Source organism: Phocoena sinus, chromosome 3 (genome assembly GCF_008692025.1).
Source record: "Phocoena sinus isolate mPhoSin1 chromosome 3, mPhoSin1.pri, whole genome shotgun sequence".
NCBI classification, from domain to species: Eukaryota; Metazoa; Chordata; class Mammalia; order Artiodactyla; family Phocoenidae; genus Phocoena; species Phocoena sinus.
The window spans coordinates 145,432,304-145,571,188 of NC_045765.1; the positions used below are offsets into that span (position 1 = coordinate 145,432,304).

The 138,885-nt window shown below is 44.7% G+C and overlaps 1 pseudogene; it reads left to right on the forward strand.

Annotated features, from left to right (window-relative positions):
* Positions 1–2,696: 2,696 nt before the first annotated feature.
* Positions 2,697–83,615, forward strand: LOC116751118 (annotated as a pseudogene).
* The last annotated feature ends 55,270 nt before the right edge of the window (positions 83,616–138,885 follow it).

The window sequence follows — 138,885 nt, forward strand, 5'->3', positions numbered from 1 at the left end:
TGTTCAAAAATTACTAAGAATTTCAAAATGGCAACTGAAGAGTATTAAACCAAGTGTGGTGTCCCTAATAAGGGCACATCACACACTTGTGAGGCTGGCCCACCGCTCCTGCCCATTTTGATTGGTACGTATGAGTGCCTACAATTTATCAGTCATGGTGCTTATCTTTATCATATACATCATCTATTATTCCCATTGCGACCATATGAGTCTAGGAGATTTCTTAACTGACTCAGGATCATACACAAAAGACTGTATACAGTGTCAGTTTTTTCCCACCGGAAAGAATGTATATCAGTTCTGAATGATGTGTTTCACATAGGCTGTCTTGTACAATTTCTCCTCATCTTGTTATGTAGATAATAATCATTAACACAAACTGAGAACTTGAAGGTGTCAGGCAATGTTCTAGTTGTCTTACATGCCTTCACACGTTTGATACCTAGTGGTGCATTCATGCTGCTTTGGTTAGGACTTGGCAGAAAGCCCAACTCAGAGGATTAGCTGAAGAGATTTTAATGAAGGGACTGCTTTCAGAGGTGTGGATAGGATGAAGGGGATCTTCAAGAAATATGGATATGTCTGGAACTAGCAAACACAGGAAACTGATAGCATTTGAGGCTGGAAGGAGCAGAGGGAGGGAGGACAGAGTCACCAGACAAAGTTACATCTTCAGTCATGGCAGACGGGCCACTTGTCAGATACAGCGGTCAAGGAAGACAGTCATTGCCAAATCCTGGTAAGGAGGGAGGGTGTGGAGGCTAAATGCTTCAACCCCCTTTCCTGTTGCCCTCAAATCTCCTGCCCAAGGCCTCCCTGTGGCCCGACTCAAGAGAGCCCAGGGGGCTGAAGTCCATAGAGCTTAGGGTCCTAGAACATGGATCAGGATAGAGAATGGCAAGGGCAACCGGAGAAAAACAGAATAATTATTATCTCCCTTTTACAAATGAAATGGAGACACAGAGAGCCTAAGTAACTTGCTCCAAATCACTCAGGTAACAACTAGCAGAGCCAGGATTCAGACTCATGAAGTCTCAAGGCACCACTATGTTCTAACACATATTCTCAAATGTACCCATAAACTCTCTGCTACTAAACTTGTTGGTTTGGAATATTGTAATCAGGGAAATCCAGCCTGAACAAATAAAACTGAATTTTAATTATTAAAAATGTGTGCAGTTGGATTACCTTCAAGATGAAGAGTAATTAGGACGAGGATTGCAAAGCATTTCCTGGGAGACGATTTGGGGGGAACTTGGTTTAAGAAAGGAGAGGGGTGGCTTGCAGTAAGCTGTGTTAATTTCAAAGGAAATGAGTAATTCTGAAACGGCGTCAAGAGCACTTGAAAAGTTCGATTTCTTAATAGGGTACATATTCTTCCCAATTTATATTCCTTGTACCTTGTTTAGATCATGCATTAATTCAAGGGCTATGTAATGAGAGACTCCTACGTGTCTGCTGTTGTTCTAGGTGCTGGCACACAGCTACAGACACAACAAATAAAATCTCTACTCTGGAGATACTTAATCTCTAGTGGCAGGAGACAGATGATAAACAAATAATGAATAAATATCTGATAGTGCTATGAAGAAGAACAAAACAGAATAAGAAGATAGAGGGTGACAGGGGAAGGAGAAAGATGTTATTTAATATAGAATTATCAAGAAAGTCACTCTGACAAGGAGACATTTGAGCAGAGAACTGAAGGAAACATCTGTTTCATTGATGGTGCAAAAGTGAACTTTAGGGCTTCCCTGGTGGCGCAGTGGTTGAGAGTCCGCCTGCCGATGCAGGGGACACGGGTTCGTGCCCCGGTCCGGGAAGATCCCACATGCCGTGGAGCGGCTGGGCCTGTGAGCCGTGGCCGCTGAGCCTGCGCGTCCGGAGCCTGTGCTCCACAACGGGAGAGGCCACAGCAGTGAGAGGCCCACGTACCGCCAAAAAATAAAAAGTGAACTTTAGCCCAGTTACATAGAAGAGGATTTTAGATCTGGAAGGGACCACAGAGATGCTAGCCTTATATTCATGAAGAAACTGAGGCCTGGGGGATTAAGCGTTTATCCAGAACCATACTGTGAATGATTATCAGTGAAGCTTGGGCCAAAAAATCACATATTGCGACTCTCATTCTGTCATTCAACAAATATTACTGGGCCCTCATTATGTGCCAGGCACCCAGTCTCATGCTTTTTGCACAGGAATCCTACTGTTTACTGATTCAGAATCAATTTCAAATTACTGAGTTTTTACTGTGATTTAAGTTTCAGCTACCTTGAGGTGTGGGTTCCCTTTGTGTAGTGTGTCCAGATGCCCTGGAAGATAAAAGAAGTCCTAGCAGTTGTGGCTGGTGGAATGAGACTTATAAACTATACCCTAACCCTTCTTTCAATTGAATTATTATTTTTGTGTGTGTAACTTGAGAATTAGACTCTGGTGGTTCAAGTGGGCCAGTTAAAAATCATACTCTCTCCCTCATCTAGGATCTATATTGACCAAAAAATGGATCACAGCAGAGTTATTGTCCTAGTGTGGGAGGCTGGGCAAAAGGAGAAGAATTCAGGCAGGAAGAGAGCCAGGGCATTCAAGCTCAAATCAAGGGAGATGCAGTGTCGGAATGTGACACAAGATGTTCCCAGGGTGTTACACCAAATGCAGGGTACAAATGTAGGAATAGAGTCGGTGACCAGAGTGAGGGCATGGAGACCTGGACAAACCCAGAGGAGGTAGCTGAAGAAGAGAAGAAAGACGTGAGTTTAGCCGGGCCAGGTATCATGGAACAGGGCGAAAGCGAGAGGCTAGTGCCAGAGATGATTCTTAAAGATGTGTGTCTCTAAAAGCTGCATTGAAAGGCCCAGGTTCCACCTCTTGCAGAGTTGACAATGATTTTTAATATAAACTCATTTTAAATAGCATTTTTATTTTAACCTTACAAACCCTTCACACATACACAGCATCTTATTTAATCAGTAAAGTAATGGATGAAGTTATTTTGCCCATATTTTATGGATGAGAGAGTTGAGGTCCAGAGAGGTTGAGAACAGAGCCCAATACCTGATGATGAGCTGACGCCAGAGCAGGAAAGAGAACTCAGGTCTTCCAGCCTCCATCTCTCATACAGCTTTAACCCAGACTACAGGGCCTTGTGATGGGAAGATGGAAAGGAACTGTCAGTGGCAAGACTAGGAAATTTACACCGAAACTGTGGGATGTGTCCCACAGTGGAAATTCATACATCTTAAGAAATAGTAATTTGCTTATGTAATCTCCCCCTTCTTTTTTTGGGAGACCAGTCACCTCATTTGCAAAGGAAGACAACCTCATGGCTTTGGTCCTTATCTTGAAGCATTCAACCTAGTTGAATTTGAAAACTGCCAAGGGTTGTCTTACTTTGGGTTTCATCACGTGAAGTCTCACATTAGTTTTGATCATCTGAATGTAGACCCTACAGGAGATTATTTACCAACTCTCCTTTGGGTTGGAAGTTCCAGAGAATTAATGGCCCTGGGGACAGACCTCACCCAATGAAGCTGGAGGATAAGCAGCCCAGCATCCTTTCACCTCGAGTAGGACGCTTCTGCAGCACACTCTGTATGGTCTTCCAGAGCTCCCCATCGTTACTGTGTCCACAATGCCAACAACATTAAAATGCTCCTCAACACACCTTGTATTCGCTCTTCTCCGTTGCATCTATCACTAAATGATGCTTCCTGGTTTCAGCTCCACTCAAATCTTTGTCTCAGGATCTGTTTTTTTGGAAACTCAACCATGACAGCTGGATGAATTGGAAGTGGCCCGAGAAAACAGACCTACAAGTGTGATTTGGAACCTGATCGTTCACTGGCCAGAAGGTAACACGTATCCTTTCCTGGTGGTAAGTTAGGTGGTGAAAACCCCTTGTGTGCTGGAGCATTATACTTACTAAGACTCACCGTGGGGGATTGGGATGCAGTACCGATGGAAAGGGACGCCCTGGCTTATGCTATAGCTCCGGCACTTGAGAGACGTGGGGGCAATGGTAACTACAAAGAGTGGGGGTTGGTCTCTGCTGTTTGCAGTAGTCACTCTGAAAAAAGAAGTGAACAGGCTCATGTCAGTGAAGAAGAAGAAGGTAAGGAGTCCTCTGGGCTGGTGTATAAAGAGACTCACATCTTCTGCAGCTGGAGGGCAGACTGCTGAAAACCAGGCCTGTAATTTGATTATAAGAATGACAGGGATGGAGGCACCAGCATGGGATCCCCTTATCAAGGCTGACCTAGCTACTGCCGCATCTACCGCCTGACCCATTAACAGCGGAGACTGATGCTGAGCTCTCAGTTTTGCACCATCCCTCAAGGAGTCAACTTACCACTGGTCGAAAGTTGATTATATTAGACCCATCCCACTTGGAAGGAGACACAGACTCGTGCTTAGTGGGGGTGGATTTAACTTCCCTGTCTACCTTTATCTAAGGATTCACAGAATGTCTGGTTTACCAACATGGGAATCCACGTAACATCACCTCAGACCAAAGGAACAACTTTACAGTGAAGTCGAGACAACAGTCACGCAACCACAGGATCTACTGATGCTAGCACACACCCCATCGTCTGGAGGCTGCTGGCCAGGTAGAGTTTTGGAATGGACTCATGAAGACTTAGCTACGATGCCAGCTGGGGATGATGCTCCATGGGCTTGGGACACTGGTCTTCAAGGTACGGTATATGCATCAAGTCATTATCCTGGGAGGTGGAATTCACAGATCCAGGAATTAAAAGTAGGAAGTGGTCCTCTCACCATCATTCCTAGTGACCTACTTGGAGAGGTTGTACTTCCTGTTTCTGCAACTTTGGTTTCTCCTAGACTAAAGACCCCGGTTCCTGAAGTAAACGGAGGTGAGAGGAACTTCTGTACAAATTTAGTCAGGGCTTCACTAAATTTAAAGCTGTGTCTGTCACCTGGTCATTTAAAACTCCTGGGTCAACAGTCCAGTAAGCCAAAAAAAAAAAAAAAAAAAAAAACAAGAAAGAAAAGAAAAAGAGTTTTTATACTGGCAGGAAAAATTGACCTTGATTATCATAAGGAAACAGGCTTCTTTCTACACAGTGGGAACAGGAAGAAGTGTGTCTGGAACTCAAAGGACAGCTTGGGTCCCCTCTTAATGCATCTAGACTGTGGATGGGCAATTGCAGCAACTACACCCTTGACAAGGACATGGAGACCTGGGGTTCAGACCCCTCAGGGATGCGGGTGTAGCTTATCCCACTGGGCACACAACCTAGACCAGCAGAAGGACTGGCCGAGGGTCAGGGGAATTCAGAGTGAGGGGTAGAAGAGCAAGATGATGAAGGGCAGGATTAGATCCTTTGGACTAACTGCAGCAGAAGGGGCTGTGGCTTATCTCACCCATGGGACTGTTATAAATTGTTTTTTTCCCCTTGGAAATTGTGACCAGCCACCTTCAAAGCTCAGTGACAAGACAGATGCATGGATAGATTTGTGTGATGACGGGGGGGACTGTAGCAGAGGCTGTTGGTCCTCCACCCCCATCCTTTGGTTCTCACTTGTCCCATGCAGACAAGCAGGTCCCCACTCCTGTCAGAGGGCTTCTGTGGCCACAGGAGCAAAATTGGCTTGTAAGGGGGAAGGCCAGAAATCCCAGGGAATTCACATACTAGTGGGTAGCTCTCAGCCAATGAAAGATGGGAGGTGGTAGATAAATACTCAGCTTCTTTGCCCCTTGGGTGGGATGCCTCTGAATCACATTCTCTACAGTTTTCCAGAGAAACACCCTTGGACTAGAACCCCAGACACCCCTAGGTACCCTGCCCCTTAATGCACACCATGTTGTCTGTCTTCCCTTTCCTGAACCACCTCTCCACTCCCTTACTGGTGCTTCCTGGCATTACCTCTCAAATAAGCCATTTGTATCCAAATCCTTATCTCAGATCCAGCTTCTGGGTGAACCCAAATTCCTAGAGTGGCTGGTCCAGAGTATGAGTTCATGTAGTTTGGCCCCAGAGTCCATGACTTTAACCACTACATGTGAAATAAAGAATTATTCCTTAAATATAATGGACGCTAAAGAGGAGAAAAAGGATCCAAATATCCTTTTTTTTTTTTTCATTTGGCTGCACCGCACAGCATGTGGGATCTTAGCTCCCTGGCCCCGGGATCGACCCTTGTCCTGACAGTGAAAGTGCCGAGTCCTAAACCCTGGACCGCTAGAGGATTCCCCAGGCTTTCCCCCCACCAAATATCCTTAAAGTCAGTCTCAGAATCAAATGATTCCAACTTTACAAGCCTTCTGGTCAAGTGTTCATTTTTTTATAGAATGGTACTTCACTCGGTATCAATGTCTGTAAGAAGGTTGGTGAACACTCACCTGGATGTCTCTTTTCTTGTCCATTAAGATGTGAATCTATTCATCTAATATTTTCTTTACTTTTTCACATTTGAGAAAAATGTGATTGCATGATACTCAAAGAGGAGCCCCCTACCCCTCAAATAAAAAATGGCAAGCATGGAAAGCAAAATTGTGTTTCTTTTTTAGTTGTATTTACCAACTGAGTTCAATGTTATCCCACACAGAGAGCAAAAGTCTTGGCTTCCTCTATATCCAAAGTTTCATTAGGATCTTTGTGAATTATCCTCATTTTCAGAGGGAGGAAAAGGGAGTATAAAGAAACAGGAAAGGATCCCATGCCCTATCCCTTTGCAGTGGGCCTGGGGAGGCTGTGGCATTCTTCCTCTCCACTTCTTTCCAAAGCCTTCGGTCCAGTTTGGAGTCAGACTGACATAAGCAAGACCACTCTGAATAGGCAATGGCCTGGGAAGGGGTTTGCACATTTCTTATAGAAGGAGGCAATGCCCAGTAAGTTGCCACATCTACAGTGTGAGCCTGGTGGCCTGAGTACTGAGAACTGATCTGGGGAGGTAGCCTAAAGAGGCCAAGAAAGTACAAAGCTGCAGTAGTGGGGTTTGCACTGGTCACGTCTTGGTTATTAGCTCCATAAGCTATGTTGGGAGGAGAATGTAGAGCCCAACTCTGGGACCAGGCTGTCTGGGTGCCTGGTTTGAGTCCCAGCCCCACCAATTACTTGATATTACTCAGCTTCCCTGGGATTCAGTGCCATCATCTATAAAAGAAGGGCAGAGACTGGCAGGTGGGTAGACAGAGATGATCCAGCTCAATAATAGTATCTATCTCATAGGGTGGTTGTGAGGATTAACTAAATTGCTATATAGAAATTCTTAGAGCAATGTAGGCACATAGTAAGCGCTATTTCAGAGTCTGTTACTTTATTCTCTCATATTTCTCTGTGCCTTTCAGCCTCCAGGTCGCTGCAGGATTGATCGAGCCATTCCTTATGTGTCTAGCACCAGCCCGGTGCCTAGAAAATCTCTCTGCCAAGGCCAAATGTCTGCTTCTTGTCTCTGGGGTATTGCTCTCGGATGACAACGTCGACTGCTACAACTGGGCCCTGCATTATCTCTGAGGCAAGGAGCTTATGAGCTGGGCACAGGGAATGAGCCTCTGGTATGCTGGTCCCATCTGGAAAGACTTGCATTCTCACCTTATAAAGTAAATCTCCTTCAGGGAGTTAGACGCAAGTCAACTATGTCTGGGCTGAGCAGACGGCAAACTACACTTGCTTCTTCTCTCCCTATCAGTTAGGGATCAAAGGGCAAGGGTCTCCTACAGTGAGTCCCATTCAGTTCCAGAACTGAATCTTGCCACCTACTCCCTCCAGAGTTCAATAACAGAAATTGCTAGCATGTCCTGGGCATCTAATTATGGGCCAAACAGTATGTAGGAAGCCTTAGGACTGGGTTGGCCAAAAAGTTCGTTCGGGTTTTTTTTCCGGTAATATTTCATGACATTAATACTCTAAGCAACTCTGCCAAGTGTTAGTGTCCCCTTTTTACAGGTGAGGAAATGGAGACTCAGAGGTTTCAGCCACCTGTTGAGGAGGTGGCAGCTTCGAGATTAGTCTGACTCCAAAGGCCTCTCCACCCCACGATGATGTCAATGGATCCATCACGCATTCGCTTCTAAACTTTTTCTACAGTCAATACAGGTAAGCAGAGGAAATAGATTTCTATCCTTGAAAACCTTATCATACTGATGGAAGACAAGATTCACACAAATGGAGCAGTTTGGAAATGATCTGTTAAGTGTGGTGGATCAGGTGCTAAACTGACCACCACAAACTCTACATGTTGAGGGAGCTTCGAGAAAGGGAAGAATACGAGAACGAAGTCCTCGAGAAGCAGGGCTTGGATGGGGAGGTGTGCTCTGCAGAGAGAGGGGAGGAACGTCCACGGAGGGTGAAATCCGTGGAGAAGGAGAAGGAAGACAGAAAGAAGCCCAGCCAGCGGAGGAGGACACCGATGCCTCTAGAGGGAGGACCAGATGGGGAGGACAGCTGAGAGCTCTGAAGTGAACTTTAGACTCAGCGTGAAAGCAAAAGGTAGTTGTGGAGGGACAGCGGCACATGAAAGAAGAGTGTTAGGAAGCTTCAACCTTTAGGAGGAAAGAAGGGGAAGAGAGGCTATTAAAACACGCTCGTGGGCTTACCTGGTGGCGCAGTGGTTAGGGGTCCGCCTGCCGATGCAGGGGACACGGGTTCGTGCCCCGGTCCGGGAAGATCCCAGGTGCCACGGAGCGGCTGGGCCCGTGAGCCATGGCCACTGAGCCTGCGCGTCCGGAGCCTGCCCTCCGCAACGGGGGAGGCCACAACAGTGAGAGGCCCGCGTACCGCAAAAAAAAAAAAAAAAGTATGTCTGAGGGGGCTTCCATGGTGGCGCAGTGGTTGAGGGTCTGCCTGCCGATGCAGGGGACACAGGTTCGTGCCCCCGGTCCGGGAGGATCCCACACGCCGCGGAGCGGCTGGGCCCGTGAGCCATGGCCGCTGAGCCTGCGCGTCCGGAGCCTGTGCTCCGCAACGGGAGAGGCCGCGACAGTGAGAGGCCCGCGTACCGCAAAAAATTTAAAAAAAAAAATAAATAAATAAATAAAATAAAAAACACGCTCGTGCGAAGTCCCAAGGACAGAGATAAGAGAAAGTTGGAGGCCCCTTCAAAAGTGCTGGCCAAAAAGACTTGTTGAGAAAATAGAGCAGAGGAGACAAGGATGACTTCATTTGTTTTCATCGTGCTCAAAAAAGGGGGGACGAGGGAACAGAGAGGGAGGAGAGTCATCCATATGTCCAGTTGAATGGAGGCTTCCCCCAAAGGAAATAAAAACTGCCCCTCTGACCAGAGAAGCAAATTTTACTTTTTTTTTTTTTGTAGGGCAGAAGGGATACCTAGTTTTACAAAAAGCTCCTCTATCCCCCCATCTGGTCGTTTCAAGAAGGCATTGAATAAATCTCTCTCAACGCAGAGGTCCCCTCTGTATATCCCAACCTGTGTGTGACTTCAGGGTTGGGGAACTCAGGGTCTGGGAAAGGGTTCATCAAGGAGGTTCCCTCCCCCTCCTCCCTATGGGGGAGGTGTGTCAAAGTGTTCTTGCTGGTCCAAAGGAGAAATCTAAAACAAGGCCAATTTGTTGTCTTGTTAAATCTCAAGGAATTCAAACTACATCCTTATTTTTTTTTTTTTTTTTTGCGATACGCGGGCCTCTCACTGTTGTGGCCTCTCCTGTTGCGGAGCACAGGCTCCGGACGTGCAGGCTCAGTGGCCATGGCTCACGGGCCCAGCCGCTCCGCGACATGTGGGATCTTCCCGGACCAGGGCACGAACCCGTGTCCCCTGCATTGGCAAGTGGACTCTCAACCACTGCGCCACCAGGGAAGCTCAGAACTACATCCTTATTAATCAACCAATCCAACACTATTTACTCATTGAGCGAAAGTCCTGACCCTGGAAAGGTTTTAAGCACATCGCTTCCCTTGGCCTAAGTTCATTAAAATATTGACTTTCATTTTTGTTCAGATGTTTAAGGAATGGTTTCCAGTAAACTATTGCCACCAGTAAATTGTGGTTTCCATCATCTTTCCATGAATATCTTGTCTTTCCTTGACATCTAGCCCTTTTTGTTAATTTAGGTGCCTCCCTGCAAAACTAATCAATTAATGAATGAAAGATAAACTAATCAGCTCTGCTTCTCTGATCAGAGGAGCAGTTTTTATTTCCTTCTGGGGAAGCCACAATTCAAGTTGTTAAATGCATTTGATTTATAGATGACTCTTCTCCCTACCTGTTCCCCTCATCCCCATTTACTGAGCACCAGATGAGAGCTGGATTTATTTGTTCTTACAAGCCTTTTAAATATTCCTCACTATTTCATATAAATTAAGGGAAACTGTTATTCTTCCTTGAAAACAAACAACATACTTCAGTCTCAGGAATACCTCATGTTATGTGACGTTTCTTCCAAAGGATGTGTGTGTGGTGTGTGCGTGTATGTATCGGAGGTGTGGGTCAGGGACAGGCGTGGGGCAGAGGAAGAGGAGGGAGGATGTAGAGTTTTGGTGGTGCCCGGCGTGTGGCGTCAGTCCTTGGAGAGACTTGTTAAATGATGACTTCCATCTAACCTCCATCAAACTTTCGAAGAGACTTTGCAAGACCAGACATAAAAAGGCATTTCCTGATTAGCTGTCAGGAATACTATGTGTCTACAGACATGAATCACATCCCCTGTTTGTACATTCCATTTCACAACAGGAACACAAGACGTACCCACCCAGTCCTTACCAGCTTCGGGGAGAAGGGGGAGCTAACCAGCCTCCCTCCCGTGGGTGTGGGCACCAAGATAAGAGAAGATTAGGTCTCTGGTTGGTTTGATGGTGTAGACAGCCCAGTCAAGAAACCCAGCTCCATGGTGACAGGCGAAATAAAAGAGAGGGCTCTGGATTTTCCCCACATACTAGGACTTTTGAATGCCACCTGAATCACTTAACTCAAGGGACATGCCCAGCACTCTATAACCTTTCTGTCAGAATTAGTTAACCTGTACTCCCCTTCTCTCCTTTTCCAACCAGATGCCGCCATTTGCCTTTCTAACTTTGCATAATAGGAGGTGGAGCAGCTTCCTGTTCCAGCAGGACTGGAAACTTATCTCAGTTTCATTCTCACTGTATGGTTCCTCTGTTTGTGTAGCCTTGCACTGTTTTCCATCCGGATTTCTGATCCTTTGCTTCCTAGTGACAAGCAGGTATTCTGTACACCTTTACCCATGACTTCCTGTTTGGGATTCCTGTCCTACCATGGGTTGGAAGGAAGCCAGGGGCCAGACTTTCTAAGTCATATTACAGAGGGTGAACTTTACCCCAAAGACCACCAGAAACTCCGAGAAGACAAATAATGGTTAATATGTATTCAGCAGTTACTATATACACTATGTGTAGTTTTCACACTTTGATATTCTCACAATATCCTTCAGAGATGGGTATTCTTTATTACCTTTGTTTTACAGATGAGGAAACTAAGGCTTAGAGAATGTATCAATCAGGAGCAGAAACTCAACAGGAAACAGAAAGCCTCTGAGTATTTAAAACAAAAGATATTCAATCTAGGGAACTGGTTCTGCAGGTGATGGAAGAGGTGAGAACCCAGATAGCAATGATGAAGCAACTGAGAGGTTAGCAACAGGAAGCAAAAGAAAAAGGGTTGAGTTATGGAAGCTCAGAGGCCAGCACAGGGTAGAAGCTGGAACCACAGGGGCGCCACTGAAAGCAAAGGAGGACACACATGGGCAAGTTCCTGCCTTCCATCATCCAGTATTTACCACTGTCCTTATTGGCTGATCTCACTTGGAAGCCTGAGTGCCTGGGGAGTGTAGTTCCCTATGATACAGAGAAAAGCAGGGAAAGGACTTTGCATTTGTGTGGGTCCCAAAGAGAATCAGATATGCACATGAAAAGTAGGATAATTTGAGGAGGGTCTATTTACTAAGGGTTTAATTACAAAAGTATGTGGGAACAATAGGGGAATCACAAGGGATAGTGCTGTGGATCCTAGTGCTAGCAGAAACAGAACTGCTCCCATCCCTGGGGCCAAGGGGACGTGGGAAAGGAGAGGCTACTGGAAACTGGAAGAGGAGCAAGTACTGTAGAGCAGGCGACCTGGAGAAGTACAGCAATGTTTTGTGGAGGGCCACGGCCACAGCCCCACAAGGAAGAGACCTTTCTCTTCTCTTCCCTTCTTCTCATCGGTTGGTTCTCCCATTGGCCAAACCCAAAAGGAAGCCTGAGGGCACAGGAGCCCTATCAAGGTAGCAACATTTACAATTTCCGTTTTAGAGACAAGACACCAAGCTTTGGACAGTTTAGGTGGCTTTCTCAAGGTCACAAACACAATTTATAGAGCTGGAAATTGAATCTAGATACATGTGACTCCAAACCCATGTTTGTTAAACGCTATACTGGACTTTTTGCCTGGAGAATAATTTCTTGCTTTAATCTTCAAATCTGGTATTTTAACTCTTTGTCCACCTACCTCATTATAGAGTCCAATTTGCACAGAATCTCAGAACCTTCTACATCGTGTGACTATTTCCTGTTATTTGGATTCTGGTCCCCAACATTACCTTGGTTCTCTCTGTCTTAGTAACTGAACATCTGTTTGCCACTCAAGACCATTTGTATTACTAACATTTCCTGTGGAAAAGGAACAGTTCGCACAGTTCATTTCACAATCAAGAGTGTGGCACACACAAGTTATAAGGTTCCCAAGTAGCCAACCAAATGTCACAATATAAAAGTCTTGTCCTGCCAGATGCCAGGTGTCTGCTGGCTAAAACCAACAGGTAGAACGATTAACCTCAAGAAAGACTTTCAAAGATAAAAATATATATATTTCAAGGTATTTGCTTTTGCATTATTTTTAGTCGTGAACTATTAGAAGCAGGACAAATGTCCAACAAAGCGGAATTGCTAGTATGAGTGTCACTCATCAAATACTGAGTGGGGAGAGCTTTAAGCTTCCCATTTCTGCATTCTGATAAAGGTTGAGGGCGTATTTCTGGACAAAGTCCTTAGGGAATGTATTTTCAGTAGGAGGGAAGAAAGTGTTAAAAACTCTTGTCCATACTTTTGGCCTTAGGTAAGTGGGGATTAGGCAAGCTGGGAGCTGTTCCCTCTTGTGGGGATTTCCTGCCCTGGGAAAGATTGGCCAGACCAGAGGACAGCCTAGAGGATGGAGTAAGTGGTTTGGGGAACTCTGCCAAGGGTCTGAGGGACAAAACCTTTTCTTTGGGATATACATAATTTTTTAGAAACATTTTCCAGCTTTATTGAGAAGTAATTGACGTGCATCACTGTATAAGTTTAAGGCATACAGCATGATGGTTTGACTCTCATATATTGTGAAATGATTTCAGTAAGTTCCGCTAACATCTGTCTTTTTATGAATGTTAATTCATGTTCTTTTATTTCCACTCAAAGAACTCCCTTTAGCATTTCTTGTAAGGCAGGTCTGGTGGTAATAAACTCTCTCAGCTTTTGTTTGTTTGGGAAAGTCTTTATCGTACCTCCTTCATTTCTGAAGGACACCTTTTATCTTCTTTCAATGTTTTGAATATGTCATCCCATTCCCTCTTGGCCTGAAAAGTTTCTGTTGAGAAATCTGCCTGTAGTCTTATGTGGGTTCCTTTGTATGTAACCTCCCTCTTTTCTCTCTTTTCTTGGCCGTGCCACTCGGCTTGTGGGATCTTAGTTTCCCTGACCAGGGATTGAACCTGCGCCCTCGGCAGTGAAAGTACGGAGTCCTAACCATTGGACTGCCAAGGAATTCCCCCTCTTTCTTTTCTCTTGATGCTCTTAAAATTCTTTCTTTGTCTTTGACTTTTGACAATTTAATTACAATGTGTCTCAGCGTAGCCCTATTCAGATTCAACCTATTTGGGGTCCTTTGGTCCTCATGGATCTGGATGTCCATTTCTCTCCCCAGGTCTGAGAAGTTTTCAGCCATTATTACTTTAAATATACTTTCTGTTCTTTTCTCCTTCTTTTCTCCAGGAATTCCTGTAATGCAAATATTGTTTCTTTTCATTGTGTCCCATAAGTCCCATAGGATTTCTTCACTCATTTTCTTTTTGCTCCTTTGGCCAGGTAATATCCTATCCTCCAGGTCACTGATTCTTTCTTCTGCATGGTCAAGTCTACTTTTGAAACTCTATTGAATTTTTCAGCTCAGTTATTGTATTTTTCAACTCTAGGATTTCTGTTTGTTGTTTTACGGTTACTGTTTCCTTGCTGCACTTCTCGTTTTGTCCATGCATTGTTTTACTAATTTTGTTTAGTTGCTGTCAATATTCTCTAGTAATTCACTAAACTTTCTTAAGAGGATTATTCTGAATTCTTTGTCTGACAGTTCATAGGTCTCCATTTCTTTACGGTCAGTTATTGGAGCTTTGTTAGTTTCCTTTGGTGGTGCCATATTTACCTGATTTTTCACGATCCTTGATCCCTTACATTGGATATCTGTGCCTTTGAGTAGTTGGGCTCCTCTTCCTGACTTTACAGCTTTACGTTGGAAGACACAGTTCTTCACCAGTCAGCTCAGCCTGGGTTTCTGAGTGTACTGACTGATAAAGTCCTCGGGCAGGTTGGTCCTGATGCAATGGTCTATTTTGGGGCAAGGCAGCTGTTTGAGCTCTGAGGGATGGGGATAAGGGTGTGTGTCACTGGCTGAGAACAGTTGGATAGGACTGCTGGTGGGTGAGTCCTAAGTGAGGCGAAGCGAAGCTCTGCAGTTACTTGGATTCTTTGGTTGGGCTTACTAAACGGTCAGGACTGGGTACTATATTTGCAGTAGCCGGGGCTATGAATTAGCTTCCCTGCTCTGGCGGGGCAGCAGGATGAGACTCAGGGCCTGGACGGCTCAATTGTTTGGGAACCCGAATCGGGCCAGAGTGTGCACTGAATTCCCTGGTAAGCTGAGCCTACCAGTTTTGCTTTGCAAATGGGGGGAGTCATGGGCCGGGCTCTCTGTTCAAGTGTCACTGTACATAGGGCTGTTGAATGGGCTGTGCAGCTTCCTGTGTACTCTGGATAGGTTCCCTGGTCAGAGAGACTGAGGGCTGTGTTCAGCAATAAGTGGGGGGTATGAATTAGATTCCGTACCTGGGTGTAGCGGGAGAAGCAGCTTTAAAATTGGTCAAGGTCCTTGTTGTCTCAACTCAGGCCAACTCCACCCCACGTTCCCTGGCTGAGCAGGGTCACTGGCTTTGCTCTGCAAACTATTGGCTCCGGGCTGCCCACCTCTCAGCTTGAGCATTGCTGGACAGCACAACTTGCTTGAGCTGTCTCCAGCTCTTCTCGTCAGGTGGGGTCAGAAGACACTCTCCTCAGTGGGTGGGGCTGTGAATCCACCCCTTGCCTGAGAGTGGGCAAACCCAGCTCTAGAGCCAGCAGAACCTCTCATTTGAGGACCCGAATCAGGCAGATCTCCACTCCCGCTGAGTTCCCTGGTCAGAGGGCTCCCTTGACTTGGTTCCGCAGATGAGTGAAGCTTCTAGTTGCGTTTACTACTTGGGGACCACAGGTGTGAACTCGGTCAGCCAACGACCTGTGCTAGCTGTTGTAAGCCCTTCCCTTCTCCATCAGTCAGATTCCCAGGGGTTGAGCCCCGCAGATTCTCCTGAAATCCCCATGGGGCGAGATCAGAGTAGGTGTTTCAGCAAAGCCATCCACAATGCTGTGGATGGCTGGTTGACCCCTTGGGTCCTCTTTTCCCACGGGAGGAACTGGAGGTTGCATTGGCCTGGGAGAGGGGCAAGGCAGTCAGTGTGTAGCTGTTTCTCTTACTTTCTAATGCAATCTCTGTTGGTCTCTCTGGTGCAGGGAAGTGTCTCAGCCTCACTCCCATGTTCTAGGATTCTCTCAGTGGTGTCTTGTTCTTGAATAGTTGTTAGTTGTACCTGTGAGGGGGAGTAAGGTCAGGACAACTCATGTTGCCATCTTGATGATGTCACTCTGGGATATCTTCAGACTGGTAAGACCTAGGGGGTTGAGGAAAAGGGTATGGCTGAGCAGAAAGTGGCCAAGGACCCTTGGTTCTCTTTTAGAATAGTCTCAGAGTAGAGAGATCAAGAGTCCTTATAACTCACATATGTCCCACTCAGCTCACCCCAGATAGGAGTCTGAGGCCAACGCCAGAGTAGTAAGTATTCCTTTGCTCAGAGTGATTTATCCCAAAACTTTCCTAGAGCAGCAGTTCTTAAGTTATGATCCACAGACTCTCAGGGGGTCTCTGGGGCCCCCTCAGAAAGTTTCCAAGCTCAACCATCTTCGTAATGATACTATGAGGTTATTTGCATTTTTTACTGAATGGTGCAAAAGCAATTGTGGATTAAACTCTTTGGCACCACAATATCAATGAAAGCATTGACTTTATGCCCTAATGCAGTGTGGTATTGAAACTGTATTTTTTACCACCATACAGTCATAGTTTTTTAAAAAAGAATCAAGTTCACATAAGAACTTTTTAAAATATGCTGTGTGATGAAATGGCAAGTATAAAGCATTTCTGATGCAAAGCTAAGGACACCGGTGGTCATAAGGAAAAGCGCTTGTGCAAACTGAATGGGTTACACGCTGAACTAATTGCATTTTCCATGGAGCACAGAAACTATGAGCACGACAAACTATGGCTATTGAGATTAGAGTGTTTGGCAGACATTTTTCCAAAAATGAATGCAGTGAGTCTCAGTTCAAGGAAAACAACTGATAGCATGTGTTGCTAATGATAAAATTCAAGTTTTTAAGCAAAAAAAAAAAAAAAAAAAAATACTCGTTTTTGGGGAAAACTTGTGTTCTCGCTATGAGCTTGAGAGCTTCCCAATACTTAAAGACTTTTCTGATGAACTCGGTGGTGATATGAGCAAATATGATTTTTAAAATACTTTATAATAAATTATGTCAACATTAGGAAACCCTGTATGACTCAGTGAACCAATATCTTCCAAATGACCAATGTATGGTGTTTCAAAATAATGCATAAGAGCGATCCCAAGTACAAGATAGACAAATATATTTTTTATGTGACAGATATAAAAAGTTTATTGCTATCATTTCAAATTCCACATTACAGCTGATCTTTATAAACTCCGCTTGTTAAGATTTGGATAGGAACAAAGAACATCCACAATTATTTTAAAAGACTTAAAATACTCCTCCCTTTTCCAATCACACATCTGGATGAGGCTGGACTTTCTTCATATACTTCAACCAAAAGCGTATACTACAAAGACTGAATGCAGAAGCAGTTATGAGGAATCCAGATGTCCTTTATTAAGACAGACTTTAAAGAAATTTGCAAAAATGCAAAACAATGCCAGTTTTGTCACTAACTTTTCCTTTGTTTTGAAAAGTATAGTTACTTTTTCATAAAAATATGTTTTTTTTTACATCTTTATTGGAGTATAATTGCTTTACAATGGTGTGTTAGTTTCTGAAAATATGTTATTTATGATGACATGTAATGTCATTTTTTTTTAATGAATAGATAAATGTTTTTAAATTTCACAGTTTTAATTTCTACTCTAGCACATATTGATACCTATAACCTACACAAACAAAAGCTCTTTGAGGTCCTCGATAATTGTTAAGAGTGTGATGAGGTCACAAAACCAAAGGTTTATTTTTTTTGTTTTTTTTTTTTAAACCAAAGGTTTGAGTAAATCAACTATACTGCAATTTAAAAGAAAGAGAGAGAGAGAACAAAAACCCCCAGAAAACAAAGCTTTGAGAACTGCTGTGTTAGGGCATTTGGCTGAGCACAGAATGGGGTGGCAGTGGCAGCAGTGTATGGCTGGCTGGTGTTTTAGGGGTTCTCTTCCATCTTCTCTCACACCTTACCCTTTAAAAAATATAATACCAACATTAGAAACTAGACTTGTGAAGATTTTAAAAACATCTTTTAGAAAGAAAAAAAAAATTTAGACACAGAGTGCAAACCTGTGTGTGGGACATGACTATAATGGTGTGAGGATGACGTACCAGCAAAGACAGGAAGGGGACCTTGGAAAACGAGAACTGTAACGATGGGATGGTGGGACGATGCTTGATGGATTTTCTTTGGTGTTTTTATAATAATATTTTAACAATTAAAAACATTCACATACGCAACAACAACGACATTTTACCAGGAGATTCAAAAGCAAGAATTCCCTAAGTTTTCCCCCAGTTGGTTGTAAAACCAAACTGTCTGTTAAGTTGATGGGGCCAGGAAAGTCCCCACGCTGTTTTGCAATACAGAAAATTTCAGCTCTTGGATTATGTCGAATACGATGGCTATGAGGCTGTGTTTCTCCCTCACAGTTCTTGAAGGTGGGATGAGGATTGCACAGTAGACTCTTGAGGCTGAGAGTTGAGCTAAAGCTCTGAATATCGCTATTGGGCAGGAAGCAGTTAGCACCTGGCTTTGTTTACAGTGCCCTGATCAAGCTCTTCCACTGTGGCCAGGGAGAGATCTGGACCACTTCCACCAAAGGCGGTGAGCAAAGTTACAGGAAGCTGGCTGTGCGTGAAATCTCCAGGTGTTACAGGTTTCTGTATACACAGAGGAAAGAACAGGATGGGCAGGTAACACCACAGGCTACCACTCCAGCAAAGAGCTGGCTGCCCTCTGGCAGTAATACCCGTTGGGGGTGTGGCACTGAGATAGCAAACAGCTTGCCCCAAGCTGATAGGGACGCCTGAGCCACGGGAGTGTCAGTTTCAGCGTCCTCTGGGTCTGTCTGCCTTAGGAGAAGAGGTTGCCTATGACGTTTGCGTACAGAAATGACAAGCTTTTTCCTTGCGTTCAACCATTTCATTCATTCATTCAACAAACTGAGTGCTTACTAAGAGTTATCTGTTCTACGGTCTAGGAATATAGGACTGAGCAAAACAGGCAAAAATCTCACCCTCAGGGAATTTACGTTCTAGAGGAGAGACAGAGAATCACTAAAATAATTAATCACTGGGTGGTGATAAGAGCCATGGAGAAAGATAAAGCAGGGGAGGGAAAGGGTGAGTTGTGAGAGTAGGTGTAAGGGTCTTAGGGAAGCCTTACCCAGAAGGTGAAATGTGTGCAAAGACCTATTCCAGGTTATTGTGGAAACTAAAGAAAAAAACAAACAAGAAAACACTTATAACTTTGAGAAAAACTACAACAGAAAGCACCCATTCTCCCATATTAATATTAATATTTTGTTGGTATCCTTTTACACTACTTTCAATGCATGTGTGAACATATACCATTTTTTCAAAGGTAGATGCGTTCCTGCCTGTACAGGCATGGAGTGCTTATTTTCTCACTTTGCAGTACATCCCGAGCAGCTTTCCACGTTTGTTCTTAGATCTGTACCATCTCTTCAGCTGGTCACAGAAGATGGGGAAGGGTATAGCATAACGGGGAGCCAGGGGTCTCGCCCCAGACCTGTCACTTATGTAAGCTCTCTGTATCTCAGTTTCTTCATCACTAAGATAAGGATATAGGATTTAACTCATAAGGTTGTTTCCTCACAGGAAGGAATTAAATGACTCACATGAAATGATACATGTAAAGCCGACTGTTTTGGTAACTCAGACAAGAGATGGTGGCTTGAACTAGAAGGATGGCAATGAAGGTGATTAGAAGTGATCTGATTCAAGATACATTTTGAAAATAGAACCCTCCTACACTGTAAGTGGGAATGTAAATTGGTACAACCATTATGGAGAACCAGTATGGAGGTTCCTTAAAAAACTAAATATAGAACTACCATATATGATCCAGCAATCCCACTCCTGGGCATATATTCGGAGAAAACCGTAATTTGAAAAAATACATGCACCCCAATATTCATTGCAGCGCAATTTGCAATAGCCAAGACATAGAAGCAACCTAAGTGTCCATGGACAGAGGAGTGGATAAAGAAGATGTGGTACATATATACAATGGAATATTACTCAGCCATAAAAAGGAATGAAATAATTCCATTTGCGGCAACATGGATGGACCTAGAGATTGTCATAGTAAGTGAAGTAAGTCAGACAAAGACAAATATCATGTGATATCACTTATATGTGGAATCTAAAAAAATGGTACAAATGAACTTATTTATAAAACAGAAATAGAGTCACAGAGGTAGAAAACAAACTTATGGTTACCAGGGGGAAAGGGCGGGGAGGGATAACTTGGGAGATCAGGATTGACATATACACACTATTATATATAAAATAGATAACTAATAAGGACCTACTCTATAGCACAGGGAACTCTACTCAATACTCTGTAATGATCTATATGGGAAAAGAATCTAAAAAAGAGTAGATATTTGTATATGTATAAGTGATTCACTTTGCTGTACACCTGAAACTAACACAACATTGTAAATAAACAACACTCCAATAAAAATTTTTAAATATTGAAAAAAAGAAAAAAATAGAGCTGATGGTGTTTAACTACAAGGCTCTGAGGAAAAGAGGAAAGAATCAAGGGTGAGTCCTGGCTTGGGGGATAGTGGGAGCATCATTTGCAAGGCGAGGGCCAGGAGAACACATTTGAGGGTGGGTGGGTGGATGGACGGCTCTCACTGGGCCACATTAACTCTATTCTCTTTGCCGTTCATCCCTATTACCGTCACCTTAGTTTAGGCCTTGTCCTCTGAAGACCAGGCAGGCTATGGCAATACCGTGTCCTCCGTAGACCCCCTGATTCCAGCCCCTCCCTTTCAGGGCAACTGGCCTTCTCGTTAACCCTTAAAGATGGGGACAGCATCGGGCACTGTGGGTTGCATGTTTGGGGACCTTGGCGAGGCAGGGTGGGGGTTAGAAGGGCTCTTAGGGGACAAGAGGGACCCAGAGGGAAACTCCATATACCTCATGGGGGCTCAGGGCAGGCCCTGCAGCACCTGCTTTAGGCCCAATTCCACTGAGGGTGCTACTCCCATTTCCAAGGGACAATATCGTCAAGGCTTTTTACTGCTGGTGAAGAATTTGAGACCGTTTTCTCTGGTGTGTAAACTGTCCAGTCAGAGATGGCCGAAGAGCAGCCTTTGGGATAATTGGCCACGTGGCCTCTATTCCTACCCACCTGGTTCTGTCCTCGGTCAAGTTCGGCGGCTAAACAGAGGCTGACCCAGCCACACAGAGCTCATTTTAGGCCATGCCACTGTGTTTATAAAGAGCTCAAGCTACTCTCTTTAACTGGTCTTGGTCACCTGCCCCTGCCTATTGGTAAGTTGATATAGTTTATCCTCCAGGGCCTAACCAAAGGTCTCCTCCTCATGGGCCTCTCCAGGGCCTGAAATTACTTTGTTCATCCTTTCTTTGGGTCTAGCTAGGTATTAAGATTATGTGTGCCAGTGTTAAAGGTGATTCACATCTTGGCTCAAATCGATTTATCTTGGTAGCCAAGGAAGCCAGGAACAAGGTCCTGGGGCCATCCCCGCCGCCCGCCCCCCCCTCCTGCTTCTCCTTCTCTTCTCTGAATGTGTTTGTTTACAGGTACATCCTGGCGGGAGTGGGGCTGGGGGCCCTGCAGAGGTGTGGATGGCTGCCGGGGCCTTCTGGAATTCAGGCCCAGGGTGGGGAGCTGCAGGGAGGGAAGCCGTAGAGCAGCCTGGGGCAGCAGGAAGACCCCGAGCTTCTCCCACAGAGCACCAACTCACAACTGCCCTTGAGGCAGCCTGAGTAGTGGCCCCCAAAGACAGCCACCCTTAAATGCCTGGAACTTGTCAATGTTACCTTATATAGCAAAAGGGGCTTTGCAGCGGTAATTAATCCCTCCTTGGTGAGGGGGAGATTCCTAGGTGGTCCCTCAATGTAATCATAAGCATCCTTATACAAGGGAGGCAGAGGGGAACTTAATACAGAAAGGAGGGAGACGTTGTGACCACAGAGTCCGAGGCAGGAGCGAGGAGGTCACATGATGAGCCACGAGTGGCCAGCAGCCACCGGAAGTTGGAAGAGACAACGATGGGATGCTCTCCTGGAACCTGCAGACACCTTGATTTAAGCCCGGTAAGACTGAGTTCACACTTCTGGTATCCAGAACTGTAAGAGAATAAAGTTGTGTTATTTTAAGATCCCCAGCGGGAAGTGGTTACAACAGCTGTAGGGAATGAATCCAGCCCCTCAGCCCACCTGAACCCTGGGTACTCTAAGGAGGCTCCTCTGACCTGAGGGTCCAAAGTCATTCAGGACATGGCCTGGGGAGTGTGTGGACTCAGCATGGACACCCCAGGCTGAACAAGGACCTTTGCTCTAGGACAGATTTGCTCTACCAGAGGAGGCCCAGCCAGGACCAGATGGAACCTGGGGGGTGAGCCTGAAGGCTGTTGTGTCCCAGGTGGGCTTTGGTTTGTAGCCTTACATCTGAGATGGCCATTTTCTCCCCTGAGCTCCCTCCTTTGTCCTCTGAGAACACAAGGAGGAACTTCTTAGAAAACAGACCAGCTGGCCGGAACTGGCTGCATCATTTGTGAGGTCGAGTACAAAATGAAAATGAAGAGGCCGTTCTTCCAAACTTTTAAAGAATGTCAAGATGGTGACAACCATGCATTAAACAAGTGTTGGGCCTTCTGAGGGCAGGCCCCAGTGCAACCCGTGGAGGGGGCCTTCTGCCTTTGCACTCTGCTCCATCCACAGGTGGACTTCCACCTCCAGCACCATTTTTCTTTCTTGAAACGTTTTAGAAAAGTCATTTCTCTTTGGCTCCTTTTCCCTTTCATGAAGAGGTTCTGCTCTCCAAGTTGTCAGGCCAAAAATAAGGCCTGCCTGCAGAGTGAAATAAAACTCTTTCAGGATCTGACTGATAACTCCAATGTTTTCAAAACAAACAAGAACAGCTATAAAGAATTTATGGGGCCAATAAAATTCCCCAACCAACGGCATCAGCTACGGGACAGAGAGTGTCATTTGAGAGAAACTCTAATGCTTTCCTGCAGCTCCGCAGTGGCCCAGGGGCCTGAGGCTGGGCTGGGATGCCAGAGTGAGCAGGGGAATGGGTGATCCCCGGAGGCTCTTATGGAAAAAGAGGGCTCTGAAAGGTGCCCGTGCCATCATAGGACATACCATTTTAAGTGGTTTCTGCAATGGCTGGCCCCAAGCCTGCATCCTGTCCCTTTCTCCCCAAATCTTATGCTGTTCACTGATAGGTGGAAAGAAAAGGGAAGCAGGCCCCGGCCTGAGACCCTGTACTGCACAAGAACTTTCCAGATCAACCTGATTTTTCTCTAGCTGTTCCTGCAATGCATGTCCCGCTACCTGAGCCCTTATGGACTCTGGACTCTATTACATAGCACTTGCCTTTAGGTAAAGTTGTTTTCATCCCTGATTCTGGCATCCCAGACTGTGACTCCCTGTTAGGCTGGAAGCTGAGCTGTGAGTTCTTTTTTTGGTAAAATCCATCAGTCAGTCGAGAAGAGACTTAAAAATCTGTTAACCAGTAGGCTGATCAATGTCTCCATGAGGCAACTGCTGGGAAGTAACAGCTTAATTGGCCAATTTCACTTTTAGCTGTGATGGCAGGTGACCTGCAATGACCCAGAGATTGTGCCTTGCAAGCTTACCTTAAAGAAATTCAATGATTCCTAGAATATTGTAGCTGAAAGGGCTTCATTTTCCTGATGAAGAAAGGGTTCTAGCTGGTGGCAAGGATTTCCTGGCCTGGGGAGGTTTTTCTCGCTGCTGGTCTCTCCTCTTGCCCTTACCCTTCTGTGACGCTATGATGTCAGCAGCTGGAGCCCATGCTTGCCTGGCTCAGGCCTGGGACCACCTCTCTCAGGGAAGCCCAGCATCCACTATGGCAGATGGGGCAGCAGCCTTGTCCGAGTAACAGGCTGTCCCTATTCTCAACGTATAGGCTGTTAGAGAAGCCAGGAATCCTGGGAGAGCACGGGAAGGAGCTATGACACACAGGATAAGCTCAGGGGCCGCACCTTGCGGAGGTAGCCCCCCTAAGGCTGCCTGCCAAGAACACACCCTGCTGCGATTTATGAGGTCGCACAGCAGGGGATTTCATGGACCGCAGATCCATTTGTGCGAACATGGATTCTCTTTTGAAAGTCAAAGTCCTCTGGGAGGGAGTAAAGTCTCTGTTTGTTGTAGGCTGAAGGCAAGGGGACTGATCTCTTTGAGCCCAGCTGGGATGAGCTGCACCTGGAGAAGGGGCTCTCTGTGGAGGGGAAGGGGAATAGGAAGCAAAGTTGAAGAGGGGGATCTTTTATGGTGTGGGTCCCATGTGGATGGGCGCTGACTGAAGCTCGTAGGATAGCATGAGGTGCTCTATATTCTGAGGCTCGGAGGCTGAGAGATGAATGATGTTAGAAATAAAAATATCCATTGACTTCAGAAGTCTATCCCGGCTGGCCCTGTTCTCAGGGAAGGAAGAGGAAGCTCCTTGTAGCTGGAGTATTGGAGTTACCATTTCACTGCTTTGACTGCATTTTCTTGTCCCTTCCATTCAGTTTGCTCATTCTTGCCAATTTTACTCTCCTAAGTGGTACTTCATGTCACTCCCCTGCTCAAGAACATACAATGTCTCCCTTTCACCTATTGGACCAAATTCATAATCCTGATTAGCTTTTAAAGTAATCTGGCTCTGACTTAACCTTAATTTTTGGTCTCTATTGGTAGAATGTCAAAGTCAACATAAATTTCAACAATGATATCTTTCCACATTATAAGAATGGCAACCCTGGAATTCCCTGGTGGCGCAGTGGTTAGGAGTCCGCCTGACAATGCAGGGGGCACGGGTTCGATCCCTGGTCTGGGAAGATGCCACGTGCCTCAGAGCAACCAGGCCAGTGCGCCACAACTGCTGAGCCAGTGCTCTAGAGCCTGCAGACCACAACTGCTGAAGCCCACGCACCGCAACTACTGAGCCCACGTGCTGCAACTACTGAAGCCCGCACACCTGGAGCCCTTGCTCTGCGACAAGAGAGGCCATCACAGTGAGAAGCCTGCGCACCACAACAAAAAAGTAGCCCCTGCTCGTCACAACTAGAGAAAGCCCGCGCTCAGCAACAAAGACCCAACGCAGCCAAAAATAAAAATTAAAAGAAAAAAAGAATGGTAAACCTAAGGAGGGTGTCATATTTCTAAGACATGTATCATGATCTTTGTGTGCCTTAAAACTTTTACTGTTATAGGTGAATCATTCAAAAATTGTGGAAAACACTGGTTTTCAAAATGAGTTCATCGAACATGAAGAATGTAGTTTTCAAAATATAATAAAAATGCAATCCATTTGAGCAGAAAAATTCTACTTTTCCAAGTATTTCTTTTTCACTTCCACTGTTTCTTCACAGTCTCATAGTAACTGTGGATACTCTCTCTCTCTCTCTTTTTTTAGTAAATGAGCCTGAGGCTTGCTGAGCCCTCCCAGTGTGTACGGATAGAGAAGGGAACAGGACGCAATTCCCTATACTCTGATCAATGTTCTTTCCTCTCTTCACACAAGCTCACAGCAGTTCGTGGTTTCTGACCAGCATTGTCTGTCTGTCCTTACAAGGTCCTGTTCTGTCATTAAAATGTGAGGTGGACGGTCATCATTTTATAATGTACAGAAATGTTGAATCACTGTGTTGTGTACCAGGAACTAACATGGTGTTGTAGGTCAATTATACTTCAAAAAAGGAACAAGCGCACAAGCTAATAGAGAAGGAGATCAGATTTGTGGTGACCAGGGGCGGCGGATGGGAGGACGGGGAATTGGATGAAAGCAGTCAGAAGGTACAAACTTGCAGAAGATAAGTAAGTACTAGGGATGTAATGTACAACATGATAAATATAATCAGCTCTGTTGTATGTTATACATAAAAGTTGTTAAGAGGGTACATCCTAAGAGCTCTTATTGCAGGGAAAAGTTTTTTTTTCTTTTATTTTGTACTTATATGAGATGAGGGATGTTCACTAAACTTATGGTGGTAATTATTTCATGATGTATGTAAGTCAAATCATTATGCTGTACACCTTAAACTTATACAGTATTGTGTGTCAATTATATATCAATAAAACTGGAAGAAAAAATATGTAAATCAAAAGATTAAATGTGAGATGAAAATGTCAGATCTGCTGGTCTTCAGGCAAAAGCTCACTTCTGTCAAAGGCAGGAGTACTCTGGGGCATGTGAGGATGCCCAAGATGCCAGGCCTCATCCTTGTGAGTGTTTAGAGGGTTGGTCTCCAGCCCTAAGTACTGCCAGACACGTGGCCTCAATCCCAGAGCATTTGTTACATTTTACATCCTGGTCTTTTAGTCAAGTTGCTCCTCTTCACCAATCCACAAAGTCTGGGCCCAGACCTCCTTTCAAAACTCATTTCCTTTATGAAACAGAGAACGAACCCCACTGAAGGCAACACTTTTTTTTTTTTTTTTTTGGCTGCGTTGGGTCTTCGTTGCTGCGTGTGGGCTTTTTCTCTAATTGCAGCGAATGGGGGCTACTCTTCGTTGTGGTGTGTGGGCTTCTCATTGCAGTGGCTTCTCTTGTTGTGGAGCACAATTCCAGGTGTGCGGTCTTCAGTAGTTGTGGCATGAGGGCTCAGTAGTTGTGGCTCACTGGCTTAGTTGTTCTGCGGCATGTAGTATCTTCCCGGACCGGGGCTCGAACCTGTGTCCCCTGCACTGGTAGGCGGATTCTTAACCACTGCGCCACAAGGGAAGCCCGAAGGCAACACTTTTAAGAAAGTTTCTTAAATCACAAACTTAGAGAAATAGTCAGTGAAGGGTGTAGGAAAAGGGAGAGAGAGAGAGGAGGAAAAAAGAAAGGCAAAAAAGAGAAGCAAGATGTAAGAACTTAATTTTAATGCCAAGGAGCCTCTTAAAGACTTATGGCCCTGTGAGCCTTTTTTTTTTTTTTTTTTTCCTGTGAGCCTTTTTAATGAGTCAGCCACTCTTTGACCACAAAGGCAATATAATTTTGTGCATTAACTGTTAAAATCTGGTCACGTGTCATTTATGCAATCAATGGTCCAGTGAACGCATGTTGAAGGTTAATTGCAAGACCTCCTGCAAGAGCTAAATTCCAGGATGGTGCATCTGTGTGGCCATGAAGGAGTGCCACTCACTCGCCGAGGACCTCTGTGGCTGACTTAAGTAGACCCAAGTCTCCCAGCCTCGTGGAGGAGCAATATGGAGGCGTTGTTGGCCACTGCCCTCAGGTGAACCCACTGCCTACTGGTCCAACAGCATAGCTTCATTCTTTTGCACTTAGAAGGCATGTCTGGTACTTTCGAGCTCCAAATGAACATTCCCACAACCCTCTGAGGGGGCACATTTTGCTTGCTTATGAAGAAACGCTTATACTTGTAGTTTATATTTTTGGAAGATTTATCAGAAATGGAGCCCAGGGTAGTGCCTGGGGGTGGGGAAGGAGTCAGGGCAGCTAAGAAAAGGACACAAAGAGGTTGCACATGAGGATGAAAGAAGAAAGGTGTGCTATGGGTGGGCATCAGGACGAGGCCCATCAGGAGGTCCAGCTGTGGGGTCCTCAACTTTATTTGTGCCCTGGAATCCCTGGCAGCCTGATGAAACCCAGAGGCACTTTCTCAGAATAAATGTTTTAATAATGTATGAAATAAAATTCCTAGGATTCCAAAGCAGACTGCAATGATGTCAAAATACAGTTATCAAAATGCTTCATAGACAAATTTGTAATATAAAATGCACGTGATTTTTTTGCTAATGCATTGAATAAGACCTAGTGATGGGTCTGGAATTATTTTAGAGGTAGTGATGCTGGTAAATGTTATTTCAAGATAACAACTTGCAACAACTCCCTATTGATTTGAAAATATCTTTGATTTTTCCCAGTAAAAAAGTTGTAGGGACTTCTATAAGGACTGTGACTGTTGACAACCTTTATAATTAAAGGAAATGCTAAATATCTTTTTGAGGTTAGTGAAATTAAAGTTGTAATTTTTTCCATCCGACTTCATGAATATGCTGAATTCTCTCTATGGAACACTCGTGGGTCTGTCGGTCCCCAGATGAAGAAACGCTCTGCAGAGGTTCAAAATTACCCGAGCCAACTCGGTGGGGGAGAGAAGGATCAGGTCTCTGAACTCTTTACATCATACGAGCATCTCGGCTTGATGTTTGCTGATTGCTGTAGTTGGAAGGCTCAGGCAGAAGTTTCTCATTTCATTTTGACGCTGGTTTTATAAACACTATTATTTAAAGGTCATTAAAATGTGCCCGTGGCTCATGAATTACACACAGCTCTATTCACTAAAAGGATGGTTAATTAAGAAGCTGCCATAGAAGAGGAATGAGGGCTGTCGTGGGCGCGTCTGCATGGCAGTCAGGAGGCAAGCTCGCTGCTCCTTAAGTGGGTCTCACTGAGCTCATCTCCAGCCACCTTGGTGACGGATGTTTGAATGTTGGCCGCCTCCCAAGAGTGTTTCACCAGGATGTTGCTTCCCTGTGGACATAGACGGGGTGGTAGCCAAGCAACGTCAAAGGGCAACAGGCTCATATTGGGATAATTTTCTTCTCAACGTTGTTTTTGCTCTCGCTGTTTTGGTTCTTCCAACTCTTTAAAACATATAATGTCTCAAGTTAGTTCTGCGAACCACCTGGTTCCACGTGCCTATAAATGGTACTGAGAAGAGCGTGGAGCCAGGCAGCGTTCAGCTATGCATAGAAGTCCTGAAATCAACAAACATGCCTCCAAATTTGCCAAGGCAACTTGCCTCTGCTGACAATACCGGTGGCAGTGAAGGGGATGGAAAGAGGAGACACATTGCCTCCCTTTAAGAAAACTCCAGAATCTATTGAGTGGATGAGTTCCTTATATATTTTGGATATTAACCCCATATTGGATATGTGGCTTGCAAATATTTTCTCCCATTCTGTAGGTTGCTTTTCCATTTTGTTGGTTATTTCCTTTGCCGTGCAGAAGCTTTTTAGTTTGATGTAGTCCCACTTGTCAATTTTTGCTTTTGTTGCTTGTGCTTTAAGTGTCGTATCCAAAAAATCATTTCCAAGACTCATGTCAAGGAGCATTCCCCCTGTGTTTTCTTCTAGGAGGTCTTACATATAAGTCTTTAAACCATTTCGAGTTAATTTTTGTGAGTGGAGTAAGATAGGAGTCCAGTTTCATTCTTTTCCATGTTGATATCCAATTTTCCCAGCATTATTTATTGAAGAGACTGTCTTTTCTTTATTGAGTATTCTTGGCTCCCTTGTCAAATATTCATTGAACATACATGCCAGGGTTTATTTCTAGCCTCTCAATTCTGTTCCACTGATCTATTTGCCTGTTTTTATGCCAGTACCGAACTGTTTTGATTACTATAGCTTTGTTGAAATCAGGAAGTGTTATGCCTCCAGCTTTGTTCTTTTTCAGGATCGCTTTGGCTCTTTGGGGTTTTTTATGGTTCTGTACAAATTTTATAATCAGTGCACTGTGACCTATAATAAAATCTAACATTTGATTGGCCAGAAATAAAGCAGTGTTCTAAGCCTTTGTATATTACCTTATTTAATCCTTTATTTAATATCAACGAGGTAGACATTATTATTTCTAAAAGAAAGTTTACATAAATTACCAAAGTGACAGAGCTGGAACTTGAACCTATGTAGTCAGGGTTAGTGTATTATGGAAGGATTCTTACATTTATGCAAAAATGCTCCTTTCTTTATGTAAAGAGCTGTGTTCCTTGTACTTTTAGTAGCTTGTTTATAGATCATGAACGACCAGAAAGGCTGAATATAAAGGAGCTTAAAGTTAAAAGTTTAAGAGGGATTGGTCTTCAGATCTGGAGGAAGAGTTTCTTAGGAAGACAATCTGATGTTCAAAATCATTTGCATTTGACTTTTCTAGCAAAGCTCCATGACATAAACACAGGCAAAGTGATGAGCAACGCTTTCCCCACTGCCAGGATGCACTCAGCATTAAATGGTTTATTTAATGACAGCCACTTTTTATTCAGTAACAAGATGAGCAGCCAAGTTCAGTTTGAAACCTATTTTGAAAGTTTTCTCAGCGATTCCCAAACTACTTTTAAAATCCCAGGGCGGACACAACTGAGGCACATCATCTTCGTCACCTTTGTCATCATTATCAGGAGATGCAGCGTTCCTGGAGCCAGTGACGTCTCCTCCTTTAAGGCAGCTGTCTCGTTCACGGGCCCAGGGCCTGTCCAGCTGATTGATTTGTTGCATTGGGCAAAGAGTACTGGCTTTGAGACCGGGATAGGCCTGGTGACTTTGGAGAAATCATTAACCTGTTTGATTCTCATGTTTCTCCAGCTGTAAAATGAGACAAGCACAGCCTGAGGTCATTGGGAGGATTGCTTGGAGAAGTACTTGTCTCTTTGTCAATGTTTTATATTGCTTGAGTATCCTCGAGGATCCTGAAGGGCATTGCTCCTTGTAGAAAGTGTTTCTATGAATTCTGTCCCCAGAGGGGACACAGGCTACCGAGCCATAGGCTGTCCTCCTTTTCAGTTACCAGCAAAGCCAACCACCACTTAGCATGAGCATATGAAAATTTGTATCATTGATCGTTAAAGTCTCTGCTATTAGATGGCAAGTACCTTTGGGGCAGGAGCTTTGCTTAAGTCAGTTTTTGTCCCTACTGCCTCCTCCAATGGCTCCTGCAAGTAAAAAGCACTCAGAAAATATGGGCAGCTGGTAACATTTATTGAGCACAAACCATGTACCGGGAACTGTTCCAAGTATTCCACATCAATGAATGCACATGAACTTCACGACAAGCCTTTGAAGTAAGCCTCTTATTATCTCTATTTTATAGGTGAGGAGACAGAGGCAAAGAAAGAGAAGAAGCTCACATAATGTGAAGGCAGGGTTGAAATGCACATGCAGACACTGACCGAGAGTCTGGAATCTAACCCGCTCTGTCATGTTGCTTTTTAAATGCATCTTCAGGATGGGCCCCAGCTGATGGAAAAGAAGAGAGGACTTCAGCAGTCTTCCAACCATGTCCACACCCCTTTTGCCTTCTGTACTGGGTGGAATAATGTCTCCCCCCATTAAATTCATGTCCACCCAGAACCCCAGAATGGAAATAGGATCTTTGCAGATGTAATTATTTAAGATGAGGTCATACTGGTTTAGGGTGGGCCTTAAATCCAGTATGATTTGTGTTCTTAGAGGAAGAGGGAAATTTGGACACATACACGTCCCCAGGAAGAAGGCATGTAAGACAGCGGCAGGGAGTGGAATGGAGCTTCAACAAGCCCAGGAATGCCAAGGATTGCCAGCAAACCACAGGGAGCCAGGAGAGGGGCCTGGAACAGATTCTCCCTCGGAGCCCGCAGAAGGAATCAACCTGGCTGACATCTTGATTTCAGACTTCCGGCCCCCCGTAACTGGAGAAATACATTTCTCTTGTTTGAAGCTACGCAACCTGGGATACTTTGTTATAGCAGCCCTAGGAAACCAATATACCCTCTTCTTCCCTGTTCTCTGTTTTCCAGTGAAGTGAAGGAAAGCACTGAACAGATGACTCAAAAAAACCTAAGGATCTGAGGCTTTGGGGGGTTTAGTTTTGCATTAGCTCATTTCCTCTTTCACTGATTAAACCTCACAGAAAACCAGCCCACTCAGATTAAAAAGGAGTGAGATCGCCCCATGGGTCATTATCTCTTGGTAAAGTAAAACCAGTCCCCAAAGATGGACTGCTTGGACAGCCCATCTTCAACCAATAATGTTGCAAAGTGCAAAGGTGCCCTTCCTTCTGCCTCTTTTCTGGGGGAACGTGGGGCTGAGTAGGCGCTGGAGAGAGGTTATCCCGGACTAAGAATTCGAATGGGTCTGTGAAAAAAGAGAGAACTATAATTTCAAACGTCTGCTCTGTTGCTTAGAGGTGGAGTCCTGGCTCAAATGGCCTGTTCGGCAAATCATCTGACTGACTGTAAGCAGAGTTATGGGCTGGAGTCTGGGTTTAGGAAGAAGCTGGAGGTTGCTCAATTTCTTGGCATGACTGAGAATAAGACATTTTGCTTAAAGATTGTCGAGGAGCACATGAGACAAGGGAGGCCCAGATTCTACCCAGAGAGGCCACCCTGCAGAAGGCCTTGGACAGTGGGCTTGACCAGTGTCTTTTAAGAAGAGGCACGGCTGATGTTCAATTTTAAGCTGGGCTGTGTGAGACTATGATGTAACTGCCCAATCTGGTTGCATCAAACCATCAGAAAAAGTTTCCTGAATATGCAGCCCTGTATTAATTGTTCTTTGGGGAAAAGAAGGAAGTAGCCTCAAAGGCACAATGGGGAGATGTTATACAGAAAAGAGATGTGCAGGAGGGGAAACATGGAAGAAGGAGCAGAATTCAGAGAAGCCAGGAACCATAAACCTTTCTGACCACTCACCTACCCCCATCTCATCCCACTGTGAGCTTGGAGTTGATGTCCATCTCGAATAAATCGTAAAGGCCAGCAAGCTAGGGGACTGGCAAACCCATGGTCTGGCTGCTAGACTGTAATGAGGGCAACTATGGAAAAGTGCGCTGTGGACACGAAGGCTTATGGAACCTAGCCTATCTCCTGAGAGCTGACAATACTGAGAGGCAAAGTCCTAACTATAGTAGGAATGCCTTAATAAGAGAAGAAACGTGGAGCTTCATAACTTCAGAAAGAAGACTGAAAGAGAAAAAGAAGAAAAAAGAGCACTTCCTGCCAGAGTGATCGAGGAAGCAAAGTGAGATATGTGAGCTAAAATACAGACAGGTAGAATAGAGGTGTGTGTGTGTGTGTGTGTGCGTGTGTGTGTGTGTGTGTGTCCATCCTCCAGGCGGGCCACAGAGAACATCGTTCACACAGGATATAATGTGAACGGTGCCCCATGGAGTTGTGCCATGAGCAGTTCTCTTCCAGGTATAGCTCCTGGTATGCATCAAAAGGTGCAGAGGGAGCTATGTGAGGGAGATCAAGTCTTGCAGTTATGCTCTTCCTGGTAAAGGAGTGAAGGAGCAGTGATGTGGTGGGCTGGTAACTTGAAGAGCATGAAAAATATTTTTGAGAAAAAATATGGGGGCATTAAAAAAAAAAGCTTATATAAGCACTGCAGAATGCGGGATGTAGGAGGAATTCCAACGGACCTGGAGTGGGAAGAAAAGGATCAAGACTTGAGCATTTCCTAGAGGGGTCCTTAGGGTCTGTACTAGTTTCCTATGGCTGCTATAAAAAATGGCCACAAACTTAGCTTGTTGGCTTAAATAACAGAAATATATTCTTTCCCTGTTCTAGAGGGAGAAAGTACAAAATCGGTTTTCCTGGGCCTAGATCATGGTGTCTGCAGAGTCATGCTCCCTCCCGAAGCTCTAACGGGGAATCTGTTCTTTGCCTTTTATGGATTCTGGTGGCTGCCAACATTCCTTGGTTTGTGGCCACGTCACTCCAGTCTCTGCCTGCGGTCTCATTGCCCCCTCCTTTTCTGTCTGTGGGTAGTAATATCTCCCTCTGCCTCCCTCTTAGAAGGATACTGGCGATTGCATTTAAGGCCCACACAGATAATCCAGAATAATGTCTCCACCCCAACATCCTTGACTTAATCACATCTGCAAAGATCCTTTTTTTGCCACAGATGTTAACATTTACAGGTTCCAGGGATGAGGACCTGATGTCTTTGGGGGTCATTATTAAGCCTATTATAGGGCCTTTTGAGGCAGGGGGAGCAGGAAAGTGAAAGCCAGGGAAAGAGATGGAAAAGGCACTTGGACTTGGTATCTAGGCTGAGCGGAAGCCACTGGAAACAAAGCCTTCACAAAGGACTGTATATGAGGGCTCAGGTAGGCAACATCGTACAGGCCAGCCCCCTGGGCACGTGGAACTGTGATCATCCTACCTTTTTTGAATTCCTTGAAGAGCTGTTTTCTCTAAATTCTTTGCCAGTTTCACTAGTATTGCAAAAAGGAGAGGAAGATGCAGAAAAAGCAGCCCTCTTTGGTCATGAATTTGAAAGGCTTAGCTACAAATATAGTGTGAAATTGTCTGAAATTCCTGGCAGCAGGCATGAGTCACATATGACTGTCTGACATTTACAGAACATTCTTCACAGCAGTTCCTAGATTTTGTTAAGAGAGAGATACTGCCTTTGTTGGATGGCAGAATCAGTATCCAAAGACCTTTTTGTTACAGCAATGGATCAAATCCAAGAAGATGAAATGTTATAGGCATAGATTAAAGGCCATGTACTTGGCCCATGGAGCCAGCTGAACAAATTATACAAGAAGGAGGAGATAGGGTTTCCCTGGTGGCACAGTGGTTGGGAATCCGCCTGCCAATGCAGGGGACACGGGTTCGTGCCCCGGTCCGGGAAGATCCCACATGCTGCGGAGTGGCTGGGCCCGTGAGCCATGGCCTCTGAGCCTGCGCGTCCGGAGCCTGTGCTCCGCAATGGGAGGGGCCACAGCAGTGAGAGGCCCGCGTACCGCAAAAAAAAAAAAAAAAAAAAAGGAGGAGACATGGATGAACTGCAGTACACATATATACTTGTTATCAGTAGTAATAAGCTGAATCAAGAAATTGTGATGAGGGGGATTTAAAAAACGTGACGCCTAAAAAGCCAGTGTGATCTTGGGCTATATTAATAGAAAAATAGAATCTAAAACAGGGAAGGTAATTCCAAACTTGCCAGAGAGAGAACCAATTAATCGAGTAGTCAAATCCATTAGGTTTGGAGAATATTCTCAAATCTGGAGTCAACACTTTCTGGAAACACACATGCGATCTTATAACGGCTTTAGGCAGCTGATATTGAAGAGGAATAATGCTGGTGAGAAGCTGAAAATAAACTTGAAGAGATGGGTGGATTCAGGATAGACTGGGGAGGAAAATATTCCAAAGAGGAAAATATCTTATAGTGATCTTTGAAAGCTCACCAGCTTGTTAAAGTATTTGTGCAGTAAATATACATTACCTTTGCTACTAAATCTAGGTTAACTTAAATTAAAACAATGAAGCAATAGTTGGTTTCTGTGCTATACTGGAACCCAGAATTTAGTGGGCACCAGGGAGGAAAATTGGAAGACATCTGTAGAAGAATGGCTAGTATTGTGCAAGTTTTCAAAAGCATATGATGAAGACTGGAGAAGGATTGGCTATATTTAACTTGGGAGGAAAAAGCATTAATTATTGGAAAGGCCGCTTTTTGGAAGAGAAAATCCTCTTATTCTGAGCGACCTAAGCAACACAGAGAAGACTTTAGAATTAAATTATAAAGAATAAAGGATAAACTTTCTAATAGTTTCTTGGAGAATTGTGCCCCCGTTTATTTAAGTAGAGCTTTGAAGCTTTGATTATTGGAAAGGCGGTTAGGTTACATTAAAGTGGCTCTATCCTAAGGTTCTATGGGAGACACTGTGGAGTGTTACACAATGCCATACTGCCTTCTTCTTTGGCAGCATGTTCAGGGAAGAAAGACTCATCCCCAACTCAGGGGGCAGTAGGGGGCCGTGGTGGTCAGAGCAGGATACACCCTGACTGGTCTCAGTTGAGTATGTAATCCTAATTCCCATAACCACTGATTGGTTTAGTGTCGGGCACAATAGCTAATTATGGCCAAGAAGACATGAGGAAGTCAACTGATGTAATTTCTGAGAAGGATTTTGCTCCTTGATAAAGAGAGGGAGGGTGCAGCTTCCCTGGTGGCGCAGTGGTTGAGAGTCCGCCTGCCGATGCAGGGGACACAGCTTTGTGCCCCGGCCCGGGAGGATCCCACATGCCGCGGAGCTGCTGGGCCCGTGAGCCATGGCCGCTGAGCCTGCACGTCCGGAGCCTGTGCTCCGCAGCCGTGAGGCCACAACAGAGAGAGGCCTGCGTACCGCAAAAAAAAAAAAGAGGGAGGGTGAGGAGACCTGCCTTTTTTTGTTGTCTTTAATGTGATTAAACAAGAATATATATATGTATATATATGGACACACACAAGAATACATATATAAGAATGTTGCAATCAGAAGTGCCCCTCATCAAACCTGAATAAAAACAAAACAAAACCAAACAAAAACTACACACACAAAAAACTCCACAAACCCAAATCACCAATCTCTGAGTACATATTTCATTTTGTGAGATAATCAAAGATCTTTATTTCTTAAGACTTGTGATGGAAATTCAGAAAGCTGCCCTGAAAAACTTCAGGCCATCGTAAAGAAAGGTGCTTAAGCAGAGGTGATATCAGAACATGATACCACTGGTGTTGATCAGTCAGAAGGAACCTGACTGGGGAGTGGGGTGGAGGTCTGGCCCCTGAATCAGCCCTGCCAAGGTCGTGTGGACTCAGAAGTAGAAAAATGTCCTTCTGGTGCCACTCCTGGGACACTACCTCACCCTCACTTGAGTCAAGCCTAGCTGCAGAGGGGGTTTAGAGAGCCTCTGGGCAGCCACACTGGTACAAGTTGGAGTCTCTAAGGAATAGACCCTGAGCCTCTGAACTCTGCATGTAGATTGATTGAAGTGTGCTTTGGGAATAGCTCCTGTTGGGGGGGTGAGGGAAGTCAGATTGGGCAAAGGGAGAAGTGGAGCTGTGACAGAGGCCTTAGCTGGTCCTGCAGAGAGCTCTAGAGCATCTGCGGGGACGATCCTGCAGAGCTGTCCCAACTGAGGCTGGGGGGACAGGGCTTTGTATCCCATGAAGACCAGTCTCAGGATGCAGGCTGTCCACAGAGGAGAGGCCACATCCTTTGGCAGAAGGCAGTTCCTGAAGAGGGAGTTGGCTGTGAGCTATCATTAGCCGACAATCTCTGCAGTTGGGGAAACGAGTGTGTGGGCCCTGAAGGAGGACGCTGGGTGGCACAGCATGGCATTGCCAAAGGGAACCACTCCCCTCCTGCAGCTGAATGCTTTGGCAGGCTGCCAGGAAAAACACTTCCATTTCCTCTGGGGAGAACTCTTCTGGCATATGATAAGGTCCCTGTGGCTAAATTAATGTTCCAAAGCAACAGATTCTATCTGGGGAAGGAAGAGGAGACACGAGGAGCCTCTGGTGGGACCGGCTTCTTTCCCCTGCACCCACCCCGAACAGCTTTGCTGGGGCTCAAGCATGTCCCCATGGGATGCTCCATCCAAGCTGTCCACACTGGCACCTCGAAGGTGCCCCAGGCAGGTGGTGGCGGCCGTAAGAAGGGGACACTCTCAGAAGGAAACACCACTGTGTTATCAAAGCTGGTCAAGGTTTGAGTCATTTATTTTGACAATCTGGTGATTCCCCAGCCAAAAGGTGTACGTCAGACCTGATGACCGGACATGCCCAGGATGTATATGCATCCTCTGGGAAAGAAAAACCCACAATCAGGACGCTCCTGGTGTCCTTGACTAGGTGGGATGGTCATGGCCAGGATGTGGCCTCTAGGCTGCTTCAGGCCTCGTGGAGTCTCTCAGCCAGCTGCACTCGGCCCGACACAATTTAACCCTGAATTGTACAATGTGTTATGCTGTCCCTGAACCATATGGCTGGGGCTGTGTCCCTTATCGTCTGTAAACTCTGTGTTACACAAGTGGCACCTCATGCTTCTTTGCATCTGCCCGGCACCTAACACCCCCTAGGAGACTGATTTCAAACTCCGTTAGCAGACTTTCTGTTTCCATATCCCCTCTCTCCCACACAGGGTGGTTATTATGAGTTGGAAGGAAACAGATTTTGTTGTCTCTAAGTAGATGATGGGAAAATAAGCGCAAAATTCCCCCACCTCTTTTCTGAGGGGTGGCTACTAGAAGTGAGGGGAATTGAAGCCTGTGGCTCGTTTGTGGCGGGAGAGGCTGGGCTTGATCAGAATTTCCTGTCTGCCGGGCCTTGGGGACTGGGGCAGAAATAAGGATCAGCGTCACTCACCGGGCTGCATAGACCCACCTTCATGTCATGTGAACCACGCAGCTCTGTGAAGTAGGGTCTATTATGTTTTATTTTACAGATGAGTAAAGTGAGGCACAGAGGACTTGAGGTTATGCAGCTGGTGAGGGGTGGAGCTTGGGTTGGCACATGGCCCCAAACCTGTGCTCAGAGCCATGGTCCTGCACGGGGAGGGGTCGGGACCACTGGTCAGTGACCTGATGGAGCAATGGGTTAGTTCCTGGGTGGTCGGCAGAACTACCGACATGCGGGCAAAAAGGGCAGTGGAAGGAAGGCACCAAAGGGCTAACTCTTGGGAATAAGTGAAATCAGTTTATGAAATGAGCACAAGCTGGAAGGAAATAAGACAAGACAACTTAATTCTTTCTTACCCTCCTTGGGAAATGAATAGTATGTTCCCTACCCTGGAGGAAATCTCAGACAGTACTCACTGCTTTTCCAGAAAATTTTAGATTACAAAAAGTGAAATCCAGTGCAATGTCTGAACTCTAAATTTCACTTGGTTGAGAGCACCCTCTTTTTCCCTGGTGTATTATATTTTCCCACAGTTCTGGAGGCTACAAGTCCCAGATCGAGGTGCCTGCAGGTTCTGTTCCTGGTCAGGCCCACTTTCTGATTTGCAGACAGCCACCTTCTCACTGCATCGCACATAGCAGAGAGAGAGAGAGAGAGAGAGAGAGAGAGGAGAGAGAGAGAGAGAGAGAGGTGAGAGAGAGAGAGAGAGAGAGAGAGAGAGAGAGAGAGATAAGAAAGAGAGAGAGAGAGAGAGCTCTAATGTCTCTTCATCTTCTTTCAAAAGGCACTAATCTCATCATAGGGACCCCAGCCACATGACCTCATCTGAACCTAATTACTTTACAAAGGCCCCACCTCCAAATACTATTACATTGGGGGTTAAGGCTTCAACATTTGAGTTTGGGAGAGAACATGAACATTCAGTCCATAACAGTAACACTCTATTATAAGATAGTTATTGACAAATATGAGAAAGACAGCAACACTAGAAATGGAGGTTTATTCAGCAAACATCTGTTGTCTGCCTATAGGTGCAGAGGGTGGGAGGCTGGCAGTGGAGATTTAAGGAGAAAGGATCCAAAGATGAACTTGATGTTGTTCCCTCACCCAAGGCTTTCCTGCTCCTGACTTCATCATTTCTGAAAATCCACTGCTACAGGTTTGCTCCGACATCAAAGCTTTTGTGTCGCCCTTGCTCTAGTGCCCATATCCTAGGGAGAGGTTCCTTGTTAAGGCCTGATCAGCGTGGCAGCTCGGTTTCCCAAGTTAGCCAAGCCTCCAGCAGCTCCTTGGGGTAGGGGTGGGGGGCTCATTTAAATGTCAGCTCCAGTCCAGCCCCTCTTCATCTGCCTTGGTCAAGTTTCACGCCTTCATCAGCTTCAGCTGGGATTGTCATTGCACACCCTGGCAGCCTTAGTTTTGCAGCCAGAATAACCCGTCTGTATTTGTGAGGGTCCCAGCAAGAAGCAGAGTTCCATTCTGCTGATACAGCGGAAGGACTTCAAGGAAGGAAGTATTTACGGGAGTGGAATCGGGGCCAGGGCACGGGCAGGAGTTGTGGGCAAGGAGATTAGCATGGGAGGGGGACCTCTTCTAGGCCTAAAAGGAAAAAATATATAAAGAAGGGAGGCCCTGAAGCTGTCGAAGAGAGAGTGGCCCTGCAGAAACCATGTTTGGCACATATAGCAAAGGCTTTTGTGTTCCTGTCACATCCCCTCAACCTCCCTGCGACTTCAGCTGCAGCTGTGGTCTCACCCTGACAGCTCTGCCCCAGAAGCGAGGAGAGTGTCCTGATTTATTTCTAAGGGCCTTCTCTGAAGTTGCACCTGCTTGGCTTGCTTGAAAGTGCAGCAGGAAAGCACGGGGTGCTGCTGCCCCGGGGCACCCAGCAAACTGGGTGGAGCACGGGAGCCTCCACCCTCTGGCAGAAATCCCAGAGGCATCCCGTACCCTTCTCAGAGGTCCCCGAAGAGGCCTGTTGCAGTTACTCCCAGCGGGGATCTCGATCACACTCTCCGTTTGTTTTTCTCCCTCCCCTGTCCGACCCTCCCTGCTGCTTCACTCCTGGAATCTCCTTCCAAATGAATTTCTAGAACCCAAGTCCTTGCCTCAGGTTTTGCTCGCACACCAGCTCATCCAAGGTGTGGAGAGTCACAGCCACAACCAGAGCTGCCCTGAATCAGGAAGAGCTTCAGGAAGAAATACCCCAACGTCTCTCTTCTGTAAACTCCTGCTGGTGCCTCCTATTAGCTCAGTCAGCTAGAAACCAGCAAACAAGGGAGGCTGGAGGTGCAGTTTGGGTGTTAGCCTTTCAGTACACAGCAGGGCAGGGAAAGGGAGGAAATGCATCTGGTGGGGCAAGCAGAGAATAATCAGTAGATATTTTAAAACACAAAGCTTGCCATGTCACTCCTTTACTAACAATGATAATAACAATAGCAATAATGCAAACGAATGGCTTCGCTTAAGACCTCATGTGCTAGGGATTCTGCATTGATGATGTTATTCAATCTACACAACTGCCCTGTGAGGTAGATAAAATTCTCATTTCACAATGAGAAAGTTGAGGCACAGTGATTCAATCAATTCATCTAAGGCCATGCCACTAGGATGCAGTCTGATTTGACTCCATGACCTTCACAGTTAAGTTAAAATTCCTTAGTGTAGAGTTGGGGCTCTATCTTCAGTCTTATGACTTATCTTCTTCCAGACTCCTACATTTAGACCAGTCCTAGGCCATCCCAAACTACCTGATATTTCCTAAGTGTGACCTGGGTCATCTGTCCCCCTTGTTAGCCAGCTTCAGTGGGCCTTCGAGTCTCAGCTCAAGTATCACCTCCTGCTGGATTCTTCCATCCCTACCCTGCCCCCTGTGCACCCACCCACCTTCTCTGTTCTTCCATGGCTCTCAGGACCCAGCCCACGTGGCATTCATGGGACTGAACAGAGATTTGATTTGCTGGTTTGTCTCTCCCCGCACTGTGAGCTCTTGAAACGATTGCACCTGGATCTGTTTTTATTTCTATCCACAGTACCTAGCACAGAACCTGGCATGTTTTAAGTGTTCAGCAAATGTTGGTAAGGGGGCAGAGAAGGGGGCCAGTTCTGGAACCTGGGGCATTGCCAGCAAGACAGACTGATTAGGGAGACCCAACCTTGGGCAGCTGGGAGCAGCATCCGTGAAAACCAAGGTGGTTGCAGGTACAAAAATCCCCTTTCCTTTTCATAGAATGTCACGGTCTTGACCCACACGCGGTGTTCATGCACTGGGATCGTGTCCTGCGGGACAGGGAGGTTGTAGTGGACACAGGGCTTGGGTTTTGCTTCTGATCTGGATGAAGGTGTAAGTTGTAAAGCCTGTTTTAGGACGGTTGATGTGAAGGTCAACAGGGACAGGCAGGTGAAAGCTCTCCGGGAGGTCTAAGCGATCAGGGCTCTCAAGGTGTCAGCAGTGCAGAGGGTGTGTGCCCAGGGGAAACACTTTCCCAGAGAAGGTGGGCCCCTCTGGGAGCTGCACTCACTCACTCCACGCTTCCCACTCTTTCAAGCAGTGCTTCGAGCCATCTAGGGATTTAAACTTTTTAAATGAAATATATATAGGATTCAAGCCTTCACAGGGATTCCCTTGAAGTTGCTATTTCCTATCACAGTTTACTTGCTTTCACCACCCCATACTTGCCTATTTTTAACTTAAAGGTGAATGAAAATTCATTTTCTTTCAGTCTTAAAAGTGTTGCATGCCCTTTGTTATTCTTGATACCCCAGGGTGTGCAAAATCGGATTTCACACTTTGTTGCAGACCTTGCTGATTGCGATTGGGCATTCGTGTAAAGCATTGCGCTGACCTTCCTCTGGTGCTCATTTGGAAGAAACCTCGTCCCACGGTTGAGGTGCATACTTCTCCCTCCGGCCACCAAGAAATCAGTGCAGGGTGTTATTTCTTCTGCCTCTCCTTGTGTTATTATCCAGTCTTGATAAACTGATGAATTTCCCAGGCCCTCTGAAACCATCTAGGGCATTTTCTCTCTTCATTTGACTTTGAAAGATCAGATAGCCAGAGGGGGTAAGAAAGTTGTCCAAGGTCCTGTAATGAGTAAATAACCAGGGTGGGGCTGGAAGCCAGTTCTTCTGATTCCTCATCTAGTTGCTTCTGCCATTCCTCATTTAATTTCTCATTCCATTATGCTGTCACCCACAAACTTCTTATGACCGATGATTCCTGTTATGAGCTGAATTGTATTCCCCCCAAATTCTTATGTTGAAGTTCTAGCCCCCAGTACCTCAGAATATGACTGTATTTGGAGGCAGATTCTTTAAAGAGGTAATTAAGTTAAAATAAGGTCATTAGAATGGGCCCTAATCCAATATGACTGATGTCCTCATAAGAAGAGGAAATTAGGACACAGACACACACACACAGGCAAGACCATGTGAAGACACAGGGAGAAGATGGCCATCTACAAGTCAGAGAGAGGCCTCAGAAGAAATCAGCCCTACCGAACCCTTGATCTTGAACTTCCAGCTTCCAGGACTGTGAGAAGATGAATTTCTGTTGTTTAAGCCACCCAGTCTGTAGTACTTCGTTATGGCAGCTCTAACAAGTAATATAATTCCTTATAAAAAATTAATTGAGGGACTTCGCTGTCGGTCCAGTGGTTAAGACTCCACGCTTCCAATGCAGGGGGCACGGGTTCAATCCCTGGTCGGGGAACTAATATCCCACATGCCACGTGGCGTGGCCAAAAAAGAAAAAAATAATAAAAATAAAAAATAGGGCTTCCCCAGTGGCGCAGTGGTAAAGAATCCGCCTGCCAATGCAGGGGACACGGGTTCGAGCACTGGGCTGGGAAGATCCCACATGCCGCGGAACAACTAAGCCCGTGTGCCACAACTACTGAGCCTGCATTCTAGAGCCCACGAGCCACAACTACTGAACCCATGTGCCACAACCACTGAAGTCCACGCACCTAGAGCCTGTGCTCCGCAACAAGAGAAGACACCTTAATGAGAGGCCTGCACACCGCAACAAAGAGTAGCCCCCGCTCGCTGATTGACATATATACACTAATATGTATAAAATGGATAACTAATAAGAACCTGCTGTATAAAATAAAATAAAATAAAATTCAAAAATTCAAAACAAAAAGAAAGCCCGTGCGCAGCAACGAAGACCCAACACAGCCATAAATAAATAATTAAAAAATTAAAAAAATAAATTGAGGGGAAAAAAAGGAAAAGCAAAAAAAAGAAGATAAAAAACTTCAGCTCTCTGTCTTCTATCATTAACCCTACCCATGGAGTCAACAAATAAGTAGAATAAAAATGATACATTTCTTTGATTAAAAAGCAAATTTTTATATATGTGAAATAGGTATATTAGGATACAGAAAAGGAATGGAAGTTTGGTACAGTGAATACCTTTTTTTTTTTTTTTAACTTGTAACTGGGGTGGGAATTAACAGCTAGTAATTTTTCAGCATTCCTAACTCTAGATATTTTTTGATTAAAGTAGGCAATCTGACTTGCTTCTCTCGTAAGAAATACCGTTTTATTAACTACCATGTAGAAAACTGCCTCCTCACCCCAGACAAAGAAATAGTCACTCTACTTCCTGAAAACGTGAGCTTCAGCCGTGCAGATAATGTTCCAAAATCTTTCCTAATTGTCCCAACCCTGACTGCTTTGGAAAGAAACCCAAAAATTTCTTGTCAAAAGAACCAGAGAGTAAAAGCATACTGTTGTTAACACAAAAAGCAAGATGAAGTTTATTGGGCAAACTCTCCTCCCAGGAATGGAAAGTTTCTGGGCGAGCACCCAAGCACAGCAGTGCCCATGACCAGTATTGTTTTATTTTCAGAGATATCACAAGTCAGAATTTCCATGTTTGTGATGCATTCTTTGTCTTCATTACATACATTATAGTTTATTCCAACAGGTGAGATCACTCCAGAGACTGCTAAGGAGAGAGGGGCAATTTCAGATTTATGACAACCAACTCACATAAAGCGTTTGGACTAGAAGATGACATCATTGAGCTGTTAGCGTAGAGTTTACAAAATCCTGAAAATGGCCTTGAGCTCAAGAGGAAAATGAGTCCAATCCACAAGTCATCGCTGCCTCTCGTATTTGTCTTCTCCTTTCTTCCTTCTCTCTTCCTCTTCCTCTCTTGGCTTCTAGGAAGAGCGTGGGTGACCCAGAAGAGGACACCTAACATTTTAACAAGAAATACTGCGTCTGAAGTCTTGGATTCACGTGGTCCTGGTCGACATCCATTGGCAAGTCTGATGGGAGGCTGGGGAAACGCTGTCAGGGGAGGGAAGGAAGAGGGATGGTTTGGAGCTAACTGTGCATCAGAGGTGCCTTCTCATTGCCAGGCTGGCAGCCGGGATGGTGGGAAAGGTGGCAGTCTCTCCCTCCAATGCCCTAGAGGTGCCTCCAGGCCTCCTATTTGGTGGGGACTTGGCAGTTCTTGAGTCCCAGCTTCTGCTTCCTGGGGCTCTGGGTCTCCTGAGAGAAGAGAATGTGCTGGGGTAGACAGGTATGTGGACACAGTGCACACAAGTAGAGTGGATGACCCACAGAACTGCTTGCATTTGTCCTTTGTACCTTCCTTTCCCCCAACTTCTTCTTCCCTTAGTTATCCTTCTCTGATCCCTCAGATGCATCACTTGCCCACGAGTTCAGCCAGAGGCTGCATTTGGCATCACTCAGAGACTTCCTGGCTGAGGGGCTTGGGGGATCATTTCATCTCTTTGAGCCCTAACTTCAGAACCTAGAAAGGGAGATAACCATATCTTGACTGCTTCGTAAGGCATTTTTAGGGTTAAACTGAGACAGCAGATTTGAAGGAGGTAATATATATTTAAATACTTTGTAAGCTGAAAAGTGCTGTAGAGGTTTAGGTATTGGATTTGAATTCTCCTCAAATCAGTGTTATTCCTGCCTGTGCCAGCCTTTAGCATTTATTCTTAGACCTAGCAGTCACAGACTTCTTGAGATACGGGCCAGTGTGTCTCAGTCTGCATGGAGACTGCCCGGTGCCTGAGATGCCTTCCTTAAGGAATCACAGGTTTGAGAGTGAGCTAGTGCTTCTAAAAATAGTATTAGAGAAAACTTTTCTTGAGGGTGAGATGGATGATTGCCATCGGTGCACATAATTTGTTTAGCTGTGCTACGAAGTAGCAGAGCTCTCTTTTTCTTTGGGAATTCTCAGAACCATTAACAGGCTAAACAGCTCCAACCAAGGAGGGGGATTTAGTTTTCAGTGTTTCTCAAATTTATTTGACCAGCAAAACCATTCATACCGTTTGCAATTGGGAACACATTTTGGAATTCCTGTGGAGGTAAACATAAGGCTTTGCATTTGTTTTTGGTTTTCTTTGTTGTTTGTTTCATTTATTAGATAATCTCTGAAGCAGAGATCACTAACCCAAGGTGTGAAAACAGAGAATATTTGATCAAAGGGGCAGTTCGTCAAGTCAGGCCACGCCTCCCCGACTCTGAAAAAGCCCCGGACCCTAGGAGGCTGGAGAAGGGCTCTGTGGGACCAGACTGGAGTTGTAGGGGAAAGAAAAGGCCGCAGGAGTGGTGATGTCCTTACACTATTTCACTTACTCGTCTCAACGACTCTGTGAAGAAGACTGTATTACAGTCACATTTTCGGGAGAGAAACGGACGCTGAGAGGGGTTATATTATTTGCCCACGGTAACACAGTTTGTCAGTGGTGGAACCAGGATTTAAGTTCAGGTCAGCCTCCTATAAAGCCCATTTTCTTTCCAGAGTAAGATACAACCCCTCCAAGAAGGGGGAAGGTGAAGGAGACAAGCCTTGATTACCATACGAATATGCGGTAATAATCGTGCAGAGAGAGCTGTTGTGGTCACTGAAGGCCAGAGTCAAGTTCAGAAAATATGGGCCTCCAACCTCTTGGGAGAAAAAAACATCCTCTTACTCTGGTATGTGTAGTTTAAACTCAGGGAAAGGTGAAAGGGAACTGGGTGGAGCTGGGCTCCATAAAAATCACTACCTTTACGGTTAAAGATTTATTAAGTGACAACAGTGTTTTGGACATATAAACAGACTTGACCCTTGCCCTTAGGGAAACCAGAGTAAACATGCAAGATTTATAGTCAGAGCGCTTCACGGCAGACTAGATGTGTTAGGAACATATGCATTCCAGGATCCTACCTGGCAGAGTTGAAAAATGTGGCCTGGAAGAAAGTTCAAAATGCAGGAGGTTGGAATTTGTCTCTCCAGGATTCGCGGTCTCACCTCCCTGGGTCTCTTTACTTTTTCTATTCCTTAACTTCTCTGAGCCTCAGCTTCCTTTTCCACCAAATGAGGATGATAATACATGTCTCATAGGATTAAGGTAGAGTGTTAATTAAATAATGTGTGCAAAATGCCAGGCACACAGTAGGTGCTAAATAAATGAGCGCTATGGTTTTTTAAATTTCCCAATTGTCCATGGGATAATATTCAAACTCCACTCCCTGGTACTTAAGGCTTTCCATAGTTTAGCACTTACTTAGCTCTCCAGCCTTTGCTTTGGCTTCCCTCCACTCACTAAGCAGCCAGCATCCATGGGCATTCATTTCCTGATGACTTGTCAAAGTCTTCCCTTCCTTCAAGGTTTAGAGCAGTTCTCAGATTATATCTATGGAAACATGGGGGGTGGGGGGGAGCAGTGGCTGCAAGATGCTTTCAGAGGGTCCTGAGGTCAAAATTATTGTCATAATAATGCTAAGATATCGTTTGGTTTCCTTTTTCACCGTATTAACATTTGCACCAGTGGTGCAAAAGCACTGATGGGTGAAAGCAAGAGTACCAGTAATCCTTTATTCATTACCAAGACCCAATTATAGGGGGAAAAAATTACCAGTTTCACATAAGAACGTGCTTGAAGAAACAAAAATTATTAATTATATTAAATATTGACCTTTGAGTCCACATCTTTTTAATATTCTGTATGATGAGATGGGAAACATGCTCAAAGCACTTCTGCTGTGTGTGGATAGTCAATGATTGTCTAGAGGCAAAGTATTTGTGCAACTGAACTATGAGTTGAACTGCCACATTTTTCATGGAACAGCATTTTTATCTGAAAGAATAACTCATGAACAAACTATAGTCATTCAAATTTGGATATTTGGCGAACATTTTCTCAAAAATGAACTGAATCTATCACTTCAAGGAAAACAACTGACAAGATTTGTTGCCATTGATAAACTTGGGGCTTTCCAGTAAAAATTACAGTTTGGAAAACTTGTATACAACTGTGAGTTTGACAGATTCCCAGTAATGGAAGAGTTTTTGATGAGATCTGTGGTAATATTAAAAAACATGGGGGCTTCCCTGGTGGCGCAGTGGTTGAGAGTCCGCCTGCTGATGCAGGGGACACGGGTTCGTGCCCTGGTCCGGGAGGATCCCACATGCCGCGGAGTGGCTGGGCCGGCGAGCCATGGCCACTGAGCCTGCGCGTCCGGAGCCTGTGCTCCGCAACGGGAGAGGCCACAACAGTGAGAGGCCCGCGTACTGCCAAAAACAAAAAAAAAAACACATGACATTTTTATTACTGTATAATAAAATATGTCAACATTTTGAAGATCAAAATTTCCAGATGACCAGTGCGTGAGGCTACAAAATCATACAGGAGTAAAAGATACATTCAAAGTACATGTAGACCAAGGGGTTTTAACATAACAGAGAACAAATGTTCATTGATGTGGTTTCAGATTCTACCTTGTAACTAACTTTAAAAGATTACTACTTGTTGAGATTTGGTATCTTATCAAAGAAAAAAGATACTCGTAATTATCTGGAAAAGGTTATGTACTCTCCCCTTTTCCAACTACTTATCTGTACCTGGCCGTATTTTATTCATATACTTCAACCCAAACAAAGTTTCAACAGACTGAATACAAACGCAGATATAAGAATCCAGCTGTCTTCTATTAAACAAGTCATTAAAGAAATTTGCAGAATAGAGAACAGTACCATTCTTCCCACTAATTTTCCTTTTGTTTTAGAAAATACAGTAATTTTTCATAAAATATATTATTTATGTTAGCATGGAATTGGGTTTATTATTACTATATTAGAATGATTTGATAAACAAATTTTTAAAAAAATTTCTGTTTTAGTTTCCAGCTGGATAAATCTCTCTATATAACCCACGCAAATAAAAGATCTTTGGTGTCTTCGATCATTCTCAAGAGTATAAAGAAGTTCTGAAGGCAAAAAGTGAGAGCCACTGGCTTCGAGTAAAATCCCACCACCTTCAGGAAAACTGTCTAACCATTCGATTGGGGCAAGCAACCTTTTCTTGAATTCCTGTAGACTTGAAGTATGTACTACTCATCTGTCACTTGGCGTTATCTTACCTTGTCATTCTGTTTTAAAATAATTTTTTAAAAATCCGTAATAGGTCCTGGAAGCTTCTCACAGACCAGAACCATGCCTTATTGCATTTGCAGGAGCGTGTGAGGGATGGTCACAATATATGCCTATTGTTGATAGGATATAGTGAAGCGTCCTAACTTACTAGCATCATTGTCTTGATGTGCTCTTGCAAATATGACTGAACCTCGCTGATCTACAAATACTGGTGGGGCAATAGTCTGAATTAGTGAAAACTCAGAGTCCCAAACATACTTATATATTGTAATTATTGTAATGTATATTTACATATTTTAACATTTTCCTTAAGGCTAACGTATACCTATTGCAGAAAATTTTTAAATTACACAAAGTAAATAAGTATCTGCAAAATAAATAGTACCTAGTTGTTTTCTAGCTTAAAAAAGTTAGAAAGCACCTGTAATCCCGTAACGGCTATCAGTATTTTGATCTATCACCTTCGAGGACTTATAAAGTGAAAGTTTTACAGAAAATTGGGTCTTACTTTATATAAAATTTTGTACCCTCCAGGACCTTAATTGCTCTTTGAAAACATTATTTTTAGTAGCACTGCTATGTTTCAATGATGCACATTTAGGTTGTTTCTCATTTATTGTTTTTATCAATAATACTGTGATGAACATCCTTAAACAACCGGTGATGTGTTCAGGATAGATCCCTAGAGATGAGATTACTGATCCATAAGAATTCCAAAATGCAGTTTGATTAATTTAAAATTATGTGACTTGACAATGATGATTGTGTTATGGCCAACCAGCAGTGATAGCATAAAAAACAGGAGACCAAATAGAGCTTTCTGTTATGGATGGACAGCTTCCTACACACTTTAGACTTCTAGCCCTTGGGTGCTGAGAGGTGTTTGTAGTGGCGGTGCTATAGACTCAAGGTGGAGGGGCTACAGATGTTGGGAAGTTTAATACAAGTCACAGAAACCACGCCTGGCTAATATAAGCAGAAAGAAATGTATTAAAATACTAGGTCACTGAATTTCCAGGAGCACCAGAAAACTAGGAGTAGAGACCACATGGCCAGGGTAAACCTCCCAAATCATAGCAGATCTGGTCATAAGAAGACTCCACTGCTTGCACCACCTTGGTGTGACTATCCTTGGAGTTCACCAACGAGCTGCCTCCACTAGAACTAGAATGGATGCCAGGCTCTGGCATCCCAAGTCCCAATCCAGCATGGATGCTGCGATCACCAGAGCCGTGTAACTGTCCTCAGTCAAGCTGCAAGGGAGGCTGGGAAGTTTTGACTATGGCATTGGGGAGTGGTGTCTGCTTTTCACGAAAACATATTGAGAGGGGCAGCCCCTAATCGTGAAGAACAGTTCAGATGCTGAGCTGCCAAAAAAAGGGAACAAACGCTTACTATAGCCAGTAACAATGACTGTCAAGCACCTGGGAACCTAGGACATATTCTAGGAGGCATGATATTGATTGTTGTATAATAAAATGTGTCAACCTTTTGGAGATCAAGATTTTCCAGATGACCAGTATATGATGTTACAAAATCATGTGTGGATAAAAGATCCATTCAAAGTACATGTAGACCATTAGGGTTTAATACCACAGAGGACAAATGTTCATTTTGTCCTGATATACCTTTGTATTTATTATAGAAGAGCAGCCAGGTCTGATTTGTCATCATTGCCTAGTGCCTAGGGCAGAGTGGGTATGCAATAGACGTTTCTTGAATGAATGAGTGAGTGAATATTTAGACACCGCTGGCGGAAATGGATGCTGTCCACTATGGAGGATGCTGACACTTAAGTTCTATTCCATTCCAATAGATACTGTCTCTGGGAGTGGAATATAGAGTGTCAAGCTGGTGACACTCACTGTCCCATGGTCTTCACCTTCCCTGCCATCTATTTTAGGGGGGTGGTAAAAGATAAACCGAGACATCCTAACGTTTTTAAGCATTTATTTGAGCAAACATCAATTCCAGTTGGCAGTACCAAAGAGGAAGCGGTTAGTAGCTCTCCACCCAAGGGCGCTAGGGGCAGGCAAGCCTTAAAGAGAAGACTTGGGACACAAATCAAGGAAATGATTTGATTGGCTATTGCTTAAGCAGTTGCCTTAATCGAGTTGGCTGATTGTGATTGGTTGTCCTTGCTGTTTGGTTTCATGACCTTGAGGCATTTACAGGCTTCCTTTTGGTTCGCCTGCATAGGCTGCTAAGGCATTAGAGTCCGTTTAGTCTAATGGTCTCCTTGTTTAATTAATTTAATAGAAGAAATTATCTGGGCCACACTGTCTTCATCTTTTTAATTCCTAGAAAGGATAGTGAGCATTGGTTTATAAGTACATTCTCTCACAAGATGAGAAACAATAATTTCCAGATTAAAAAAAATTAAAAAACCAACAGGTCTGAACATCTAAGACACCTGAGGGGAAACGTGAGGCTTTTATGAAGGATGTTGCTCAGGCAGAGAGGGTTACAAGCAAAAGGCGTTCTGGATTGATGTTTCCTGGTATATCATCCTTGTTCCCTTTTATACCACTCCAATACGGCCCTCTCTTTAAAAATAAAATGATTTTTAAAGTTGAGGAACTGGTTGTGTATATTTATAGATGGGAGAGATGGGTTTGAAAAAGTAGCTGATTCTGAGTGATTGTGATTTTCCAAGTCTGATTTCCATTATTAGAAAAGGGGAACGCAGTAACAGATGATGTCATTATTGGAACCACAGAGGCATGAGGACGGTAGAGGCGCTGCCTTGCCTCATTCCCACTTTTGCCAAGCGTTGAAGTGGGACCGCAGAGATGGATGGCTTGGGATAATTTGTCTTGGCAAGACACCTGCATGTCAGAGCTTGTTTTCAGGACCCTGAAGGCTATTCCCTTTAAAGACACCCAGGTCTTGGGGCTTCCCTGGTGGCGCAGTGGTTGAGAGTCCGCCTGCCGATGCAGGGGACACGGGTTCGTGCCCCGGTCTGGGAAGATCCCACATGCCGCGGAGCGGCTGGGCCCATGAGCCATGGCCGCTGAGCCTGCGCGTCCGGAGCCTGTCCTCCGCAACGGGAGAGGCCACAACAGTGAGAGGCCCGCGTAACGCATAAAAAAAAAAAAAAAAAAAAAAAAAAAAAAAAAAAGACACCCAGGTCTCTATCATATTTTGTAATTTTTTTTTTTTTTTTTGCTTCTTTCCCAAATAGATCACTTCAAGCTGCAGATATCCCAAGTACAAATTACAGTTCATTCACACAACTGAGATGCCATATGCTAACTCACAGCAGTACTTGGAGTAAAAAAAGCAGCTAAGTCAAAAACTTGCTTCTCTGGCTCACTATGACGCCCGCTAAGTCTCACCCAGCAGGACTGTTTAGGATGGAGAACAGCTTGCCTAATACTGACACATCTCCAATCCCGTACGTCGTTGACATTTTCTCACAGCGGGCCGTTCTCTCACTACTCTGCAGATATTAACTGCTCTGCCTTCCCACAGAGTTTTCAAGTAATTAGTTGCTTGCTGCCAGCAAACCCAACCACTTCTGGGGTACAACACGCAGCATCCTCCCAGTCAGTCTCGTAGTTTTTGAGTTGCCGCCAATTTCGCTTCTCCTGGGAGCTGGCAGATGGGTCCCGTCTCTTTCGGCAGATGAAGACGTAGATGCTCAGAGCTCGGAGTTAAAATCCAACAAATAACAAAATTGGACAAGATCTCCTAGGTCTCTTCCAGTCCTAATCTTGCCAGTATCCCCCGAGGTACTAGTACATAGCCCCAGCCATAGAGAGCACGTAGTAAGTCTTAATAACTGCTTGAGTTGACAGGGCTGAATGCATTTAAATGCAGGGTGACAACGGCACACATTTGCCGAGCGCTTAGCATGTGTCAGGCGCCATCCTAATTAGCACCTGGAATGTCTGATCACAGAAAGTTCTCACAGCAACGCCAGGAGGAAGGTATTATCATCACTCTTATTTTAGAGGTGGGGAAACTGAGGCACCAGCTGGTTTAAACAACTTGTCCAAGGTTGCAGTTAGTATGAGTTCGAGCTATGGGATGAGCCACGGCTGTCCCACTTCAAAACTCACGTTCCTTGGAGTAATAACGACAACCAAAACGAAAAAACAGCAAACTCTCTATAGCGTGCCAGGCAATGGTCTGAGGAGTCTATGTAAATCAGCTCCTATGATTTTCACAATAGGAGGCAAGTAGTAATATGATCCCACCTTTTACAGAGGAGTAAACTGAAACACAGAGACATTAAGGAACTCGCTCAAGATCACACAACTCTTAAGGGGCAGTGCTGGGATTTGAATCTAGGCTTCAGAGTATGTGCTCTTAATCCCATGCTGCTTTGGGAGCACTTTCCTGGATCTAGCTACAGATTACGATACAGCCTCTTCTCCTCACCCATAGCAGGGAGGAGAAGGCAGCTTCCTCTAAGGAGTTCTTTTGGTCTGATTCTGCGCTCTGTGGTTCTGGGAAGCGCTACCAGCACCTGCATGGACGTTTCCTCTCCTCCTACGCACAGATGGCTTTCATGGGTGGTCCAAATGGTCTAAACCATTTTCTTCATATTTGTGAGAAAGTAAGGAGAGTGTAGTTTGTCTTTAAATAGAGGTACTTCCACAGCGGAGGAACAATGGTCCCAAGTCCTAAAATTCTGCGGGGGACAGTGTATGGGTCCCAGAGCATCTGGGAGGTGGGCTTTGCCTTGCCAAACACACCTACCCCCTTCTTAGGCTAGCATTGCTTTCACTGATGACCACACTGCTGGGTCAAGCAGAACTCTCCCCAGGGATTTTCCTGGCTGTAGCTGATAGAAAAGAGGCTCATTTTTGTCTCTTGGTGCCCAAAGCTGTTAGGGGTGGCCTGGGGGCCGCACTGCCTGCACGTGGGTAGAAGACATTGATGCTGACAGCAGAGAAGTGATGGACAGAGGGTCCTGGGGAACTTGGGCTCAGGCTCCAGTCTTCCCCAGACACTTCCCTGTCCCTCCTGCTTGTGGGAGACAATAACTGGGTCTTACTTTGAGTCCCATGAAGTTGGGTTTGAGACTGGCAACTGACTGGAAACCATCTCTGAGGACTTAATTACTGAATCTTTGAAAAGGCTCTGCAGCTTTGAATTTTGGGGCTCTTTCCACCTGTATTCCAGCTCACTGGTGTGCGTTACTCTGAGGACAGCTCTGCAGTGATGTCCCAGGGGCCTCGCCTAAGTAAGGACACATCTGTGGCCACCGGTGCAATGTGCCATTGATTCCCTATTTACTAGGTGTACTAGCTTCCTAGGGCTGCCATAACAAGGTACCACAAACTGAGTGGCTTAAACAATAGAAATTTATTGTCTCACAGCTCTGGAGGCTGGAAGTCCAAGATCAAGGGCAATAGAGTCGGTCTCCTCTGAGGCTTTGTGAGAGAATCTGTTCCAGGCCTTTCCCCCAGCTTTTGGCCATTTGCCAGCAATCTTTGGTGTTTCTTGCCTTATAGATGCATGACCTTGATCTCTGCTTTCATCTCCAAGTGGCATCGTCCCTATGTATGTGTCTCTATATCCAAATTTCACCTTTTCATAAGGACAATTGTCATATTGGATTAGGGCCCACCCTAAATGACCTCATATTATGACCAACTAATTGGATCTGCTATGACTCTGTTTTCAGATAGGGTCCCATTCTGAAGTACTGGGGATTAGGATTTCAATATAGGACTTCTGGGCTGGGGAGACACAATTCAACCCATGCCACTAGAGAATCAAGCAGGGGAAATAAAGAACAAGGCGCTCCTCCTTTTCACCCAGATGAAGCCTTTGGAAAGTAGACACACAGAGGGCACCGACTCTGAATTTTAATGTCACTTTTGTGTGTTACTAGCCTTGGTGACCTTGGGCAAGTCATTTAACCTTTCTGGGTTTGCAAGATAAGCAGAGTGGGCTGGACTGATGGTTTTTAAAACTCATTCCATGGAGCCACTGAGGCATGTTCGGGTTGGGGGGTTGGGAGGGAAGTTGGCAGATTGCTGACCTCTCTTGTTCACGTCACCCAGTGGTGTGCCTGGTGGTCCACCTTGCCCGATCGGAGTATCCGATCGCTGATGTTACTTAGAATTGTCAGTGCACAGCGGTAACACAAAGCAGACCAAGTATTCATCGGTTTTATTGTTGTTTTTCAGTTCTCTACAAATAACACACTCCCCTCTTCCCTGTCCCCTGGGTGGACAATTCAGGCAGACTGATCCCACCAATTCCCACCTTTGTACACACTGCTTCCCCAAAGCAGTTCTGTGCTTATCTGTTGTATTTATAAGAATTCCAAGAAAATTTTTGTTTGAATAAAGGGCTCAGCTAAAAGAATAGTTTTAGTTCAGAAAACAACTAAAGGATCTGTGTTTCCTTCTAGTTCTAAGATTCTAGTTCTGTGTCTCTATTAAAAGTAGTCTCAATCTTTTTTTTTTATTTCCATTATCTCTTTTCTAAATTTAATTTTTATTTCATATTGGAATATAGTTGATTTACAATGTTGTGTTAGTTTCAGGTGTACAGCAAAGTGATTCTAGGTCATGGATGGATCTAGAGGTCATCATACTAGGTGAAGTAAGTCAGAGCAAGACACATATCATATGATATCATTTATATATGGAATCTTAAAAAAATGATACAAATGAGTTTATTTAGAAAACAGAAACAGACTCTGGCTGGCTCCACGGAGGTGTGGGCTTTTACATGGAGAACTGTTTTTTTCTTAACTCTCATTTAAATAACTTGGAATATCTTACACACACCATTTGTGCTGGGGAGGAAGATCTTTTCAGTAATTGCCTGTATCTGGAGTGGTAGTTTTGGTCAACCAGTGAAAACACCAATTGGCATGTATCACGGAGTCCTGTATAGCCGTGGTACCAAACTCGGTTTGTTGCAGGCTAGCGGCCCTCCACTCAGCACCCCTCCCCAAAGGCGTCTCCACATTAGACTGGACTAGTAACCCCCTTTCCTCCTCATACCCTAGCATCCCTATGCTTCCTACAGGGTAGAACCATCTCCCTGCTGAAATTTTCTCTCACCTACTGTTGTTCTCATTTTAGAAAAGAGAAATGAATATTTTGATATATAATCGCTAATGCTTATTAAGCACTTACTCTGTGCTAGGCACTGGTCCAAGTGCTTTACGTATATTACCCTAATTCTCCTAACAACCTTATGAAGGAGGTACCATCCTCTCCCCCATGGGCCAGTGGGGAAGCAGGCACAGAGAAGTGAAGTCATTGGCTTAGCTGAGGACGTTGGCACAGCTAGGATCTGAATCCAGACAGCTTGGCTGTTCACCACCGCGGGATGTGCAGGTTACGTTTTACACGTGCTGTTGGAAGTCAGGTATTTGGACTGCATTCCTTTTCTTGCCATTGAAGCGATCCTGAGAGGGCTAAAAAGGGAGAGTAATGGCATTTAGCCAGCAATGAACTAGTATATGGCTAGGAATCTAGAACAGAACTGCTATTGATCCCACTGGCCCTTTGGGAAGCAGGAGTGTTTTCTGTTTTCTGTCCCTGCCCTTGTGAGGGGGTAAAAGTGCCGCCCTCCATCCCCTCCTGCCCTTGTGGGGGAAGAGGAATTTCCCTGGTTTTTCTCCCGTGGCAGGAGGGGTGGGGAGAAGGTTCGGAAACAAGGGAAAGTGTGTCATCGTGAAGTGAGGGTTTCCGGGGCCGAGATTCATCAGTGGACAGAGAAAACAATTGCTTTGAGGGGGGAAAAAAAAAAAATAGTGCTTGTTCTAACTTTAGGGTCTGCCTACATTTAATTTCTACTCCTTTGGTCTCTGCCACAGTTCAAGGCCTATACTGCATTAACTTTATAACCCATTTCCTCACTTCCAAAGACTCCCCTCTCCAATTCATTCTCTGCGCTGTTACATGTATTATGTGTCTAAAAGTACGAACCTGATTGTTTCCCTTTATACATAAAACCCTGCATTATTTTTCTCCTTGTCTAGGGAACACCCCTGGAACCCACCTATCTTCCCAGCTGTACAAGGTGTGTCCTGCCCATCTTAGGTCCTGTCTTCACTTTCCTGCCCCTCCAAACCATCTCCACCCTTTATGTCCTTGAGTGCTACTTATAAAGCCTCTCTGGAGGCACCCAGTAGAACGCCCTTCCTTCCTTCAGCTCCTTCCTGCTGCAGCTGTCTTTCCGTTGCTCTACATCTGGCAGAAGCAGCATCTTACAGGCCCCCAGGATGTTTTGGAGACCATACTGAATTCTTCATGTTACAATTTCAAGTTCCTTCTGTTTATGGCTTTTGAGCACCTGGACTCAGAGATATGATGAAAAGAAACAAAAAAACTCCTTCCTTCTAACTTCGGTCCTGATGTTTATTCAGCATTTTCTCCCCATCATCTCTAGATGCCATTTAAGAAACAGCAATCTGCTGCCCAGTGACACTGTCTTCCGTGTAGCTGGACATTCACAATGTGGTCAGATGGTTCTCGGATGATTTTCAGTTCTTTTAAGGCATTCAATTATGACCACATGGATGCAGGTTCAACTTGAGGGTAAGCTGATTTTTTTTTCCTGGAAATGAGAGCTAAGAATCTAGTGTTATTTATTGATTTTTTTTTTTTTTTAGAATACAATCTCAAAAACTTTACAAGTTAGTAAAACAAACAGAAACCAAAACCCTGCAATTACCAAACACCATTCTCTTTTCCTTAGAAAAGCCAAGACACTTCAATGAAATTGATGAGTTCTGTTTTGTTTTGTTTGAGCAAAATCAAATACTGTGGCTAGTTCGCCAGCTGCTTTCCTGGAGTTCGTAAGAACTGGCCACATAATTCCCACCCTACCCATCCCTCCCCCAAATTTACTTTTGTTTTATATTTCCTCTTTCTTGTAAGAGTTGCTAACTTTGCGTGAGAGCTTTCTTAAGTGGTATGAGGGGAAACGCTAATGTACATTGCCATTCTATCTGGTCCAGAAGATTTCTGATGATGTCATCAGGATAAAGATTAAACGGTATTATTTGAATGTTTTTACACTGGTCATTTATATAGCTAGATTAATAAGTTATTTTCATCACGGAAAATATGAAAAGAGAAACAGCCCTTACCCTGACAAAACAAGAGTAAAGAGAGAAACAGAAGCTGTAGGATTAAAAACCACCGCTGCTTTCCTCTTACCAATAAAAGGGGCAGTACGACATGCGGTTGAAATTTGGACAGTGGGGGTCACCGTTAAGCTGCCCATTGATATCGACGCTGATAAATTAGATCAGCAGAGTATTCTGCACACACTTGGTAGGGCTCCCCAGACTCATCCAATTATATAACCAGCTTTGATTTCAATAAGGGCTACTGACTAGAAACCTACTGGGTTAGTAAGGGCCACTAAAATGTGGCTAGGACTTTCTTTTCACAAATAAAACATTAATCTCATTTCAGGAGTACAGAAGAATTTCATTTTTGTGCCTCTCTCTTTCCCATTTGAGTTTTTGCCCTTAAGAAAGAGGGCATGGATGGCATGCAAGACACTAGGGTTTTATGCCTTGACTAAGCAAAAATTGTGAGAACATCTCTTTGAAGCCTACCATGAATCTTCAAGGCTATAGGACAGTGCGGGAACCTTCGAGCTAAAACCCTGAACCTCTCCTCACACATCAAGTCTCATTCCACCAGGACTCCTTTCATTGGATCCCTCCACCACCACCCACTTCTGCCTCCTTGTCTGTTCTGCTCTGACGGCATCAATTCCTTTGTCCTCTGGGCTCCCATATAACTTAAAAAAAAAAATCCCTGTCTCACAGGACCTGTTACCTGGTTTTGTGATTTCTAATTGGTTTGTTCTTTTATACCCTCAGGCTAGTCTACAGGGGGTCTGAGACAGTTTGTTGTGTTTATATCTGTCTCCATTCCTAGACCATGAATCCCCAGAGCAGAATTCATTCCATTCACCCCTCTCTCACCATCACCACTGGCACATATGCATCCCTCCCTCTATGGCCACATCATCTTATAAAGGATAAATGAATGGATTAACGACTGAGTGTCTGGGGAAAATATCCTCTAGCGTTAGTCACCACAAATGGGCTGACTCTGTCTGGATCAGTCTACCGTTGATCACTGCTTTCAGTCCCCAAAGAATAGAGTGGTATCTGCCAGATGTCTGCAGGCTAATTTCCAAGCCCCGCTGCAGTTTTTGGATCAGGTAATACGAACGACCCTGTTTTAGTTTGCTTGGGCTACCATAACAAAGTACCACCAACTGGGTGGCTTAAATGATAGGTATTTATGTTCCCCCAGTTCTGGAGGCTGGAAGTGCAAAAGCAAGGTGTGGGCAGGTTTTGTTTCTCCTGGGACCTCTCCTTGGCTTGAGGATGGCTGCCCTCTCACAGCGCCCTCACATGGCCTTTCCTCAGTGTGTGCGTCCCTGGTGTCCCCACCTCATGTTAGAAGGACACTAGTTATATTGGATGAGGCCCCCACTATGAAGGCCTCATTTTAACTTAATCACATTTTGTGGGCTGTATTTCCAAATACAGTCGCTTTCTGAAGTGGGGATTGGGACTTGAACATGTGACTCTTTGGGGGACACAGTTCAGCCCTTAACAGGCTCTGGCAGAAGTTCTCCAGTTTACTATCGAGAGGTCCCACTGCCAAATAAACAGAGAGAGCTAATGCCTTTGGAATCAGTCTGAGAGGACTCACGATTCATGTGTTGAGATTCACTAGTGCAGAGTCCCGAGAATCTTTCAGGAGAACCAGCATATAAGCTATGGTGGCAGCTGGGACCATTGGGAGGGAGGCCCTCTTGGGATAAAGAAGGTGTAGAGAAATCTTTGCGCTTCGTTGGAAAACTGTGCATTGTTTTCTAGAGCAGGGGTTGGCAGACTTTTGCTGTAAAGAGCCAGATAAGAAATTTTTCTTTCTCTGTCTGGACTACTCAAGAATACCTTTGTATCTGGAAAGTAGCCATTGGCAATGCCTAAACAAATGGATGTGGCTGTGTTCCAATAAAACTTCATTTACAAAAACATTTGGCTGGCCGGATTGGGCCTACAGGCCTTGGGTGCCCTGGTCTGGAGCACACCCTTCCTGATGTTGATTTTCTATAGATTCTGAGCCTATCATTTGAACTATTTTACAACTCAGTAAGTTATAGACAAATGATAGCAATGCATAATAATTCTTGACCCTAGAGATGTAAAGTTTTCATCCTGGGAAGTTCCAATTGACTTCCTTCCCCCACTTTGGAAGAAGGCAGTCTTACCTCAATTTGTACATTTCTTTCAGTATTCCTGATCTATAAATATGCCTGGAGGGCTTCCCTGGTGGCGCAGTGGTTGAGAGTCCGCCTGCCGATGCAGGGGACACGGGTTCGTGCCCCGGTCCGGGAAGATCCCACATGCCGCGGAGCGGCTGGGCCCGTGAGCCATGGCCGCTGAGCCTGCGCGTCCGGAGCCTGTGCTCCGCAGCGGGAGGGGCCACAACAGTGAGAGGCCCGCGTACCGCAAAAAAAAAAAAAAAAAAAAAAAATATGCCTGGATTCTCCAATTCTCTATAAATTTGGATTCTCCAATTCTCTTCCCTCGTGAATAATGAATTAAATAAAGTCTTTAACATGTATTCATTTTATATCTATATGAGGGTCATAATTTTGTCTTTTTTAAAAAAACTGATTATCTTTTAACAAATTAAATATGGCTGGGCACTGTTTGCAAAGAGCTTAGAAGCTACACTAAGATCATGGTTTTGCCCTCTGGAACAATGGTCTTTAAACTTTTTGATTTCACACCTTTGTCAGCAAATATTTTTAGCCACCCTGCCTTGACATATAAATATAGTAAACAAAAATAGAATTGAAAAATAAATAAAGAACTTCTAATATCAATAATTTCTTCGCATAACCCAGTGGAATTTCTTCTTAACATCTTTGGTTCTCTCTCCACTTGGGAGACCACTTTTCTGGACAAGAGAGAACCAAAAATATTAACTAGTTGGGAGGAAGAAAAAGATCTGAGTTGACCCCAATAATACACCAACAAAGCACATTGTTGTAAAAGCTAACTGTAATTTGAGCTGATTTGCCCTGAGGGGATGGCAGAATTCCTCCAAAGGAGAGAACTGCAACTTTGTTCTGGAAAATAGCTTAATGGAACTGATTGGTTATAAAATGTGAGCTCAGATGGTCATAGTCTAGATGGAAGCAGCTTCACATGAAGGGTTTCTTTAATAAACATGGGAATTTCAGTATTGTCTGCTAGAGCTGGGGTGGGGGCCATTAGGACTTTGGCCAAGTAGATGGGAAGAGATTCTGCTCTAAAGAGGGAAGGTCTTGAGCAACAAGGAAGAGTGTGAGGTTATGGCCTCGAGGGGATCATGGCTAGGGAGATATAGAAAATACCAGATAAAGATCTTTAAACAACAGTGTGGATGGTCCCTTTGACTGTGCCACCATTATGCTCTCTCATTTCTGGAGGTTCTATAAAAATCTGTTTTTGCCTAATGGAATAGAACATGAAGAAAGCAGATAGTAGTTCCGAAATTCTTTAAGGTGACCAGAAGCAAAGGGGGCCAAGATCTGAACGTGACTTGGGAGCGCAGCTGAGGAGCCAGAGTGGGGGAAGAAGCAGAGAAAGAGCTGGACGGTGACCCTTAGAAGTGTGATGGGGAGACTATGTCCAGCAGTAATGCAGGATGAGGTCACAAAAATGTCCTTTCATACTTAAGCAAAGATGACCCCTGAGCACTGGAGTATTAGAGGATTTTCAGGAACAGGCTGTTTGGTGACCTGTTTTGAAAAATGTGGTGATGGATTGGAGAGCAAAGACATTCGAAATAGGAAACCAGTTAAGAGATTGCTGGAACACCAGGCAAGGATGATGAGAACAGAATGGGGGCAGAAGGGGTGCTTATTCTAGAGATATTTTAGAGGTAAAATCAGTAGAACTGCGTGATGATTCCGCAGAGGGGAAAAGAGGAGAGTCAATGAGAAATAACATTTATAAAGCTTGGGCAACTGGGTGTCTGGTGACATGCCATTCACTGAATTAGGAAACGTATGAAGAATAGGTTTTCAGGAAAGACAATGGGTTCATAGTGGGATAGGCTGAATTTGAGATGCCCACGAAACCCGGTGGAGATGGGCTACAAAGAGTTGAGAATACAGGTGGGCATCTCAGGAGACAGACCAAGGCTAAAGACATCTCCAGGAATTGTCCTGTAAAAGGTGTCATGATTTTTTTGTTTATTGCCCTTTGATAAATATTAGGAAAACAGTATTCTTTTACTTTATTTACTCATTGATCCAAACTTATTTAATAAGTGGGAAACCATATGCCGGATTCTGGGGATAAATGATTAATAAGATCCTTTAGAAACTCAGAGTCTTAGCAGAGGGTTAGGCTATGAACTAAAAGCAGAGCTGCAGGTGTGGAGACCCACTCAGAACCCTAAGGTTGGTTCAAAGATTATTTTAAGATGAAGACATTTGAGATTCAACAGATACAGAAAGAAGCCTTCTCAGAGCTTCCCTTATCTGACTAAAGGCAGAAACTTCTGAGAAATGAGGACTGCCATAAATTCTCTCTTTGGGGCAGGTCTGCCCCCAGGAGAGACCAAGAGTAAACCTACCATAAATCCCTTCTCTGGGGGGAATTTTTGACCCCGACGAAGTCAGAAAGACTGCTCATACCTGTAGAGACAAATATTACCCCGAGCTTTCTTATCTCTTGTTCGTTCTCCTAAAAAACCTGTCTTTTCTAAAGAAGCCTATTTATTCTTCCCGTAAGTCTTGTGCCGCGCTCCCTTTTTCTAATCTGCTAATTCTAACAACGCGTTGAGTTACTCATCCCTGAGCACTCCTGCATTTATACACGTTGCACACGCACATAAACTGTTTTTCCTGTTAATCTGTCTTTTGTTAGTTTGACTCAGAGGCCCCAGCCACTGAACATAGGAGAGTCAAAAAAAAGATTTTCCTCTTCTACAAAAGGAAGAAAGAAATTTCCATTCTGAATGGCCGACCTAATGAAAGTGGCATTAAATACAATGGGCAACATAGAAAGATGACCAGGCTCGGGGAAAATGGCAGAGACAATTCATTCCATTTTGGACTTTTAATGTACGTAAGAGTAGTGTAGGAGTTAATTTACTCAATGACTTATATCCACCCAGTCTTCCCAGACATCATTCACCTCTCACCACTAGGTTTTTCTCCTTCCTCATCCTAGACACTCATACTATTCCTGACAATATCTCTTCCAAGGACAGACAGGAAGCAAAGATAAAGTGGTCAAGATGTGGGATCTGGCACTCTGCCATGGCTAATTACCCAGATTGGCTTCCCTTCCACTTTTCCACTGGGTTTACAATCTTCTCACTTCGGGGCTTTCCAGTACTTGGAGCAGCTCAAATTCATCCAGGAGATAGGTATCGAGTCTTGTTCCTTTCCACTTGACCACTCCCCAAACTCTCCTTGGGACAAGTTATATTTAGATTCATTTCCTTTCAGAGCAAAGTTACCTATATTAACATTAGATCAGAAACCTCCCAAATCCTACCCAAACCTCAAGGACTTTTTCAAGGATTTTGTCTCCAGTTAATACTTACCTACCTGTTTTTTGTTGTTGTTGTTTTGCGGTACGCGGGCCTCTCACTGTTGTGGCCTCTCCCGTTGCGGAGCACAGGCTCCGGACACGCAGGCTCGGCGGCCATGGCTCACGGGCCCAGCCGCTCCGCGGCATGTGGGATCCTCCCGGACCGGGGCACGAACCCGTGTCCCCTGCATCGGCAGGCGGACTCGCAACCACTGCGCCACCAGGGAAGCCCTTAGCTACCTGTTTGACTTCCCTGTGTTTTCTTTTGTTCACTGCCTACCAGGTTTCATGTCAGTAACATGCTTCAGGTTATCTTCCCTGGCTTTGCTTTGCTCTCTAATAAGTTCAATATGTTTAATATTTGTCTCTCTTACTCTTCAGGAAAAGGAATCATTTAATATAGTTCTATTGTATTTCCTGCAACTTTACTCAGCACTGAGAATGTAACAGGGGCTCATTTAATAGTACTTGTTTGAATCAAATTAGATGGAGTGATGTGGATTTTTACATTTGAAGAAGGAGTTGTGTTTTCTTAAAATTCAAACTACAGGTATAAACTCAAAGTTGCCGTCTTTATGACTTTCTTGTTATTTTTAATAAACTCTTTCATGGTCTATGCTCAGAGAGAACCCATGGGTATACAAGAGAGAATGGAACCTCTGATACCACAATGGGATTTTTGTTGTTGGCTATGACTTTGGAAATCAGAAATGTTCTGTCAATACACATTCCAGAATTCCAGGCCTACACATTCTGGCTTGTTTCCAGCAAGTTGACTCTATTAATGGATACTTGAAATATATACCACTTTCCACTCCTTATGCAGGCGTCTTATGGTAGAGTTTTCTTTTCTCCTTCCACCAGAATCTCAGTGTTGCTTCAGCTCCCAGCGTGTACTTACACGATCCTTTGTGAAACAGAGGGCTCAATATTTCCTGAGCTTTGACCATTTGACTCTTCCAGGACTGAGTTCCTTCTGGGCCTTCTCCTTTTATGACCGGGCAGGTGCAAAGGCTAAGGAGAAAAAAAGCAAGGTGGAAAGTCTTAGTGTTTAAGAAAGAGAGAAAGATTTGAACCATATAATAAATATAAATATACATACGTGACAGCACCTGGGAGAGAGTCTGGGTTTCGGGTTTCAGTACAAACCATGGGGCTTACCTCTAGTTTATTCAAAGAGTCCTGAGGTTTTCGAGCCTGTCTGGGAAGCCAGGGACGAGCTGATGACTTCATATTGAAATCATGCAAAATCCATGAGCTCATGAGCTGGGAGACGAAAATGGTTTCAAGTGGACTTGCTGTAAGTCTGTATAAGATCATTCAAACCTGAAGAGGTGAAAGTGGACAAAACTGGGCCACCGGAATTTGGAGACTTCCTTGCAGGGACTTGTAGTAAAATGAAACTGCTTGGTTTTCCCCAAGCCCTTGAAAGACTCGGAGAAACTGTAGGAGAAGAACTCGAAAACAAGGAATGCTTTCCGTTTGCTTTTGCAATCTCTGATTTCAGGGAGTGCCATTCTCAGTACTTAACAGGGTCACCAAGGTCAGGCTTATCTCCATAGTCCTTCCTGCCCTCTCTTCAAATGCACTCTCTTCGTGTACAATTCCAGTGACCTGGCTCAGACGGCTCTCACCGAGCTGTGATGCATGCAGCCTTGCCATACATTTGTCAGATCTTTCGTCTGAGACAGCAGGCCCTGGAGCGCTGCTGGACCTGGTCCAGGCCCCCAGGAGCCCAGGCTGGGGAGGGGGTGGTGCTGGGATTGGCCCCTGGGCTTTGATGCCACCAAGGAAGACCTGAGAGACAATGATCAGGAAGCACACCGTCCAAGTCAGGCAGACAGAGATCTGAAGGAAGAATCAGAGAGGCCGAATCCAGGTGCAGGACCAAGACTGAGCAAACCTTACCAAAGGAGCCAATTCAATGGAGCAATGAGACCACAGAATGTAGCTAGAGGTGTGTTTCCTTAGATACCAGAATCTTAGTCATGGAAGGCAGGCTATGAAGTGCCCTGTGGAGGGTAGTTACATAGAGCAGGATCCATTTGAGTTGTTTCATGCAGAAAGGATTTATTTCAGGGATTTATACGGTTTAGAGAATCGTTGAGAGGGCTGAAGAAGCTGACTCAAAATTAAGGTTCAGGAACAGCTCCTTAAGCGACGCCAAAGAATCAGGCCACCAAGGGAGCCGAAGTTCTCCTGCATTTGGAGGCTGCCTTCTCAACCAGGGAGCTAGCTCCAGAACCCCCCACCGTTGCCAAGATCAGGAAGCCGCTTCAATCAGGAACCACTGCCAACCCCTTACTGGTTCTGCTGAAACTGACAGCACTAAATGAATGCAAATCACCTGCTCTGACCTCAGGAAGCCAGTGACTGACGGCTGAGGCCTCTGCTCCCACCAACACCCCAAAACAGAAGCGGCCTGCCCGTGGAAGCAGCAAAAACAGCCGAAGAAGGGAAGCCTCATTTTTACCAAATCCACCCTTAACAAGTGCATGTCCCTGGGCGAAAGTACAAAAGGAGGCCCACTGACCATATGATTAAGTGTCACAAGTTACAAATCAAGCTACAAATGTGTTCTACCCTCTCCTACCTTGACAAACATACCTTCATAGCAATGTGAATGTTCAGAGTCAAATTTAGGTTCCTGAACACCTCTGAAGAACATGCCAGAATGTGGCAGTGTGGGAGAGCTAGCCCCCGGCCCCAGTTTCTTACCAAGGGCTTTGTGCCTACATGCTTGGCCTCACTTGGCCAAGCTCTGTTCACACTGCAAACTCTCTTCCTCAAAGCCACCTCTCAGGGAGCTTGCTTTGCTTAACTTTACTCTTGGCATCTACTCCCCTCTTTGATTTTAAGGGTCTGGGAAAATAAGAAATGCTTCTCCTCACAAAGAATCGAAAACCCATCGGTCTACAGTCTAGGAGACAGTATAGCAAGGTGGGGATTCTGCGGGCTTTGGCAGGATCAGGCTGCATCCGGCAAGTTTCCTAAATTCTCAAAGCCTCCATTCCTTCACCTCTAAAGTGGGAATGATAGGATTTACTCTGTAGGAAAATGCACGTAAAGTGTCTAATATAGTGCCCTAGCACACAGTAAGTGCTCCAAAAACCTTAACCATTATTATTGTTGCTATGGTCACACATTAATACGTAAGACTGTACGGGAACAGTCACATTATTAGGGTCTTTTTGAGTCTTGAACCAGATCTCTAATCAGATGAATTGCACTCTGCATTAGGTCTCTGTGCCTTGCTTGGAGCAGTCTGGAAAATAGTCTTCATCTTGTTGGCCAGTGTGAACTGATAATGGACGCCTGGAGAACTATTTTGAGAAGGAACTTGAGGTCAAATCAAGCACAATGCTGTGATTGATTAATAATGTCTGCCTGGGGTATGGTGGGAGATAGGGCTGTATGTGTGCCAGGTATTTGCCATTCCTGGACTGGACCCCATTCCTGAGTGATAGGAAAGAAGATGGACTTGCAGAGAAACATTGGGCTTGAGTCCTACTTCTTCCACCCCCCCTGGCTCTGTGACCAGGGGTCAGGAATTTAACCCTCTTTTGCTTAGGTGCCTCATCTGTAAAATGAGGATAACCAGGTTCACCATGCCTACCTTATAGGGTTATTTGTAAGGATCAAATGAGGTCATGCTTGTTAGGACACTGTCAGTCGCGTGGTGTCGCCTAAATGCAAGGTGTTTTGTTATTAGCGTGTGGCATTTGGCCAGTTTGTGCTTGACAAGGAGGAAGAGCCAAGTCGATGATAGTTTTGGTCTGCCTCTGCCTGCAGCACCTCAGCCTGACTGCATCCTCCTTCAGTTTCTGAGTGCCAATCTATCAGGAGAGAGCCTGGCAGGGCAGAAAGAACTTGTATTAAAACCAGATGATGGGGCTTCCCTGGTGGCGCGGTGGTTGAGAGTCCGCCTGCCGATGCAGGAGACGCGGGTTTGTGCCCCGGTCCGGGAGGATCCCACATGCGGCGGAGCGGCTGGGCCCGTGAGCCATGGCCGCTGAGCCTGCGCGTCCGGAGCCTGTGCTCCGCAACGGGAGAGGCCACAACAGTGAGAGGCCCGCGTACCGCAAAAAAAAAAAACAACAAAAAAAAACCAGATGATGCCTCACTCATCAGCTGCGTAATTTAGGTCAAGTTTCGTAGCCTGTGTGAGCCTCAGTTTCTTCATCTGTAACATGGAGATTGGATAAAGATAATTATGACATCGGTCTCAACTGTCTCTCATGTGGTTGCATAACTCTAGGGCGATACACACGAAAGCGCTAGGGAAAATCTAAGTGTGAGCGCTTATGACCTCTTCCTATGATCTGAGCCAAATGCATCCTTATTTTATGAAGTCCCTTCCCTGCTCCCCACTCCTCCCTTCCATGATCCCTGAACAACCTCCAACATGCTTGTCCTATCATCAATTTAAATTGGAGCACAGCCTCCACGAGCTCTCGGTATCAAGACAAGGTCAGGATTGGGCCAGAAACTGGAGGTCAGGGGAAGACAAAATGAAGCTAAGTCTTCAAACAGAGGTGGAGTGGGCCTATGGCCTGGATTGGGTATGAGAGATTCTGGGAGGCTCAAGGCGAGACCCCAAATCCACGAAGAGCAAGTGAAGATGGTGAAGAGAGTCAGCAGAGCACATGTGACATCAGAGCCGCTGGCATCAGTGAACAGGTTGGCCTCAAAGCACCAGTCCTTGGCAGTTCCCCAGACCCTGCCTCAGTCTTTGAATGGGACACAATTCAACCCATAACTGTCCTTGCTTCTCTAGGGATGATTCGAAACAACATCGTTGGGTGAAGACGGGGAACGAGGTAGGAAAAAAAACAAAACACTGGAGTAGCATGGAATCTGCTTTCGCTCAGTTAGCAACCAGAGAGCAGTGATACCCTGTGGACTATTTCCTTCTATTCTGCTGATGGAGGGGAAAGGGGCTTTCAATACTCTCTTCAGAGCTTACAACAATCCTGGCATGGAGTAGATGCTCCATAAATATTTGTTGAATTAGTAATGAATGAGAGAAATTCAGCCCATATGAGCAGCTAGTTATAGTTTATATTCTGGTGCCAAGACTTTGTCCTGCCTGGAGAAAGGACATACTAAATGGTTATTGAATTTAGCATCAGTTTCTCCCATATAGTACATGTGGCCTTATTATTAACAGCTGGGCCTTACGGGAGTGGAATGAAGAGCTTCAGGGGGTGGGGCTCAGAGGGCTGGGCTCTTCCTTTGCCCCGCGTCCCTTGCTATTCCTCGGTGATCTCAGCCCACCCCCTGTCACCTTAGAGCGCCATTCGAAAGCGAATCTTGAGACCTGAACTGAGCTTTTTATGTCTAACCTGTCACAGAATCCTTTCCCTTACCAGAGTTTACTGAACCTGCATCTCACCCATTTATCAGCATTATAGAGTTGGAAGTGCCTCCATGGTCATCAAGTTCTACCTCTTCATTCATAAATGAGGGACTGTGGTGAGAGGGGAAGAGATTTCACTAAAGCTGCACAGCCAGGACCCCTGACTCCTGATCTATGGCTCCACCTTTATCCTGAACCCTCGCTTCTGTTGTCTGACTATTAGGAAATCATTTGCCAGATAGAGGAATTCCTCTGAATGTGTTTGTTAGACAGGAGAATGCTATCCTCTAGTTCAAATGTTCAAGTGTTCCCAGAGTATGAGGACAACAGTGGGGATCTGAGGCATTTGGCTGGTGGCCAAGAGGCACTGGGTCAGGCCCCTCACACTCTCAGCCTATGAGCCCTGCCACCTGGCTGGCTGTTTGAGTCACCTACAGGGAAAGCTGACTTTCCATCCCAGGCTCCCTTACATCAACACTCCCGCCACCCACAGACAAGAGAGTCCTTGTGGAAAGTCAGGCTGTGGCACAATCTTGACCCCGTGCTGGGCTGCCCTTTCTTGTTTCCCAGTCCTTCCTTGCCCCTGGCAAGTTTCGCTGGGGCCGAACAATGGCTTCAGTCTACAGCTAGGTGAGCTCATTGCATTTTGCAGGTGCTCCGTTTGTACAATGGCCAAAGGAAGGCTAAGATGTGGCCCTAACAGTCACAGTTAAAGCTCTTTACAGTTTACAGTGTCTTGAGACTCTGGGGAGAGCCCTGGGAGCTCCAGGGGAGCCCTGACAGCTACCTTGTGCTTCCAACCAGCCAGCCCCACCATTGACACTGTCGAGGTGGCCTCCCATTGTCTATTGCATGCCAGCTTTACCTGCAGTGGTGCCTTCCTGAAAGGCTCAGCATGTATTTGTAAAACCTAAACTGTTAAGTAGCTGAGTTTAATAAGTAAAAACCAACCAACAAACCAAAGTGGAAGGGGGAGGGTGAATGTTCCCCATTAGGGTTACCAGACTTAACAAATAAAAAATTCAGTTAAATTTGAATTTCAGATTGTGAAAAATGTTGTCTGCCATTTCAGTAAACAAAGGATGTTGCAACCATCAAGCCACTACAGATGCCTCATATGGTGAGCCCTCAGGGAACTCAGGTGGGAAAGAAGAGGATCCTGGCTGGAGATAACTAAGGTACACATCAAAGGCATGATTTCAATGAACCCAGACTCTTGCATCTTTTCATACATAGGAAAGCGCTAAATTCCTTAACTTGAGATATCTGGTTTTCTTTAATTAACAGTAATCTTTTGATGTTCCGACTGCCTGGTCTTTGTTGCAACAACTCCTAGATATCCTGGTTCCTCCCTTACCTCTTCGGAGGAGCTTCTCAGCGTTATACGAGATAGCTCTGAGAGGCTGCCTCCCAGGCTTGAAGTCCTCGGAAAGTCCGCTGGATAAAATATCATTCTCAACTTTTCTGTTGTGCATTTCTTTCAGTCGGCAAGATAAGCAATGAATATTTTTTTTTAAAGTATAACCTGTTCAATATTTGGGAAATATACTAAAAATTATTTATTGTGCATCTCTCTCTGAAATTCAAATTTATCCAAGTGCCCCGTATTTTAGTTGATAACCCCAGTTGCTATGGAATTCCACGGTCCGGATATCCTATGAAACACACCTTGACTCTTGACTGTTGGAATGCAGTCTGGGACTCTTGCAGTCTTGACTTTGGCAGCTCTGCCAAATTGTTACCGTTTGCGAGTGCTGCACAGGGGCTTCAGGGAGTTCCGCTGGAGGGCTCCTGCATGGCCCCAGCTGCCGGGAATTCCCTATAATGGGAGATGCACAGCCCGTTCCCAGAAAGTGCAAATGTAACTCAAGTGAGTCAGCGCATTTTCACATCGGCAGTCTAGGTACATACACAGAGCTTTCTTATAACCCTCTCCTTTACTCAGCGTTCCTGAATAGGATCAGCCACGTGTTACCACCTCTGCTACGGTGAGGAAACACTCAAGTAATATTGGCCGAGTCAGCGCCTGGTAGACAGACTTGAGAATCATCCTGGCTGACAGGCTCTAAGACCAATAACACCTTTCCATTTTTATTGGAACACATTGCTTTATTATTCCAATCGGGTATGTTTTTTTCAAAAACTGTTGCATTATGTTTTTTTCTAACTATAAAAGTAATATTTGATTATTACAGCAAACTTGGAAAACACAGATAAAAAAGAAAGAAAGAGTGATCGGCAAAGGAAGCAATTCCACAATGCAAAATAACTATTGTTGACAGGTAGGCACATGGCCTTCCACGCTGTATCCTCTTCATGTATATTAATATATTATGTCATAGTCAGCTTGGGCTACTAAAACAAAATACCATAGACTGGGTGGCTTAAACAACAGGCATTTCTTTCTCACAGTTCTGGAGGCTGGAGAGTCCAAGATCAAGGCGCTGGGCAGATTCGGTTTTAGATGGGGACCTTCTTACCGTCTTGCAGATAGCCACCTTATCCCTGTGTCTTCACGGTGGAGAGAGGAAGCTCTGGTATCTCTTCCTCTTGGGGCTCCATCCTCATGACTTCATCTAAACCTAATTACCTCTCAAAAGCCCCACCTCCTAATACCATCATATTATGCGCTAAGACATTAACATATGAAATTGGGGGGTACACACATATTCAGTCCATAATATGTTCTTAGTTTTAAATAAAAAGGGCCAAATCCTTTTCTGCACATGCATCCATATATGAGTGATATAAACATAAATATGTGAATAGTTATATATGTGAAGATAATCACATGTATATATGCGCAAACATATCTATATATAATATGAACTTAAATGACTTTGAAATTAGGTGGTTCATTTTTGGCATTAACCAAGACTGAAAACTAAGTACAGAAAGAGGGTGAAAAGTACCAAATAAACTCCCGAAAAAGTACAAAGAGTGTGGGCTTCCCTGGTGGCGCAGTGGTTGAGAGTCTGCCTGCCAATGCAGGAGACACGGGTTCGAGCCCTGGTCTGGGAAGATCCCACATGCCGCGGAGCAACTAGGCCCGTGAGCCACAACTACTGAACCTGCGCGTCTGGAGCCTGTGCTCCGCAACAAGAGAGGCCGCGGTAGTTAGAGACCTGCGCACCGCGATGAAGAGTGGCCTCTGCTTGCCACAACTAGAGAAAGCCCTCGCACAGAAACGAAGACCCAACACAGCCAAAAATAAATAAATAAAAATTTTCAAAAAATGACAAATGTTCAACTACAATTGGTGTCTTTAAAAATAAAAAAAAAAATCTGTGTTAAAAAAGAAAAGTACAAAGAGTGGGCAGTGAAGGACACAGGGAAATTTTCTACCACCATGAAGGGTGAAACTGTCCTCCATAATGAATATTCCTAGTCAAGAATGAGTGTTTGAGAAAAAAAAAAAAAAAAAGAGTGTTTGGTGAGTGGGGAGGTATAGCTAAAAAAGGTCTATCCCTAATGCTTTTCCTCTGAAATATTGACTTACACTAAATACTATTCCCCAACAACTGGCTTCCCCTTTGGACATAGGGACTGGTGAAACATAAACCAGAGCTGATGTTACCGTGAACTCAATAGCACTTAGGACTCAGTAACATGTTCTGTAATCAATGTATCTGTAGATAACTCATGCTTATATAGAACCTCTGAACGACTTCTTGTTTTAGAGTTTGGAGGACATTCTTCATTTGCAGAGGTCAATACTACGAAACTGAGAACCTCTTTATCTTATACGGCAGCTAAAATGGTTTATTTTTGCAGACAGTTGTCAAACATGGCGACTTAGGACACAGTCTGATGATGGCCTGGGGCCAGAGGCCTTTGCAGAGAGAAGTGTTCCTGTGGATTCAGGCGAGGAGTGACCCATAACCAACATTCAGTCACTGGCCTTGCTGTAGGCTCTGTCACATGAAATAGTGGTTTATCATGTTTTCCCATAATACGATGTGGTAGCTCTCAGAGAAACTTCTTTCTCCCACAAGACAGACCTCCAAACACCCAGCTCCGCATGTAAGTGCAGCTACTCTGAACTTTGCAACCTGTTCTCCTGCGTAGCTGCAGATCCTGTGAAAAATAACAGAAGAGATCCTGGGGCTGAAGATGATTCACTGGCTCATTCGAAGAGCCCATCTGACCCTCTGGGTCTCCACTGGATATCCCTTCTTAGTAGGAAACATGGGCATAAGCCACTCAAGTAATATATGGCTGTGAAAATCTAGATCAGTGTCAGCATCATTATATTTGGTTCATTCTAGTTGTATGCATATATATAAACACTGCATGCACAGTGTTCTCTGTCTTGAGAACAAAGCTTTTTATAAAAGGGTGTTATCTGTATTTCTGATATCTTGCTGGGCAAACTCAGAGACTTAAGTGCACCTTAAAAAGAATGAGAACCTACAACAGAAGCATCTGTCAAAATAGGTTAGCATCTCATACCATTGTGATCTAACATGGTTTGTTCAATGTTAGTCTTGCTTGGGAAGGAAAATATCGGAAAGCTTTGTTTAAATCTACCAAACGAGAAAACCAAACCAATACAAAGCAAAACCCCAGCTGGCCAATTCCTTGTACTACTCATTCTTTTTGTAAGAAACGTTTGCCTGGGATATCATTTATGATCATTTCTAAGGCAGAAGTAGTGTCAAGTTCCCAAGGAGAAAAAATACATAGAGAGGTCTAAGAGTAGATTCCTAAACAATGGAAGGAAAACCACACTGGTAACCTCGACAGCAGTAACTACTTTGGGCCTTGATTTGGACCCGTTGTCACAAGCACTGACAAATTGCATGGAATAGTAAAATGCATCCAAAGCCCAGTATGAAATAAGAATTCACGATGCTGGGTGGCCAGAGGAAACACATCAGTAAGGCTAATTACTTGGTCTGCGTTGTCCTGGGCTATTCTAGACGTGTGACTGCCACCTACTGGCGAACATTATCTTTACTTAGAGGGTCCAGGAATTCTGCAGCCTACCCTGTCCATTGTTGAGGACAACAGCGTCGTGCTCTGCTAATGCTGACCTCAATACAAACTCTTTTTCCCATTCTCTTTTATTGTACCTCCCCTTAGTTCTGTTTTTACAGTAATGCAAAGTCACTCATTTATCTTCTCTAACACCATTTTTCTTCACGTCTCCATGCCACTAGTTCGAGAGAGGCTGAGCTCGGCAAAACCCCTCCTTATCCCAGATACTTTTACTCTATCCCTTTCTATTTCTTGGCAGGGGATGCAAGAGTTCCTTAAGAGAGAAGCCCTTGAAAAACAGCTTAGTAAGAGCAGCTGAAACGCTGAGAACAGTGGCACACCCATTACTAAATTAAGAAATTAATTTCTACTATTACAATGTTTTCCAAGATTCAAAAATAATAATGCTGATAATAGCAGCTGTTTGTGGTGAAAATATATGGGAAAAAGCCTCATACTTTAAAAAATATTTTTACTTAAGGATGGGTGTGTGTATATCCTTATGCTATGGGGGAAAACAAATAAGTCAACATACAGTTGCATTGATACAAAGTAAATATAAGGACACAAAATGACAAGGCAGTGGTGAGGAGAGGTGGCATATATTGAAGAAAAGCTTATCAAAGATTTTGAGGGCTTCCCTGGTGGCGCAGTGGTTGAGAGTCCGCCTGCCGATGCAGAGGACACGGGTTCGTGCCCCGGTCCGGGAAGATCCCACATGCCGCGGAGCGGCTGGGCCCGTGAGCCATGGCCGCTGAGCCTGCGTGTCCGTAGCCTGTGCTCCGCAACGGGAGAGGCCACAATAGTGAGAGGTCCGCGTACCGATTTTGAAAGATTGTACCAATGTCCACTACTTCCAGCAAATTATGTGACTCTAACAGACTCTCATCAGCATTGAACATTAATAGAGTTTTCTAGTCTTGATATGTGAAAATGGCAACTGATTAAGTAGAATTTATTCCACTACTATTAAAGTTAAACATTTTTATGTTTATTTTCCATATGTAATTTATCTTACATATGTAAATTGTTCACATCCTTTTCCCATTTATCAACTAGTTTAAAATTTTTCTTTCTTATAGATGCATGCAGACTGCTGTTAGAAGAAGGATATTAATCCTTCATGTTCCATACCTGAGCAAGTATTGTTCTAGGAATCCTACTTATTTAATTTTGTTTGTGATTTTTTTTGGCCACACCGCAGGGCCTGTGGGATATTAATTTCCCGACCAGGGATAGAACCCGTGCCCCCTGCAGTGGAAGCACGGAGTCTTAACCACTGCACTGCCAGGGAAGTTCAGTTTGTGATATTTTTGATGTGTAGAAATTCTATACTTTTGTATGGTCCAGAAAATTTACACTTTCAGATTTCTTTCATTGTTATATAATTTAGAACAAATATTCACTCATACCTTATTTGTGGATGTGTGTGGCTTGCTTTTTAAATATGTAACGCTTTAATCAATCTCTGATTTATTATGACATATTGTAATGGTAAAGATCTAATTAATTTTTAAAAAAATAGCTATTCAGTTGTCCTAATAACATTACAAAACTCTTGAGGTCCCTGTATACATTAGGGTTGCTTTCTGTTTTGCAGAAACAGAACGTTTTGCATTACTGACTTATTTGCCTATTCATTGTCTCAATATCACATTTACTGTGCACCTAGTATGTCTTAGGCACTGTGCTGGGTGCTGGGAAATTAAATGATGAGCAAAACAGACAATGTGCCGCACTTGGGGAGGTTATAATGTAAGAGACACGGCAGACATTCATCTAGTAACGATTCCAATATATAATACATGATTGTGATATAAAAGGAGCTGTGAGAACATAATCTGATCTTTTTCTTTTTTTGGGGGGGATGATTCCTAAGGAAATAATCACAAATAAAAACATTAGAAATGCTTTTTTGTTTAACATCTTTATTGGAGTATAATTGTTTTACAATGGTGTGTTAGTTTCTGCTGTATAACAAAGTGAATCAGCTATACACATATATATATCCACATATCTCCTCCCTCTTGTGTTTCCCTCCCACTCTCCCTATCCCACCCCTCTAGGTGGACACAAAGCACCGAGCTGATCTCCCTGTGCTATGAGGCCGCTTCCCACTAGCTATCTATTTTACATTTGCTAGTGTATATATGTCCATGCCACTCTCACTTCATCCCAGCTTACCCTTCCCCCTCCCTGTGTCCTCAAGTCCATTCTCTACGTCTGCATCTTTATTCCTATCCTTCCCCTAGGTTCTTCAGAACCTTTTTTTTTTTTTAGATTCCATATATATGTGTTAGCATACGGTATTTGTTTTTCTCTTTCTGACTTACTACACTCTGTATGACAGACTCTAGGTCCATCCACCTCACTACAAATAACCCAGTTTTGTTTCTCTTTATGGCTGAGTAATATTCCATTGTACATATGTGCCACATCTTCTTTATCCATTCATCTGTTGATGGACATTTAGGTTGGTTCCATGTCCTGGCTATTGTAAATAGTGCTGCAATGAACATTGTGGTATATGACTCTTTTTGAATTATGGTTTTCTCAGGGTATTTACCCAGTAGTGGGATTGCTGGGTCGTATGGTAGTTCTATTTTTAGTTTTTTAAGGAACCTCCATGCTGTTCTCCATAGTGGCTGTATGTACATTCCCACCAACAGTGCAAGAGGGTTCCCTTTTCTCCACACCCTCTCCAGCATTTGTTTGTAGATTTTTTCATGATGGCCATTCTGACTGGTGTGAGGTGATACCTCATTGTAGTTTTGATTTGCATAGAAATGCTTTTTGAATTAAGATGTTCATCAAGAAGTTGTTTGTAACAGAAAAAAATTAGAATAGATTTAGAATATCTAACTGTAGAGTATTGAAAAAAAAAAAGTTAAATTATGATTCTGTTGTAAAAGGCAAATGCTTGGTAAGTTGAATAAGCAACAAGGGTCTGCTGTACAGCAGAGGGAATATAGTCTATATTTTATAATAACTTTAAATGTAGTATAATTTGTAAAGATTTTGAATCACTATGTTGTGATTCAACATAGTTGAATTCAACACTTGAAACTAATATTGTAAATCAATTATATTTCAATTTTTTAAAATGTTCGATAAAGTGGAAAATGTTAGAAACAACACAGTACGTGCAGTTTACAGTCTGTATGCGAAACAAACATACCTCTACTTAGAAAAATATCTGAGTACAATGTATGGAGATATTAGAATGGCTTTGTTGGGGCGAGGAGATTTTGGGTGGCATTTCCCTTTTCTTTTGTCTATTTGCTGAATTTTCTTTACTATTTCTTTTAAATAAATATGTTCTCCTCCTGCCTACTTCTAGACCAGTTCATGAAGATAAAAAAATAAACATACTGCTAACAGGTTCTTAATTAAAGGCAATTTGCAATGGAGGAGAACTTTTTAAAAGTATGTAGAAATTATGTATATATTATGTATAAATTTTCATAAATCTATAGAACTGAATGGGGCCTAAATATTGTGCGACCCTAACAATCACCAAATGCAGATATGAATTTGCATTTCAAAACCCCCCAAATGCTGGAACGGTACAGAAGTGGGCAGAGATGCTCTGGAATAATTTCCAGGAAGATCAACGATGAAAAAGGACATTTTAGAAATTCAGTCATCCCAGTAGACCTACACCTCTGTTGTCAACTTTATTATTGAGTCCCCACTGGGCACAAGGACTTATATCCTCTGGAAATTGTCCAGCCTGGCAACAGTGGTACTGAATCCCTCTTCACGGTGTGTCCTGTGTGCGCCCCTGCAGTCCAGGCACACGTGAGAGGGGCTGCATAAACATGGGAAGTTGGAATTGCAGAGGTTGGAAGACACGCACAAATTCAGGACCTAAAGTGTTAATACGTTTTAATAGTGATCCGAGTGGCCGCTGTCTGCTCCTCTCTCTGCGTGCATTTTTTTTTTTTTAAGTTTCAAGATTTTATAAAATCTCGGAAAAGATGCTTTGGGTCTTGCAAGTCCCTTCCTAAAGGTGAAAGATCACCTATCCCACCCATGGAAGAAAGATATTCATGCCCATGAAGAAGACAGATGGCATCATTTTGCCCGGGACCCTTATGAGGACCAAAAAAGCTTCCAGATAATTCCTGGTTGAAGAAGCTAGATCATATCTTTATCAACAAGCCTGGAAGAACCATGCTTTGAGCCGAGCTACCCAGGTTTCAGTGCTGGATTTGGCTACTGTATCAGTTAATGTCCTAGCGGGATATTGCTGGCACATTCAGTCTAGGTACTTCAAGGAAAGTTTTATAAAAGGACAACAGAGCAGTGTGATGGGTCACTTTGCCAGCCCGAAGGCTGAAGGGAGGAGAAGAGGGGGCAGTCACAGAGAGAGAGATGGAGAGAGATAGACATGGCAAGAGGGAGAGGGAGAGCGAGAGGGAAAAACAGCACAAGAAGTGTGTGGAGGACGGATGCAGCCAGCTCTCTTTCTGATCTCCTGGCACTGTTTCCCATTGTTGGAACCCACCTATGCAGCCAGAGGGCCAGGGGGCCTGTTGGGGCAGAGTCAGAGGTCTTGTCTTGGGGCACAGAGGAAGGTGGAGGAAGAGGGGTCTGTTGGACAAACTGAAGATAAGCAAGTCAACTGCTTTTCAGAGATAAAGAAAAATAAGGTGGGCTCTGTCTTCTGGGAAGTAATGACTACTAAAGCCTGACTTTTATTTATTTCTTTATTTATCTTTTTAATTTTTTTAAACATCTTTATTGGAGTATAACTGCTTTACAATGGTGTGTTAGTTTCTGCTTTATAACAAAGTGAATCAGCTATACATATACATATGTCCCCATATCTCTTCCCTCTTGCGTCTCCCTCCCTCCCACCCTCCCTATCCCACCCCTCTAGGTGGTCACAAAGCACCGAGCTCATCTCCCTGTGCTATGTGGCTGCTTCCCACTAGCTATCTGTTTTACATTTGGTAGTGTATATATGTCCATGCCACTCTCTCACTTCATCCCAGCTTACCCTTCCCCCTCCCCATATCCTCAAGTCCATTCTCTAGTAGGTCTGCATCTTTATTCCCGTCTTGCCCCTAGGTTCTTCATAACCATTTTTTTTTTTTTTTAGATTCCATATATATGTATTAGCATACGGTATTTGTCTTTCTCTTTCTGACTTACTTCACTCTGTATGACGGACTCTAGGTCCATCCACCTCATTACAAATAACTCAATTTTGTTTCTTTTTATGGCTGAGTAATATTCCATTGTATATATGTGCCACATCTTCTTTATCCATTCATCTGTCGATGGACACTTAGGTTGTAAAGCATGACTTTTAAAAACTGGAAACAGGGGAAAAGATTCTCCTTAAATGTGGAAATTAAAGTGAAAATTGTGTTTGTCTATGGAGTCTACATTTTTCTGCAGACACACACATGACACACTTACAGGTAGTCTATATACCGGTTCTGCCTAGAGAATTACAGGGAACAGTGATTGATACCCTCAGGAAACAGGCTATGAGACAATAAGTGGCTACATCTAGGCCTACTTCCTGCCCCTAAGATGTTTTCATAATAACCCAAGGACTTTTGGAAAACACAAAGGACAATTTGAAATTTAACTGTTTATCATCAGCTGCCTGGGAAAATACGCCCCAAAAGTGCAACCCCAAATATATCTGAACCTATTCTCCAATTCAGCATCACCCAGGGAATCTAGGGGATCCTTGTAAACGCACTCAGTCCAGACACCTTAAGATGCCAATCATACCTTACCAGGTAACTGCATACCAGCCATATATAATCCGTAAGACCAGCTTGCATGTATTTAGCTCTTTACAGTCTCCAAAGAGGTTTGAGAGCACACTGGTACCCAATCATATTCCTTCGCTATTTTTGGAGGCAGGGACACGGTTGTCTAATTTGTTTCTCTAACCCATTGTTCAGTACACACAAAATGCCCAGCTTACAGCTGAGTAAATGTTTGCCAGGTTGAATTGACCTAAAAAACTCTGACAGACAGAGGAAAGCTGATGAGTTGAGCATGCAAAGCCTTGGTTTCTTCTCTGTGATGAAGTAACTTTAAAAAGAGGAATGGAGACTTCTAGTTTTGCGAGCCAGACCCACAAAGGAAAAGTCTGCAAGAACTAACCTCTGATTCTATGGAACACAGAATAGTGAGCTCAGGGAGAAGGACTGGCCTTGGGGTGGGCGTAGTGACTATAAGGGTGACAGTGGGGGGCTTTGGGGTTCTTCTCATGTCCTTTTCTTGTAATGGGTGCTGATTATATGGGCGCCGTTCAGTTTGTGAAAATTCATAGTCATACATTTAAGCGTACTTTTCTGTAAATGTATTTGATGTCAAAGAAGTTTACATAATAGCAATCCTTTACAGGCAATCCAACTTCAAATAATAGAACCTCCGAATAACCTGAAGTTGTGTTTACCCTTGAACATTAGTTAATTAATTGAGAGCCTGGGATTCAGATCAGGTGGCTTGGGTTGGAATTCTGGCCCTGCCACTCCCTAATGGCAGAGCTCCGCTATGTTACGTAACATCTCTAAGATTCTGTTTTCTCATTCGTAGAGTAGGCAGATAATGATACCAACATAACTGAGGTGTCAAGAACACAGTCATCGGGCTTCCCTGGTGGCGCAGTGGTTGGGAGTCCGCCTGCCGATGCAGGGGACGCGGGTTCGTGCCCCGGTCCGGGAGGATCCCACGTGCCGCGGAGCGGCTGGGCCCGTGAGCCACGGCCGCTGAGCCTGCGCGTCCGGAGCCTGTGCTCCGCAACGGGAGAGGCCACAGCAGTGAGAGGCCCGCGTACCGCAAAAAAAAAAAAAAGAAAAAAGTTAAAAAAGAAAAGAACACAGTCATCTGTCAACAAATGGTTGCTAGTCCTCTCAGAGTTGCTACAACATCTCAGTTTGCATACAAATCTCAGTTGCTGAATTTAGCTGTGCAAGAGCTTCAACTTTCTGCTTCTATATCTGGCCTTATTATTATTATTTTTTTAATTCTTATTCCTTTGGGCAGCAGAAACAATCTCTGTCATTTCAGTTTTCCTGCCCTCACCCTGGGATTATGTCTGAGATTCAGGTGACATCTATATTTCTCCACACTGTATCTGCTCAGCTGTTCTCACTCCCGCCTGATATGGGGTGGTGTCCACACAGATTCTGTCAGGCTCTTTCGAGTTCTCTTAGCTACCCCTGTGCTCCTCCGGGGAACATGGGGTTACTGTACTGCACCTGTTCCTTGCCAAGGTGACAGTGCTGTGTGAGGCTGTCTCAGGCTGTCAGTCTAGATATGTGCACATTTTCTACTCTTGACCCACCAGCACCATATCTAAGAAAGTGGTTTGTCTTCCCCCCAGCCCTGCCCCTGCCTATCCTGCCTCAGCCGATGGAAGGAGCAGGTCACAGTGACCCTTGTGTTAGCAGAATGGCTAAGCTGGTGTAACACAGGGATTTTGAAAACCAAGAGAGAAGTTTATTTCTCTCTCTCCCATGTAATGATCTGGGCTGTAAGGGCTGTTGGGCAACCTGCTTCGTGACATTCGGGGAACGAGGCACTTTCCATTTGATTATTCTACCACCCCTTAAAGTATGTATTTCTTCCTCTCCATGGTCAAAGTCAGACTCAGCCATATTCATGTTCCACATCACAGGTTGGAGAAGAAGTTCAAGAAAGTCATCCCTTTTAAGCAGGTGAGGCAGAAGTTACTCAGAACGTTTCCCCTCACAATCTTTTGATGAGAGCGTATCTCACGACCACCCCACAGGCTTGTCCAAGCCTTTCTTCCGACTATGCTCTGTACTGTATTTCTGGTAGATAGAGCACCTTCATCATTCCCAGTGGTGTTTATTTTCCCTTTTCCATTACTTGGTGTCCATGGAGAACTTGGCCTGCTCCTTAACTGGCTTTGACAGTGAAAAGATAATGGAAACTATGGAAGTAGAATCAACAAGGCTTGACAGCCAATTATAAATAGTTGGTGACTATTTTAGATTCCACGCATAAGTGAGTTCGTATTTGTCTTCTGTGTCTGCCTTACTTCACTCAGCATGCACCAGCCCCAGGTTTAGCCATGTTGTTGAAATGGCAGGATTTCCTTCTTTTTAAAGGCCGAATATCATTTTATTGTATATATGCATTATATCTTTAACCATTCACCTCTTGATGGACATTTAGGTTGTTTTCATATTTCGCTTATTGTGAATAATTCTGCAATGAACTAAAATAGTCAAACTCATAGAAGCAGGGGGTAGTGGGAGGAGGAAATGGGGAGATGTTGGTCAAAGGGTACGAAGTTTCTGTTATGCAAGATGAATAAGTGCTGGACATACTAATGTACAGCAATGTGACTATCGTTAACAATATTGTATTGTATACTTTAAATTTGCTAAGAGGATGGGTCTTAAGTTTCTCATCACACATGCACACACACAAGAGAAGGAAAATGGTGACTATGTGGGGTGATGGATCTGTTAATTAACTTGATTGCGGTGATTGTATGTATATCAAGTTGTACATCTTAATTATATATAATTTTTATGTATCAGTTATATATCAATAAAGCCAGAAAAATGGTTGGTAAAACAGAAGGAGGAATTGAAGTTTTGTTGTTGTCGTTGTTGTTGTTTTTAATGTTGAGCCTGTAGTGACATGAGCTGATATGGGAAATACCAGAAGAGGAACAGATTTAATGAGAATTTAAAAAAATAATAATCAAAATAATGATAACAATGTCTGGCATACATTACGTCCTGAGAATTTTGAATTTCCTACTCCATTCAATCTTCAAAACCCACTTACTTATTTACAGTCCTCCCTCGGTATCTGTGAACCCTCGTGGTTACCAAAATCTTTGGATGCTCAAGTCCCTTGCAGTTGGCCCTCTGTACCCATGAGTTCCACATCTGAGGATACAAAGGGCCAACTGTACGTTGTCCTAATTTAAGGATGAGGACCCTGGGGGCACAGTGAGTTAACACAAATTGCCCAGGGTCATGTGGCTTGAAGCAGCAGCGCAGAAATTGCATCTTGGTCCTGGAAATCCAGAGCCTCGGCATGTAACCCCTGTGCTATACTGTAACCCCTTCTATACTGAGAAGAATCTGATTTTAGAATTAGGGATGACTTATGTCTGGGAAGCTGGGAAAATTCAATGCCTGGGAGAGATGATGGCTGAGGGTGTCTCAACAATCGAGGGCTGGAATCATCTGGAAGCATCTATTCATCTTTCTTTCATTAATGTTGACTGCTTGCTGGGACCTAAGCTGGACTGTCAACCGGTACACCAACTGGTCTTTGCATGTGGGCTGGGCTTTCTCACAGCATGGCCACCTTAGATGATGTGGAGGTTTTTTATGGCAGCTAATGGAAAAAGTGTTTTATGTAACTTTGGCCTAACCAGCAAGCTGCATGGAAGCTGCATCACTTTTCTGAAAGGTATGGTACTATTAAAATAGGTCCACAAATATTTTGATACTCCTTCCTTCAAAGAGTGGCACCTAGGCTGCTGCTGCCGTGACTCGGACTGCAGACCAGCACCCCCGGGCTGACAACTCCGCCGCTATGAAGACGTGAAGGAGTACAGCAACAGAGAGGAATTCGCAGAGGGATCCTAGATCAACGACAGCAAGCATCAGCAGGATGACGCTAAAATGGTTATTAGAGGCTTGAGCTGGGATACAAGCAAGAAAGATCTGACTGAATATCTGTCTCGATTTGGAGAAGTTGTAGACTGCACAATTAAAACAGATCCAGTCACTGGAAGATCAAGAGGATTCGGATTTGTGCTTTTCAAAGATGGTGATGGTGTTGCTAAGGCACTGGGACTGAAAGAACACAAGCTGGATGGCAAATTCATAGATGTTAAAGGGGTCAAAGCTTTAAAAGGGAAGGAACCCTCCAAAAAGGTTTTAGTAGGTGGATTGAGCCCAGATACTTTGGAAAAACAAATTAAAGAATATTTGGGGGCTTCCCTGGTGGCGCAGTGGCAGAGAATCTGCCTGCCAGTGCAGGGGACACAGGTTCGGGCCCTGGTCTGGGAGGATCCCACATGCCGCGGAGCAGCTGGGCCCGTGAGCCACAACTACTGAGCCTGCGCGTCTGGAGCCTGTGCTCCGCAACAAGAGAGGCCCGCGATAGTGAGAGGCCCTGCGCACCGCAATGAAGAGTGGCCCCCGCTCGCTGCAACTAGAGAAAGCCCTCACACAGAAACGAAGACCAACACAGCTAAAAATAAATAAATAAATTTATTTTTAAAAAAAGAAGAATATTTTGGAGCCTTTGGAGAGATTGAAAATATTGAACTTCCACAGATACAAAAACAAATGAAAGAAGAGGATTTGTTTTATTACACATACAGCTGAAGAGCCAGTAAAGAAATTGTTAGAAAGCAGATATCATCAACCTGGTTCTGGAACTGTGAAATCAAAGTGGCACAACCCAAGACATAGGCAGCAACAGAAACAACCAAAAGGAGGATGAGGTGCTGCAGCTGGTGGACGACGTGGTACTAGGGGTCTTGGCCGAGGCTGACAGAGCACTTGTGGCAAGGCATCCCGAGGGGGCGGCAATCACCAAAATAATTACCAGCCATACTAAAGGGGGATGTTGGAGGAAAACAGGCAGAGATCGCTAAAAGTAACCCATCCTGCAGGACGACATTGAAGATTGGTCTTCTGTGATCTAAGGTGATTATTTTGTAAAAGACTTTCTAGTGTACAAGACACAACTGTGTCCAACTGTGTATGGCCACCAATTAGTTTTCTTTGTTTTTACTTTGTCGTTTGCTATCTGTGTTGTGACTCGATGGGGATTTGTGTTTATACAAATTTTGTTTGTACGATTTCACGTTTAACCTCAAATAAATTCTTCCTTGTGTGATTGTTTTTCTGTGTCAGGTACTGAAGAACTCTGTACAAGTGTAATTTTAAATAAGCAATAATTAAGGTACAGTTTGTTTTGTAGGGAGTGTTGATCCAGAGGGAGGAATTGTGGTGCTTTATGAATAGCCAGCTACAGTGTCTACCCTGTTCCCCTTTTTTCTTAGGTGTATTCTATGCTTTAAGGCTTCATTTCCCTGTTAACTGAGGCTTCCATCATACCTTTAAGTAATGTTGTTTCCTCTCTGTATATCTGGAGACTTTGTCATGAAAGTTTCTGTGGTATAGTTATAGTGTTGTGATTAGTGGAAGCTTTTTAGCAGACCATAAGCCTTCTGGTTATATTTTGAAAAGTAACTTTTTCTTTTTAATTTATTTTTATTTTTTAAATTTTTGGTTGCATTGGGTCTTCGTTGCTGTGTGCGGGCTTTCTCTAGTTGCAGCGAGCGGGGGCTACTCTTCATTGTGGTGCACAGGCTTCTCATTGTGGTGGCTTCTCTTGTTGCAGAGCACGGGCTCTAGGTGTGCGGGCTTCAGTAGTTGTGGCACGCGGGCTCAGTAGTTGTGGCTCGTGGGCTCTAGAGGGCAGGCTCAGTAGTTACGGCGCATGGGCTTAGTTGCTCCGCGGCATGTGGGATCTTGCTGCACCGGGGCTCGAACCTGTGTCCCCCGCATTGGAAGGCGGATTCTTAACCACTGCACCTCCAGGGAAGTCTGAAAAGTAACTTTTCAATGGCACAAAGCATGCTGGTAGCTCCTTTGATGAATAGAAAATATTTTACTTTGTTCTTGTCTCTGGAAAGGCGTTTGTTATGATTCGCTGTATTCAGTGGTCTGCTAGAAAGATCTTTGGCTAATCGTAATAACATAACTTTGTTTTCTTGATTAAAATGTCCACATATACCCAGGGGAAAAACACTTAAACTGTGTTATGGGAGCTACAGTTTACGAATATCAGATGTAGTTACATTTAACACAAGGATTTCGGCAAATAAGTATGAAGTTATTAAAGTTTGAACAAAAGTTAGATTAAAATATTTGAAGTAGTGGCTGAGTAGCTAACTTGTATACTATTCTATATTGGTATTCAATTGTAGTCTAGTATTGTTATTATGTCACAGCAAGCACCAAACTGAACAAAATATTTTCTGTTGGGGCGTTGTTAGGGAGCTATACTGGATGTTAACTGTGATGTGGTGTGAGCTCTTGGAAAAAGTCACGGTGGCAGGTATCATCATTTTTAGTGCAGTTAGTCATGAGCTCAGTAGTTAAGCATATCCATATTCAGACATAAGAAGGAATAGTGGGCAAAGGTCTTCCTTAAATCTTATGTAAATGCAAATCTAAGTGTGACCAAGTCATGTCATTACAACAGGTCTTCCTGGTGCATTAAAGAGAAAAACGGTTCAGCTCTAGATTTTGGAGGATGTCCTGGGTAAATTAAGTTTTGAATTTTACATTCAGTGTAGTTATTGAATTTAAGGGTTTGTCTTTTTTTCTGTGGTTCCATGCTAGCCATTAGGATTGGCATACATATTCACATGTGGAATAGTTGACCTCACCTTCAACCAAGTGCAAATTCTTTTATACTAATGAACCCAACTTTTTTTGTTTTATTTGGTGCCTGCAACTTTCTTTGTTCCAATGATGTTCGTACTTGCTGGGCTATCCAGTTACAATGCTTTTGGGCTCGTTGTGCTTTTGTTTTGCCATTTGACCTTACACCTAGGCCAAGTACCAATGTTGGCTATTGCAAGGGATTGTCTAATTCTTTCAACACGCAACCTTAGGGAACAGAAAGGAGATTTTCACTTTCTGTTGTCAAAGTCAGTAGGTGCAGTGTCTTTAGGGCAGTGAATCCTGTAAGTTCAAATTTATGATTAGGTGACACGTTGACACTGAGATTGTCCTTTCCCTGATCAAAAATGAATAAAGGCTTTTTAAACAAACAAACAAAAATTGGCACCTAATTTCCCTCCCTTGAGTGTGGAATGTACTTAGCGACTGACCTCTAATGAATAGAATATTGTAGAAGTGATGGTGTGTGATTTCCGAGATTAGGACACAAAGGCATTATGCCTTCTGCTCTCTCTCAAATCACTTGCTCTACCGTGATACTCAAGCAATCCTATGGAGAGATTCACATGGCGAGAAAATGAGGCCTCCTGCCAGCAGCCATGTGAGTGAGCCATCTTGGAAGCAGGTCTTCCAACCCTAGTCAAGCCTTCAAATGACTATATCCCCTGCTGATATCTTGACTGAAACCTCGTAAAAGACCCTGAAACAAAAATCACCAGTTAAGCCACTCCCAAATTCCTGACCCGTAGAGACTATGGATAATAAATCTTGGTTACCTTAAGTCACTAATTTTGGGGGTAATTTCTTGTGAAACGATAGGTGACTGATATACCGAGCCTCAGAGGTCATGGGATATCATTTGCTGCATTCTATTGGTCAAGGGCTCAGATTCAAGGGGAGGGGACACTGACCTAGGCACTCAGTGGGAAGAGGGTCAAAATGTCTGCAGACATGGTTTAAACTGCCATAGAATGTTTAGCTTAGTGTACCTGCAAAATATAATTGGGGAGACAGCCACTAAATACCTAGAAATGCAAGTCCTTTGCAGCACATGTAACATTTGTAATTAAATAATCATTTGTGTAATTTCTGGATGGATTTCTGTTGTCCTGCCGGAATGTGGATTTGCATCTCTTTTGTTCATTCCTATCCCCAGAGACTTGCACAGTGCTTCACGGATACTACACGCTCACAAGGTATCTGTTGAACAAATGTACAAATCTTTAGGTGATCAGGATGTTATGAACGTATATATCTGGCCCTGGAAGTGTTTTTTGTGTTTTGAATTGTTTTCCCCAAATAAAATTTCTGAATAATGCTTGAAAATATATAACTCATTCTTTACATGTGTATAGGATAGGCTACTATTTATTACATTTTGATTGTCTCAGTTTATGGCTTCTCCAAAAACAGCATGTGAAATAATTTTAGGAATTACATGGATGGAGTTTTAAACTTTTAATAGCTATGAGATCATTTTATTGCATGTTCAAAAGTGAAAAAAATACGAAGTGTGTGAATTAAAGGAAAATATTAGGTAAAGAATAGAATAGGTAGCATGCAGACATGGTAAAAATTACAAAAGCTGTGCTTAGATGACTCAAGTTCGGTAAATATCATGACGCTGATCTTCTACAGTAAGACATGTAATCTGTGGTGATCATTTCACCTCTGTTTTACAGAAGGTAAAACTGAAGCTTAGACATTACAACATGGTGCTTTTCCCACTCTTCCAGGCTACATGTGATGCAAGCAACCTATTTTAAACACTGCCTTTCAGCTCCCTGTAAACATATAGATATGAGGGTTGTACACAATCCCATCTGCTAACACATTTTACCTTTATCCCACCTGAACAAATGTGGAGACTTCACAGTTCTTAAATGATGACGGTGGAAGTCTTCACGTCAGTCAGTGAGATCAGATTTGTGACTTAGTGTTTCTTAGCAGTCCCTCATTGTTGCCACTTAGATATCGGCTAAGCTCATCTTTCTTCATCGGAATCTTGTAGCTCTGTTGAGTTTTAAGTGAAAGAGGCAAGCGACTATACCTAGAGGTCATTTCTTGAGAGCCATTTATGGGAGAGCGAGTGTATTCGTTTCTATGGCTGCCTTAACAAATTATCATAAATTTAGTCACTTAAAATGAGATCAGTGGGGCTTCCCTGGTGGCGCAGTGGTTGAGAGGCCGCCTGCCGATGCAGGGGACGCGGGTTCGTGCCCCGGTCTGGGAAGATCCCACATGCCGCGGAGCGGCCGGGCCTGTGAGCCATGGCCTCTGAGCCTGCGCGTCCGGAGCCTGTGCTCCGCAACTGGAGAGGCCACAACAGTGAGAGGCCCGCGTACCGCAAAAAAAAAAAAAAAAAAAAATGAGATCAATGTATTAAGTTATAGTTCTGCCTGTCAGGAGTCTAGATACAGCATGGTCTTCTGCTTAGAGTCTCACCAGGCTGAAATCATGTTTTGGCAGGGATGTAATCCTTTCTGGAGGCTCTGGAAATGTATCTATTTCCAAGTTCACTTGGTTGATGGCAGAATTCAGTTCCATATAGTTGTAGGATTGAGGTTTCTCTTTCCTCACTGGTTGCTGGTTGAAGTTTATTCTCAGCTTCTAGAATCTACCTGCATTCCTTGTCTTCCTTCATCTTCAAAGCCAACAATGGTAGCTTTTACCTTTATCCTTTTATCCTTTATTTTACCTTTATCCCACCTGAACAAATGTGGAGACTTCACAGTTCTTAAATGATGACGGTGGAAGTCTTCACGTCAGTCAGTGAGATCAGATTTGTGACTTAGTGTTTCTTGTGCTGTAACCTTGTGCTGTAATCTCGTGCTGTAACCTCTCCTTCTGTCTCATCTCTGCTTTCACTGGAGACAATTCTCAACTTTTAAGGGCTCGTGTGATTAGATTGATTGCACCCACAAAATTCAAGACAATCTCTCCATGTTAGAACCAGCTGTAGTCTTAATGACATCTGTAAAGACCCTTAACAGCAGTAACTGGATTAGTATTTGATTGAACAGCAGGAGACAGGAGTCTTGGGGGAACATCTTTAAAATTCTGCCTACCACGGGGAGTCTCTTTTTTTTTTTAATAAAAAGATTTTATTAAAAAATTTTTTTTAACATCTTTATTGGAGTATAACTGCTTTACAATGGGGTGTTAGTTTCTGCTTTATAACAAAGTGAATCAGCTACACATATACATATATCCCCATATCTCCTCCCTCTTGCGTCTCCCTCCCTCCCACCCTCCCTATCCCCTCACTCTAGGTGGGCACAGAGCACCGAGCTGATCCACAGGGAGTATCCTGAACAGCAGCATATAGATACCTAATGACTCAAAAAACTAGTTAATTGCTCCATATACACCAAAGATTAAAGCTGAACCAGGGAGGGCATAATCAGAAAGGATATTCCTATGTAAACAGGGGAAGGATGTGAGGCCACAGCAGTTACTGGTCCACAGTGATTCTGAAGCCTCCTGGGCAGCTGTTGTTGGGTATCCCCCCTCTGGAAATAGGTAAATTTCCTTGTTTCTCTCCCAGTTCTGCTCCTGGGAATAGTTCCCAAGTCTGTTTCCCCCCATGGCTCTGGAAGATGTTGCTTCCTCATCATGCCCCTTGCCCATTTCTGATGAGGGAAAATACGCCATTTGGGGTCTTCTTATATATCCAGTCATCTCAGTCTCTCTCTCTCTTTTTTTTTTTTTTAATAATTTTATTTATTTTTGGCTGCGTTGGGTCTTCATTGCTGCGTGGGCTTTCTCTGGTTGTGGTGAGTGGGGGCTACTCTTCATTGCAGGGCCCGGGCTTCTCGTTGCGGTGGCTTCTCGTTGCGGTGGCTTCTCTTGTTGCAGAGCACGGGCTGTGGGCCCACGGGCTTCAGCAGTTGCAGCACACGGGCTCAGTTGTGGCACGTGGGCCCTAGAGCACAGGCTTCAGTAATCGTGGCACGTGGGCTTAGTTGCTCCACGGCATGTGGGATCTTCCGAGACCAGGGATCAAACCCATGTCCCCTGCATTGGCAGGCGGATTCTTAACCACTGTGCCACCAGGGAAGTCCCAGTCATCGCAGTCTCTTGTTAGTCCAGGCTATAGGGACTTTGTCAATATGCTAAAAGCCTTTGTGTGTTTTTGTTGTGGGTTTTGGAATGCATAGGGTTTTCTATATTTGGTTCTATTCCATTCCACCTGCCAAAAGTCACACCCATAATTCTTTCAAGCTATGTTTCTCTCTGCAGACATAATTACTGATAATTTGGACATTCCAGGCTGCTGTGGGAACATGCTCGTAAGCTTCCCAGGAGGTCTTTTGTTGAGCAGTGTGAATTGTTTAGGTCCGCATCCTGCTTGAAGGCAGAGGGTGGACTTTTTGACCTCTCCAGGTCTCTATTAAGGATGAAGTCCTTAGGAAGGAATTGCCTGGAGCCTGTCAAGGGGCTGCTTTCCCTTGAGCTGCTCTGCTCTCCTTCCCTAAGTATAGACACACAGTCACAGTCATCACTCAGAGCCCCTTGAGAAGCCCAGGGGTGGTACTGGGACTTGCCGGCCATCAGCGTCATTCACCATAATCCTTTGTCATCGGGTGAAGTCTCCCAGCCAGGCTCTGCCTTTTCCTTCACTCTCTCTTCCCGGCTATCGCTTGCATTCAGAAAATCTTGCCAATTGTCCTGGGAACAAAAGCCTGTGGGAGACCCCTGGGAAGAAGATGCCTGTCACCAAGTACATGCCTTAGTTGGTGCTGTCACCTGGAAACAGCCACAAGGACTAAAGCAAGTGTGTGAATCAGGGGAGCATGAAAAGCTGTCTCAGACCATCTCATGCTGGGAGTTCCTGAGTTGTCTGGGTCAAGGAGCCCCACCAATTGTCCGTCACTGTGTAATTTGCCCAATGTCTGCTGCATACTTGGCAAAAGCACTGGTTTTCAAGGGCAACCAATGCTGGCAGGTAATCAGTATATCTGAAAACCCTCTTCTACTGGGAATGGCAAATACCTTTACAGCTCACTTTGTGCTGATCTCCTCTAGATTGAGTCTACTAGTAATATTTCTATTATGCAGAGCAGTTAAAAACACAAGGTTAATTCTGGGGATACGGAATAACTCCTTCTAAGTACCAGATCTATGATTTGGGTAGTTGCTACTTGGTGAATGCTAATATATCTATCTCTCCAGGGTGATTTAGGCTTTGGTTTGCAAACCAGGCAAAATAGCATTTTAAAATGATAGATTTTCAGACACAGTGCCAGGAGTGTTTTGGATGGAGTCTAGAAACGTGTTTTAAAAAGCTCTTAGGCATAATAGTTATATACAGTTAGTTGCTCTAAGAAAGAATCCCTGTATTTTAGTGGCTTTATACCATTGAAGGGTTTTTCTTGCTCAAACATCAGCTTAGTGATTGTGTTCTTTTGAGTGGTGGGTAGCTCTCCTCCATCCGATGACTCAGGGATCCAGGCTTCTTTCATCTGTGCCCAAAAGAGGACATGAAGTAATCATGGCAAAGGAACGGGAGCAAGAACCCGTTTCCCGTAGGGCTGGGGAAACAGAGGAAAGAAGCTGAAAGCAGTAAAACATATGAGGGCTCCCACAGAGCAGAAACTCGGGACCTGCCACTCAGTTAATTGCTGCTGCTGTCTCTAAGCTTGGAGAAAGGCCCCCACAGAGCTGGGTCTCAGACCTCTGAGGGGTGGTGCTGGCCGGCTGGTATTGCTGTCCCGGATGGGGCACGATGCAAGCAGTAGAAAAATTGAAACCGGAGTCTACATCTGCTGATGCAGGAATGAGCTGTTTCTGCTGGGGTGAAAGTCAAGGCTGGGTGATGCTGGCAGGCCTTGGAGACAAACAGGAAACCCACCAAAAACAAACAGGAAGAGCAAGTCTCTTCTTCCTTCTCAGACTCCCAGTTTTCCCAGTAGAGCTCCTATCAACAGAACCAAAGAGAGAGCCAGATGGCAGGACAGAAGCCCCAGCCCCAGCCCCAGCGTTACAGAGCAGAGAACAGCAGCGTGGGTTTGAAACTGAGAAGCAGTAACCGGATAACTCGATAACTGACCCTGTGAAGGGTCTTGGGGTTGGAGACAGAGGGCAGCCGTTACCTTCCCGTGCTGGATTTCTTCCCTTTGTCCCCTGAGAGCTCCTCTCCACCCTTTTCCCCCTGCTCAGTGGCCCAGGCTGCTGGCCCGTGTGAGACGCAACAGGCTGCCTGGCTTCCCAGCTTCTGAGCGCTGGTAAGAGGTGGGAGGAGAGGATGCAGGGGAGGCTGAGGCACTTATTTATTCACCTAACTCCCTGGCTGTGGGTTTGCTGGTCCTTTCCCAGAGCTCCTTCTCTTTGCCCTTTCAGGCCATCGGGTGACAACGTCACCTGGCTGGTGTCAGTTCCAGAATACTCTATCCTATCCTACGTGGGTTCTCAAGAACCTGTTGCCATTTCTGAAAAGAGTTTCTTTGTTAGATGCTCCTCACGTCCACCTAATTTAAGGCGCCACGGTCTTTCTGGGACCCTGATGAGACACAGTGTAGGCATGAGAGGAAAAGGGCGGCACCATTACAGGGAATCAGAGAGGGAGGGAGACAGTCCGAGCTGTGGCTTTCTGTAGAGGGACACAGCCCACTGGGTGACTGGGGAGGGAGCAGAGGGTGGAACAAATAACCTCATCTCATTCGCCCTCTCCTGATCTCCTGACTTCCTCTGAGAGCTCCCATTGGCCAAGCCCAGTGGGAAGCCAGCAGTGAGGTTGCTATGAGGTGGTCCTCCCAGGACAACTTCCCTGGTGTCGGGCTAGGTTGGGGAAGGCTGGAAAGTCGAACTGGTGGGGCAAGCAGAGGAGATCCAGCCCACAGTGCACCTGGGATATTTGACACACAGATAAGATCATATAAAACACTACACTCCTCTATATGACAACATTTTCAATTAATCATCAGAAATAATTATTTTTATTCTTGATTCATTTTTTAGGTGCAAAACAAATAATTCACAATTTAGAAAGAAGAATATATTTCAGTGTAAAGCTATCATTCAAATTCAGTAAATATACGAATGAATTTCATTTTGCACTTACCAAATAAAAATAATATACTTCATGGTTTTAAATTTTAAACACAAATTTAAACCTCCAGTGGTCATGGGCAGTGACAGAATTGCAGTAACCCAAGCTGTGTTTCTTCTTCTTTCCAAAGATTGCACTGTCATGGTCTATTTTGAATTTACTATTTAAATGCAGACAGATGTCATACTCCAGGGTTTTGGAGGAGTAAGCTATATCCTAGGAGAACTTCAACAGTTCTAAACTGTGAAAAATTTATCCTTGAAACGAATATGTGTAGCTGAATCTACACGTGGTGGGACTGACCACTACCTGAAGTTCTCTGAATTACCTTACACGTAGACTATAGTGTTTCTCAAAGGCTTCGTTATGAAAGCATAGTCATTAGAAGCTTCCATGTATATTATTAAAACTCAACAACAATCACAGCGATAGTTCAGAACTTAGACCAACAAAAGTTTTCTTTATTGATTTTATTTAGACTTGCCAGGGCATAGTGATAGTAAAAGCAGATCAGTTAGGGGTGGGTTTCATGCCTGTGTTTTAAACTGTCAGGTAATGCCTGCCCTGGTTGACTGTTCCCACTGCCCTGCTCTTGGGTCATTAGCCCATCTTCTTTGCTCTAGATGTCCTTTCTTTGCATCGTAAGGTCCGCTTCTCACAGTTTGTGCTTCTCATAACTTAGGGCACACGAGATGCTTCCAGGTGGTCTCACCTTCCTACTTCGCTCCGCTGTTTCCTTTTTCAGTCTCCCAGAACTCAAATCCCTGCAAAAGAAATCCTTATTTGGCCAATTCATCTTTTCCCGAGCAGATCATGTCATGGGTTTTTGACTAGTGTGTGCATTGACACTATTGGGTCAGAGACTTCTGTCTGGTCCCTAGAAGAGGGTGGGGTCACCTGATTCAAATCATGGCTTCCTGGAAGGGGCTCTGAGCAATGCAGGTTTGGGGCCTGGCAAGTGTTATGTCAAGAAAGTTAAACACACGTAGAAACCCGTAAGGCAAGCTAAGAATTCTTTTAAGTGTAGTGGAAGAGCATTGGATGCAGACTCAGGTGAGTTGCGGTTTAAATCTCTTCTCTGTAAGTCTAGTATTTTCTCATCCTTGGTTTGCTTAGAGTGTAATAGTTGTTTTCTTTAGGAAGAGCATACGAGTAATAGGATTCTCAGTTACAGAAATGGCTGAAACGAATAAAAGTTGACCCCTCACCCCCGTAACAAGTCTAGCTGCAGGTGGCTGTTGGCACCGGTTCAGAGGCAGCTTCTCAGAGTCTCTTGGCTTTTCTCCTGTGCTTGTTGTATCACAGTTGCACGATGGCTCTTGTAGCTATAAACGTCCTGTCCCCTTTCCAGGAAGAGAGGAAGAGAAAGTGGTGATGGACTCACATTTATGCCTCTAACTGGGAAAAGCAAAAGGCTTCCCAGAATCCCCAGCAATGTCTCATTGGCCAGGAAGATGTGCACGGCCACCCCTGGCCATGGGGTAGGCTAGGACAGGGGGTGTTTGCCGGGGCTGGATGCATGGCCCCCCGAAACAGAACTGAGGCTCTGCTAGCAGCAACAAAGGAGAGGGAGTGGATATCATGGAGGGGTAGGGTGGAGTGCAGTCACAAAGGGGTTAATTTGATCTGTTTCCTTACAGGGTGGTTGGGAGGATCAAATATATGTGAAATGCGCCACAGGACCCTTTTCAAAATGAATACTGGCAACTTCTCTACTTGATCATTCTATTTATGTATGCATGCTTTCTTAAATACAGACCCCTCACCCCTTTCTTTCACCTTACCTTGTGATCTACCAAACGAAACTGAATGTGGCTTGACCCTGCCTACCCTCTAACCTCATCTCTCCCCAGGCTGTGCGGTGCTCACCACTTTCCTCTGATAGCACGGACCTCCTTCCAAGGTCTGTGAATTCACTAAGACTTTTCTCACCCCAGGCCTTTGCTTTTGTAATTTTGCTCTCGTGGAACAGACGTTCCCCTTTCTGTCACCATTTGAGAGAAATCCACCCTGACTCCCAGTCTATGTGAAAAATCCCCATTTAGTTCTTTCCAAGCACTGAGAAGACTCTTCATTCCAGTATTGTCTATAGATTGTCATTTATCTGTTTAATGGTGTAACATTTAAGGGCATGGGTGCTAGAGCCAGACTGTCTGCCACTAACCTCTTCCTAGCTGTGTGGTCTCGGGCAGGTTACTTTAATGTCTTGGTACCTCTATTTTCTCCTCTGTAAAATGGGAATATTAATATCGCCTACCTCACGGGATTGTGAGGAGGATTAAATGTGCTAGGTGCTTAGAACAGTGCCCTGTGCACAGCAGGGCACTCACTATGGGACTGTTAAATAAATCAAAGAAATAACATATATTTCCTCCATCAAACTGACGCTCTAGGAAGACAGTGCCCATCCCTACAGCAGCTGGCGCAGTGCCAGACCATGTCACCATTGCTGTCGTTCTCGTGGCTGTTGAAGTATTTGTTGAATGAACGAATACATAAATGAATAACCAAGTGATGTTCTAAATGTGGGAGAGGAGGAGGGAGCAGAATAAACTGGTAACTAAAAGTAGCACTTTTCACAAGCACTGGCTTCCAGAAAGAACTGACAGCTAGAAGTCTCTGGCTCAGCTGGGAGTTGAAATCTGAACCCACTTGTGGGGTCTGTTAGAACCGAACCCTCCGTGGCAAAGCGTGGGACCTGCATGGACCGTGGCCCAGAATGTCCTGCTTTGCTTCCCAGACAACAGACACAGTGATTGCCTCTTCTGAGGGGACTGCTATGTCTCAGGCCACCCAGGAAATGGAAATAAGCCTCTGTGAGGGACCACGCTCCCACCATTTGGAAATCCGCAGCCCTGATTAGGTGTCTTGTTCACTGACCCCCGCCACCCTGGTGACAGATGCTTCCCCGACTAGCCTGAGCTCTGGTCCCCCGTCACCCCCTGGGGCTGTTCTGCCTCCATCTGAAGAGGATTTTTCCAAACCCCAAAGTGCAGCAGTTTTATGGGCAGCTGCCCTGTGTTCCTTTTCAGAGAGCAACCAAGGCTCTCAAATCACTTGAAAAATACGTCCAGTTGTGCTGTGGAGACTCACCTGGCTGCACTTACTCATTCTCCTCCAATGCTGCGTCTCAGAGGAGCCATTAGAAACCCAGTAAAATAGATCTCCGCCCCCTGGCTTGCCTTCCAGGCCTGATGGTTTGCCCGCCTCTGAAGCCTTTGTGGAGCCCTGACCATTTCCTGTGACCTCTGGGCTCCCCGGCTCACAGGTTAAAGCTCAGCCCCCTGTCCTCGGAGGACCACTTGTTTTACTGTTTCTGTCTGGCGAATGGCCTCAGGGTCTCTCCCTTTCCTGCTCAGGCCCAGCTGGAAACCTCTTTATTAACAGTCTGTTTGCAAGCTCATGGTGGTCTGTGAACTTGTCTGAAACTTCCTGGCAGGGAAACAACGGCTGCATCCAGAACGTGAGTCCCAGCGGAACATTCTGGCAGTCTCTCTTCACACAATTCTCACTCACGCTCTCTGGCCGTCCGTCCTTCCTTTACCCTGCATACCGCACACCGTGAGAACATCCCTGTCGTCCAGTAGAAGGCCTCCAGAGCTCCTGAGGAGGAAGAGAAGACTTCTCCCCCTAAGAAAGGGAAGTGTGTGATGGTACCTCTTATGTGAAGGGTGTTGCCTTCCATGAGGCTCCTTAAGGAGAGTTTGAGGAAAAATTCGATGTCAGCCTCTTAGAAGCTTTTCTTTTTTTAAATTTTGCTGAAGTATCATTGATTTACAATGTTGTGTTTAATTTCTGCTGTACAGCAAAGTGACTCAGTTATACAGATATATAGTCTTTTCTATGATGGTTTATCACAGGATATTGAATATAGTTCCCTGTGCTATTTAGTAGGACCTTGCTGTTTACCCATCCTGTATATACTACTTTGCATCCGCTAATCCCAAACCCCCAATCCATCCCTCCCCGCCCCCGCCCCCTTAGCAACCACAAGTCTGTTCTCTATGTCTGTGGGTCTGTTTCTGTTTCGTAGGTAGGTTCATTTGTGTCATATTTTAGATTCCACATATAAGTGATAGCATATGGTCTTTGTCTTTCTCTTTCTGAATTCCTACACTTCATATGGTCATCTCAAGGCCCATTCAGGTTGCTGTGAAAGCTTTTTTGCTGTTCATTTGCTTGTTAAGGAAAATTTCTGTCCCCACCGAGGCCTGGTTGCTAGAACCAAGCCATGGGCTGAGGAGCGGGGAGAAGAGTGACAATGACAAATACTTGCTTTGGCAAAAATGCCTCCAACAGAGCCCAGTCCTGTTCATCAGGGCTGGCAGTCACTCCGATCCTTCCACTGAGGCGCCCGGATTCACCCCCTAATCGGCTCCTGGGGGTCACCCCACTCTGTCCTCAGCAGCAACATCCATCTCCTGTGATAGGCCTGTCCCGAGGGAGGAGGACCCGAGCTTGTGCCCCTGTGGTGGGTCTTGGCTAGAAGCATGGGAGGTGACAAACCCTATAGAAGTTACCAACATGTCCTTACGTTACTTTAAATCTAATGCAGTGAAACCACCTGAAGATGCTAATAGCTTTTTGACTTGGAAGGGAACTCAGGGATGATCCAGGTCACTGGGGCTCAGGGCTTCCTTAGTCACAACAAACTCCCCTCCATGAAATCTCACTGAGCAGGCCTGGGGCTGCCCGTGAAGTGGAGGAGGGTTTAGACCCCACAGAGTCACCTCCTCATTTTCTTGGAAGTCCCTGAGGTTCTTGCTTCAAATGCCTAGAACTCTAGAGCCTGCTTTGAAAGTCATTCATTACCTTGGAGCCCAGTGTGGCCCAGTGAACACAACTGGCTGGCCCAATGGGATAGTTACTTGGGGGCCTGGGCGCAAGTGGAACCTAAGTCCCTTAATGCCGGACTTACACACTTAACAAATGTTCAGCCCATGTGTAATATTTGACCACATTTGTGTTAGACTTAGCCCTGTGGTGAAATGGCTCAAGGCTCATCCCACTTCTTTTTTCATTAATTTCCCTAATTTTCTTAGTTGGTGTATTAGTTTGCTAGGGCTGTCATAACACAGTACCACAGATGGGGTGGCTTAAACAACGGAAATTTATTTTCTCTCTATCCTGGAGGCTAGAAGTCTGAGGTCAAGGTATCTGCAGAGTTGGTTCCTTCCGAGGCCTCACTCCTTGGCTCGTAGATGGCCAGTTTCTCCCTGTGTCTACACATCATCTTCTCTCTATATGTGTTTATGTCCGAATTTCCTCTTCTTATAGGGACACCAGTCACACTGAATTCGGGCCCACCCTAACGATCTCATTTTAACTTAATTACCTCTTTAAAGACCCAATCTCCAGATACAGTCACATTCTGAGGCACTGGGGGTTAGGATTCAATATATAAATATGTTGTGTGTGGGAGGGGGAGGTGTACACAATCCAGCCTATAACCGTTGGCTAAACTTCACTTTTTAGTGATTAATTCAAAGAAAGCATATGGAAGCTATATTCCTCGAATTCTTGTACATTTAAAAACATTTTCCTGTAGGCTTATTTCCAGGTCACTTTTCCCTTTTAAAACTTGGAAGGCATTGCTCTATTGACTTCTAGTCTTGCAAGTTGTTATGGAGAAAGTTTGAGGCAGGCCGAATTCCTTGAATTTCTTTCTCCAGCTCCAACTGCCAGACACACAAGGGACACCATTTAAGACCAGCTCCGGCCAAACAACAGGAAGACTTCTGCCTCATGAGTGACCCCGGGAGAGACCACTTTTTTTTGAACCCAGTGCAAACTGCTGACCCCCAGGATCTTTAGCAAATAAAATGAATGTTCTTTTAAGCTATTAGGTTGGGGGTTGTTTGTTACTCAGCGCTTGATATCTGACACGCTGAGCTTCCTGACACACAGGATCCTCCCTGAACTGCAGTGCAGTTTCTAAAGACTTGAGCTTATCTGAGTGGGTGAGTAGTTAGCCTTTATTTCTCTCCAGCCAGCAGATAGCAACCGCTATGGGGATCTTCATAATGCAATGTGGAAACTCTTCCATCCTGGCTCGTCAACAGCCTGCTTCCTGCAAATATGGGGAGTCTGAGTGAATCCTGTCCCACCGTCACATTCCAAACTTCTTATTTTTTTTTCCCTCAACTTCTTGTAAGGGACAAACCTGGCTCTGCTGATTCTGGTTCCCACCATCTCTCTACCCATCTCCATGCACTCGTGTTTGAATAGCAGCAAGTTTGGCAGCCTTTCTCCAGATATGGCAGCTGGGATCAGCTGGGGTCACAGATGTTGCTTGGTTTCATCACAGAGGAAGCTGCATTTCTGTTTCTTGATTTTTGGGGGTGTGGGGTGGTGGTGGTGATTTTCTAAGAAGAAAGAGGCAGTTAGGTACATATTTGCTCTGCCATTTAAATAATAATAAGTGTTTAGATTAATAACAATAACATTCCTATCATATTATATAATAAATCACATTATTTAATACTATATATAATAAATAAAATACATTATATGATATTATTATAATAATAAAGAATAATAAAAATTTAAGGACAAATATGGGGGATTAGCATAGGATTGTCAGCTTTTTATTTTATCTCAAAAGAGTATTTTAAAAAGCAGCTATTCTTTACTATCATCATCCTTTCACTTACATTTTAACACCTAATTGCCAAGCACATAAACTCAGAAAAAAGGGTAATCCTCCTTACAAGAGAATTAGTAAATGATGTACATTTTAATATTTATGTTTATGGGAAATATATTAAATTCTGGAGATGCAGAAAGATTACAACTTAAAATCAGAGTTGACACAATTTTCCTTTAAGTGGTCTGTTAAGAATGTGAGCTTACAAACTGCAAAGGAACATTAATCTTTCTGTTTAGGAAGAAACTCATCTCTCTCCCTTCCTGCACAAAGTAATTATTACCGCCTTAAAGTCATGATGATTATTTGGTGCTGCATCCGGTTTCATACTTCCTTATCTTAACATAATAAACCTTCAGAATCCCCTCTGGCTCAAATCAATTCTGACTTTAGGGTCTGTCGGCACTCTGGATAAACTCCGTTGTTTATTTATAGGAAGGCGTCCAACAGAATTGGGGTCATTCCGGAGATAGGGGAAGGACTTTGCGGCAGAATGAAATTCACCAGCACCCAACGACTTCGTTTCCCCTTCTCTCCATCGCTGCCTGCCCGTCTGCGATGTGGGCAGTGGTTGCTGGGACTTGCTGTGCAGGCACAGACTTTCAAAGCTTTGCCTCTGGATCCAGTCACCAGACAGCTGCCGGGGGTCACGTCCCCTCCCTCTCCAGCACTTAGTAGCTCCCGATTAAATGTTTGTGGAATGAGAAATGAATGGCTCATTGCAAGGCCCACGAAAGTCTCCTCGGGGCTACGTGCTGAGATGCATGTCGTCCTGGCATCCCTCGCAGGGCCTGGCTCACTAAAAGCTGCCTCGTCTCTCCAGCTCTGAGGCAGGGATTCCCTTAGGACACGTGGGGGCCTCCCAGGGGGTGGACACCGAGACCGGTGCAATTAAGGTTACTTTCTTCTTCTTTTCAGAAAAAAAGGAATGAAGAGTCATTTAGAAACCCAAGGAGAAGGTCTGGGAGGGGCTGACGGCAGAATGGGCAGTGGTGCCCGAGGACTGCCCCCGTCAAAGACTCTGGGTCGTTTCGTGGCAGCCCCAGGGACTCTGCTGTACCTGGGTGGATGGGGCCCCCTTCCCACTCACACACAGGATTCAGAGAAAGGTAAACCTTGCTCTCCAGGGTGGGCCTTATGGCTGTCCCTCTGATCAATGGCCCAGCAGAAAGGCACAAATAGACTGAAAACAAAGTCTGTGGCTAAGAACATGAACGTGAACTCCCCTCTGGGAAAACAGGCCGGGCTCCTTGGAGTGCCTCCAGGCCGGGCTTGGGCCCAGTAGGCTCATCGGTAGCCAGCCCACCATGCCACCCGCTTCTCTTCTTGCTGCTGCTTTTGTTTCTAGCTCCATTCACTTACCTTTACTTTCCCCCACTTGAAATCAAACCCCAAGGAGATTGTTGTCAAATTACCCCGGACCCGTTGCTTACAACAGGGACACAGAAACTGGGCTTTGAAGGCTGCGCTTCAGTGCTGGCCCTGCCTCTGGCTAACTGTGTCACAATGGTCAAGCCATTAAAGCTCCTTGAATATTAAGTTTCCTCAAATGTAAAAGGTGATGAATGCTGGTACCCGACGCCCACCCTGCAAAGAGGCCGGGGACCAAATGAGGCAACACAACTAAGGGATCGCAACTAGAAACGGGGATAACTAGGGTGCCGATCACACCTCCCCTCTCATATGAACTTACCTCAATAACCAATAATCAAAAAGGGAAGTGCAGGGAGGGAGAAAAGGGAAGGGAGAGAAAAAAAGCGGAGGAGTGTCATTCCAGGGTACTTTAAATAGTTTCAACTACTATAAAAAAAACTGCTATATGATTTCAACTGCTATAAAAATGACATCACGGGCTTCCCTGGTGGCGCAGTGGTTAAGAGTCCGCCTGCCGATGCAGGGGACACGGGTTCGTGCCCTGGTTCGGGAGGATCCCACATGCCGCAGAGCGGCTGGGCCCGTGAGCCATGGCCGCTGAGCCTGCGCGTCTGGAGCCTGTGCTCCGCAACGGGAGAGGCCACAACAGCGAGAGGCCCGCGTACAGCAAAACAAAACAAACAAACAAACAAAAAAATGACATCACAACATAAAAAGCTAGAAGAAAATATAAGATGTTAAGGAGTGAAGGTTATTCCTAAGTGAGAGGATTATAATGTTTACTTTCTGTTTTTATAATAAAAAGTACACTTTAAGATGGTCCCCTCTCCCCAATTCTTCTGCCCGTCCCCTCAATTTTCCCAGCGCCAGATGTGCCCACTAGACTTAACAATGTCCTAGGGAGCTCGGGGGGCAGGGCAGGAGGTGTCCCGGGTCCTAGATTTCTTAGGCAGGTAGGGCAGGAGGAGGAAACTCAGACAAGAAGGGTAGAGACTGAGAAAGTGATCACAACGAGACCTCGGTCCGGCGGGGAGCAGAAGTCAGGAGCATCTCCAGGTGGCAGGCGCTATGGGCTCTGTGTGATCTTGAGGAACTCAGGTAAGGAGTGAAAGGGGAGGGGATAAAGGAGCCACTGCTAATACCTGAATGGGGTGGCAGGACACCAGCCAAAGAGGTCGGGGCCCCACGGCCAGTCTTAGTGTGGAAGACAGTGTTAGAGGTAGGGAAATGAAGCCAAGCTCAGTTCCGTAAGGAGCGATGGCATCAATCCTTTTGCTTCAACCTCCGTGACATCCAGGGTTCATTCCCAGAATCCTAGACCTGGCCTGTGATCTAATTTCAGGTCCCACTAGATCTGAAGCTCCAATGCCGATGTTTTTTCTGCTACTCCCATGATACACTCAGAAAAGTAGCAGGGCTTCCCTGGTGGCGCAGTGGTTGACAGTCCGCCTGCCGATGCAGGGGACACGGGTTCGTGCCCCGGTCCGGGAAGATCCCACGAGCCGCGGAGCGGCTGGGCCCGTGAGCCATGGCTGCTGAGCCTGCGCGTCCGGAGCCTGTGCTCCACAAAAGGGAGAGGCCACAGCAGTGAGAGGCCCGCGTACCGCAAAAAAAGAAAAAAAAGAAAAGAAAAGTTGCAAAGCTGAGCCTCCAGGTAGAGGACACCAATGACAGGGTGTTTCCTGTTGGTCTCGGCCTCTGGCTAGTGATGCTATCCGGAATCCCTGGGGGCATTCACCTGTGCCATAGTACTTGTGGTGAGTACCCAGCAACTGTAACCGGTGTTTTTGGCTGGACCAGCCCTTGTGTTGTTGTTTTATGTTTGCAAGATGCAACTCAGCTACAAGCATCAGGAAAATTTGAAACAAAACAAAACAAAAAAGATTTATTACTCCTAAGTCCTGGAGGGTACACGGCACACCTGGGGCCACACAGTGAGGTCATGGGGAGAGGGGGGGTGGAGAGAGAGAGAGAGCGCAGACCTGGGGGTCTGCCTTTATTGGTGTCCAGGGTGGGGTGCCTAGGATTTCACTCTTTATTGGTGAATTTAAAATGTAAGGGTGGGGATTGGGGTGCTAGAAGGGAAAAACAGGGCCATTCAGGCAGTCAGTTATCTATGTCACCCAAGTTTCCCTACAAGGGGAACTTCAAGGGTGGGGTGGCCTGGCACTTCACCTAGTTGTGCTGAAGGCAATATGTTTATTTCAGACGGATGTCTGTGAAATGGAGGCCCCAGCTATGAAAAGCTTAACGTCAGATGCTTACATTACAATCAAAGAAGCTTTACTGTTGGGCACTTAATGCCACACAGTGCCTCTGAAGAGCTGACACTGCAGATTTCCCAGTTTAGGAGGGGCCCATTTGACAGACAGCAGGATAGAGGCTTGGGCTTCAGACCGCTCCTTACAGAGGGTCCCAAGGCAGCAGACTGGCTCAACAGGAAGTGCTAATTATCGCAGTCGGGGTAGTTCTACTGTAAAAGATACCTGAGGGGGACAAAGTGAAGGAAACCCTGTGTCACATGACGGTTTAAAAGAATGAAAGTTCCTCAGACTTAAAAAATGCAAAGAATTTATCAATAATCAAGAACTGAGAATGATCATGAAATAGATTTTCCATTAGAGAAGAAATACTTACTCATCATAAAAGTGAAAAAACATATAGAATAGTCTAAAGAAAAAAAATATCACCAAAATTTCTTTACCCAGAGATAAGACAGTTAACATTTTGGTATATTTCTTTCAGTTTATTTTCTATTAAAAAGAAAAGGAGGGGGGCTTCCCTGGTGGCGCAGTGGTTGAGAGTCCGCCTGCCGATGCAGGGGACACGGGTTCGTGCCCTGGTCCGGGAAGATCCCACATGCCGTGGAGCGACTAAGCCTGTGCGCCACACCTACTGAGCCTGCGCTCTAGAGCCTGCGTGCCACAACTACTGAAGCCCATGCACCTAGAGCCTGTGCTCCGCAACAAGAGAAGCCACCGCAATGAGCAGCCCGCACACTGCAATGAAGAGTAGCCCCTGCTCGCCGCAACTAGAGAAAGCCTGCGCGCAGCATCCAAGACCCAACGGAGACAAAAAATTAAAAATAACTAAATTGAAAAAAAAAGAAAAGGAAAAGAAAAACATCAAAATATTATTGAGAATATGTTTCTGCTAAATTTATGTAAAATATATTACATATACATATTTTTCTATATCTTAAAGAAGTCTTTGTAAATAAATTTTTATTGGTGGCAAGAATATTTCATTGGATGAGTATATCGAAATTTATTTAAGCATTTCATTACTGTTGGGCAGTAAATAAGTTTCCAATGTTTTTTGCAATTATAAATAATGAGAAAAAAACCTAAGTATTCAAATCTGTGTTCATAGAGCTGATAATTTCTGTATGGTAAATTCCTAAAAGTGAGGAGTTCTCTTACACATTTTCAACAATTTCTCTGCGTAGCTCAGTGAGTCTATTGTTTCATTCTCCTGCCAAACTCAGTTTTTTAAAAAAAACAGAACTTTGCTAAATTAACGGCCAAGAGTAATATTGGCATAACTTTCTGCCCTAATGAAACAGGAGGGAAAGGGGCAGGACACCACCTTTAAAAGAATGACATAGCCATAGGACATGACAAAAACTGGTTAGAACCAACTAGGTCCAAGATGGTGAAATATTTGACTTCCAGTGGACCTTGAGCCTCATTATACACTCATTGTAATACATTAGCATCTAAATGATACACCCTCAGGCACCATGAGAGTTCTGAGGCCAACAGAAAAGGTCAAAAAGTGGGCAGTGGTCCAATTCCTAGAAATCTCCACCCCTTCCCTGGAATAGTTGGAATAATCCTCCCACTCAGCCTATGAAATTACCCAGCCCATAAAAACTAACCATGCCATATTTCTGGGCTCTCTCGCCTTCCGAGATGGCCCACACTCTGTGGAGTGTGTTTCTCTCTAAATAAATACACTTCTTGCCTACTGAATTCTTTCTGCGATGAGACATCAATAACCTCAAACTCACCAGGAACACCAATGGGTGATAGCATCAAAATGCAAAAGATGTTGGCAGGCTGGAACAGTGACTCAGATGTTACAGATGAAAATCCTTGGGGTAATGAGCTGGCATGTAAGTCACCAGAACAAATAGCTGAAAAACAAGATGGAGGCGACATAACGACAGCTGAGAAGAGTCTTGTGAATCAAAAAAAAGCTCCCCATCTTAGGTCACAGTAATATAGAGGTAAGGAGCCCGGAATCGGAGGGTGACACTCCCTTGCTCTGCGTGGCCCGATCCACCCTCAGCACTTGGCCTCACACTGTAAAGAGAACATTAACAAATGATCCTTTTTCAGAGAAGAGATTGGAACCGAATCTGGCCTCTGTATCTCGACACCGGACTAATTCTCAGAGACAGAGGTTTGGGTGAAGTAGAAAAGAAGAGCTTTATTGCTTTGCCGGGCGAAGGGTGAGACAGCGGGCTAATCCCCTCAAAACTGTGTGTCCCGACCTGGAAGGGGTAGTGAGAAGTTTTGTAGTAATGGTTCAAAGAGGGTGTGGTCAACTCGTGGACATTCTTCTGATTGGTTGGTGGTGAGGTGAATGGGAGTCAGCATCACCAACCTTCTGGTTCCAACCGCTCTGGGGTCTATGTGTTTGTGGGCACCATACCTTTAACTTCTCCCACCTGGTGGGGGCTTCAGTATCTGCAAAACAGCTCAAAGATATTGTTATGTGTATCCCTTGATGGGGAACCAGGGTCCTGCTCAGTATCAAGATCAGAATAACAAAACTAGAACCTGTGTTTTTTCCGTTTCTCTGTGTTAGAACTCAGTAGCCATATCTCCACTGTAGACACACATCCCCTGTCCGAGGCTGACTGATCCAGGGCTGGGCCTCTGATCCCAGATGGAAGATGAAATTTGGAATTGAGAGACACAGGAGGTGAGAGCCACTGATCTGAGCTGTGCGAACTGAAATCGGACTCCTGCCGTGAACTCCCAGCAGCTGCTTTCCCAGGCCGTAGTTGTCTCATTCTTCTCTTGATCCTATGAGACATCTCAGGTAAAGCTAACCAGAGCCCGGTTACACAACTTGCCACAGAAAAGAAAGAACCTTAACTAATACATACGAAAAATGTGGGAGCTATCACGGTGGAGAAAAGACTCTGAAGGAATGTGAGAACTGTGGGCTAACATTTGAAGGTCTGCGCAGGAAAAGGCAGGACAAGACTCGTTCCACAAGGCCTCAGATGGCAGAACTAGAAGATGGCAAGAGGTGCTTTGAGAGAGTCACTCCCCAGTGCAAATGTCCACACCACTTCTTGTGACCACGTGACGGGACTGTTGTGGAGGGCTTCAGGCACTGGACGCTGTTACTTTTAGAGCATTGCTCCGATCTGGACAACCCACCTCACTCATCCCCTTCACCCTGATTGAAACCTTCTAGGGCTCTCTGAAGGCCATTTCTAGGATTTTGGTGACCCTTAATGGATGACGGAAAAAACAACATACTCTCTGAAGTCAGGTTCCTTCCAGGCTTCAGGAAGATAGCAAGCAGTTGATGAAATAGTTCTAAGCATACTGTCATTCTTGATTAAATTAAACTTGGTAAAGGATGTTTTTATACCTTAAAAAAATAAGCCAAATGGGTTAGTGAATTTTGGCGTGGTTTCCTTTGCCTGTTTAATGCTTTGGTTCTCTTAGTTGTGTAGTGTCAGGAAAGTTGATAAAAAGGTTTGCCTCTCCATTCCCTCCTCCCTCACCATACGTGTCTCTACCCAATCCTCCTACATACCCTTTCCAATCAGATGAATCTGTCCCCAGCAGCAGATCTGAATTGCATCTGATGGAAGGACGGTCCTGCACCAACTCCACATCCTGCGGGTGCTCATGGGAAATAAAGGACTATTGGATAAGAACTCTCAGGCTTATCTATTCAACTTTCTTGTTCCTCTTCTTGGTCAGAACCCAAATGACATGATCTGAATCCCTACTGACATTCTCTAAGAGTCTGGAGAATTAAATATTCTACCTTCAGCTTGTCAGGGCTTCCAAGGGTTGTTTCTAAAGGAACAGAAGACTTTTTAATAAAAGAATTTTCTTTGACAATACCTGATTTTCCAGGTTTACAAAGGCCACCCTTCCATTGGTCAGTCTTTGGGGGCATTTTGACCGGACTTCGGGTTTTTCTGAGTAGGGCATCATATTACCAAAAAACTAGAACCTCCTTTAGAGCGTCCTGAAGAAATACAAAATGGACCCAATGGCTTACTTTAACCCATACGTTTCCCCAGACTCCAGGAAGGAAGATCGGACATGGTGGGAACATTGCTTGACCAAAGAGTTATTCCCTGGGCTTCCCTGGTGGCGCAGTGGTTGAGAGTCCACCTGCTGATGCAGGGGACGCGGGTTCGTGCCCCGGTGTGGGAAGATCCCACATGCCGCGGAGAGGCTGGGCCCGTGAGCCATGGCCGCTGAGCCTGCGCGTCTGGAGCCTGTGCTCCGCAATGGGAGAGGCCACGGCAGTGAGAGGCCCGCGTACCGCAAAAAACAAAAAACAAACAAACAAACAAAAAAAAGAGCTATTCCCTGAGTTTAGCCAACAAATGAGGGGACAAAGTACCAACTGACCTCTTGTCTTCAACAGCTGCCTGCTAGGAGGTTAATGGATTATCCACAGTCTTCTGCTACAGCCCTGGAACTGCTAACTCACTGAGTGGGAAACTCAGTCAACGTTGTGCAGTTCTTTTAAGTCAGCAGGAAGTATATGAATGAAATAGAAACCACAAAGAGTAATCTGATCAAATTCCAGACAGACAAAGGATGGACGATAAATAGGGACAAGGTACATGGACCAACAGACACTGTCAAATTTTTAGGAGTGATCTGAAGTAATAAAGGAAGGAGCACACCCAACCCAGTCATAAATAAAGTGAATGCACTTCCCACAGCACAAACCAAGGAACAGGCACGGAGGTTGATTGGCCTATTTGGATATTGGAGATAGCACATAACACACTTAGGCACTGCATCACCAACCACGTATAAAATAGCTAGGAAAAGCACCAAATTTGAATGGGTAAGAGAACAACAAAAGGTATTTGAACATCTCAAGAACCAGATAATGACCTTTGATCATCTAAAATTTTCTACAGAAAGAATGAAATTAAGACTAGAAGTAATCTGTGATAAAAATTATGCCTTCTGGAGCCCCTGGGGAAACTATGATACGCACCCAAGGTAACCAAGGGGATTCTGGACCAAAAGGTTCCCATATTCAGAATAAAAAAAATCCTTATATTGAAACAGTAATATGAACAATATACGAGGCATTGCTACACATAGAACCCATCAGGGGAACCGAATTGGCGTACTTAGTACCAAAATACCTGCTCTACAATGGGCTAGCATGTCTCTGGAGAAACCAAGCGTGTGCCAACAGAGAGAAAAATGTTCACCTGGAGATGTGCATACAGGGGAGGAACCTTAAGGCCAATGGTCAAACAAGACATTTAATGGAAGAAATATCTTTGGAGCCTTGATTAGTTTGCTGGAATTTCCGAGGGAGGAACAAACCCATGACCTTAACATATGGAAATGGGGTTCTTCTTGGTCACGTGGGTTAAAAAAATGCCTGGTTTACGGACAGATCAGCCTTGGTGACCTCCAGCCTTGCCTCCTGGAAAGCAGCAGTCCTGAGAATGGGTGACCATTGCCTCTAGTAGAGGAAGGTCAGACAAAGAGTGTGCAGCATGCCTGCAGACTGCATGCAGCATGCAGACATGCAGTCTGTCCAGCAGTTAGGCAGTCACGGAAGGAAGGGCAGAGAAATATTCATTTCTGTAGATTCATGGGCAATCGCAAATGGTATTGCAAGTTGGTCAGGAAAATGAACGAAAAATGATTGGAAAATAAGTGGAAAGGACGTACGGTCTAAAGAATTATGACAAGAATTAGATAAGGCGAAGGAACTAATAAATATGCAGATCACACATGTATCTACACATCAGATGCTCTATCAGGGAATGGTGTGTAGACAAGGAAATACAATGGAATTATCACTTAGCCTATAACCCAATAGCAGCAAGCACTATTGAGAGATTTATTGGCCACTTAAACAACAACTAAGATTACTCACAAGCAGACAAGATCTCAAGGGATAGCACCCACCACTTTGGGAAGTCATCATACGCCCAAATGGTAGAATTAGAGCTAATCTCACAACAGCCTGGGGATTATCACAACACAAGTGGGATATCAGCGAAGAACCAAAAAAATGCAGGTACAAATGCAACGATACCCTTCACTAAAATACTATACCAGAAAAAAGGCAAAGACAATTCTAGAGAATTTGTCAAAGGCGATATATCAGTGGAAAATTCAGGAAAGGCAATATGGGTAACTGATGGTAAAAATGAGATGCAATAGATTAAGAAAGATAATATTTTCCCATTATAGGGATGATGAGGATGGTACTTTTCATTACTGCCACCCTGTTTCCAATACTACTCAGTATTCTGCTACCAATAACATCCTCCTGGGATCTTGGGGACGTCTCTGTGCTTATCTCCAGAATCTCTTTTTTTAATAGCAATTTTTATAGCAATCTCTTGTACAACCCTCACAAGGAAATTTGAAGAACAGCTTGAGATACTCAATCTTGACTAAGAAACAGACTTTATAAATCCTACAACAATATAACATATGGCAGATCAGACCAACTGATAACTGAATTCCCTGGTGGCCCAGTGGTTAGGATGCTTCCACTGCCGGGGACCCAGGTTCGATCCCTGGTAGGGGAACTGAGATCCCACAAGCCACGTAGTGCAGGAGAAAAAAAAAAAAAAATCACCAGGGCTGATACTCAGCAAAACTGTTAGGAAATGAAAGCACAAGGAGTCTTCCTCCGTCAGCGCCAGCCCCTGACCAGCACCTCCTTTTTAACAAACAAACAAAAACAACCCCTGATATTATTAACCAACCATATTCTGATAAAGGCAGGTCCATAGTTACATGAAAAGAACTATTACCTAATACTTAACTCCAGCAACCAACTTTATACACCATACTTCCCTAAAAGGACTCACTGTCTATTTGACGATCATTTCAGATGTGAATACCCTTTACAGTACCTACGACAGACTTGGCAAATAACCTACAGCAAAGACGGGTTTTCTTAGAAACAATGCTAGACATGATATCAGGCCAACATCACCTTCAATATGCACACTGGGAATTGCACTTTTATTATTATAACAGGGAAATACTGGGAACCCACTGTCTCAGCCAACCCTACTAGGTCAATGTTGAACCCTCTGGGTAATAGTGGATGTATTTATGCAGGAATGTGTAAACTCTATATCCTTACACAAGAAGGAGGAGAAAGAATATTTGCTTTTGACATTATAGCAATACCCACTGTAACTGGGGAATTATACCCAGGGCTACCCTACTTTGAATAGCAGAAGTGTATGTTTTGAACACGTTATTAACATCACTTATAATAACGAAACTATACTCTAATGCCATATATGACACTGAAACCAGAGTCCTTCCAGACACTTTACTCACTCAGCGATTAGACCAGAGCATGTACCATGGATCAATACGTCTCATCTTGAACATAAACTATCCCATTTGATCCAGAGAATAACCAAAAAAGATGAGATTAAAAGAGCATTACACAAATTTGATACCGAGCTCACTAACTTACCTAAAATTGTAGCCATAATGAATGCAGACGTTCTAAGTATGACTGACTCAAACAAGGAAAACACATGCTCCGTTTGGCAATCCAGAACATGGGTTAAACATAAAAATTTCCATGGCACATAATCCTCACGGTTTAAAAAGTGGAAAATTTGGAATTTTTTCAACTTTTCTTTATGGAATAATTGGTTTGGTTGCCTTATTAAGGAAGGCCTAGCTGTTGTACTTGCTATAATATTTGAGATTTATCTCAGTAAAAAAACCTAATATATATCATATACATTGCTGGACTAAAAAAAAAGAAGTAAATTTTAAAAATCAAGGGGTTATTGGTATAGCCACTATGGAGAACAGTATAGAGGTTCCTTAAAAAAACTAAAAATAGAGCTACCATATGATCCAGCAATCCCACTCCTGGGCATATAGCCAGAGAAAACCATAATTTGAAAAGATACATGTACCCCAGTGTTCACTGCAACATTATTTACATAGCCAGGACATGGAAGCAACCTAAATGTCCATCAATGGAGGAATGGATAAAGAAGGCCTGGTACATATATACAACGGAATGTTACTCAGCCATAAAAAGGAACAAAGTAATGCATTTGCAGCAACAAGGATGGACCTAGAGATTGTCATACTGAGTGAAGTAAGTCAGACAGAGAAAGACAAATGTCATATGATATCGTTTATATGTGGAATCTAAAAAAATGGTACAAATGAACTTATTTGCAAAACAGAAATAGAGTCACAGATGTAGAAAACAAACTTATGGTTACCAAAGGAGAAAGGGGGGGGATAAATTGGGAGATTGAGATTGACATAAGCACGTTATTATATATAAAATAGATAACCAATAAGAACCTGCTGTATAGCATAGGGAGCTCTACCCAGTACTCGGTAATGACCTATATGGGAATAGAATCTATCAGTAAAAAAGAGTGGATATCTGTATATTTATAATTGAATCACTTTGCTGTACAGCAGAAACTAACATAACATTGTAAATCAACTTTACTACAATAAATTTTTTTTTAATTTAAACAGGAAAAAAATAATTTTCTGCTCTTTTCAAAAAAAAAAACCTATTATGCAAAGCACATTCAATACAAATAATAATAACATTGAGCCACCTCAAACGTATACCAAGGGGCTTCCCTGGTGGCGCAGTGGTTAAGAACCTGCCGGCCAATGCAGGTGACAAGGGTTCGAGCCCTGGCCTGGGAAGATCCCGCATGCCGCAGAGCAACTAAGCCCGTGCACCATAACTACTGAGCCTGCGTTCTAGAGCTCATGTGCCACAGCTACTGAAGCCCGCGTGCCTAGAGCCTGAGAAGCCCGCGCACCGCAACGAAGAGTAGTCCCTGCTCGCTGCAACCAGAGAAAGCCCTCGCGCAGCAACGAGGACCCAACTCAGCCAAAAATTAATAAATGAATAAATAAATAAAAAATTTAAAATGTAAAACAATAGCATTCCTAAAAATTAGAAATGTTTCTATTTTTAAGAAATTAAAAATTAATTTTCTAAAATTAATTTTTATAAATAAGTTTCGATTCTTAAAAAATAGAAATAAGTTTCTATTTGTATCTTTTTTATTATATAGGCCGTTTTTAACACTGTCTTTTCTCAGTAAATTAAATTCTCAATAAATTACTTAGACCACTTTGAGATGACAGACATCTCTAATTAGTCGTTGCTTGTGAAAGAAATTCCCATTATAAGGAAGGAAAGCAATGTTGGTACAGGGACAAAATAAGGTGATATTCTAAACAATAAAGGCACCAAATATAACTTTTGAAAGTTGGGCAATGAAAAGTATTTGAGAATAAAATCATATTCATTATCTAATAACCACAAAAACGTCACTGAGGTTGTCTGAAAAAATGCCTAACATTTATAAAAATTAGTTTGTTCAAATAAAAATCCAAATAAATGCCATACATTGCAACTGTCAAAAAATAAAAGCGTTAATACTGACCTTGAATGGAAAAATAATTTTTTTGTGTGAAATTCGTGTGATTTTTTTTAAAGTGAAAAGAAATAAAAGAAAAAGGGGGGAAGTACACTGCAGCAAGCACGGCTTGCAAAGAGCTGCAGCAAGCTTTTAAACTGGGGCAGTTTACCGTGTTGAAGGTATTAGATTCACTGTGATTCTCAGAATCAAAGGGTGGGTTGTTATGATGTAATTTTAATTATATGATTCCTACTCCTCCTGTATGCTGTGTCAAGTAGTTCAAAATGGAGTCATAATGGCCAATGGGAACCTCAATGATTGTTTTGAAGCATCCAATGTTTAAGTGAGAGATGTTGAGTGTCACTAGGGATAAGGAACGTTCCACATCCATGGATAGACTTCCGGGGAGCAGAACGGGAGACTGATAGGAGACCCCTGGGGCATAACCATTACACTCTCGGGTGGACCCCTTAAAATAACATTGAGAGGGGTGGTCTGAAAGCTCAGCCTCCCAGGACCTGACTCTATGTGGCCCAGGAGCTGTTCCAGACGGAGCTGTGGGGGCTCCATAGGAACAGAGGGTGACTTCCCGCTCACGTGTGTCCTGAGACCCGTTGCTGGACCTGGGGCGATGCTCGTGCTGAGGCCTCCTTCCCGGATCCCTCTTCTGGGTGGTTCCTTACTCCCTTCCCTCTTCCTTATTTGCATGACTAACTTATGTTGTGCTGTGTGAATGTGTGCAGTAAAACGAGTGATTCCCGCATGGAATATTGGCTTCGCTTCCTACCCCTCTAATCCCGTGATTCTCCTGCAACAGTCTCACTAGATTCCCTACTTCCATGCCCCTCAGAGACATATTGGAATAAACCTTGCTCTTTCGCATCTCTGTGTCTTTGCTTCAAACTGTTCTGTTTAATTAAACAAGGAAGCCACTAGACTGATGGGCTCTAAAGCCATCCTGGCCAATGTAAGTAAACCAAAACCTAAGCCTGTAAATGTCTCCAGGTCATGAAATGGAAACCTAAGGACAACCAATCACAGACATCCAGCCTTCCCAGATAAGGTAACAGCTGAAACTATAGCCACTCAATAATGTCCCTGCTAGAGAATGGACTTGAGGATATGGGGAGGGGGAAGGATAAGCTGTGACAAAGCGAGAGAGTGGCATGGACATATATACACTACCAAATGTAAAATAGATAGCTAGTGGGAAGCAGCCACATAGCACAGGGAGATCAGCTCGGTGCTTTGTGACCACCTAGAGGGGTGGGATAGGGAGGGTAGGAGGGAGGGAGACGCAAGAGGGAGGAGATATGGGGACATACGTATATGTATAACTGATTCACTTTGTTATAAAGCAGAAACTAACACACCGTTGTAAAGCAATTATACTCCAATAAAGATGTATAAAGATAATAATAATGTCCCTGCTTCCCTTCCCGGGTCTTCTCTGTAAATGTCTCGCCCCTGGTTGGGGTGTCCCCCTCCGCACTTCCGGTTTAGCCTTGTCTGGTTCCAATCCATGTTCGTTCCAATACCCTCTTAGACGTTTTCATGTGCCTCTGTTCACCTTTTAACAGTTCCTTCAGCTTGGAAGGCTTTTCTTCCTCTTATCTGCTTGTCAAAATCCTTCTGCACTTCCAGGCTCAGTGAAAGAGACCTCACCTCCTCCAAAGGCCTTGCTCCATTGGCCCAGATGGATTTAATCCTTCCCTTCCTCCTGGGCCCATTGCCTGGAGTCAGTGTAGTGAGGACCAGGCTGTCCGCACCCTGACACTGACCCCTCACCAGGGCAAAATGGGTGACAGCCTGTGTGTCAGTTTCCTCACGTGTGAATGAGGAGTGAGGAATTAATTCACGTAGACGATTTAGAAAATTGCCTGGTGAAGAAAGCACGTAGTCCATGTTAGTTTAACTGTTTCGCGAAGTAGGCTGGATTGGTGAGGGACAAGGAGACAGCACTTTATTTTTCTAACTGTTCCTACAGGGAGAGTTCCTGGAGAGTCATGCTTCCCTGCCCTGCTGATGAAAGATCAGGCAGTTCTTTCACATTTCTGGTCCTTTTAGTTGACGAAAGCCCAATCTGGTCTAAGAATCATATCACTCTTGCAGAATCAGTGCACTTGTCAAAATCCTAAATGCTCACCAACTTGTCCCAGCTTTCTCTGTCTGAGCAACCTGCTTTGGGGAAGGGACATGCCTGGCTTCCCAGTTTTACTATAGCTCATCCCCCCAGAGCTGTGTGCAGGGCTGTGTGTCAGTCGGCTCCGGCCGCCATAATGAAGTACCACAGGCTGTGTGGCTTAAACAACAGTAATTTATTTTCTCAGAGTTCTGGAGGCTGGAAGTCTGAGATCAAGGTGTCAGAGGCATGCTTTTTTCCTAAAACCACTCTCCTTGGCTTGTAGACGGCCGTCTTCTCACTGTGTCCTCACGTGGTCTCTCCTCTGTGCACGTGAACCCCAGTGTCTCTTGATGCATCCAGATTTCCTCATCTTGTAAGGACACCAATCAGATTGGATAATGGCCTCATTGTTAACTTCTTTATCTCTTTAAAGAGCTTATCTCTAAATACAGTTCCATTCTGAGGTACTGGGGGTTAGGACACAATTCAACCATAACAAGTGCATGAAGAGTTGCATCTGGGTTGGCACCCTCTGGGCACAGCAGATGTCCAGACTGGACTCTCGCTCTCATGGGCAGTCATATGAGACCCTCACCAGAGATCTGTTGAAGCAGCCACGCCTCTCCCCTCTGCCTGATTCTGAGTCCTCCCTCCATCTCTGGGCTTTGGTTGTCTGTCCTACTGTTGGGGTCCCGTGCCGCACCCCATGCAGGCCTTTTGGAGGAGCTCTGCTTTACCATGTTGTATTTGATCCCCCAGGAGGTGTACACATTTGTCCCATCATTGGTGGATGCCCAGCTCACCCCCAGTGCTTTCATTTCTCTCTCTTCTGCTCTAAGAAGACACTAAAGATAGCTGTCTCAGGTGGGTGTGACACTAATCCCTACCGTCCTCTAAACCTCCAGGGATATATGCCAAGGACATTCATCTCTGGTGACTTTCCCTCTTAATCTTCCGCATAAACATTCACCCCAGGACTCACCAATCTCAACCCTTTAACATCCTTCTAGGGAGGGATAAGGTAATGCTGGTGTCTTAGGCTGCTCAGGCTGCCATAACAAAATACCACGGGATGCGTGGCTTAAACAACAGAATTTTATTTCTCACAAGTCCAGAGGCTGGAAGTCCAAGATCAAGGTGCCAGCAGGTTTGGTTTCTGGTGAGAGCTCTAGCCTTTCCTCTGAGTGTACATATGGGGAGGAAGGGCAAGAGAGGGAAGGAGGGAGAGAGATAAAGAAAGCTGGGTTGGGGGAGATAAGAAGCTTTCTGGTGTCTTTGCTTATAAGGACACAAATCCTATCAGATCAGGGCTTCACCCTGATGACCTCATTTAACCTCTATCTGCAATGCAGTCACATTGGAGGTTCAACATATGAATTTTATGGGGCACAATTCAGTCCACAGCAGCCGTCAAAGCCAACCTGGTGCTAACTCCTGGGCAAGTCCTGTGTGAATGTTCTTAGCCTTGATCTAAACTTGGCACTTGCTGTTTTCACCCTTGGAGGCCACTGCTGAAATAGTGAGACAGCAGGATCCATCGAGTCTAACTTCCTATAACATCAGCTATCCTTTTGGCGCTGTCGAAACTACACTGTAGCCCTTCTCACAATTAGGGATGTGAGTCTCAGTCTTCCCTTGAGATCATAAGCTCCTGTAGGTTGGGAGTAAATCTTTTGTTTTAATCGAAATATAGTTGACTTACAATATTCTATTAGTTTCAGGTGAACAGCATAGTGAGTCACTATTTTTTATAGATTATACTCTATATAAAGTTATTATAAAATATCGACTATGTTCCCTGTGCTGTACATTACACTCTTGTAACTTACATATTTTATACCTAGTAGTTTACACCTCTTAATCCCCTTCATCTATTTTGCCCCATGCCCTCACTAGTAACCACTAGTTTTTCTCTGTATCTGTGAGTTTTAGGGGTAAATCTTATGACATGAACACTGTGGTCATTTGTTTGTTCTACGTGTGGGAAAACTCAATGAATAGTTGCTAAGGTGAATTGAAGCATGATTTGCGAAAAGTTTCTCTCTGCATAAGCAGGGCTGCCCTGAGATCAGTTACTTTTTGACAAATGTGGTCTGTGGAATTGACACTTGTCATCCTGAGCACTGGATATGCTGAGCTATACCACTGAGATGGTATACAGAGAGGAGGCAGCCAAGGAAGGCATTTTCTAGTAAGGAGAAGATTTTAGGATTTTGGCTTTGCATTGAAAATTATTTTAGAGGCATAGGTTATCAGCTGGTTACAGAGGCATGCTTAATTGGTGTGGTAGGATGCTTAAATTTAAGAGTTCTAAATGTATGTTTCACTTCTTCTGTAGGTAGTGCTTCCTTGCTTTTAGGAAGCTTTATAGCAGGTTGAAAGGAAGTGTTGCCTGCAAACCATCTCCTCTTAGATTTGTTTCCAAATGCCTAAATCCTTCGAGGAGAATAGGGTGTGAGAGTGAAAGAACCTCTGAAGGAAGCCTGGAGAGAGAGGTGGGGATTCAAGTGCAACCTAGGGCAGTGAGAAGGCCTGGGGTCCTGTGAGTAGAAGGTATTCGTGCCCTGGTCCATGACAGCACCCTGAGGATGTGAAAGGAGCTCAGAGGGATGGGCCCGGTTGGGCATCAGAGAGACTCATCCTAGGTTCCTGGGTCCCCAAATTCCCCAATGTGCCTGGGCTCCAAAAGTGGCACTAAAACAAGGCAGCTCTGGGCCAGACAGGGTTATGGGAGTCTGAACAAAGGGCCTCTCAGTGATCCTCAGTGTGGACATATGCCAATGCCAGCAGGGGGCCCCCAGTGTGTTGGTGGAACCCTAAACGTTGGTACCTTTGCCCTCTCCTGGGGTTGAGTGGAAGAGGGAACAGCCCCAAGAATGACTGAAGTTTAATTTTCCTTGGATCTTGAAGTAGTACATGAGCTGATTTAGAGAAAATAAAGACTGTTAGTATTTCTCACACCCTAGAGTCTGGGGTCTGAGATTTATTCCCATTGCATTATTTCAGAAAGAGATTTGGTTTTAAACTTTTCTCTGAGATTGGAGAGGGAGCGTGTTCAAAGGATAGGATGAGTTCCAACAGCCTGAACACGATCGCCATCTAGTGGTGATACAGCATAACAGCACTTGCACACAGACCTAAGGCTCAGTATTCTTTGTTTTGCTCTTTTCTGCAGAAATACAATAGAAATATACTACATAAAATAACAAACATGTGAAAGATACTCTATTCCAAAAACAGAGTTTCTAAAAAGGGCTGGAACTGGGCAATAAGGTAGCATTATAATTCTAATGTCTCCCAGCCCCTCTAGAAATCAGAAGTACTTAAATTGATGTGTTAATAGGTTTACAGAACAAGGATTTTTTTTTTTTTTTTTACAAAATCATCTCAATTAACAAACAATTCACCAACCCTGTTCCTATAATCGCCAGGCAAGAATTGCTATAACACTCTTAGGAGGGGGCAGTGGGGTGTTGTATAATAAATATTGCGTTAAGAGTTCATGCTTGTGATCTGGCATTCCCCAATATCTATTCTCCACTTTTTAAGAAATTTATCCCCTAATTTTTAGTTGCCACATGGCATCCCAAGATAAAGATCTAATTTTTCAACCTCCCTTGCTGGTAAGATTCTATGACTCAGTTCTGCCCTTATTTGCAACTTCCTCTGACTAGCTGGAATGTGAGTGTGATGGCTGGAGTTCAAGGAACCACTTTTGAACCAAGAGGTGGAGGAATTTGTTGAAGTTGGCAGAACATCAAGATAGAAGTCCTGAGTCCTTGATAATTGATGAACTGCCATGGCAACCCCAGATTATCTCCAGACCTACTTTATATGGAAGAGAAATAAATTTATATTTTGTTTAATACATCAGTTGATACCTAGAAATGGCTTTTTGCATGTTACAGAAAGTAAAGTATTAGTAATGGTCTATTGGAAGTGGTAAAAGAGAGGGCAGTGAGGACTCAGATACCGTAGACTGAGAACATGGGGATCTTTGTTTTGCAGCAGCAAGACATTTAGTTAAAGTTTTACTCACTGTAGTCTGAAAGGCTGTAGTGCAAACTGAGGTTCTAGCATCTTCCATTAAGAATTCTCTGCCAGACCATGGAAGCTAGCCCATGGCCAGAAATCAGCTTAAGGAAGCTGCCTCTCTACCCAAGCATCTGGTTTCAGAGGTTATAATGTAGCCCTCCATTCAGTTAATCCATTTTGAACTGGTTTCAAAAATACAGAAACCAGTTAGTCAAAGACCAGACCCCTGAGACTTGATGTCTGGAAGAGCTCTGATCGGCCCTAGGGAAATGGTGACTGCTTGAATCTGAATCTTTTCACACATCCTTCCCTCCAGCCATAAAGTCAACATGGAACACAGACAAAATCTTACCTGCAGCATTTCTAGGAGACAGGTCTATCACAAACTTCAAATTGAAGAAAGAGAAATAAACACCTGATTTCAACAGAGATGTAGCGGGAGCTCCTGCTGCCATGTGGGCCTTTGGGTAGGGAGGGAAATCCCAGGATGTCGGGGTATAGCGGGGAGAGGAGGAGGGGCAAGGGTGTGGTTGAAGCCTAGACAAAATCAGCCCCACAAGGAGAAAGCTGGGCTCTAAGTGCTGGAGTACTGAAGCCCCACCTAGTACTTGGGGGTCTTACAACATCAGGCAGAGGGAAGGGCCCTGAAACTGAGGGGACCAGAGACAGAAACCTTGGAGAAGATGGCTTCCAGGGAGAAAGACTTCAAGAAAGAAATGTCGGGGAAAGGAAGGGGAAAATTAGAGGCATGAGAATTGGAAAAGAAGAAGTAAAGCTATCCTTTTGGGGTGCCAACATGACAATATAACTGGAAACGAAATAATCAATGATAGTACTAATGCAAACAGTGAAAGAATTCAGCGATGTAGCAGGATGTAAAATTAACATGTGCAAAATCAGTCACCTTGAAGGTCATATCCATGTCGTGGATATGCTTCCTCCAAACCTACACTCTAAATATATCAGACAAACCTGAAGTGAGGGGCATTCTGTAAACACGTGACTAGTACTCCTCAAAACTCTTATGGTCATGAAAACCAAGGAAAGATTGAAAAACTGTCACAGATCAGAGATGACTAAAGAAACACAACCACTAAATGTAATGTAGTGTCCTGGGTGGGATCCTGGAGCCGAAAAAGGATATTAGTGGGAAAACTGATGATGGCCGAATAAAGTCTGGATTTTGACAGTAATGTAGAAATGTTGGTTTCTAAGTTCAGACAAATGTAACATGTTCATCTTAGAGGAAACTGCGAACTCTGTACTATTTTGCAACTTTTCTGTAATTCTAAAATATTCTGAAATTAAAATTTTATTAAAAAGGATAAATAGCTTCCAGTTACACGAATAGAGTCCCACCATGAACAATAGCTACAAAAGACATTAAGCACTTAGGAATAAACATAATCAGAAATGTGCAGTCAAGGGACTTCCCTGGTGGCGCAGTGGTTAAAAATCCGCCTGCCAATGCAGGGGACGTGGGTTCGATCCCCGGTCCGGGAAGATCCCGCAAGCCGCGGAACAACTAAGCCTGTGCGCCACAACTACTGAGCCTGCGCTCTAGAGCCCGCGAGCCACAACTACTGAAGCCCGCACGCCTAGAGCCCATGCTCCGCAACAAGAGAAGCCACCGCAATGAGAAGCCCGCGCACCACAACAAAAAGTAACCCCCCGCTGAACACAGCTAGAGAAAGCCCACGCGCAGCAACAAAGTCCCAATGCAGCCAATAAATAAATAAATAAATGTATATTTAAAAAAAGAAATGTGCTGTCAAAATGAAGAAAATAATAAAACCTCTCTGAAAGATACAAAATTAGCCTTAAACCCATGGAAAGATATCCCTTGTTTTTGAATAAAAGGATTCAACATTATCACGATGCCATTTCCCCATTAGTAAATTTATCTCAATCCCAATTAAAAAAAAAACAAAACACCAGCAGGCTTTTGTTATGCAATATAATGACCAGTTTATATCGAAGTTCATGTGGAAAAATAAATGTGCAAGAATAGCCAGAAAACACAGAAAAAGAAAAGCTATAGGTGGGTGTCTGCCAGACTTTAAAACAGCTAATGTAGCTTCTATAATTAAAGCGGTGCAGTACTAGTGCCTGCGAACACAGACCAATGAAATAGGATAGAAAGTCCAGAAACAGACCCAACTGCATATGGAAATTTAGTAAATCATAAAAGTGGCATCGAAAATCACTGAAGCAGGGCTTCCCTGGTGGCGCAGTGGTTGAGAGTCCGCCTGCCGATGAAGGGGATGAGGGTTCGTGTCCCGGTCCGGGAGGATCCCACATGCCGTGGAGCGGCTGGGCCCGTGAGCCATGGCCGCTGAGCCTGCGCGTCCGGAGCCTGTGCTCCACAGCGGTAGAGGCCACAATAGTGAAATCACTGAAGCAAAGATGGAGTTTTGACAGACTTCTTGAGTAAGTTATTTTGCCTTGATTGTCTTAATCTGTAAGGTGGACCTGATTGCATTGTTTAGTGGGAAGAGAACCAAATGAGGGGCATTGCGACATTATTATCCACCACTTTCAAGTAGATCCCTTGATCCCTCTGATTCTCCCTCCCGTCGACTAAGAACTGGGAATAAGAATAAAATCCAATCCACTTCCGGCTCAGGGGAATTGCTGGTATCCAGAGAGAAAACATTTGTGAGACTGAGGAGAGTTGCAGAAAAACAAGGGATGCTTAAGCAGGTTCACCCCAGCACGAATCCAAATGGACCTTAATTGTGTCGTTGGCTTCTATTCCAAGGCTTCAGTGACGCCACCCGAGCTACCCAGGTTGGAATTTCCTGGGTAAGTGGGAAGCGGAGGAGAAAATATCACGTGAATGTTACTGAGTCAGAAAAAAAAAGATTGGAACATTTTCTTACCCTTTCTTCCTTTTTTTATTCATTTAAAAACATTAGAGTTCAGGTCCCCTGAGTCACCAAAAAGCTGGTGACCACCTCCCATTCACGGACCTCACGTGAAGATGCTAAGGGTCAGCAATGGAGTAACAAAACCAGGAAGATGAGCTGTGTCCTTGGGGGCTGAGGCACCTTCTCGGCAATGTTTTCATGGGGCTATGGCTTTGGTCTTCGTGTGCCCCCAGCAAGATGTCTGCACAGCATCCTGTGTGGAGGAAGGTCAGCTGTTGATCTCTAGTACTGCAGGGCCTGGGGACTCGTGAAGTTACAACAAAATTTTTACAAGCAGGTCTTTACTCTTTTAAACCTGCAGCTCTAATTGAGGCAAGGTGCTCATTTCAACAGGAGTTAGGCTGAGCGATGAATTACAGACAGGGTTTGTGTCTACCAGCCATTAAAACATCTGTGTAAGGGAGTTTGGTCAAGCCAGCTTTACACAGTTCATGCAGACATGATATTATGATGATGTATTCAAGAGACGGAAGTTTTATGAAAGAGGAGTCTCTGACTCTTGTTAAAGATAAACTGAGGAGTATTAAAATTTTTGAGTTTATTTGAGCAAAAACTGGTTCACACAGGGCAGTGCAAAACCAGAAGTGGTTAGGAGCGCTCCATCGATTGGACCTATACAGAGATTTTTATTTTTATTTTTATTTATTTATTTTTGGCCACGCCTCATGGCAAGTGGGATCTTAGTTCCCCGACCAGGGATTGAACCTGTGCCCCCTGCAATGGAAGCACAGAGTCTCAACCACTTGACCACCAGGGAAGCCCCTATAGAGAGACGGTTACAAAGAAAAGGCAGAATCAAAGCAAGGAAATTGTTGATTGGCTGTAGATTAAAGCCTAGTTGGCTCTTTGTGATTTGTTGTCCTTAGTGCTTTGATTTGCAACCTTGAGGCATTTACAGGCTTAGACTTTGGTTTGCTTAAGTAGTCCACCACCTCATTAGCGCCACCTTCTTGTTTAATTACCACTCTTCACAAACAAGATGTTTTTCTGAAACGTTCTTGCCCCATCACCATAAAGTCATTGCTGCCCACAGTTCTAATTTGAGGAAACCATATAGAAGTGTTTCCCCCTTGGGTCTATGATGTATGATATCTCTCTCCCTTCCTCCTGGCCTGAAATCTCTTTCCTATTCAGAGCCTCTGGCCAGACAGCAAAGTCTGGGTTGTTGTCTCAAGAGTTGCCCATGAATGTCTTTGGACCAATAATGGGGTGGAGGGGGGTCTTTAGTCTTGTTTGTATCCATCAGTCCCATAGTACAATGATCTAGAAGCCAAAGGCCTTGGGCTACCATCCTGAGAGGATAAGGTACAGGCAGGTTCCAAAAGGGAGATAGGTAGCCAGTATGGATGTTAACAAGAGAGGGAAGCAGCCCTGGCTGGGAGTTCTGAGCAGCCTGAGAATAACACACCTGGGTAGGCAGACTCTGAGTGATGTGGTGGTCCTCACAACTGTTGGAGTGAATAAGAGAATGTCCTGGAGACAAACACCCTGACAAGTCCCCAAACCAACCACTGGCAACCTCCCACCAGGACCTTTTAGTATGGCTCTCCTAGCCACACTGTCAATGAAAACCCTGCCTGTTTTCCTTAAAGGCACGAACAGAGGGCGCTGTCGCCCAACGGAAACTACATTCAGGTACTGCTGAACCATTTTCCAATCTAATATATCATCCCCTCCCACTCCAGTCTATGAAAATTCATCTTTTTGAGCAATCCCAAACTGAATTTATTTTTTCAGCTTCCTGCTCAGCTGTGGTGGAGATGTTTTCTTTCAACAGGATCTCTGCTGAACACATGCTGTATGGACTGGGTAATTCAACATCCTGGTGGAGCCCAAAGAGACACCTTAAGATGACAGTTTGGGCAGCATTATTTGTTTGCACACAGAATGAGTGTCATTCTTGTGTTTAGGAGACCCAGTCTGCAAACACTGCAAGAATGCCAAGGGAATTTGGACAGTGGAGGCAGTAGAACAGTGAGGGCTGTACATCCTAAAAAGAACCCAGAGGGGGTACACACACACACACACACACACACACACACACACGCACGCACACACACACAGGATTTTTCAATTGGTCAAAACGGTCAGGGATTTTGGTCTACCATCGTCTCTCCAGGGCCTGTGGCATCCCTGCCTTCCACATAGTAGGTGCCTATAAATACCTTTGAATCATAACTGATATATATTCAATGTCAAAATTTGTTGAGAAGTTCGGTCCCCTGGCTGTTTAGCTTATGAGGCACTAAATAATGTTTAACTGTTTTAACTGAGCTTTTTGAAACTCAGCTAACTGAATCGGCTCTTTGTTTGAAGATCACAGGGATGAAGTGAATAAACGTATTGAGCAAGCACTGCCCTTTCCCCCTCAGCTCTCCAGAAACTCTCCCATTCTCCTTACTTGACTCTCTTCCCCACGGGGACCCGTGAAGACGGGTCACTGTGAGCCTGGCCCTGGCTGGGACTGAAGCCGCCCAGTGTTTTCCCCAGTGCCTGGTGGGTCCTGCCCCCCGGAGGGGACCTCACTCTGCTCCTCTAGTCTCTTCCTCCTGCCTCTCACATCCAAGACCGGCACCAAGCGGGTAGCAAGAGTGACCGCTTCCCTCCTCTGCCTGGAGCCCATCACTTCTTTTTGTTACACTGCTCAGAACCTCAGAAGGGACCATAGGGGTGTCACTTAGCCCACATGGACCTGGTTTCCTCATCCGGGACCTGAGACCCGACCCCAGGAACTCCGTGCTCCCTTTCATCTCCAGCTTCCTCTGCTTCTCAGACCCACACACCCTGGGGCGGATCAGGAGACAGCAGTCACGCCCTGAGGGTGGTACCTAAAGCCTGGCTCTGACCCGCAGCAGTTTCACCTGGGGACTTGAGAGCAACGCAAGTTCCCTGCCTTCCCTAGACCTTTGGGATCCGACTGGAGCTGGGGACCCTCAGGCTATGATTGAGCAGCCCCTGGGGATTCTGATCCCTGTCACATTGAACCCCTGTCCTGCAACTGTGTAGTGGGAAGGTAGGGGTCAAGAGACAGAGGAGCATGTGTAGCTTGGGCTCACCGGAGGCTGGAGAAGCGGCGTCAGGGAGGGCCTGGAGGGTGGGAGGTGGAAAGCACAGGGAACTCCCGGGCTAAGGAAGAGAGGCAGCTGGTGGCTAAGAGCACAGGCTCTCATGTGACTACTTAAATTCGGGCTCTGCCGCCTATTGTGTGTGTGACCTGGGCAAGAGGCTTAAACTCTATGCTTCCGTTTTCTCATCTCTAAAATTCTCACGGGGCAAGTAGTAGTAGTATAGCTGGCGTTGCCCAAATGCCACTCAGTCCCTTCAGGGCTCTCCTCCCTGACACCTTTGCTCTTTCTGGATGTCAAAGCCTGCTTCCTGAGTCCAAGTGTCCTATCCTCACCCCCTAACACGACAGCTGTCCCCAAACAATGACTGCTCGGATGGGTGTGTCAGAACTCCAGCTCTCTTGCCCCTTTGTGACTAAATCTGCTCAGTGTTCTACGCGGATTCCAGAGTTTCCTCAGAAAGAATAAGCTCCTGTAACCCCTTCGGCGAGTGGCACCCCCTTCCCTGTCTCCCTTTCCAGCTCCCCGCGGCTTGCTGCCTAAGATCACCTTGCCAACAGCCTGCCCTTGAGTCCTCATGTCAAGGTCTTCTTTGGGGGAACCCAAGCTGATCCAAGAACTTACCCTCTAGGGTTGATATGAGGATTCATGCAGTCAGTGCTGAGAGCTATGCTCAGCACACAGCGGGCACTCCGTAAACGATCGCCGTTACTACTAGTAGCTGAGCGCTGAGTTTGGAGTCAGGACACCTGATACCAGTCTTGCTTTGCAGCTGCCAGCGAGGGGCGCCTGAGGAAGCCAGTTATCCCCTCTGAGTGTCAGTTTCCGCCCTTTCAAGGCTATTGGGGGAATAAAATAGAATAGCTCTGCAGGCACTTTGCAAACGCTGAAAGGTTACACCCAAGTGAAAGGTAAGAAGAACTAAAGGCTGAGGAAACGCGCACAGCTCAGCCCCATATACCCCCGGAGCCGGGAGCCAGGACCACCTTGGGCCCAGATAGGAGCCTCCTGAACCAGCGTCCACTCACCTGGGAGGGTGGGGATGCAGCCGGGGATTCCTCAGCCTCACTCATTTGACACGGCAGTACTGAGCACTGCTGAAAATCAGGCCCTTTGATCCCTCCAGTGCTGAGCATTTGGGGCCGAGTATCTCAGGAGTCACGAGGCTTTTATCTTGAGGTATTTAAAATGGGTATATTGGGCGGCTTCCTTGGTGGGGCAGTGGTTGAGAGTCCGCCTGCCGATGCAGGGGACGCGGGTTCGTGCCCCGGTCCGGGAAGATCCCACATGCCGTGGAGCGGCTGGGCCCGTGAGCCATGGCCGCTGAGCCTGCGCGTCCGGAGCCTGTGCTCCGCAACGGGAGGGGCCACAACAGTAAGAGGCCCGCGTACCGCAAAAAAAAAAAAAAAAAAAAAAAAAAAAAAAAAAAAAAAAAAAAAAAAGGGTATATTGGAAACAAGAGCAATGCCAAATGGGTTCCAATATTTCTCTTTTATGAATTAAATGCTTGTAACATGAAAAGTGCAACGCAGCATGACTGTCCGACTAGCACCATAATTAAACTATTCACGAATCATTCTTAATTCGCAGTGAGAACAGGGGGGTGGTCCAAGGCAAGACTCAGAAGAAGTTTCCTCCCCTGAACTGCGTGTGTTTTGTCGAAGAATCCCCAACTTAATTGGCCACGATGTCAGAGGCCTGACTCCTTGGCCCTTTGTCCCCCACCCGAGCAGGGAAAGCCATTTTGAAAGTGGAGGTGTTGAAAGAGCCCCCTGGGAGCCCTGTGGAGTGTGGACTGCAGAGGAGAGACAGGCAGGGGATTTTTTTTCCCCCCCAATTATTTATTTATTTATTTTTGGCTGTGTTGGGACTTCGTTGCTGCGAGTGGGCTTTTCTCTGGTTGCGGCGAGCGGGGGCTACTCTTCGTTGCGGTGCATGGGCTTCTCATTGCGGTGGCTTCTCTTGTTGTGGAGCATGGGCTGTAGGTGCTAGGGCTTCAGTAGTTGTGGCACACGGGCTCAGTAGTTGTGGCGTGCGGGCTTAGTTGCTCTGCAGCATGTGGGATCTTCCCAGAGCAGGGCTCGAACCCATGTCCCTTGCACTGGCAGGCAGATTCTCAACCACTGCACCACCAGGGAAGCCCTAGAGACAGGGGATTTATTTGGACATACCAGCAGCCATCTGGACTGAGACCCTGAAGGGCTTAAATGAAGCTGTAGAAAATGGCGATGAAGAGGTGAAAGGGACTAACGTATATTTTGAAGGGGAAGTCTCCTGGTTTTTGTTTTCTTGCCTATGTGAAATAACAGAAACACACACAGGATTAATAGAGGGCCATCTTTTAAAAGAGCGTTCGAAGAATTCTTCTACGGCTTCCAGAAACTTCCAGTAACTGGTGACTTCTGTCCGGTGACTGCTTCCCTCTCCTCAGGGGAAGAAAGAGTTTTACTCAGGCAGGCAGCTTGCCAATGACTGTTCTTCCAGCAATGCACATTTGTCTTTTTATGCCTGAGACATGTTTTTCCTCAAAATGTCCGGGCAAATGCCGGTAGGAGACAATGTGTCCCAGGGTAGTTGATGTTGCTGACAAATGTCATGCCCTTTCAGACTTCATTCTGGATGCCGGGAAGATTCTGAGGTGTCCAAGCTGCTGCAACGCCTGCCATCATTCTTGCATTGTACACGATGGGGAGATTTGTCTGGAACAGGAAGGGAGGGTGGACTCCAGCTCTTCCAGTTTGAATTTCCTGTGAGGGCACAGGTGGGGTCCTGGCAGGGAGGAGGGGCTCCTGGAAGGCCGGCCAGGTCCCCTCCTCTCCGCCATAGCACTGTGCTCACCACCAGCGAGGGGCCAGGCCACTTAAATCTCATCTCAACCTGGCTGCTTTACCTCGAAAACCTCAGCATCACCAACTGAAAAAGTAATGATAACGTGGCGAGGAAAAACTGCCAGGCAGCCTTCTGTTTGAGAAGAGGTGGGTGCTGGGAGTGGAGAAGCAAGTGGCCCAGTGGAGAGAGGACAGCCTCCCAGTAATGGCCGTGGTCACTTGGCTTTTGGGGAGTTTCTGAGAATGGTGGAGGCCTGTGCCCTGTTACCACACAGCTGGCTGAGACAAGTGTGGGATTTCTGAAGGGATCGAGTACGGAAGAAAGCTAAGAGCCATGGTGGTCTTAGAGATTGAGGCAAAACATTCCTGCTTCTTTGCTTAGCTCAGAGAACATGAAGCCACCCAATTCGCCTGACTTCAAATAGGCCACCCCTCAGCATGACCAGGAAGGAACCACAGAGTTCCTGTTTCCAAATGTTGGCTCTTTGGATACTTGTCTGACCCTGGAAAGGGGGAAGGGTTCCCCCAGATATGCCTGGGGTTGCATTTCCCACCGCCTTTAAATAAATACAACAACACACAAGTCCAGGTTTATGGAGTCTGAAGCTTGGAAAACTTGGAGAGCGTTCTTTAAGAAAAAGAATACCAGGCTATGAATACGCAAGTAGGCATGGAAGTGATCATTTATTCAAAACGACAGAAATCACAACAAATTACGAAATGTCAACAATGGGCTGTATTAGATTCCTGTGGCTGCCATAGCAAATTACCACCCACTCAGTGACTTAAAATAGGGGAAATTTATTCTCTCACAGTTCCGGAGGTCAGAAGTTGGAAATCAAGCTCTCAGTCAGGCCACACTCCCTCCCTTCAGGGGCTCTAGGAGAGGCCTTTCCTGCCTATTCTAGCTTCTGGGAATTTCCCCAGCAGACCCGGGCTTTCTTGGCCTATGGCCGCATCACTGCAGTCTCTGCCTCTGTGGTCACGTTACCACCTTCTCTTCTGTTTGGCTCCTCTGTGTGTCTCTTATGAGGACACTTGTCATTGGATTTAGGGCTCATCTGTATGATCCAGCATGATCTCATCTCAAGACCCTACGTAATTATATCTGCAAAGACCCTTTTTCCATATACAGTAAATTTCATGGGTTCCGGGGATTAGGGTGTGGACCTCTTTTTGGAGGCCACTATTCAACCCACTACACTGACAAATACCATAAACATCACAAATGTCAGGAAGATAACATTACATTTTTATTAAATAGCTGTCTGAATACTTTTCTGAATACTTCACACTTCTGAATACTTTTTCTGAAAATTTTTGGCTGTATACCATTTGACTGCCTCTCCATGTGACAATGATTTTATAATTTCATTTTCTGTAGAGACAATAGAAAGAAGATCCATGTTTACTCCATCATGATTTATTTAAATGTGCATATTATGATTGATAGGTTGCATAGAATATGTGGTTCCATACATTTACTGCTTCCAGGACTGCTATAGGTTCGTGTCCACAAGCACAGGAATTCTGATAAGTTCTAGTTCACGTGATTCCTATCAAAAGAGGAAAAGAAAAAGTACGGTGCTGTATTTGTTTCCTAGGGCTGATGTAACAAAGTACCACAGACTGGGTGGCTTAAAACAACAGAAATGTATTCTTTCATATGTCTGGAGGCCGGAAGTCCAAAATCAAGGTGTGTGTGGGGCCTCGCTCCATCTGAGTCTCTGGACAGAACACTCTTCACCTTTCTCTGGCTTCCGGTGTTGCCGTCAATACTTGGCATTCCTTGGCCTTCCCTGGTTTGTAGCTGCATCATTCTAATCTCAGCCTCTGTCATCACCTGGCATTTTCCAGTGTGTCCAAATTTTCCTCTTTTTATAAGGCCATCAATCACTGTGTTAGGGCCTGCCCTACTTCAATAGGAGGAAGTGGATGACTTCATTTTAACTGACACTTTAATTATATCTGTCATGAAATAAAATTTATATTTTAAGGCAAGAAGAGAACAATTTAAACATAAACTTTTTCTCTGCCAGTTTGGGCCTCCTCCCTTCCCTCTAGTATGCATTGTGCATCTACATTATGCATTAACTAGACCTCCCCAACCGTAGAGCTATCTGCTCAACCATAAAGCTCGATTTTTCTTCTTTTGGCCCTACAAGTCCTTAGAAGATAGCATTCCTTTCTTGGTCTTGTAAGGGGGGTCATGATGACCCACTACACTCCTTGTACGTGCAGAAATCTCTGGTGAACTTTACGTGCAATGTCCAATATGTAATTTCCCTTAAAAATAGTGTTTGGTAAGGAACGGACTGGGTCAGATGACCTGGGGAGATATTGGGCCACACCTAATGGAAGTTCTTAGATTAAATATTTATGCCAGTAGTATTCCGCCTATTTTATGAGTATTGTTTCTTGAATTACCAGATGGGTGACTAAGCCTCCGATAAAAATAATGATGACTAGGGGACTTGAAACAATTGACCAAATATATAGTCCTATAAGATCAATGATTGTAATAGTGTAACTCGGGATATGGGAAGAAGCAACAAGAGGGAGCCATTTCCTGGACCGTAACAGACTAGTAAGACAGGTGGTCCAGAGGCTTTTGGCTACTGTTAACTGGGTCTGGTCCAGTAATAGCACATGGAGTGTCCTGTCAAGGAAATCCTCTCCTGACCTGGGAGTGAGCATTCCTAGTGCAGTGGGACAATTGGTCACAAAATGCCTCCCAAACCTTGGTCAAAATTACGACCGAAAGGGAGGGGATTGTAAAATAAGGGATGTTACCCACCATGCAGTTCTAAAAGAATTAGCCACTGAAGTCACTGACCTACAATACACCCTGAAAGGGATTTAAGGTGAAGATCAGTACAAGGCACTTTCTGCTCTGGGAAAACTGACAGCACTGGCCCTCAGATAGTTAGATTTTTTCAGGAGAAAGTTTTATGAACCTAGTTTCCTGCATTTTCCCATACTTAGAAAAGCCCTGAAACCATTACCTAAGATATTTGTTCCTTGTGAATAGCAGTAGCCTTCTACCAAGCTGTGTGCTTGATTGCATGGACCCCTTCACCAAAATCACATATATACTTGGCCTCCCCCGCCTTGCCTCTTTGGAACAGTCCTCAGAGCTTTCTGAAAGACTGTCTCCTGGGTTATGATCCTCAGGTTGGCTCGAATAACATTCTCCATTTCTTTTTTTAAATTTATTTTTATATTTTTTATTTATTTATTTTTTGCGGTATGCGGGCCTCTCACTGTTGTGGCCTCTCCCGTTGCAGAGCACAGGCTCCGGACTTGCAGGCTCAGCGGCCATGGCTCACGGGCACAGCCACTCCGCAGCATGTGGGATCTTCCCGGACCGGGGCACGAACCCGTGTCCCCTGCATCGGCAGGTGGACTCTCAACCGCTGCGCCACCAGGGAAGCCCTCCATGTCTTTTTTTTGATTATTAATTAAATTTTCCTCGACATCTGCAAAGACCCTATTTCCAAATTACATCACATTCAGAGGTACAGGGAGGTAAGACTTCAACCTATCTTTTCGTGAGACACAATTCAGGTGTATTTATAATTGTACAGGACGCATTCTTCAGTATATACCAGGAGAGAGCCTTCATTTCAGACTCTGCGTCAATGACAAGCAAATCCTTCACTGGCAGTTTTATCCACCAGATGACTGCAACCACCGTCCACAGGCTAGCTTCCATCTCTAGACAGTTCAAACCTGTTTATTATGTTTGCCATAATTTTCTGGAGAATGGGCACGTATCATAAAATTCAGAAACCCCAAATGAAAGGCTCCCAGAGAAGAACCAAGAAGAAGGCTGTGATGTAGAGATGAATGTCTTAGGGGAGCGTGTTGCCTCTGGGTGGAGAACAGGGTGGGTCCTTAATTCTTGAGGATGTAGAGGGCTCTTCCTAACTCACCGTCTGTTTCAGGGTTTTACAGTGCTCTCTGCGAGTTCTTCGGACCTTCACATGTCTCCTGCTTTACTTTAATCCCACTTTTTTTTTTTAAAATGTAGGTGTCTTTTTAAAATTTTTAAAAATTAGTTAATTATTCACTTTGGCCATGCTGCGCGGCACGTGGGATCTTAGTTCCCCGACCAGGGATCAAACCCGTGCCCCCTGCAGTGGAAGCAGAGAGTCTTAACCACTGGACTGCCAGGGAAGTCCCAATCCCACTTTTTTGAGTGTAGGGGTCTCAGAACAGACACCAATGACTCGGCATGCTTGCCCTTAAATCTTCCCATCTGCCAGGATAGGACCTGGCCAGACATCCTTGTCACTGAGCCTGGGACCAGTGGCTTCAGATGCCCCAGCTGCAGAATGACTTCATTTGCATTGCTATTCAGAAGCAAACGGCCCAGCTCCAGGGAAAGTCTTTCCTTTCTAACCAACAAGCCAGTATGTGGCATTTTTCTTTTCCTTACTCTGCAGAGTAAAATGAACCTTGCAGATGTTCCTATAATCCCAGGAGATTAAGATTCACGCATGAGCCGCCGAGAGTGGCTTGGCTCTGATACTGGGTTAGCCAGTTGCCATGTGGCCTAGGGTCAAGTCAGAGGGAGCAGCTGGGAATCTCATTTGAAAGCTAACTTCGCGGCTGTGGTCAGAGAGCCAGAAAGCCTGTTTGCATAGAGCCTTCCCTCACAAACTGCAATGAAGGTGCTTCCCCCATAACAAAGCCTGCAAGCAACAAAGGGGGTAGATAAGAGCACCTCCTTGTCCCAGTGAAGTGGTGGGGCTTGGCTTTCTCTAATCCTGGTGGTGGTGATCAGGCAGTGGAATCCAGGGAGGATGCAGGCGGCCGGACCCTTAACCCATAAGGACTCAACTCGGGGGATCCAGATAAATAAAACATTCTACAGAGTTGGTCCATGATGACTCTGGGAATAGCCATCACCTTAATAAGTAGAGACAAATGGATGCTGGGGCTGGGTATTTTGTGGCAGACCCATTTTACTAAACGGCGGTCAAAGAAACTTTCAAACCAACCAATCAGCGGCCACCCGTTTCCAGGGTCTTATGGGCAGATCAACCCAAAGTTCAAACAGCATCAATAGTATACATTTGGGGCTTCCCTGGTGGCGCAGTGGTTGAGAGTCCGCCTGCCGATGCTGGGGACACAGGTTCGTGCCCCGGTCCGGGAAGATCCCACATGCCGCAGAGCGGCTGGGCCCGTGAGCCATGGCCGCTGAGCTTGTGCGTCCGGAGCCTGTGTTCCGCAACGGGAGAGGCCACAACAGTGAGAGGCCCGCGTACCGCAAAAAAAAAAAAAAAAAGAAAGAAAAAAAGTATACATTTAAGGACAATTCTCACGTTCAACTGTCAGAGTCTATTTAAGAAAGAGTCCAGTTTGAAAATAACCATTAGGTCGCAACGCAGCAAAACTCTCTCTTCTCACAGATGATACTGATGCCAGGAACGATGCTCCCTTTCAGAGCATTTTCTCTTCCTCATTCCATTGCAGATTTTCACCCTTGTTAAGCTGTAGAGGAGGAAAAAGAAAACTTTCCTGCCCTGTTAGGCTCTGCCTCTGGAGCCCTAGAAATTAAACTGACAAAAGGCAGAATAACAGGAGAAAAGGCATACACTTTTTATTTGGCGTTAATTTTTTTATGTGTGCGTGGAAGCCTTCATATAAAAGAAATAAAGACCCTCAGAGGAGGTTAGGCCTGAGAGCTTATAGACCATTTTTACCAAAAAGAGATAAAATTGTGGACACGTGACAGACAGGAAAAGGGGTTTGAACTTTTAGAGGCAGTAAATTGTGGAAAAGTAAATACATGGAGGAAAGTAATGGAAGATAAGGGTTGATTAGTAAGATCTGTTATGCGGATTCCTCTCCTGTGTCTCTGGACTGATAAGAGTCTAGAGTCTTCTCTGGGGATTAATGGTGATTCAGAGTTGTTCTGCCCTTCCTGGTATGAGAGAGGGGATGGGGGGGGGATCCCTCCACAAGGGGAAATTTATGCCCTGCTTTTAGGCAAATAGAGAGCGTTTCTGTGTCTCGTTAAAGAAATTTCAGAACTGGATGGTAAAGTGATAAAAACAGGTTTTTCTAGCACTATTGCAATAGGGAAAAAGAGACCTCAGTATAGAACTGGGCTCAGTTTCAAATATAGCAGGGGCAAGAAGAGATTTAGAGCCAAGGAGCAGGGTGGGGGTCAGTGGAAGGAAAAGTACTAAGAGGAAACATGGGGGGTGCAATTCTTGCTGCAGGCAAGCCAGAGTCATCAGACATCACCTGGACAGTGGTGGAGGCTGAGGAACCTGATTAGATATCTGTCGAGGGTGGTCAGATATCGAACGTGGGGATTCTAGCTAAACTGACCTATGGTATTGTTAACTGGACAATATAGAGACAACACACACGTCCAAAAGTCGAGGTTAGCAGAGGAGAGGGCTCAGAGGCGCCTAACTAAAGTTTGGTCAAGGAGAGACTCTCTGTCAGTCTGCAGTCTGTCAATTGCCTTCAGCTCAAAATAATCCTTAAGCCAATGTGACATATTTGGAACAGCATATTCTGAACCTGTTCATTGCTATCACGGAACTCAGCCATGTACCAGCATCTTCCAGGTGGCCGTTACAAGAAAGGGGACCCCTGGGCTGTGCAGTAGACATGTTTTAAATGACTTCCATAGACATAGAGGCATTTGATCGTCATCATTGCAAGAACTCTTAGTTATAGAGACATAAATGCACCCCAATTTAAAGAATTCAATGAAAGAATGAATAGAAAATGACTAAAACGTGGCCCCAATTTTCTTAAAAACGTGTACGCGTACACATTTGATTGTATAAATATATTTGCAATTGTACTCGTGCTGATGATTAATATCTATCTCTCCACCTAAGTGTACACTCCTTGAGTGCAGGGATAATGTCCACTGGAGCCTGGAAAAGGAGAATGACTTTCTGACCAAAGGAATAAATGAAGAATTTCCAGCAATCAAATATATTTTCAGCTCCTTACGATGCTTTAGCTATAAATGGCTTTTTCAAAAAATTCTGACCTTTCAGGGACTTCACTTGTGGTGCAGTGGTTAAGAATCGGCCCCCCGGGCTTCCCTGGTGGCGCAGTGGTTAAGAGTCCGCCTGCCGATGCAGGGGACGCGGGTTCGTGCCCCCGTCTGGGGTGGTCCTGCGTGCCGCGGAGCAGCTGGGCCCGTGAGCCATGGCCGCTGAGCCCGCGCGTCCGGAGCCTGTGCTCCGCGGCGGGAGAGACCACAGCAGTGAGAAGCCCACGTAGCGCCAAAAAAAAAAAAAAAAAAAGAATCGGCCCCCCAATGCAGGGGACATGGGTTCGAGCTCTGGTCCAGGAAGATCCCACATGCCGCGGAGCAACTAAGCCCACGTGCCACAGCTACGGAGCCTGCACTCTAGAGCCCACAAGCCACAACTACTGAGCCCATGTGCCGCAACTAATGAAGCCCGCATGCCTAGGGCCCGTGCTCCACAACAAGAGAAGCCGCCACAGTGAGAAGCCGGCGCACCGCAACGAAGAGTAGCCCCCGCTCTTCGCAACTAGAGAAAGCCCGCGCCCAGCAAGAAGACCCAGCGCAGCCAAAAATAAATAAATGAATTAATTAATTTTTAAAAATTCTGATCTTTCAATCTGGATGATACAAGGCTTTGGAAATATTTTGGATCTCATTATTATTATTTTTTAACATCTTTATTGGAGTATAATTGCTTTAGTTAGTTAGTTGCTTTAGTTTAGTGTGTTAGTTTCTGCTTTATAACAAAGTGAATCAGTTATACATTTACATATGTTCCCATATCTCTTCCCTCTTGCGTCTCCCTCCCTCCCACCCTCCCTATCCCACCCCTCCAGGTGGTCACAAAGCACCGAGCTGATCTCCCTGTGCTATGAGGCTGCTTCCCACTAGCTATCTACCTTACGTTTGGTAGTGTATATATGTCCATGCCACTCTCTCACTTTGTCACAGCTTACCCTTCCCCCTCCCCATATCCTCAAGTCCATTCTCTAGTAGGTCTGCATCTTTATTCCCGTCTTACCCCTAGGTTCTTCATGATATTTTTTTTCTTAGATTCCATATATATGTGTTAGCATACGGTATTTGTCTTTCTCTTTCTGGCTTACTTCACTCTGTATGACAGACTCTAGGTCCATCCACCTCACTACAAATAGCTCAATTTCATTTCTTTTTATGGCTGAGTAATATTCCACTGTATATATGTGCCACATCTTCTTTATCCATTCATCCTATGATGGACACTTAGGTTGCTTCCATCTCCTGGCTATTGTAAATAGGGCTGCAATGAACATTTGGATCTCATTATTTATCTCATAAATGACCAACCTCGAGCTGCCATGCTTGAAATACATCATCGGGTTCCCATGGAGACCAGCGTTCTCATGGGTTGCTCCCAGCGATGACCCGGTGTGTCAGGGACAGCAGGAAGACCCGTTTCTGGGATGGGCGACATTGGTTCGAGGACTCCGCATTGGCCTTGCCAAACTTCCCTGGAAGTACTGCAACCCCAAACTCTTCCACTCAACCTTCCTTCCTTCCTTCACTCCTTCTGAAAATAGAGAAACACTCTGTGCGACGTTCAGGGTAAACCACATGGAAGCACACACCAAAAGACAAGAATCTGGGGTGAAAATAGAAATGGCTGCTGGGTACGTACTGGCATCTGAGCCCAAGAGAATCCCCTGAGTGGCTGCTCTGGCCCCAGGGGCACAGAAAACCCAAGTGTTTCCTGTGTCCCTAAGGGTGTACTTTAGCTATAGCTTTCAGGTATAACCTTTCTCCCAAGAATTTCCTAAAACTGAAATTTTTCATACATGAAGTGATTGAATTATTACTAACTTAATCAAATGTCATGTACTGGAAATATTACTTCCAAAGGGAATGGCAGCTCAAGATACAAATTGAGTTTAGGTTTGGAACAAATATAAAAAATAGGTTTTGCAGATGAGTTTTGTGACTTCGAAAAATTTTGCACTGTAGACACACATATGCTTATTGTATAAGCATTTTTTTCACTGGACTTTTCTTGACGCTTAATATATTGTGAGAATCTTCCATGTCAATAAAAAGCTTTTCATTTTTAATAGTCATGGCCACATCATCATTTACTCACTCACTCCCTTTCCTTGCTGGTGGTCAGCCAGGAACCTCTCTTAGCTGGGAGCATTTCTCAGCTCCTTAAGGTCACCTACATTCCTTGGTCGGTTGGCCCCTCCATCTTCAAGCCAGCAAAAGTGTGTCAAGGCCTTGTCACACTTGGAATTTCTCTAGCTTCCCCTCCTGCTGCATCTCTTGTGCTTCCAACCAACTCTAAGGTCCTCCCTGTTCTACGTCTGTAATCTAAGTCATACCTGCAAAGTTCTTTTTCCACGGAATGTAGTGTCTGCCCAAGTTCCAGCGATATGGCATGAACATCTTTGGGGACGGTTCCACCTGCCCCAGTGCTTTATATCATATGTGCATATAGTTAGTTGCTTTATAAATATTAATTGCCTTAATTTTCTGGTCATTCAGTTTCATATTGCTCTGATTTTAGCTGTAGATAACATTACAATGAATCTGTTTGTTTTGTTCTACCTGAGTCATACCTCACATATTCCAGATTTCCTCCATCCTGAGGTCAACTCTTAAGGAAGAAACAAGGACCACAGCTGTAATCTTAGTTTGGAAATGGCACTTAGCTCTCCCTGTGCACAAGAACATAGAATTGAGGATTGAGGGGAATAATGTACCTGGAAAAATCTTGTATCAGTTAGAATTAGGTTCAACTCCAGGTGACAGAAAATTTAACCTTTAAAGGGGTAAAGGGGTTTAAACAAGACTGAAGTTCATTTCTCTCACATCAATGAAGTCCAGAATTAAGTACCCAAGAGCTGATACATTAGCTCCACAATAGTCTCGGGCCAAGGTTCTTTTTAGCTAATTGAGGCACTTTCCCCGTATGGCTTCCACCTCATGGTACAAAACAGCTGCTTGAGTTCCAGCTATTACATCCACATGCCCATCAGCAGGAAGGAGGAAAGATGGAGACATCACACGTAAGACCTCTTATATCTCATTGGCCAAAAGTTACTCATATGGCTACGCCTAACCTCAAGGGAACCTGGGAAATGTAATCCCTATTCTAAGTGGCCATTATGCCCTGTACATGTTCTTATTACTAAGGAAGTAGGGGAGAACAGATACTGTAGTGAAACCAGCAGTCTGCCATAGATCTAAACCTAAAATTATTTTCACTTTTCCTTCTGAGTCCTCCTACCTGCAAGCTGAGGAAAGTGCTCTCTAGTAAGCTGCGTATATGGCCAGGAAGTTGTGAAGGAAATGAAGAGAGGCGTTACTATCCAAACGTTCATTATTTAAGCCCCCAAACAAGGAGCTCAAGGTCACTAATGAACTAACCGTATGGAAACCTCACCCCCACTTGTTACTCCCTCCTCACTTAACGCTAGCATCTGTCACTGCCAATCTCCTCACAACTCTGTCTTTCCGCCTCTCCCAGAGTTTTAGCTACTGCGACAGAAGGCAAATACCAGGCAAGCTGATCTCAAAGTAACGTTGCAAATACTATAAAAGGTCCAGGTTTTCATGAAGTCCATGAAATGCTATTAGGGAACCTCTTGTATCCCAGCAAAACCAATGACGAGCACCTCTGATGAGTGCGACTAATTAGCAATTAAAGAAGGAAAGACTCTTGAGGTATTTCAAAAAGGTGTTATTTGAATATTTAAGGTTTAGGAAAAGCCCTTGGTGAAATTAGTGAAAAGCATCACAGTCATGTATTCTTTTGAGTTAAAAATCGCCCTGTCCTTTCCTTTTGAAAAATGTAACCATTGTGGGAAGGTTAACACCTCAGTGCCTGGGTTGTCAGCAAACATGGTGGGCCTCTTCTCTCAGATAGAGGAAGGGGCTGTGTGGAAACACCAGAACTTTCTGGAGAATAAGGAAGAAGAAGTGTCCACTGAAGGCTGAGGCAAATGTGGAGAAGCACGTTATTGGCTCTATAAATTTGCTCAAGGCCAGCCCCACAGAGCCAGACAGTGATGTCATTTATATGAGGAAATAGGGGGGACCTTCAAGATGGCAGAGGAGTAAGACATGGAGATCACCTTCCTCCCCACAGATACATCAGAAATACATCTACACGTGGAACAACTCCTACAGAACACCTACTGAATGCTCGCAGAAGACCTCAGACCTCCCAAAAGGCAAGAAACTCCCCCACGTACCTGGGTAGGGCAAAAGAAAAAAGCATAAACAGAGGCAAAAGAATAGGGACGGGACCTGCACCTCTGGGAGGGAGCTGTGAAGGAGGGAAAGTTTCCACACACTAGGAAGCCCCTTCACTGGTGGAGACGGGTGGTGGGTGGGGGGGGGAAGCTTCGGAGCTACGGAGGAGAGCACAGCAACGGGGGTGCGGAGGGCAAAGCGGAGAGATTCCCGCACAGAGGATCAGGGCCGACCGGCACTCACCAGCTCGAGAGGCTTGTCTGCTCACCCACTGGGGCGGACGGGGCTGGGAGCTGAGGCTTGGACTTCGGAGGTCAGATCCCAGGGAGAGGACTGGGGTTGGCTGCGTGAACACAGCCTGAAGGGGGCTAGTGCACCACAGCTAGCTGTGAGGGAATCCGGGAAAAAGTCTGGACCTGCCTAAGAGGCAAGAGACCATTGTTTCAGGGTACGTGAGGAGAGGGG